This window comes from Eucalyptus grandis, chromosome 8 (assembly GCF_016545825.1).
Source record: "Eucalyptus grandis isolate ANBG69807.140 chromosome 8, ASM1654582v1, whole genome shotgun sequence".
Taxonomy (NCBI): Eukaryota; Viridiplantae; Streptophyta; class Magnoliopsida; order Myrtales; family Myrtaceae; genus Eucalyptus; species Eucalyptus grandis.
Genome location: NC_052619.1, coordinates 54832405 through 54954300, shown reverse-complemented (window position 1 = coordinate 54954300; position 121896 = coordinate 54832405). Strand labels below are relative to the sequence as shown.

At 38.7% G+C, this 121896-nt stretch overlaps 4 protein-coding genes and 1 long non-coding RNA gene across 19 annotated transcripts; 2 read left to right on the top strand and 3 right to left on the bottom strand.

Moving 5' to 3' along the window:
• Positions 1–11905: 11905 nt before the first annotated feature.
• On the bottom strand, positions 11906–83068 carry LOC120287687 (ISWI chromatin-remodeling complex ATPase CHR17-like). 6 transcript variants are annotated; one of them, XR_005545926.1, is made up of 6 exons: positions 82602–83061; positions 81755–82319; positions 81523–81647; positions 81319–81422; positions 80702–80813; positions 79564–80257 (listed from the first exon to the last, which is right to left on the bottom strand). XR_005545926.1 is itself a non-coding variant. In XM_039300894.1 (2 exons), exons 1-2 carry the CDS (start codon positions 82827–82829, stop codon positions 82468–82470), a joined length of 279 nt encoding a protein of 92 aa, XP_039156828.1. In that variant the 5' UTR covers positions 82830–83063; the 3' UTR covers positions 81864–82467. The 6 variants fall into 6 exon arrangements, 2 of the variants coding, with proteins under 2 accessions (XP_039156828.1, XP_039156829.1); XR_005545929.1 differs by lacking the exons at positions 79564–80257; positions 80702–80813; positions 81319–81422 and adding exons at positions 11906–12180; positions 12572–12684; positions 13182–13284 and having other exon boundaries at positions 81523–82319; positions 82602–83068; XR_005545927.1 differs by having other exon boundaries at positions 81523–81885; positions 82602–83064.
• LOC104415082 (lipase-like) lies at positions 17172–91425 on the top strand. 7 transcript variants are annotated; one of them, XM_039300891.1, is made up of 11 exons: positions 17172–17538; positions 17614–17689; positions 87193–87272; positions 87389–87454; positions 87617–87664; positions 87774–87841; positions 88144–88216; positions 88307–88468; positions 89973–90167; positions 90734–90830; positions 90985–91122. In XM_039300891.1, exons 2-10 carry the CDS (start codon positions 17617–17619, stop codon positions 90824–90826), a joined length of 858 nt encoding a protein of 285 aa, XP_039156825.1. In that variant the 5' UTR covers positions 17172–17538; positions 17614–17616; the 3' UTR covers positions 90827–90830; positions 90985–91122. The 7 variants fall into 7 exon arrangements, with proteins under 7 accessions (XP_039156825.1, XP_039156818.1, XP_039156820.1 ...); XM_039300884.1 differs by having other exon boundaries at positions 17175–17538; positions 90734–90822; positions 90985–91425; XM_039300885.1 differs by lacking the exons at positions 17172–17538; positions 17614–17689 and adding exons at positions 86044–86229; positions 86327–86402 and having other exon boundaries at positions 90734–90822; positions 90985–91425.
• LOC120287684 (disease resistance protein RPV1-like) lies at positions 28130–32067 on the bottom strand. 2 transcript variants are annotated; one of them, XM_039300877.1, is made up of 4 exons: positions 31735–32067; positions 29539–31622; positions 28967–29317; positions 28130–28884 (listed from the first exon to the last, which is right to left on the bottom strand). In XM_039300877.1, the coding sequence occupies exons 2-4, from the start codon at positions 30514–30516 to the stop codon at positions 28756–28758; spliced, it is 1458 nt and encodes a 485-aa protein (XP_039156811.1). In that variant the 5' UTR covers positions 30517–31622; positions 31735–32067; the 3' UTR covers positions 28130–28755. The 2 variants fall into 2 exon arrangements, with proteins under 2 accessions (XP_039156811.1, XP_039156812.1); XM_039300878.1 differs by lacking the exon at positions 31735–32067 and having other exon boundaries at positions 29539–31661.
• On the top strand, positions 41620–42934 carry LOC104432100. Its single transcript, XR_005545936.1, has 2 exons — positions 41620–42126; positions 42538–42934. It is a non-coding gene; the product is annotated as an uncharacterized LOC104432100 (long non-coding RNA).
• A 3688-nt stretch (positions 91426–95113) lies between the features above and the next one.
• LOC120286628 (disease resistance protein RPV1-like) lies at positions 95114–100952 on the bottom strand. Of its 3 annotated transcripts, XR_005545277.1 has the most exons (5): positions 100676–100952; positions 98472–100582; positions 97883–98254; positions 96034–97801; positions 95114–95443 (listed from the first exon to the last, which is right to left on the bottom strand). XR_005545277.1 is itself a non-coding variant. In XM_039298956.1 (4 exons), exons 2-4 carry the CDS (start codon positions 99447–99449, stop codon positions 96209–96211), a joined length of 2943 nt encoding a protein of 980 aa, XP_039154890.1. In that variant the 5' UTR covers positions 99450–100587; positions 100676–100952; the 3' UTR covers positions 95629–96208. The 3 variants fall into 3 exon arrangements, 2 of the variants coding, with proteins under 2 accessions (XP_039154890.1, XP_039154889.1); XM_039298956.1 differs by lacking the exon at positions 95114–95443 and having other exon boundaries at positions 95629–97801; positions 98472–100587; XM_039298955.1 differs by lacking the exon at positions 95114–95443 and having other exon boundaries at positions 95629–97801.
• Positions 100953–121896: the final 20944 nt, after the last annotated feature.

The following is a 121896-nucleotide window of genomic DNA, read 5'->3' as shown; positions in this document are numbered from 1 at the left end:
TAAACTTTTTAGGTTTTCGTTAAATGGGTCGGGTATGTGTCAGTATAGGTCGGGTCGGGTATGGGTCAAAAATTTTGCTTACTATAATAAATGGGTCGTAAACGGGTTAAATGGGTCGATTTGGGTCGGACCATTTTATGACCCGACCCAACCCGACCCGACCCACCGTTTAACGGGTCTACGAACCACTGAATATTTTCTCATTCTGAAGAGATGGGAAGCAATCGAGTGCTTCGGTCACTAAAATAAAATATTAAAAAGTATTTCCCGCTCGTTTCGTTTAAACTCCACGAGAACTCCTTCCACATCCTTCCTTGACCTTTGCACGTTTCTTCCTTTGCTCCAAATCCTTAATATTCCCTCGTTGTCACTGCTCTCTGCCCGCACGCCTCCAAAACCCTAACCCCATGCCCATGGCCATGGTCATTCTCAGTGATTGACGAGCTGACCTCCTCAAAGTTGGCGGGGAGTGCATGATTGATGTGAATGCTACAACACCAATAGGACCTTCAGATTTCGATGGGTACTGACGTGGTTTAAACAATTGGTATTTGATAAGGACAACATGGAGGAAGCACATGGTGGGGCAGCCAAGGAGAAAAAATGAAATCCCACTAGATGTAAAACTGTCCCATTCCGGAATTGATAAGCTCTAAAGTCTTTTCAGTTGTACATCCGAATGTGACAAAAAAAAATTATGATTGAAGTTATTAATCACTTTATGAGTCAAAAAAATACTCTTGAGCAATATCAAATTCATTTAACTAACGGAAGACCAAATTTGTTCTCCGATAGCTTTAGCTTTGATTATTACTCTACTAAACTTTTGTTTTAGTAAAATGAAAGTCCGAAAGTTTTTTCATAGAGTTTTTTAGAATCATACTCCTTCCATTTGAATTGAAATTGAGCTTCCTCCAATATAGCTTAAAAGCTTCAGGAAGAAGAGAAAGCAAGTGGGATCCCATTGCCTAACTCCTACTCTTTTTAAAGGAAAAGAGAGATTTTTCATGTTAGATGTGGGTCTTAACTATTAAAGACCTTTATTCCTTCACTGTAGAAATATCAAGGAAATAAAAAGGAAATACCTTTTTGAATGACCTTTGGGTAGGTTATTGAACTTAGAAGCCACAAGATTGGGTTAAATATGTAGAGAGAGTCACGCGCTAGTTTTGCTGCGAAATTTGGTCAATAAGAATGATTCCTTGAGGCATCGTTCTAGCTAGTCAAAGTTGACAATTGCTTATGTTTCTTAACGCGAAAAATCACTGAACTTTGTGGTGCAGAAATTTTGGGATTAAAATCAGCTTTTGCCCCCCAAATAAATGTCAAATTCATTCAAAGTCAAGTCAACAAAAGCATACATCAAATTTTGGCAATTGATGGATGTATGAATTTGAGGTTTTACTCTCTATTTGTTATATGTGCACTAGTTTATGCTTTTTCATAGTATTAATTCAATATAACGGAAATTAACAGAAATTAAATTTGTCATAAATATGTCTTTGAGATTCTTTGTGTTATTATGAGTATACTAATTTGAGATTTTCCGTGATATTGACTCTAAAAACAATAAGTTAGAGAAAAACAACTTGGCAAGAAGGAATCATTAAACTTATTTTCTTGCTACCTTTTGAAGTGAGATGAACATACTTTATTAATTCTCAATTTTTTTGCATTCCCAAAGCACGATCATATCTATATTTTGCAATATGGTTTTCATAATTTCTATCTTAATTTCTTTGTAATCGTTGTTATTTTTATGGATTATAGAATAAACGAAGACGATATCAATTCCAATTTATTAGTCATTCCGTGTTACTTTTAACAATACAAGCCGCATTTAGTGGATTCACTTATTACCAATTATGATAAAATCAGTTTTTTTTTTTTTAAACTTGTTTTCACCGTAATCAAATTCTTCTAATTCTCTTTATCTAAAATTGAAATTCCAAAAAGCATTTTCCTGAGACAAAAAAATTCTCGGTGAGATAAAGACACCCTAAGAGTTTTTTTTTTTTTCTATTTTCATATGACAATAAATGATCGGAGGAAATGGTGTGATGAAATTATCGATGAATATGAGAATTGAAGATTGATTTGTTACCATGTAAATTTTGCGGGTGAATGGGAGAACGATGGCCCATTGTTGGATTTTACAGAGTGATCTAGTGACATTTTTCCTTCTTTTTGATGAAATCCCTATGTTTATGGAAGTATGACTTTGAGGGACAAAGTTACCAAATGTTTGAATCATGGGTGTGATTCCTTCTTGGAGCAAAGCTGGTTCATCATGGACTATTGGGAGTCCAAGTCTTCGTAGACTTTGACTTGGGTCAATCATTGGTGTTAGTCCTCTTGCACCTCCCCGCACGCTGTTCTATCTTATTCTTTTCTCTTTTTCTGAAAGTGGTAGCTAATGCTAATACCCCCGTTAAGACGAGGCATGGGGAGCTTAGGCTTTAGATTGTTGGCCTCCCCATCAAAATCATATCGACCGGTCTCATGCAATTCTTAATTTAGTGATTGTATTTTGATGCAATGCAAAACTATATATATGAGGCTCATTCCATTTTCATTTTCATTTAGTTAAATTAGACGGTTCTAACCTTTTATTGATTGATTTTCATGACATGATTGGCTGGTGTTTGTTTGCAAGTATTTTTATATTTTCTAAATCGATTTTGTGGTGACTAAACACTCCATGTTTCACAATAAAAAATAAAATCTTGCTAGATTTAGAGGTGTAAAATTATTCAATTCCAAAGTTCATAAGTTCTTAAGTCTTTTCAAGCATAAATCCGAATCTGACCAAAAAAAATAAAAATTAAAGTTATTAATCACAATGACTCAATGAGTTAAAAAAGACTCTTGGAAGTATCAAATTAGTTTTCCAATAACTTTAGCTTTGATTATACTCCACTAAATTTTTGTTTTAGTAAAAACGAAACTCCAAAAGTCTCGTTGTAGATTCTTTTAAAATCAAACTCCTTCCATCCAAATTGAAATTGAATTTCCTCCGTTGGCTCAAAAGCTCAGGGAAGAACAAAACATAGGTGGGATCCATTGCCTAAACTCCTCTTTTTTTGAAAGGAAAAGAAAGATTTTTCGTAGAGAGATGGGTCTTAATTATCAATACCTTTGTTCCTTCACTAAAGAAATATTAAAAGGGAAGATTTTTTTTTTAATGACTTTTCAGGAGGAGGTCGCTAAACTCGGAAACCAAAGGTTTGGATGAATATGGAGAGAGTTGTGGGCCAGTTTTGCTATAGAATTGGTCAGTAAGGGTACTTCCTCGAAGCATCACTGCAGCTGGCCAAAGTAAATTATTTACATTTCTTAACGCGGAAAATTACTGAATCATATGGTTTAGAAATTTCATTGAGAATCGATTTTTGCCCCCAAATAATTCATTCGGAGTCAAGTCAACAAAAGCTAAAAGGACCCATGTGACCATCGGCAATTGACAGCACCTAGGGGGCGGCGCGGTTCCGGGTTACCAGGGAACCGAACCGAACCGGAGGAGGGTCCGGTTCGGTTCCCGGTTCCAGTTCCGATTCCTTTTTTCTAGGAAGCGAAACCGGAACCGGAATCGGAACCGGAATCGGAACCGGTTTCGGAACTGGAACCGGTTACTTAGGGCAGAAAAAGCGGATGCCCCTCTCTCTCTCTCTCTCTCTCTCTCTCTCGGTGCCCAGTTGCCCGTAGCCGCCCCTTCTCTCTCTCGGACTCGCCCGGTCGCCGCACCGCCCATCTCCGCGCCACCGTATCTTCTCCACACCGCACCACCCAGTCGCCCGTAGCCGCCCCCTCTCTCTCTCTCTCAGACTCGCCCAGTCGCCGCACCGCCCATCTCCGCGCCGCACCAGCCATCTCCACGCCGCACCGCCCATCTCCGCAAGTTGTGAATAGGAAATGTAGAGCAGCTCTGTTTTTTTTTTTTTTTTTTTTGTGTCTGTTCCTTTTTTTATTTTTTATTTCTTTTGGTCTCATCTTGGTTTCAAGATAGTCTTGATTCGTTATGATCGTAGTGTTTCTTGGGATTGTTGATTGGGAGTGGTCGATTTTCGATACCAAGTTTTTCTTGAAGAAAAGTAAGAGGCATTGGACACCCAATTGACATTCTTCTTCCTTATGCAGATAGAAGTCATGTAGATATGTTCTTGCGCATATTTTATGGTTGATTTCATTGACTTGCATGGTTTTTAAGCTGCCTTTCTTGAGGTTCTTGTATTCATCCGAAACAGGAACGATACAAAAAGGAGAAGGCAACTCTTTACCTCAACTGCTCATCTGTGATTGGTGTAACCTGTTGTACTAATCATACCTCTAGGGTTTTAATGCAAAGTAAGGAAAAACGAAAAAGATGATCCACTGAGGTGGGAGTGGTGCTCTAAGTCTAGTCTAGTGTACTGTTCTCGAGAAAAACAGCTCGACCTTCGATGTTCTAGTAACTTGTATGTAATGTTCTAGTTGAATTTTGGCTTCGGCCTCTAAATTAAATTTGTAAAGGACTTCTTGGAGTATAACATACTCAAATTTGGGACAAAAAAAACAAGTATAAGTGAGTGAAATCGTTATTCTTTGGAAAGACTGGATCTGGAGATTTTGGGACCGACCCTTGATGAATGCATGGACTGTAAGGCAACCTTTTTGTCGAAATTTCACTTCGGTTTCTTAACAAAAGTTGTAAAGGACATCCTGAGGTACAACATATCAAAAATTTATAGAAAAGAAACAAGAATAGGTAAGTGAAATCGTGGTCCTTTGGAGATGGTTAGATCTGGAATTACGGTAGTACGAACAGGGATTTTAACCGTCCATATTTAATTATCTAGGACGAATTTGACTCCGATGTTTTCATGAAGTATCTACCTTATGGTCTTAGCTATCACATAGTCGAATTTCATAATTTTTTAAGGTCATTTGGGTATTTAATCGGAAATGTTTCTAAAACTGTGCAACCTGATGTGTTCGGTTCTTGTAAGTTGCAATGCGTGGACTATATCATTTTGTATGAGGTTCTTTTGGAAATGTGTTCTGCATGAAATATCTCTCTTCATGTCTTTCCTACAACATATTTAAATTTCTTAATTTTTGTAGTTCATTTGCCTATTTAACCAAAAATGTTTCCAAAACTGTGCAAGTAGAGAATAGGAAAAGTAAATCGATTTTATCTTTTAATCCAGAACGAATTGGACTACGATTTCCTCATGAAACTTGTACCTCTAGGTCTTAAATACAACGTGTCCAAAATTTTGAATTTTCTGAGTTTATTTAAGGGTTTAATCGAAATTGTTTTCAAAAATTTTACCTCTAGACATTCTTGTTCTAGTGGTGTTTTATTTCTACTTTCTAGTTTGCTATTTGTTTTGAAATTTCTAATTATATTCTATTATTGTTGTGCAGTGTGAAGTTAATGTATCCAGATAACATGTCAATGGAGGTGGAGGGACGTGAGGAGATGACTCCGATTACGGAATTTGAGTTTTCCAACGATGAAATTGAAGAAGAGGCACTCCCTACCTCGAGTGCCATAAATAAGGTACCCGGTTCTTATCTTTCTCATGATAAGAAACATACATCCGAATGTTGGAATTATTATTCGAAAATTAGTGATAAGGATGGAAACATATATCAAGTGAAGTGCATTCATTGTGGGTCAATGCTTAAGTACCGTGTTGCTAACGGTACTTCTACAATGAGGAAGCACTTGACCACATGCAAGAGGTTTTCCTGTAATTTAGATAAGAGGCATAAATTTTTTGTACCACGTAATGTTAACATGGCTGGCAAGGGAGGATGAGATTCTAGTACTGGTAGCGTCTTATCAACATGGGCATTTAATCAAAAACGTTATAGGCTAATGCTTGCTTAGTTCATCATCCTTGATGAACAACCTTTTTCCTTGGTTGAGCGTGTTGGATTTCGTGAATATGTTAGTGAGTTATAACCCCTCTTCAAACATATATCACGTTTCACAGTGACAAAAGATTGCATGAAGTTATTTTTATGTAAAAGAACTTCTTTGAAGAATTATTTTGGAAAAATTAATTCTAGGATCGCACTCACGACCGATATATGGACTTCCAATCAAAATCTGAATTACTTGTGTCTCACTGCACATTTTATTGATGAAAATTGGAAGTTGCATAAAAAAATCATCAATTTTGTGGTGATGCATAGTCACAAGGGTAAGGAGATTGGAAAATTGGTGGAGGGATGCATTGAGGAGTGGGGAATAGAAAAAAATGTGTCGACAATTACCGTGAATAATACTAACTCGAATGATGTTGCAGTTAGCTATTTGAAGGATAAACTTTCGAAACAAAAGTCGTTGATATTATATGGTAGTGTTTTGCACATGAGGTGTACAGCTCATATATTAAATTTGATTGTGAGAGATGGCTTGACTATGGTACGTGACTCTATTGCACGTAATCGAAATGTGGTTAGATATGTAAAGAGTTCTCCCACAAGAGCCCAAGTATTTCAATCTTGCATTGAGAAATAAAAGATCACTTATAAGGGTTTGGTAGTTCTTGATGTCGCCACTAGATGGAACTCCACTTACCTCATGTTAGATACCGCCATAAAGTTCAGAAAAGCTTTCGAAAGGATGGAAGATCACAATGCATCTTTTGTAAGTGAACTTAATTATGAAACTCCTAGTGAAGATGATTGGGAAAATGCTATTATTCTTTCGGATTTTCTCAAAATATTCTACGATGCCACCAATCAGATGTCTAGGACTTCATATGTTACTTCAAATGATTATTTTGAAGGGATAGCTCTTTTGTATAGAAATTTGAAAGATGTGATCAATGCTTCGGATCCTAAGCTTCAAGATATGAGTGTGAAAATGAAAGAAAAATTTGACAAATATTATGGAAGCTTGGATAAAGTGAATATGATTGTGTTGATTGCGGTTATGTTAGATCTTAGAGCCAAGTTAAATTATGTGAGTTTCTTGTATGGACAAATTTATGATGATGAATCAAAAATTAAAGAGATGCATTACAAGGTGAATGATACATTGGAGCGTTTGTATGAATTTTATGAGCAATCTTCTCTTACTTCAAGTGATCAAGATTTTGGTGGCCATAATTTGGGTGTAAGTAGTAGTAGTTCAAATTCAAATACCGATACAAGTGATAGCGAAGGAATAAAGAAGCATAATGCCCAAGTTTGGAAGAAAATGTTTTTCTACTCGAATGAACAGGGGAGCGATGGCAACAAGTCCGAGCTTGATGAGTATCTTCAAGAAAAAAATGAAAAGGATCTTGGTATTGACATTTTGATTTGGTGGAAGAATAATGGCTCAAAATATAAGATCGTTTCCTTGATAGCTCGATATATTTTGTCAATTCTTGTAATTACCGTTGCTTCAGAATCAACTTTTAGTACATCGAGTCGTGTGCTTGATGGCTTTCGGAGTTCTTTAACTCCAAAAGTAGTGAAAGCTTTGATTTGCACTCAAGATTAATTGAGAGCTGCTCGTGTACCGCTTGATGTTGAAGAGTGTATTGAGAACGCAGAACAATTTGAGTTGGGTAAGTAATGTTTATATCTTTATATATTGTAGTTCTTTTTGTATATCTGATAAGTGAATATTTTATTTAATCTCTTCATCTTTTTTTTTCAGATATGGTTGGTCTTAATGCGGAGATTATGGTCGATAAATAAAGTTGGTGGTATCGCACTTGCAATGGATCCAACAGTTGAGAAGTCAAGCAAGGTTTTTTGTTGGCTTATTGATGAGCAACTTTGTTTGTCGTAATTTTAATGCAAGCTCCTTTTTATGTACATTGAATTTTTGAACTATGTTGTCAAAAAATTTAGGAGCCTTTAGATGGGCAAAATGACATGCTTCATGGAGTATTATCGATATTGATTTTTTTTTTCTGTGTCTTTACTTAGGATTTTGATTGATTTGTATTTATGTATTTGCAAGGTTTTGCTGTGCCAAAGGAATTACATGGAAATGTTGCAGAGTTCACACTATGGAGTAGATAAAAATTTGAGATCTTATTGGCACTTCTAGTTTTTCATCTCTTTAGAAACTTCTTTGGAAACTTCTTATTAGTTTTGATTATGTATGTCCAAATTCTTGACAATTGGCATTGGTATGTTTGCTAAGATGTGGGAAGTTACCGTGTAGTATACGCGTACATTATAGTTTTTTTTTTGGTAACGTGCGTATACGTTATATTTTTTTTGGTAACGTGCGTGCACGTTATAGTTTTTTTGGTAATGTGAGCATACGTTATATTTTTTTTGGTAACGTGCGCATACATTATAGTTTTTTTTTTTTTGGTAACGTGCACGTACGTTATAGTTTTTTTGGTAACGTGCGCGTACGTTATATTTTTTGGGTAACGTGCGTATATGTTATAGTTGAAATATGAAAAAAAAAAAAAACATGTTGGAACCTGGAACCTGTGACAAGGTAGTTTCAGGTTCTCGGTTCCCACGGGTAGGTTCCAGGTTCCTCATTTTAAGGAACCTATACCCGATGGTAGGTTCTAGGTTCCAGACGGAACCGAACCGGAACCTGAAACCGTTCACCCCTCAGCACCCGCTCTATCCAATCCATAATCACAAGATTCACAACTCTCTTTTTCCTCTGTTTCACTGCACACGATTCATGTGTATTTGTCTTTTTGTGTGCTGCCAAAATACTCAAATGCCCTCATGGTGAGGAATTTATTTATCTTTTCTTTTTGGGTATTGATTTTAATGATAATTAGGCTGAGGGTTGAGGGCCTCTCTCCGTTGCTTAGAAAATCGAGTAAACTCACTAAGGTTATAAGCTCTGAATGGAAAGAAAAAAGAGATGAAGGCATAGAAGATAGACTCAAGTGAGCGAGACGTTAGCTCGCCAATGGATTGAAGCATGAAGTTGAGGGCTTATGATGCTAATGGGGGGCAGCAAATTCAATGGCAGCAAGTAGCAAATGATAGCAAGCGGTGATTCCCTAAAAATTCATAACCTTTATATTCATTGCAATGCCAATTATCCAAACTGTTTTTCATATCATCAAAATCCGAAAACTTCTATGGTAACCAAAAAAAAAAAATGTTCCGTCAAAGTTTGTTCCAAAACGGATGTTGAAAATCCGACATGGCGGTTTGCTTGATCAATGATGAGCTTAAAACTGCACATTTCTTCCTTGTCTCTAAAACCCTAACCCAACCCCATGCCCCTCAAAATTGATGAGCTGACCTCCTCAAAGTTGCAGGCCAGTGCATGAGCAATGTGAATATGCCAACCCCAGCAAGACCTTAAGATCTCGATAGGATACAAATGTTGACTAAACGAACTAATTGATATTTTGATAAGGAGAACATGAAGGAAGCCCGTGATAGTGGAGCCAAGAAGGAAAAATAAAATCTTGCTAGATCATGACGTGTAAATAATTCTCATTTCAGAATTAATAAGTTCTCAAATTTTTTTAGACATTGATCGGAGCATGACAAAATAAATTTAATATTAAAGTTATTAATCATGTCATGAGTCAAAAAATTCCTCGGAAGTATCAAAATCCTTGAATTGAGATCAATGAAAGATCAGTTTGTTTATGATAATTTTAGCTTTGATTATACTCCCTTAGACATTTGTTTTAGTAAAACGAAACTCCAAAAGTCTTGTTGCAATTTTTTTTAAAATCAAACTCCTTCCATTTGAATCAAAATTGAGCTTCCTCCATTATAGCTTGAAAGCTCTAGGAATAAGAGAAAACAGGTGGGCTCCCAACTGCCTAACTCCTACTCTTTTTTAAGGAAAAGGAAGACTTTTCGTACAAATGAGGGCCTTAACTATCAAAGCCTTTGTTCTTATATCACAAATCATGGGCCACAGGATTGGCTGAATATGCAAAAAGAGTCGTGGGCCAGTTTTGTTGCCAAATTAGTTAATAAGGATGCTTCCTCAAAGCATCACTCCAACCTATCAAAGTTGAAAAATTATTAACGTTTCTTTGATGTGGAAAATCACTTACTATGTGGTGCAGAAATTTTGGGGATGAGAATCCACTTTTGCCCCCAAATGAATGGGTGGATTCATTCAAAGTCAAAGTCAACAAAAGTAGAAATGCAACTTCAAACAAGTTTGTTTCCCCCCAAAAAAAAAAAAAAAAACCAAATCTTAATCAAGGCGAACTCTAATCAATCCAGTTTAATGGGTTAAGATGGCCTAGGCCCAAATTGACAAAGAATCATGAAGCTTGGTGGAGTTATCGGGCTTGATCTTCATCCAAGACACTCCCCTAGCAATCAATCAAATTATAAAAATCACATTTATTCCGAGGTGAAGCAACCTTTGCATTTAACTCCTATAAATCCATGCTTTGTGCTGATTATTATACAAAATACTATTAAAATAGAGTACACAAAACCAATTTGTACGCACAGTCTTGTGTTAATGTAGATGGGAAAAATTATTCACGAGTCTTGTATTAGAAATTTGGGCCACTAACAAGTCCACTCACAAATCTAATGTGACCTATTAAATCCCATTTGGAATCCAACTCAATTAGCATTTTCAAATTCCCAATCAAGCTCGAAGCCTCTTTAGTGATTGGCAAAAGTTTTGTGAAGCCTCTCCAGTGACTATAAAGATTAAAAGAATATATATTGACTCCTCTTGATCTCAAGTATGAAAGTACTCTATTTCAAATATTTTTTTTGAAGCTGTGGCTCTTCATTATCTCAGTTAATGCTTGTGGATTATTTGTTACAAAAAGTATAAAAAGAGGCAAAAGATAAGAACTTGTAGGTGCAAGATTATTCCATTTTAAATTTTTAGACTTGGAAAAAGTTTTGCCACACTTCTATTAATTTGAAATATGATGATTGGGTCATTATTTCAAATTTTGTGTTTGTTATTGCCATAGAGGTGATGCCACAAGTGCTGAGATGCTTTCATCCACATTGTAACAGCTACTTTAAAGTTCTCCTACATAAAGTATGGGCATCGACCGGTTTCAAATTCAGTAAGACAAAGTAGCAATTTATAAGGTATCTCAAATAAATCATCACATAATAAATTGACAAAATAATGCACTTGGAGTTTATATAATTTGACTTGACCTCATTAGGTAAGTTGATTGGCAATTCAAAGCCATTAAAACATCTAAAACAAACCAAATTAAAACAAAGAAAATCTGAACAAGGGTACTTGCAGAACTATCACTAGTCAACATGCAAAGTGAACTTAAAAAGAAGATTTACATAAACCTCTTCGTTACACATATGCACAACAGAATGGGAAGCACCTCTTATCAAAAAAAAAAAAACTCAACGGAGCAGGTGTCCATTCTTTTCTCTTTTGCAGAAATTTGCCAAATTTGATCAGGCAACTCTAGAATGTGTTGAGTCTTCAAATCTCCGGGGGTGGATGCCTATTCATTTTAATTTCCACTTTGAAACATTAGAAACTTTAGGATAAAGTTGCCAGAGAAGATAGACAAATTGTCCGGTGATTCCGACCAACCAGATCACCACTATGATGTGAATGAAAAGCAATCAGTTTCTTCAAGCCACTCAATCGGCCAATTTGTCCAGTCAGTGGAGCTCGTTCAGCTCAAAAGTTTAAAGATTCTCCAGACTTTCAAGGCTTTGACTCTCTGTAATTGCACAATACTCAATTAAAAGTTTTTACAGTTTCTTCAAGGTTGATAGGTCTATTAATGTACGCACTAATAGGAAATGTCTACTACATATGGACGGTAAACTTGAGGAAAGCCTCGGGAGGCACTGCAGACATTCCGACAGAGATCAACCTTGTAGAGATGAGAAAGTTGCGGAATATCTAGTGATAAGGTGGTCATTATCGAAGAGGACAACTTTAAAGACTCCAGTCTGTTTAACCTACCAATCCACCGGGAATAGAAGACCTTCTGACTTTCTGGGAGCCTCGATAATTGGTTATCTCAGCACATGTCAATTTCAAGATCTTACAAGATGAATATCTCCAAGATATCATTGGGATTTCTATTAGCAAATTTTCTCTAAGCTCTGCATCTTCTCGCCTTTCTAGCTTCCATACTGCACAGGTCTAAATGCTGCAGCCCGTGACCTACCATTTCATCTGTGCAAGTATTCCGTTAATGCCATTCTCATACAATCTTATGAGCCAATTCAATCCAGCAAGCTAGTAATTCCTCATCTTCCCTTGTATACCTGCAAAAAAGCATACAAATAGAACTTAAGAAAGCAGTTAACTTATATTTGCTGGAGATATCCTGTTGGCAAGATAATTGCATAAATCAGAGCAAAACAGAACAATACAATAAAGGGTGTCCCCAGTGCAAGAGGTTCCCACCTAGACAAGGGTCGGTAAGGGATGTCAAAAATCTCTACTTAGTCAACACCAACATAAGTACTTGGAGTATTATAACTGTCAGTGATAAGGAATCATGTCAACACCAAGAACATTTACAATCCCACATTATTTAGCATTCTGAAATTGCAGCAAACATTACAGCTTCTCCAAGTCAAAGCAGGGGTACAGCAGAGATATGAGCAGCAAAGACTATCCTTCTTCCAATCAAACCAGAGAGAGAGAGATTACAAGAGTGTTGTGTCACCAGCCACGTGTTTCCCGTACGAGACAAGCCATCTTCTTCCTCCTTAAGACATTCTTCATCCTCTTCCTCTTCAGTTATTTTAGACTCATGACGACCCCTACACGTTAAGCAAAGAAAAATGTCACTGAACAAACATGAATGTTGAACACAGAAATGGTCTGGAAAATGATGACTTGAACTTCACAAACATGTTTTCTTCACTTTTAAGCATGAGCAGATGTTTATTTGTCCACTGGGAGAGAACAATCAATATAAGGTTACAATTGAACATCGTTAATTTGCATAAATGTTACCAAATCCCAATTCCCTTTGAATATGGAACCTTAACACCAAATGTAACTGGAAGTCCAGCAAGGGTTAGACACTGGACCATAGGCACCTTTCCTCTAAAGAATTCCAGCATTAGGCAATTATTAATATATAGCCAAAGGCCCGTCAAGGATCAAACAAAGCTTTCAGTCCCAATTAAGCAACTATGAAGTATGAAGAAAGTTAGGACCTATGTAGACATAGTTCAGCAGGTTGTCAAAGGAACATATGTACAAGAGATCATATCTGCAATGCACAAAATACAGAGAAAATTGTCATTGGTACCTTCCTCTAATTTTCTGTGAAGCGGACTGGTTTACTCTGGCAAATGAGCAAAAATCTCAGTTTGCTGCAGGAGATACTTCAACCACCCTTTTCCCTTATTATTCTTGAAAAAGTACTTCAAAAACAAGAAAATGTTACTGGCATAATCAATACATGAACTCGAAATAATGCAAGAAATAGTCATTTTTAGAATGGAAAGGCACCATATCAGCATCAATAGAGGTATTTTGCTAATCCAATATTTCCTGAATCTTCTGCTTCTTCAACTTTTGCATTTCACGAATCCTGGCCTTTTCATCTTGCTAACTTCTGTTTCGCCATTATCTTCCTGTGCAATGAATGAGGAAAAAGAATGCAAAAATAAATAAGTAGCGGCAACACTTCTGATACTCACTAAGTCATAGTTACAAGTATCTAACAACATTTCAGACGAACGGAAGCACTTGCCAACTTGAGAAGTCATGTGTATGAAAAGACAGAAGCAAAGCAAGATAGACAAGCTCTGTTTGCCATTGTTTCCCACCTTGTATATGGTGAGAGGTGATTGATGAAGCTTTCAATCACAAGGAAATGTTGAAATAAAAGGGGAAAACCCGAGTCATCAGTTTCAAATATAAGAAACATGAAAAATTGCAGCTCTGCCCAAGTACTCCACCCATGGAGATGCAAAATCAACCAAGCAACCGGGAAAAAAAAAAAGAAAAAATAGGCAGGCTCTCAAAGGCATATTTTTGGCATGCACAATATGAAGGTTGAACACTATGCCTTCACTACGAACGAGAGACACTCTCAACTTCCGCTCTTCTTTATCCAACCAAGGGTACGCCAGAAAATAGTAAACCCCGAATGAAGAGCAAGAAACAAGTTCACCTCGAAAATGCTTTTAACTCTTGTGCTAATTTAACCTTACAGTACCTGTATCTATACGTATATACTTTTGTAAACATTCTGCGCAATTCAATGGTAAGGCGGAGGATCAAAACAACAAGCGCCAATCTGCAGAAACGAATGCAGTAAAAGAATCACGAGAGACCACTAGAAACTTGTCTCGAGCGTCTAACCGAACATCCTCGACCGAAATCCAACGCTCATTCTAAAACTTCTTGAAAAACTCGCATTCAAACATGAAGCACACGTCCACTTCCTAGCGCAAAACACCAGAGAGACCCACAACCGCACCGGACCCCCGCAAACCTAGCAAGCAAACGAGAGATCCGGCGCCGAAATTCCCAACTAATCCAGTAAAAGAACAAACAGGAGCAGCCGAGCAACCGAACCTCATCGTCGTCGTCTCGTCCTCCTCCTCCTCGGCCTCGCCATTCTCGTCGGCGTCGTCGTCGGCGGCGGGAGGGGCGGCGTCGTCCTCATCGGCGGAGCTGGACGACGGCCTCGAGCTCCTCCTCGTCCTCCTCGTTGACGGGCTCGTCGAGCTGCGGCTGCTCCTCCTCCTCGGAGCCGTCCGACAGGGCCTCGTCGGAGGAGGCCTGCTGCCTCGAGGGCCTCGCCATGGCGATCGGTGCTGAAGGCCTGCCTCCGGCGGAGATCGGCGGATCGATCGAGGTCGTCGCTGCTCGTTCTAGAGAGAGAAAGAGAGAGAGGCCGAATCGAAATCCGAAGCGACGATCGGAATTAAAAAGGGGGCGGAGGCGGGGAGCGGGTCGTTCGATCGGAGTCGGTGTCCAAAATGGAGGAGGCGAGGAGGGGGAGGAGGGTTTGCGCTTTTTCGTAATTTTGTTTTAAATAGTTCCTTCGCTTTTATTATGATTTTTAATTATCGATTGGGCTTTTTTTATTTCGGGTTTTTTTTCGGTTTCGTTATGTGCGACTGGGTGCGAAAATTTCCCGCCAGCCAGAGTGGGGGAAATGTAATTTCATTTCCCGCCGCGGGAATCAAAGCTGGCGCTGGCCAGGCGCGCGGCATGGACCCGCGGCTCGAGGATCAGAGGGGTGGTCCGGCCTCACCTTGCCGCCAGGACGGGTCAAAAAAAAAAAAAAAAAATTGGGAAGAAGTGATCACTACGCTACGATTACTCCTTCCTGGTATTAAAATAAATGTTCTACATTCATTACAATACGTTTAGTTTGAGATATACCTTGTCAACCTATTGGTATGTGTGTGAGTCCGTTGTTGTAGATGGTGTCAATGTATTAAAAGTTTCGAAGGAAGTTGTAAATGCCTCGAATACTAACCAGTTAGAAATTCGCTTTCAAAGTGATTTGAAATTATGAATCTAGAAAAGATCATGTGACCTTTTTATCACTGACTTGCCATGGTTGGGGTGGGCTACAATTCCTTCATATAAAAAAATGAGCGGCATATGAATTAGTTTTGTTCTTATAAACTTTGACTCAGGTTACATGAGCAATTCATTTTATTTGTACTACGTATAAAGGAAAAGATTTGTAGATTGGTGTCTACGAAATTGATCATTTTACTCTCCACAATAATTTTTCTTGAATCTCACTTATTTCTTAACTTATACTTGTTTTGTGTGCTAATTTCATTGTAATTTTATGATATTCCACTACCAATATAAATTTACGAGAGCTATTGAATACAGTGTGCACCAAGCATTGATATTCTTATTTATATTATCAATGTGAGCTAAACACGAAATAGAAAAAGAAAATTCAAATTCTTTGCCTTCTTAAAGTGTACATTCGTGACATTTTGTCTAGGGGTACAAATTCATTTCATATCATATTCTTTTACATGCAAAGTCTTAATTTCCCGACGTTCGTTCCACTCATATATACAATTGATCAATCATGAGATGATAATGCTCCGATTTTTAAGATAGTGATCAGTTCTAAATGTACTTAAGTTATAAATAGGTCATGTATTTTAGACAAAGTAACTCAACTAAAAATTCTAGAAATATATTTATCTTAAAGAATAGAAACTGCTACATCCGATTCAACATAAGTATTTTAAGCGAAGTGGGTGATACAAACTCCAGAGGGCGCACAACAATTGGGTATCCAAAGCTTGGCGTCCCAACCTTGCCTTGTACATAGACGGAGCAATTTCGACGAGTAGCCTTCAAGCAAAGTGGAATCCGAGCAAGGGTTGAACAAAAGAAGAACCTATTACTAGTCGCAGTGGACTCCCTCACTGAAGAATGCCCTCAAAATTAAAGCGGATGGCTCGTGGAGCCGCTCATCCTTGGTCGGCTCGATCGTGGGAATTTGTAGGAACAACCATGGCCTCGTCCCGGATGGCTTCATCAAGGAAACCCATCATGCTCATTCCACCCTTGTCGTCGAAACCCTAGCAGAATGGAGGTTTCGTCGCGGCTGAAAGAGACACGAGCTGCACAAGCAGATTCAAGAAGTGCAAATGTACAAGGCATTGAACTTTCCTTGGACAATCTATTAGTAGTGGAATGGTTGGCGGGTCGGATGGAAGCTCCATGGGTTGTTCAGTCCATTATTAACCATCGTAGTTCTCTCTCGGGCTAACTGCCAAATGTTAACATCATCTCTGAGGCCAGAGAAACTAACCGGGCTGCGAATTTGGTTGCAATTATCCATTCCACTTAATTGATTTTATGTCTTGATTTTGGAAACTTTTGTTATCCATCTTTCGATTAGCAATGGAAGTTGTATTATTATGAAAAATAAAAATCAATATAAGTATAATGAGAATATCAAAAATTAATACTTATGACAAGCCGTCCTCTTCATCTCCTTTTCAATTAAAGAGAAATGGGTTCCGCATTTAGGATCAAGATTTGCTTGCTAATTACTCAAGTTTAATTACATTATTTTCAAATTTGAATGATTCGAGCCATTAGATCGATTGGAGCTTAAAATCGAAAATAATCGTCCGAAGTAGTACTTGCGTTTTCATATTCCTCCACGAATATTAACATTAATTAGTGTATTTTTTGGGAATATTTTAGTTTGAACCAAGCCGCGAGTCAAAGTGCTGACGTGGAGAAATCATACGGAAGCTCCAAAAGAGAGAAAGATGGAAACCCCAAATTTGTCCGAAAGCAGAAGAAATCGGCCGCGCAGTCATTCTCAACGCTCCCCGATTTCAGACGAACTTCCTTCGTTGCCCTCGCGTGAGCGACGAAATCACCGAACGCGGACACCGAATATGCCGGCCACCAGAAGAAGATCCCGAGGGCAAATCAGGAAAGATGCGTAACTTCGTTGTCGTCCTCCGCTTCCCTTCGCCCCCGACAAGTCGCTGCGGCTCTCAATCGCCATAATAAAAAGTCCACGAACGACGCCGCGACAGACCAGAATCGAGTTTCGAATTCGAGCGACGCGGACGAGAATCTCGCGATCTCTCTCTCTCTTTCCCTATCCCGTTTTGATCGCGCGTGATTGTTTGCGTACATGAAAGGTGCGGAGATTGGAGTTTTTTTTTTTTTTTTGGACCTTTTCTCGACGACGCTGTCGGATCCGTTTTCTGTTGCAGGATATGGAGCGGAGCGGGTCGTGGTTGAGGGCGATGGTTGTTCTGACGTGCTTGGTTGCCGCAAGTGGGGCGAGAGGTAATTGCAGTTCGCGTTCTCCGATGGGGAGTTTTGATTGTGAGAAGGCGCGAATAGAAAGGCTCTAGGATCGAGTACGTCGGTTTTTGAGCACGGACAGCGAGACTTGTATTGTGAATTTAGGGGATTAGGCATTTTAGGGTTGGGGGAAATCGTTGACTGTGTCGTGGAGCTGGAGTAACTGATTGAATGGGGCAAAACTATAGCTATATGATCCCTCTGGTTTACAATTGGGTGTTTTCAAAGCATATGAAGGACTAGCGTTTAGTTGTATTTAGTTGGTTCTGTTAAGCCCTTAGATTACCGAGCTTGGATCTATGCTACTCCTAGAATATTGTCAGATTGATAGAATTTCCTTACATTTGTTGGGTGAAAATCTCACTCTGCTGTTTCTGCTCTGGGGAAAAAATATATTGAGCATCTTAAGAGTGATCGAACATTTGGCAATTCAGCTTTTGTTCGGTTGAGTTATAGACTGTAGCCTGTAGGTTTTTGTGGAGTAGCTTTGTGGGAAAGAGGAGCGTTATGTTGTTTACGTATTCCCTCTCGATCGCATTGGATTTTGTAAATACTTCTTCAGTTCACGAAGAAGGACTGCAAAGACATACTGAATGTTGTTTCGGTTGATGCTTCCTTAAAGTGTTCCCCTCACTTGATTTGTCATAATAGCTTGTTAGAGTCATAAGAAACTTGATTCATTGCTTTTCAGGTTTCACCATTTCAATACAATACAATTGTAAATTAATGCAAAGCTTTTTATTGCAGGTTTACATGTCAGATTTGACAGAACTTTTTAGTTGGACATGTCCTAGATGTGATGGAAAGACCAAGGTAATTTGACTACTTTTTAATGTAGCATTGTTGCTAAGGTTGCATTAAGAGTGGATCTTTAGTACTAAATACCCAATTTTTTAAGATGAGATTTTGTGGGCATATGCTGCCTCGTCTTATGAGCTTCTGAACTGGTTATTAATGCCTTTTTAATATGAAAGCAGGGATTCGAAGTCATAGAACTGATAGTTGACGTTCAGCACTGCTTACAGGTATATAAATCGTTTTACAGTGGCCTATCAATTGGACGCTTGTAATGCCTGTATGTTTGAATTGCATCTAATTGCTTGTCTCTATTTCTAAACTATTATATGCATATAGGCATATGTTGGGGTGGCCAAGGACCTTAATGCTATGGTTATAGCTTTCAGAGGAACCCAAGAACATAGGTATGCATGTTAACTTTTGCAATTCCTCCCCTTACAATTGACATGCAAAGGATTTGATCAAAATTTAAGCTAAGAAGAGCACCCTCAGTGAATGCGTACACAAGGCACATGGGACTGCCATCCATACGAACAGAAAAAGGGTGAATCATTTCCACCAAGACATGGAAGTTACTTTCTTGTAATTTCAGATGGAGTCACGAGGAGATCACATACTTTACTAATTTTGTTCTGTGAAAAATTCTGTCACGTCTCTTTTTCATTTAGCTTTTTAGTTAGTGATTGCTTCTATTTATGTTACAGCATACAAAATTGGGTTGAAGATCTCTACTGGAAACAGCTTGACATAAATTACCCTGGCATGCCTGGCGCCATGGTGAGTTCTAGAGATGATAAGCCTCTCGCAACCTGTGGATGCTTCTGATTTGGATTGAGTTACAGTCTTACTCTATTGATTGTTGCTTAGGTTCATCATGGATTTTATTTTGCTTATCACAATACGACAATTCGACCTGGTATTTTGGATGCTGTTACAAGAGCCAAGGATTTATATGGAGACATCAACGTCATGGTGACAGGACATTCTATGGGAGGGGCTATGGCATCTTTTTGCGGACTCGATCTTGTGGTAAGATAAATTGAAAAATTGTTATGCCTGGGACTTGTGAATTTTATTTGTTTCTTTTCTATTGTGTTCTTTCAACTATTCAGTTTTGGTCTGTTAGGAGTTATCTGGAATTCTTGCCAACTCTACCTTGAAGTGTCTAGACTCTTAAAGTGGATCTTGAACATTCTATGGCTCTCATATTTGTATTTACAATTCGTCATACATAGCATCTCGTTTTCTTATGTTTTTGTTAGATCAATCCATAGACATAACACAAGCAGAATGGGGTGCACAGTCTTTACGCGAATCACCAATTATAGAAGTATCTAGTTATGTGAATTGAGTCATACATGTTAAGCTTTGGAGCTTTGAGTTGGTTGATTACTTAAATGTGGTGGGTAAAGACATCCAACTATTCCTTACAAAGTTCACTTGCTGTAAACTGTATGGGATTGTTGATATGTTTATGGTCTGGACATATAACTTTTTTAGGCCCTTGAAGCTCAAATTTTATGTCATGTAATCTTAAAGTGCTAATGTATTTGAAGATAGATTATATATGGATCCCAAGTTTGTGGTTCGTGTGCTGTTACTGACTGTCTCTCTCTAGTCAAATGAAGCAGCTCCTCTTCAGTTAGACTACTGGGCTGGAGCCAATTCTAAGATGTCCAAATCATGCTTTTTGTCTCAGCTTTGTTAAATAGAGTGGCCCAGTGTAGTTTTCTAGGCACCTGTTGTGGAACTGGTACCAGAAATGGTACCCATCCCAAAGTCATGTCCCATTGTTCTCTCTCCATGACAAGTGGTGATTTTTTTGAGAGTCAAACATTCATGTGGCCTATGATAGAATCATAGGTTGCATAAACTTTAGACTAATACCTTTTCTCGAAGTACTAGTAGCAAGCATAACATTTGTCGTAACACAAATGATTTTAAAATTTTACTTTTGCTTTCTGGTTTCTTGCTGAAAATTGTTCTATATTCGATTGTGACAGCATGCCCATGCGTTGTGGCCCTTTTTTTTATTTAGTTTCTCCTTTGCTATTTATGACTAAGTTTTGGAGTTCAAGGGGCATTTTCACCATGAACCTGGAATTTTTTGTTTATGCCATTAGCAGAATGTGGCTCACGCCACCAGCATCCAATTGCTTCTTGTGGCAGCATGTAAATGCGCCTCGATTGTGAATTCACCCCAATCCCACTATTCCATATTGTTAACATCTTTTCTTGAAGCTGAGGGTGGGGTTGGTTTTATTGTGGGTGTGGGGTTTGGTGTTGGGGAAATTGTGGATGGGAACTTGACAGAGCAACGCTTTCAAACCTCATGGAGAGAAAGGGCTGCTCTATTGTTTACCATTGTATGTGAAATGTGATATATGGTTTTTGATGCACAATGTTTTTTTTTTCTCTCGCCAATCCTGACAGTGCCATTGATGTATTAACATTCAAGTTATCTGGCTGTCTAATTATGTGTGCTGAAGCTGTTTCTTTCCAGACCAGTGTTTGCCTGATCTACTTATATAACTGAGGACACTTCATTTCCAGGTCAATCATGAAGCACGGAATGTTCAGGTTTTAACATTTGGACAACCTCGTATTGGCAATGCAGTGTTTGCATCTTACTACAGTGACCGTGTGCCAAATACAATACGTATTACTAATGGACATGATATTGTGCCTCATTTGCCACCGTACTATTCTCGGTTCCTACAGAAGACTTACCATCACTTCCCTAGAGAGGTAAGGCTTTGATCTTGATGGAATATCATCTAAATTATGGGGAATTGTTGCTGACTGACTTCGATGTTTGCTTTGCATTTCTTTCAATATCTAACCAAGTCTCATTTATTCCGACAATGTATGTACTCTCTCCTTTTTCAGCTTATAAAAAATAACTGTTTTGTTTTTCATCTTCGTAGCAAAGCAGGGTAACCTAGTGCTCATGACTTGTCAGAAATATTTGAGTAACTCTCATTCCTGCAAGAGCCATCATGAGTTTTTTCATATTGATTCTAAAGTTCAAGGCGCGTAACAATGTTTGCTATATACTCTCTCCTTCCTGATGGCTGATAACCTGGTCTTAATCTAGTCTTAAGCTTTGTGCAATTATACACAATTTAATTATTATTTGTCTACTAGTGCTTATGATTATTGGTAACTAGCTCAAAGACAGCCATGGATAAACATATTGATGTGAGATAATGCGAAAATGATTTGATTCCACCTGCTTCTCTGGTGACTACTCATAATCTTTTCTATGTCAATGTTCACATGTAATTGGAATGTTCCCTTTGTTGTAGGTATGGCTGTATAATATAGGATTTGGTAGTCTGGTTTATCAAGTTGAGAAAGTTTGTGATACGTCTGGAGAAGATCCATCATGTAGCAGGTAATGAGGTAGTTTTGGCCGTGGCTACTTGTTCAAGCAATTAGTTTGTGGATTTGTCATGTTGGACGCAATAGTCATGTGACAGGCCAGCTTGTTCTGGAGAATGTCATTCCTTTGTTACCAGGAATATACGTGGACGACTGATGAGTGTGCATCTCTGCAGATCAGTAACTGGTAACAGCATTGCGGACCATTTAGTCTACTATGGCGTGGGATTAATGGCTGAGACATGGGGATCTTGCAAAATTGTCATGGATGCACGATTGAAGGAATATGGAGGTGAAGATGTCAAAGGAAATCTTATGCTTTCTAGGAATCCTTCTGCCTCTGCATTGAGGCTGCCTTCAGACTCTTATGCCAAGAGCAACTTCAGTTAAAATGCTCCTGGGTCAGCACCTGGTTTCTAAAAAATCATCAAGGACCTCTGTGATGATGGTCATGAAATGCATTCCATCGATCTGTTGTCCATATCCATCAGAAGATGCAAAAGAACTCTACTCAAATTCACTCTGAATGTAAATAGCACGAAGTTGAATGGGTCATCCTTGTAAATACAACTCCGTGACTTCCATTGGATGAATGCGTTCGCAAGTTTACTTCTCGATCTGATCTTGGGCCTATGGCTTTGTTTACCAGACTTAACCGTCTTGTAAGGGGAAGCAAAGAGTGCCTTGGGAGACCACTTTTCCATACATGGCCTGACCTTCTACCATTGGCACATTGTCACTAAAGACATCTTGGCACAAGTACCTCAACTGTTTTCTGGCAGGAAGTTATGCAGATTGACTTTTAAATCGAGCCATCTTGAAAACCGATGATGACCTTGTCTTGCATCATTTCCACCGGCAATCTTTGGAAAATTTTAACTTGTAGAGGTAAACAATTAATATCATCTTGGCTTTTTGACATAAAACACTGATTAGCAATAAGATCAGCCTATGGAACGTAAGTAGTGAATTCAAATTGAGCTTTTACTTCATGCTTTTTTTTCCGATTGATAAAACAGGAACTAACAAAAAGTGGAAAAACCAAAAGCTGAAGAACTAAATTTCCTTCAAAACGACCTTCAAAGGATATATTGCTAAAGAGAAAATATGACCATTCCACGAAGCACATTGTCCACCTATTTCTAGTGGAGACCAAAAAAAGTCCTTGATACCTTATGATAAAAACTAAATTTTGAATTTAAATGGATATGTTAAAATGACCCCTCAGAGCACATTGTACAGGGACAAAGTCCAAAAAGCGTTGGGAAAAATATATTGTCGTCTTATTTATATTTTCCTTTACTTGGTGGGCTAGTTGTCAAATCTATGCATTAATTTAGTTAAACACAGCTTACTTGCATAGAAGACCCCGTAAATTTCCCTTACTTGTAAATAAAGCTCTTTTAGTCTTGTGCAATGGTTCTCCTTATCAACGTTGAAACCTAAAGCTTTATTTCAAGGATAACCAAAAGGTGAATGACAGAGCTTCTGTATCTGATTAAAACCTACACTTTGGATACATCCTTCGTGGTTTAAGGCATAACGAAGTTAACATTTACAGGGCATGGATATCAGCTTCAAATTGTACAACCGAGCAAGTTTCCGAGGATCTCACATAAACTCATTGTGTAAATTGATAAAATTAATGCAATAAAATATAAAAAACTAGTTTTGACTTGTCTTTTACCAGTAATTTTATTCACCAACCAAAATCGTCAGAAGGGAATATATCCAAACCAAATCTAACTCATGAAATAAATAAAAAGAAACCATGGTGCCATCTCATGAGCATTTTGCAGCCATACACCTTCAAAATAAAAATGGTTCAAAAACAGGCCAGTAATAAACTATACAAGGGTGTAGAACATCAGTTTCAAGTCAATTTGCCAAATTGTCATTCTAATTTAGTATAAAGAACATGGTTCCAAGAAAACAATAATGAATGTCTGCTGAAACCTAAGCTAATAAGCAATTTGTTTAAAGCTTTATTGACAGCAGATCTGGTTGTAAATGCAGGACCTTTCAAGAACCGCATGCACCGCATGCACTTCTTGGAAAGCGTACTCCTCTGCAGAGCATGTCTTCCAAGTTTCAAGAAATGGCAGAATCTCCTAAGCAATGCTAGACATCGCATTATGTGGACCTATTCAACTTGAAACAGTCAGGTCTCACCCATGTATCCCCTCTTTGCAAAGTATTTCAACCTGATCGACTTACATCAAAGATGGCAGGTCCTTCAATCAACAATTCTTCCAAATATTCTGGTAATTTGCGCCAAGCAGAATCCACATTACTACAATAATCTAGTTCAAGTGACTTCAACTTCTTCAAATGAGTCGGATTAGGAAACTCTCCCTTTTCAAGATCAAGAGTTCCAGAATTCATAGATTTCCAAACAGTCAAGGCTTGAATCTTTGTTATTGCAGATTTTACCATTCTTAGTTATGACAGTCTCTTCAAATTTGAGAGATCCATTGCCGTTCTCATCCACTGGCAAGATTCAACACATAAATAAGATGAACTCGAGGGAAACCTTCGGAGGCGCAGCAAATTGGCACACCGGAATTCTAGTCTTTTGAGTTGAGAAAGCTAACCAATATTTGTTGATTAGGTGGCTACAACAACAGATGGCAAGGTCAAAGACTCCACTTTATTTAATCTCACAATGCACCATGGCATAAAATTTTCCACAAGTGGACAATTGTCGACGGGGAAACATCGTGTTAAATGGCCAAATACAAATCATTTAAACTAGGTAGGTTTACGAAATCTGAAACATGTCAGCGTCGATGAATCAATGTGTAAGCAGACGAGAAAGCCTTGGTATGGTCATGTTTAAATCAGTGTCAATTTCAAGATCCTCAAAGAAGAACATCCCTGCAAATGTCATTTGGATTTTCCAGTTGCAAGCTTTCACCTTGCTGCATTTGATTCTTCAAGCTTTTACAGCAACCATAAGGTACTAGGTATCTTTTCAATGGAACAATTATTCGTTCTCATTACTTTCAGACTTTCCACGTTTCCCATGGAGTCAGGTAGCTCTTTAATGCACGTGTAGGGGTTAATTGAACTCAAGTAGCGATTGCAGATCGCCAATTGAGTCTGAAAGCCTCTTTATTCATCTACGTTCTTAGAAAGATAGGCATTCAAGGCTTGCAAAAGAGCTTCAATCAACAAGGGAAGTTGTATAATTACGGTGCTTTGAAAGATAGCCTTGATAGAGATGTCAAGTGACCAATGGAAGAGATTATCTTCAATGATGAACAGTGCGACGCACTAAAAATTTTGAGATCCTTCAAGACTTGATATTCAATATTGAAGAATCCAGTAATGCCTAAATATCGTAAATATTTCCCATAAGCGCATTTAATTGATTCTTCTTGTAAACATCATCAAAAAGGAAGAGAACTCTTTCACTAGATAGCCTATCTTTAATTATCTTGATCCTTTCATCAACATTACTTATTTCTGTCAATTTCCTTATGGACACAAAGATGAGTTAATTCTTTAAAGACCGAATGCCCATGAGCTCTAAAGTATCACGATCGTTAGAAAGAAAGCAATAGTACTCAAAACCATGTGAAAACTATTTTAGATAATTTTGGTGAGACTCAATTGACATCACCGCCCATTTCATGAATTCCAACAATTGGTGTCTTCTTGTCTTTGTGAGTGCCTATCATACTCATGTGCCTATCATTTTCACATCAAGAAGTCCATGAACTAATTTCGACTATTTTTCTTTGAACACCATTTTCACATCCAAACAAGCTCTTGAATGTTTCCTCGCATGAACATTTGATAATAAGCAAGTTCCATTGCATGTCAATGAAGAAAAACATCCACATGAAGTGCAATATTCATTCTTATAGCACCACAAAAAGATTAATAAACAATCGGTTTGCCTAAATAACCCTTTTACCCCCAAAAACATCATATGTGATGCTACAAATTTCACAATGAATCCCTCTGCCTTGCTCTAATGTTTTCTTTGAAAAAAGGGCTAACCATTCAACTAAAACTTCCCATTGAGTTCAACAGATTTAACGATTTCATCCATAGGTGACGACTTCCCTCACTACTCTTCAAGTTTCTGTCTCTCCACAGATGAATGCACAGTTCACCATCCCAAGATAATGTCAAGGGGAATGACATGTCATCTTCATTTTCCTTCATTTGGTCTTCATTTGTACAGCTGCCCAATGAGCCAAAGCTTTCCACCAAAAAAAAAAGAAAAATTTAGCTAAAGTTTCTCAAAAAATCTAAAGCCTCTCAAACTTTAAATACTCTTGGCAACCTTTGAAATCGGCAAAAGCTGGTTGTTTGAGATGTCCCCCTTAGCACTTCTTGTCAAACTTAAACCTAAAAGTCCTCTAGTACAACTTGAGGTGAATGAATGGGCCTTCTATTATAGATAATCACATAGGCATAACCATTTCTAAAAATGATGGTAGGCGATAAAGATCACACAAAAGTCCATTTACATGATTTTTGACCCACATGAGACTTATCATATGTCCTTCGCACCAAGAATATGAAATATTAGCCTTTGACTATAAGATGGTTTATGATGCATCTTGGAGAAGCTAAGTAGCTTTTCTCTCTCTGTAATAGATGAAAATTTTGCTGCACCAACTATCGATGCCACTACCCAAGTGAAATCCGTCTTTCTTCATTTTATAACTTCTCCATGACATTTGTAAATCCACTAAGAAGCACACCTTTCTTGGAAAATAAATTTCACATAGGCATATCAATACAGAGTGTCTATTTCACAATTGCATCGAATGAGTTGACTATCTTTGTAAGTTCCAGGATGAGAACTATAGTTATATGACCTTCCAACACACATTCCATATAATTGTTTAGAATAACAAAGTTATCTCCAATGCGAAATGAGGCTTAAACTTTGAAATATGTGAATCAGCAAATCGACAAGGATCTTTAATAATTTGTCACATATCAAATAAAAACAATGCAATCGACATGCATACCTCTAGCTGGATAACATAAAAGCAAGGAGAAACATCCAAGAAAAATACAGCTAAAAAGCAAAACCAAACTAGGAAAGGAAAACAAATATTTGTACATAATTAACAACCTTTTGGTTGTAGGGAGGTATCATAATTTCAATGCCTTTATCAGATTTTCAGCCATCAACTCATGAAAAGGTAATTAAAAGTGCATGTGAAACTTCACTGTTCATATCCGATGAAAGAATTTGATTGCGGAAAAGGTAAAACATTGGTTGTTAGATGAATTAAGTTACCTCAATTTGTTTAAAGTTTGAACACAAGGTAACAATTTGTGGACGTGGATCAAGATGCTTTCAAGAGCAACGTGCACTCATTTGTCTTCTTCAAATTCATATTCATTCTTCCTCACTTCCACATCCGTCTTCTTCCTCAGACAATCCAAATAAGAAGTCTTCTTCCCCAAATTTGATTGACATCTCCAAGCAAAGCGAAGAAATTGCCTCCACATTTAAATTCCCGCAACACTTTATTTTAACCATTTTCAGTCCCTTCAAGGGTGACAGATCAGGCAACTCCTTTAAAGATCCACATCTATAAATCTTCAATTCTTCCAAAGATTGTGGTAGTTCACCTTTAATCTCAACCAGATCACCACATTTTAATACACGAAGATCACGTAGTTTGTTGAAATTACCTAGAGAAGGTAAAGTCTCCAAATGTCGAAGATCACAAAGCCACAATTGATGTAGGTTCTCCAAAGGATCACGGCATCGAATCTCTGAGATTGCACAATCATTGATGTCAAGAGATGATAGTTCCTTCAAATACGATAGATCCCCCAGGGAAGATAATGACTCGCAACGCCTCAACTGCAACTCTGATAAACTGGAGGGAAGGCTCGGGAGGCAATGCAGATTAGGGCACTCGAGCTCAAGTGATTGGAGTCGAGGAAGGAGACTACTCATATCCGTGGGTAAGGTGATCACGCATTTAGATTCCAACCACAAGCTTGATAAAGTGGAGGGAAGGCTCAGGAGGCAACAGAAATTAGGGCACCAGAGCTGAAGTGACTTGAGTTGGAGACTTCTAAAATCTGTTGGTAAGGTGGTCACGCATCCAGACCTCAATCCTAAGGATGATAAACTGGAGGGAAGGGTCGGGGGGCAACGCAGATGAGCACCCGTGAGTCCAAGTGACTGGAGTCGGGGAAGGATGCTACCGAAATCTGTGGGTAAGGTGGTCACGTAATCGGAGCACAGGATCAGAAGCTCCAGTTTGCTTAAATTCTCAATCCACCGTGGCATTGGATATGCTTCCACAGGCCCATCAGATTCCCCACCATCATTGCGTGGGCCAAACTCCAGCCACAATTCCTTTAAATTAACGAGGTTTGAGAGATCTGGAAACATATCTATGCACAATATATGCAAATGTAGACTGATGAGACTTTCAGGAAGCTTCGGTACTTTGTATATTCTAGCAAACGTCACTTTCAAGATCCTCGGGCATCGATTTTTGTAGATGCAATCGCCAATTTCCACACGGAAATAATGCTTACCTTGAAATTCTATTTCTGCAAGGTTCTCAATCATCCAGACCGTGGTGGGTATTTTGCTTATGGCACTACCATTCATATGTAGTACTTTCAAATTTTTCCACTTTCTGATAGAATGGGGTAGTTCTTTGATCTCCGTACAGGATATATTCAACTCAATCAGTGATTCCAAATTTCCAATTGTATTCAAAAGCCTCTTCGACGATTTGCAATGTTGCAGAGATGTGTATTCAAGGCTTGCAAGATCTCTACCCACCACTTTTGGTAGCCTTCGAAGTTTGAAACATCCATCTACTCTTAAGGAAACTAAGCGTTTCAATTGACAAATTGACTTGTCAATTTCGACTAAATTGTAACATTGACTTAGGATCAAGCGTTCTAAATTTGAATGAGCGAGAGAAGTTAGGAGTTCTCTCCAAGCTATGACAATCGCACAGATCCAGAACTTTCAAATTCTTCATCACCTATGAAAAGAAAAATCATGCAAAGATTACTTTCGAATATGATGAGACGAAATAATGAGTTTTTCGTATCATAAAAAGATACCTTCATGTGGCTCCACCCTTGCCAATCTTGCGTAATTTTACTGTTAGACAGATCAAGAATAACCACATCCTCCATAGAGAAATTTGTAATTTTAAATGTTGGGGGAATATCATGCCAAGAAAACCATCGTAATTGTGGAAGGAGATTTGAATTCTCCAGGGAAACATTAGTTGGAAGAACATTCAATAGCGATTCATGCCAAATAAGCCTCTCTTTTGCATCATAATATTCCTCCCAACTGCTAATTTGAAGAAACCTTAAATCTGGAAGGCTCTTAAAGGTCTCATAGGTAAAATGGAACTGCCCCTCATGGTGAAACTTGAGACGAAGAGCTTCAACTTCTTTTTTTCCCTGCCCAAAGGAAAAACTTAAGAACATAAAAGCTGAAGGGAAACGCTTCAAGATCACCATTTTAAGGGGTTGAGTTGAGTATTACCATTCATCTAATATTAAAAAAGCAAAAATATTAATTGAGTGGGTCACAATGGTGCTAGAGAACACAAAAAGTAACTGCATTTTTTAAAAAGAAAATGTCCATAAGTTACTTGGAGATTATTGCATGGGGATTTTACCTCAGGTCTCCTTAGCAAATCCAATGCTTCTTTGGGATCCCACACCCTACTTTGCTTCTCTATTTTCATTTTACTTTCTTGACGAACTATTTCTCTTCCGAGGTCTCTGAGTTGGTCATGCATCCACACTTTATTGTACTCTTCAATTTTTATCAAAGACATGTTTTGTAGAACTTCTATGGCTTCTTCCGGAAATTTAGATTCATCCCAGAAATGAACCATAATAACTTTGTCACATCCAATGAAAAGACAAGCTATATCGAGGAATATATGCTGTTGTCGAATATCTAATGCATCATAGCTTATTTTCAACTTACTCCGGATTGTCTCATGAGGAACACTTTCCAACTTCTCCAACATGAGATCCCACTTTTCCTTTTTAGTGGGACATAAAAGTGAGCCTATGACCTCAAGAGCTAGTGGAAGACCTCTAGCAATGCCTATTGCCCTCTTGGATTGGCCGATATACTCATCCAAAGGATAATCTTTTCTGAAGGCATGTTTGCTGAATAGTTGAAGAGATTGATGAGGATCCATGCCGCTAAGCTCATAACTACAGTCCACTTCAGGAACCTCAAGAATATCTTTGTTTCTTGTAGTAATAATAATTTTGCTCCCTCTGCCCAACCAATCTCGCTTACCTACAAGTGCATTAATATGATTCGCTTCTTCTGCATCATCGAGAAGAAGGAGGACTCTTTTATTAAACAACCTGTCTTTAATCATCTGAGTTCCTTCATCAATGTGTTTTATATCCATGCATTTTGTTTTGAGGATGACAGAGATGAGCTGATTTTGTAAGCATTGAATGCCATCACCTTTTGACATTTCTCGAATATCATGAAGAAAGCAACAATTCTCAAAGTCGTGTGAAAGCTTATTGTAGATCATTTTGGCAGTAGTTGTCTTTCCGATACCACCCATCCCGTGGATTCCTATAATTCGTGTTTCACTTGTCCCAGTAGCTATCATTTCCATGATTGCATCAACGTGATTGTCGACACTGACCAAGCACTCTGATACCACCAAATAAGCCTTTTTCAACTCACTGAAAACCTTTTGGGTAACTTTTCTTGCGAAATCACCTTCTCTCCTAGAGTTAGTTGGAGGCAAAAGACAATGAGTTAGAAAATTGTGTAAACATTAAACTAATTCTGAGAAGACCAAATTGAATTCAAAATGTGTTCCTTCAAGGATTTATTCCATTGTAGATGAATTAGCGTTGGTACTTAAATGAAGTGAATTGGAAAAAATGTTGCTTGGAATAAAATGGAAAAAATTTGATTTCTGTAGTATAACTTCAATAACACGGAATTCAATTTCAACAAGGCTAACACAAATCCAGAAAAGAAACCATATGAAATGCAACAAGTTTTAATGATCCAAGGCATATGAGATGGAATGCTAAAATAAGTCACCTGTTGGGCATGCTTTGCAGGTCCCATCCGTTTATTTGCCCGACTACAGTGAGAGCATCTTTCCACTCTTGCACAATCTTTTCATCATGTCGCTTCTTTTTTTCATGTGAACGAAAGGCCTCTCCATAACCCCCGGTTAGGTGCCGAACCTCTGACGGTGCCACATCATAGAAAATGGGCACAATCTTTTGTCCCTTTGTTTTCTGGCACTCGACCATCTTGACTAACTCTTTGAGACACCATATGCTGGAGGCGTAACCTTTCGAAAAGATAGGCATTGAGATCTTTGATTGCTCAATTGCTTGGAGAAGTTCTGGGCCAAACTCTTCTCCCTTTCGGAGATCTTCATCATCCTTGTATGCGCGGATTCCCATATCTATCATTCTAGTGTAAAGATGGTCGGTAAAACCTTCTTGAGTGTCTGGTCCCCTAAAACTCAAGAATACTTCATAGTCGTATCCCAACGAAGAAGCCACTTCTTGACCTTCTGTTGAAGCGTGAGTAGAAGAAGCGCCTCGTGCTGTTCCATCATTTTCACACATGCGCCATCTCTTTGCACTCTCCTCCATTGATCTCGCTTGATCTCCTGGCCGTCTCTTTGCACTCCCCTCCGTCGATCTCTCTTGATCTCCTCTTCGAGGTGGGACCAACTTGGAAGCCAAAAAACTAGCAAAATGGAGAGATCTCTGTAATCAGAATCATTCATTGCAACCTGTCAAAGTCGACAAAATGCCAGGGTTCTTTTTTAACACCAAAAGTGGGGCCCTTGGACACTGACCTCAGATCTGGCTCCGGACTCCGGCAAGGAGCTCTCGAGGTGAAAATATTGAAGGGTCCCTCGCCGGGGTCTCGATAGAGGGATAGATTAGCTGCGCGTGCCGAGACTGCGGTGGTGTTTCGGTGAACGGATTCGCGAGATCCGTGCGCGACACTTCAGCAGCAGCTCCGGTGGAAGCGAAGGCCCTCGTAGAAAACCCTCAGATTGTCTCAGCACACGGAGCAATCTGAGTCTTCAACTTGAGTCAGACTCTTCAGCGTTGGTTGGTCGTCCGAACCTCTCCTGAGGCCTTTTGTACTTGCGATCGTTGCCCGATAATGAGAACTAGCAGCAGTCTTTTTCTGATAAAAAAGAAAACCGAATTCTTCTCTTGCCTCTCTACCGTCATAACGCAATTGAAAAAAGAACAGTAAAACCAAGTCGCTTTCGGAGACTAAAACAAAATATTGAAAGAAACCCTTGTCCTTCTTTTTTGTATTATTGAATTTTAACTGTCCGTGGGATTGTTTCACACTTAACTGATCATAAATTACGAATGTATCTTCTACTGAATTTTATGAGAACACACAAATGCTCACACACTTGCCCGCAAATTGTAGGAATGGCACTGCACGAGGCACACCTGTGCCTTGGCCTAACAGCTCGAACCTCGTCGATAATCACAACCCGCTCTGTCCTTTTCCTCTGCTCCTCTCTTCCCTATCAATTGCATTCTGACTTTTGCCGTTGCCAAAATAACCAAATGCCCTCGTGGCGAGGAATTATTATTTTTTTCCTTTTTTGGTATTTGATTTTAATGAAAAAAATGGGCGGAGGCCCTCTCTCCGCTGCGCAAACAATCGAGCGAATTAACTAATTCGACCCCCAACGCTGCGGCCATGTAACCACAGATCTGTGGCCGTGCAAGGCTAGCGACCTCTGTTGGTTCGCGACTTCTATGGACATAGGTCGTGAGCTATGGACGGAAGTGGAAAAAGATGAGGGCGTAAAAGACAACTCGGGTGGGTGAGGAGTTAGTTCGCTGATGGATTGACGCGCGAAGGCAAGGGCTCGTGATGGCAATAGGTGGGCGGCAATTCAACGACAGCAAGTGGCGGTTCCCTAAAAAATCCTAACTTATATATCCACTGTAATACCAATTATCTAAACTGTTTTTATGGCATCAAAATTCAAAATTTGTACAGTGACCAAAAAATTTGTTCCGTCAAAGTTGGGTATAAGACGGAGATTGAAAATCCAACATGGTGGCTTGCTTGAACAAAAAAAGCTCAAAAATCTAACATGGATGTAATGTCGCTTGGGAAATTTCATATAATGGCCTATACTTTGCCAATTTGACTTTGATTATACAATTTTTTTCGTATTACTAAATACCTCGATTTGTACTAATGACCGAAAAGCACCTTTCGTCATAGTTTCATCTAAGACCAGTGGTAAATATCCTATTATGCTGGCATGCATGAACAAGGGAAAATTCCAAAAGTGGACCTGAAGTACCCTCTTTTTCTCAAATAAGGGCCCAAAGTGGACCTTGTTTCAAATAAGGACCTAAAGTGCTTTCATTTTCTCAAATAATGGTTTAAAGTGGATGTTATTTTAAATGAGGACCTAAAGTGGTTATGTTTATTTCAAATAAGAGTTTGAAGTGGCTATGTCCGTTTCAAATAAGGACCTGTCTTTCTGGGATCAAGAGTATGTTCGTCATTTGTCATTTTCCCATTTTTTTTCTTTTTCTTTTTTTTTTTCCATTTTTTTGGCTAGTTCTTCTTCCTCTTCACTGGTGGCCAGCCAGCCACTAATAATGCCCACAAAGGGCTAGGCAAGGGATGGCCTCACCTAGGTATGGCGACCTCGTTGGCCTCGCTTGGGGCTAGCATGAGCCGACCTCGAGGATGGCCCTTGGGCGAGGGTCGCCACGCTCAAGCAAGGCCGTCCCTCACCTATGGCCAGCGTGGGTGGCCCTTGCCGGCAGGGGCGACCCTTGCTTAGCCCTTTGTGGGCATCGCCAGTGGCCGGTCAACCACCGGCGAAAAGGAAGAAGAAGAACCAGAAAAAGAAGAAGAGAAAAATGTTAAATGCAAAATGAAAAAAATACCCTTGATCGGTCGAAAAATTTACCCAATCGGCGATCGGCGAGGTCGGGCCTTATTTGAAACAACTAAAACCACTTTAGGCCCTTATTTGAAACAACTAAGGCCAATTTAGGTCTTTATTTGAAACAAAGTCCACATCGGGCCCTTATTTGAAAAAATAATGACATTTCAAGTCCCTTTTTGAAATTTTCCCCATGAACAATGATAGGTAAATAGAGCTAATATGGATCTAATGTGACATTAGCTGACTTGGCAAAGTTTAGGTTTTTTCAAACAAAGATTGGATTACTCAATTTTTACCTCAATATGTGTTGACACCTAAATTTTGACGACCCAATCATTGATTTTTTGCATATAAATTAGGATTAATTTTAACCCCTAAAAAATTGCATCAGAACAAATAAAATAAAAAAAAAAAAAAAAAAGGATTTTTTGGAAAATTTTGAGAGCAAAATAGGTGAAATGTTGATTTTTAGAGTAGAATTTCGAAAAGGAGAGAGAGAGAGATAAAACCGAAAAAAAAAAAAAAAAAAAAGCGGAAAACCCTAATCGGGACTGTTCATCTCCCCGAGGGTTCCCCCGACCTCGCCGGCGCCGCATCTCCCCGGCGACCCCCTTTGACCGCACCGGTGGCCGAGCCGCCGACCTTCGCCAGTTGCAGTCGCCGACCGCTGCCCCCGCGCCGCCGCGGCCACACCACCATCGATCTGCCTCCACCGCGTCCGCCAGCCCCGCGAGCAGCACCGCCGCCCCGTCGATCTGTTGCCGGAGCTGCAACCCGAAGCTCGAGCCGCCCCGACCCCCGCTGCCGTCGCTCGCCCTCTGCAGCCCCGACGCCGCCTCCGCTCGCCGCCTGCAGATCTGAGATCCCCATAGTAGCCGATCCAGATCCGACACCGTCTTTGCCTCCTCGTCCCCACTGTGACCCAACGACGCCATTGCCCCAAATCTACCTCATCGGACGCCGCGCCCTACAGCCAAATCCAGACGCCGAAGCTCCTCGTTGCAGCCGCCCGAGGCCTCCTGCCGTCCCTGCAGCGCCCCACCGTTCGACGCCCGCGACCCGACGACCCGCGGTCCCGCAATCCGGGCTCCAGCTCCGTCGCCCCTCCTCTGCCCGCGAAGTTGCCGCCGCTGCCAAGCCGAGATCCAGACGCCGGAGCTCCTCGCCGCGCAGCTTCCCCGCGATGCCCCCTAGCCGGAGTCCTTCGCCGGTGCCTCGCCTCGCCGAAGACTCTCGCCGGCGATTCCCCCAAAACCAGCGGCCAAGATTTCCCTTTTTTTTTTTTTTTTGTTAAAGAAAAAAATTAAATAAGGTATTTTTGCTTTAATTTATTAGGCAAGTTTAGGTTTTTTTTTTTTTTATTTCTTATTATTATCTCTTTATATTTTGTTTTCTTCATTTGAAATACTTCTTTATACATAATTGGAAATCCCAATATATAATCTGATTTGCAAATACTCTAGGTTTTTTATTTCATCTATAAGCGCTTTAGATGAAATAATTAATCAGTTTTAATTTTGATCTTTAAGGTTTAAGATCAATTTTTCGATTTTATCGGCGAAATATTATCCATTGATCCGAAAGATGTGTAATATTTTAATGATCCGTCTTGTCTTGATTGCTTTATTTATTTTGAAATGTGGTTAAGTTAGAATATTGCATGCTTTAGGGTTATTTGCATATTTAGATTAAGCATTTTATTTATCATGAATTGTCGAAATAAAAAAAAAAAAACATAAATTTAGGATGTTAGATTTTTGTTTCACTAGCTTAAATTGCATGTTTAATTATTTGACATTTTTATTTTGAAATTAATTAAAAAAAAAACAAAAATCGTCATGCATATGTCATATAGAATTATGGCATCATTTGTACGTCATTGCACATTAGAATCACTTTGATTTTAGATTGATTTAGATAGACCACATTTTAGGTTAGAGATTGCTAAGTTAAGATAATATCTTGGTTTAAATTAGGGTTTAGCTTGACCTAATCATTGATATAAGTTGGATAGAATCTTAATTTAGCTAGATAATTTTCACATTTTTCCTAATTCCGAATTTCATAAAAAATACAAAAATGTCTTAGAATAAATTAGTTCCATTCTCTAGGATAGATTGCATTTTTAGGAAAAAAATGTCATGTAAATGTCATATAGGATTAAATTCATGAAATGCATGTCATTTAGAGATTGTTATTAGGTCCATTTAACTAGAAATCCCATGTCATTAGAATTAGGTCATTTAATTAATATTGCATTGCATATTGCATGATTTTCATTAAATAAGTGAAAAAAAAATTGCGTGTTAATTAGAAATCATATTTATGGCTGTTGGTGTGAATTACTGCTCTAACAACGCGGATGTCTTCGTTCTTCGAGATAAGTCCGCAATTTGTTTATTCTTTACTTGGGTGTTAAATTGGTGGTTTGCGCACCCACATGATCACTTTACATGTTAGGAAATTAGATCTAAAATCAATTTAAGCTGCCTGTAAAAGCATTTTTGAAAATAAAAGAATGGTACAGAAAGGGCATTAGGGAAATATAGTATAACTAAGTCCCCGTACCCATAATCTCTGGTTCGGAGGAGTAAAATAATCCTCATATTATTTTACTTGGGTTTCTAATCGACCCACCAAAATATAGATTAGTGGCGACTCCTAGATAAAATCTATATGCATGTTAAGAATTTGAAACATAAGTTGCGAATTAGTATGAGTTTGGGAGAGCCCGAGTTAAGTCTAAGCTTAACAATCAATTAACCAAATTATAGGTGGTTCACACCCGAAAAATTGGTCGCGACAATGTGCAAAAGAAATGAGTCTACAATTTTAACTCTAAGAAAAGCGAAAGGGAATATATATTTTTGCTTTGCCTTTTACCCTTGTTCCGCTATGCGCTTGAGACTTTAACATTCATCTCTCTTTAGCATTTCACTTTCTGTCTTCTTCTTTTCGGGACAAGATGAATAACCGTTAGGGGGAAGACATAATTAAAGAGCGGTTAGACAGGTGTCTATGCAATCTGGATTGGAGAATCGCCTTCCCGGACGCTGAGGTGTGTGCCTTACTAGCGGTGGGATCGGATCACAGCCTTCTTCTATTAACTACTGAAGCATCCCTAACCAGAAGACGCCGACCTTTCACCTTTGAAGCATTCTGGTTACAACACCCGGACTGTAGGAAGATTATTTCCAATGCTTGGAAGCAAGCTATCAATGCTGGTTACAATCTACCATATCTTTTAAAAAAGGTCAGTCTAGCACTTACCTCGTGGAGTCGCCAGACCTTCTCCAATGCAAATAAGAGAACCGGCGAGCTGCAGTATGAGCTTCAACAGATCACGAATCAAACGGACATACCCTATGACAGAGAGATAGCAACAACCATTAAATCAAAAATTTAGCAGCTTTGGCAGCAAGAAGAGCAGTTTTGGGCTATGCGATCGCGGTTCAATTGGTTGAAATGGGGCGACAAAAACATTAAATTTTTCCACGCCGCAACCATCCAAAGAAGACAACGGAATCACATCACAATGCTACTTGACGATGAACAGGGCTGGATAAGAGATGAGGCCATACTAAAAGAGAAGACTCAGGCTTTTTTCTCCAATCTATATAAATAAGTGGGTTCTCGTGACTTCGCTCCTATTCTTGATCAATGCCCCTGTCTAGTAACCCCCAAAATAAATACAGCTCTCACAGCCATGGTAACTAAGGATGAAATCCGTGTTGCTACATTTCAGCTAGGCGCGAACAAGGCCCCGGGTCCTGATGGACTGAACGACCTGTTTTATCAATCCAATTGGGACGCTCTACAAGAAGAGGTGTTTCTTTCGGTCCAAATTTTTTTTCTTTCGGGTATGATGCCTTTGGATCTTAACAAGACTGTTGTTGCTTTGGTACTAAAGATACCTCTCCCTCAAAGCTTGGACTACTACCGCCCTATTAGCCTATGCAATTTCGTCTACAAAATTATTTCCAAAGTTTTTGCTAACTGACTGAAACCTATACTGCCTCAACTGATTTCAACTGAACAATCGGCTTTTGTTAGTGGGCGACAAATCCAGGACAATATCTTGGTTGTCCAGGAGATTATCCATTAGATAAAAATCAGGAAATGACAACGAAACTTCCCGGCAATCTTAAAAATGGACATGTAGAAAGCATACGATAGGGTGGAATGGGACTTTTTGACGGCTTACCTACATGAGCTCGCTTCCATCCCCGATGGGTTCAATGGATTTTTCAGTGCATATCAACAGTTTCCATCAGTATAAAGTTCAATGGCCAGCAAATGGACTATTTTCATCCTACTCGAGGACTCCGTCAAGGGGACCCTTTATCCCCTTATTTATTCATTCTGTTGACTAATCTCCTATCCTCTCTCATTCACCAAGCCATCGACATTGGGCATCTGAAAGGCATTAAAATTAACAGGTTCAGCCCTACCCTCTCTCATTTATTCTTCGCCAACGATGCTATATTCTTTTCAACTGGCACAATCATAGAATGTTAGAATCTAGCAAGTATTCTGACTCAATATTGCCTAGCTACGGGTCAGTTTATCAACAGGAACAAGTCGGGTATTTTCCTCAGTAAGGACTGTTCGAGATGTCTTAAAAAACCTGGCAAGTGAGCTAAGAATTCTTGTGCTAGAACGAATGGGCAAATATTTAGGCATTCCGTTTGATTGGGGGCGTTCAAAAGGAGAGATGTCTTCTTGGATTTTGGGTAGGGTGAACTTAAAAATGGAGGGCTGGAAGGAGAATCTAATATCAAAGGGTGGTAAGGAGGTCCTAATTAAAACTGTTGTGCAAGCCATTCCCCAGTATGCAATGTCTGTTTTTAAAATTCCTATATCCATTTGCAAATCTACTGAGAAAAGATTGCCAGATTCTGGTGGCAGAATGATTGTCGGAAAGCGGGTATTCATTGGAAGCAATGGGATGTGTTAAAAAATACTAAGGCATCGGGAGGACTGGGTTTTCGAGATATAATGGCTTTCAACAAGGCCATGCTTGGTAAACAAGCATGGCGACTAGTTGAACAGCCTTCCTCATTGTGGAGTAAACTGTTCAAGGCAAACATTTTCCTACACAGGACTTTCGTTTTGCCCATAGAGGTGTCCGCCCTTTATGGGGATGGCAAAGCCTACTGTCAGGAAGGGATGTTATACTGCCTAATCTCCAGTGGTCGGTTGGCGACGAAGCAAATATAAACATTCGGGAGGATCGGTGGCTTCCTAAGGGTATTGTTGGCGGACCCGCTCAACGTGAAGAACCGAGATTGGTGGCTAATCTACTGGTACAGAATTCAAATAACTGGAATCTTGCTACTTTGAATAAATTTTATGATGAATAAACAACGGAAGAGATTCTCAGAATTCCAGTGCGACGCAACCTTACTACAGACAAACTAGTATGGACAACAACAACCAATGGACAATACACAGTTAGAAGCGGTTATCATTCAATCAGGAAAGCAGAAATGTGCAAACTCACCCAACAAGCTTCATCGTCTTACCAACAGCCTCCTCAACTTTGGAAGAGTACATGGAGAATGAAACTATCACCAAAGCTCAAGGTCTTCTTCTGGACTAACTACCACAATGCATTGCCCACGAAAGAAAATCTTTTTTGGTGCCGAATTAGTACGGATCCCATCTGTCCTCCATGTCGTACTCAACAGCCTGAGTCGATCGAACACCTTTTTTTTGCTCTGCCCTTGGACAAAAGCAATATGGTCACATCCTACAATAGGTATCCCGATTGACACCACATCTGTTCGTCGCATCGATGAATGGATAGCATATAGAATAATGCAAAAGAAGTCCAAACCTGATCTGGAGATGGTTATAGCAGTTTGTTGGCAGGTATGGAAGGCCCGAAATGGGGCAATTTTCTCCAAACACCGACTGGATTCGCACTTTGTTGTCCATGCTGCAATCACCCAGGTTCGATTTGCTAAGATCTACACTTTGCCTCTGTCGAGTATGGGGAAGAAGTGCGACGATCTTGGCCATTTCTGGAAATCCCCCGCCCCGGGCACCTTGAGAGTCAATATTGATGGGGCTTATACTTCAGGCCATACAGAGGGCTCGATTGCCTTTATTTGCAGGGATCAATTTGGACGTTTGAAAGAGGGCTTTACCAGATCTGTGCAGGTGGCGTCAGCGTTGCAGATGGAAGCTCATGCATTGATCTTTGCTCTTCACCACCTGTTGCAGCAAGGAACGATGACAACACCTTTGGAGATCGATTCGGATTGTCTACTCTTGGTAGAATCCATCAACAGCCAGCAAGAACCCCCATGGGAGATCCGCCCTCTTGTCCACGAAGCCGTCGATCTGTATCGTGCCTTTCCCATACTGCATATTAGGTTTTGTAAGAGGGAAGCTAACTCTGTAGCTGATTGGGCAGCAAGAGCCCACAACAAGGGCTCCATTTCCCCTTCATGGGCCATTTCCCCTCCCCCTCCCCTCTTTGACCTGCTTATTTCAGATATTATAGCAGCGGAATGTATTTCGCACCTCTATCTATAATACGTCTTTCCTGATAAAAAAAAAAAAGTCTAGAATTTTTGTCTTTCCATTTATGTAATTTTTTTCTAGTAAACTTTTTTTCCTTTTTCATGACAACTCCTTCCAGTTCATTCTTTGACTTTTGCACATTTCTTCCTTTGCTCCAAATCCTTGATCTTTCCTCCCTGCCACTGCTCTTCCCACACCCATCCAAAACCCTAACCCAACGTGCATGGCCATGGTCATTCCCGGTGGTTGATGAGCCGACCTCCTCAAAGTTGCTGGGGAGTGCACGAGTCATGCACGCGCCAATATCAGTGAGACCTGCAGATATCAACCTGTGAAGATGTTGATTATTGAACTTATTGATACTTAGCAAGGAAGGACAACATGGGGGAAGCACATAGAGCTAAGGAGGACAAATAAAATTTCGCTAGATTTGGAGATGCAAAAATGTTCTATTACGAAACTCATAAATCCATGAATCTTTACAGATATAGATCCGGGTGTGTGATGAAAAATTATAAGATTGAACTTATTATTCACGATAACTCGGTGAGTGGATGAAAGGTCTTTTGAGAAATATCAAATTCCTTGAATTGAGACCAATGAAAGATCAAATTTGTTTTCAGATAGCTTTAGCTTTGATTATACTCCATTAAACTTTTGTTTTAGTAATCGAAAGTATAAAAGTATCATTACAGATTTTTGAAATCAGACCTCCGTCAATCTTAGTTTCTTCTTTATAGTTGTGGTCATTAATTTCTTCTATTTCCTCGGTCAATCTCCAATTATAATCGTGCATATAGTGGCCAAAAAAAAAAAAAAAAAACCTATGCTTTCCATCTATGCCCATTAGATAACAGTTTTACCTAGGGCTGAGCACGGTTCCCGGGTTACCGGAACCGAACCGGAACCGGAGGAGGGTCCGGTTCGGTTCCCGGTTCTAAAGGGACCGGTTCCGGTTCCGGTTCCTTTTTTCTGGGAACCGGCGTTCCCGGTTCCGGTTCCGGTTCCCATAGAAATCGGAACCGGAACCGGTCAGAATTATTAAAAAAAAAAAAAACCTAGCCCCTCACTTCCCCCAACGGATTTCCCCCTTTACGCCGATTCTTCCCCCTTCCCTTTTATTTTCTCTCTCTCTCTTTCTTTTCTGCCCTTTTTCCTCCTCAGGTCACCTCCCCGTCCCCCAACTTTTTCTTTTCTTCTCTCTCTCTCTCCTCTTTCCCCCTCTCTCGGCCGAAACCCCCTTCTTCTTCTTCTCCTCTTCTTCTTCTTCTTCTTCTTCTTCTTCCTTCCTCTTGCTGGCTGCTGCTTCACCCACCACCACACCGCCGCCCCACGCCCTACTCACCACCACCTCTTGGCCACCGAACCACCACCACCCACCACTCGTCCGACGAGCCGTCTTGCCGTTGAGCCCGACAAGCTGTCGCGCAGCCCCTCGCCGCCTCTCGGCCCCTCGACGCACGCTCGGCCCCCTCGACGCCCTCGACGACCGCTCGGCCCTCGACGACCGCTCGGCCCCCTCGATGCCCTTGATGCTCGCTCGACGCCCTTGACGCTCGCTTGACACCTCTTGGTCCCTCGACGCCGCTCGACGCCCTCAACGCTCGCTCGGCCCCCTCGACGCCCTCGACGACCGCTCGGCCCCCTCGACGCCCTTGATGCTCGCTCGACGCCCTTGACGCTCGCTCGACACCTCTCGGCCCCTCGACGCCGCCCGACGCCCTCGACACCGAAGAAACTCGCCTCCTCCAGCTTCAATCGCAGGTCTAATCTCTTGTTGTTTTTGCTCTTAACTATTAGATCTAATCTAACATTTTAGCTATTTTATTTGGTCGATTTCTGAGATATGAGTGTCATGCTTGTGTGATCCAAGTACATACATAGTGAGAGAAGGGAATTTGTGGGTTGTGTCACGTAGGTTCTTCCGTATGCCAAAATAAGACCAAGATGGCTGTTTGGGATCTTCATCTTGCTGTTCAGTGGCTATTGTTGGGGCAGTTGTTGTTCTGGTTTTTAATGAGGCTGATTTGTGCAATGGAGGGAAGACTAGCACTTTTGTCCGTAAAATAGAGAAAACTGTGAGGTGAGATACATGGGGAAGGTTTGTCGAAAGAAGTGTAGGTTGTCTCCTATTTGCTGCACTGTTGACAGTTACATTCTGATAATGATTTGCAGAAGGTGGGAGACAACCATTGGACTGGGCATCGCGGGTGAAGATTTCTCTAGGAGTGGCTAAAGGCATTGCTCACATCCATTGGGCCAGAGGCGGGAGGTTTATCCATGGCAGCATACCTTGAAGGTTGCATTTCAGAGTTTGGCTCGACTCCTCTGATCCGCACTCCTATAGTGCCTCCTTGAACTAGAAGTGCAGGTTATCGGGCTCCCGAAGTCATGAAAACTCGGAAACCCACACAAAAATTAGACATCTACAGTTTTAGAGTATTGCTCCTTGAAGGATTGTCAAGGTGTTGGACCATTATGATGAGTTCAAGCTATTTTTCTGTGTTAATCATGATTTGAAGGATAAGCTCAAAAAAAGAGTGAGGATTAATAGGTATATGATTGTTTATTATTGCTGTGTTCATTTTTGTTTTTTTAAACTAAAAATGAAAAAAAAAAAAAAAAAAAAAAGAACTGTTGGAACCCGGAACCCGACCCGGAACTGTGACGGGGTAGGTTCCGGGTTCTTGGTTCCGGCGGGTAGGTTCCGGGTTCCAAAAATGAGGAACCCGTGCCCGAGGGTAGGTTCCAGGTTCCAGGCGGAACCGAACCGGAACCTGGAACCGCTCACCCCTGGTTTTACCCCATCTTACTCATTAAAGAGAGTAGTATTCATCAAGGATACAGTGACCATTTCAGGGGAGGACACCACATTCAAGTTTTGGGCTTTATATAAGTATAAATAAATAACGTTTAGGACCTCAATAGAACTTCTTTCGACCATAGAAATTGGGAAAAGTGCCAAAAAGTCTTAAACATTTTGCTTTTGTGCGATTTAGTCATAAACCTTTTTTGGTGTCGATTCAATCCTAAACCTTTTTACGTTGTGCCACTTCAGTCCTTTCCGGCCAATTTTGGCCGGATTTTGTTGACTGGACTCTGGCCGGCTGACATGGCCTGATCGGCACTAACGTGGACAACTATTAATAATATTTTAATATTTTAATTTTAATTTTTATATTTTGTCTTTTTCCTCCGGTCGGTCGCCGAGGTCCGGCGACCAAAAAGGCGACGGCCGGCGAGGGCAGGCTGACCTCACCGACAACCTCGCGGGCGGGCCTCGCCCGGCCCGCCCCGCCGGATCCGGCGAGGTCGAGCCTCGCCGGCCCTCGCCGGCCATGGGTGAGGCTCACCTCGCTAGATTCGGCCATGGGTGAGGCTCGCCTTGCCGGGTTCGGCCAGGGGCAAGCCTTGCCCATGGCTGGCGAGGGCCGACGAGGCTTGACCTCGCCGGATCCGGCCGGGCGAGCCTCGCTCGCGAAGTGGCCGACGAGGTCGAGGCCTCGCCCTCGCCGGCCATCGTCTCGGCCAGTCCACCGGACCTTGGCGACCAGCTGGAGGAGAAAGATAAAAAAAAAAAAAATAAAAAGAAAAAAAGAAAAAAGAAAAAATAAAAAATAAAAAATATTAAAATATTATTAAAAGTTGTCCACGTTAGCGCCGATCAGGCCACGTCAGCCGGACGGCGTCTAGTTAGCAAAATCCGGCCAAAAATGGCCGGAAAGGACTGAATTGGCACAACGTAAAAGGTTTATGATTGAATCGGCACCAAAAAAAAAAGACTAAATCGGCACAAAAGGCAAAAGGTTTAAGACTTTTTTTGGCACTTTTCCCCATAGAAATTTACGAACTCTAATTCCACAACATTTGCAAAAGCTGTGTCCATGTCTATATAGTACTGATAATCGCCTAAGTAATCTTTTAGATTGCCATGATTCTTAAAACTACTTTTCTTTCTAATATATTGTGTTTATCTTTATATTTTGGGTTCAAAATTTTACTATATATTTTACTATATTCTATAGGACGAGTAGCAATAGTAAGGACTCTCGTACGAGGGGAAGTCTCGTCTCTTCCACGAAAGAGCTGTGGTCGAAGCTACTTTGGTTGCGGAAATAGCGGTTCCCCAGGTAATAAGCAAAGTGGGTCTTGTTAAGGGCCACAAAAAAACGGCTGTCTTGCTGGTGTTGATTAGAAGACCTCATTGTCTAAGTCTGTCTTTCTTTAATGGTTTGATCTATATAATTGAAGCAGTTGGCGACCTGAATCGCACCAATAATTCAAACTTATCAAGCTAAGATATAAATTCGTACTTTATTGACCAAGAACAGTATCCACGCGCTTGTGGTCGTCGCAGAAGCAACGAAAAGAAATAACACCAACAAAAAAGAAAAAAGAAGAAAGAAAAGAAAAAGACAAGTGCCATTATACGTCAAACAGGGGACCAAGATAGAAACTTTGAATTGATCTATTGAACTTATTTGTCAAATCTACAATATGGACATCTTCCTTCAATAGCTAAATTAACTTGATAAAGTTGAAAGGTTAGGACATTGTAAAAGAAAATTAAAATTTCATCACATCTTAATAGTAAACAGAATGCTTATATTCTTTGTGATAAAATTAAATGTTCAGGACATTTTTAATAGCAAGTGGAAAGTTGAAGGTTCTCTAGAATATCAGGCTCATGGGATCGCAAAAACTTTCACTTTTTCCAGAAGTAATTTTTATAAAAAGAAAACAAGAAAAAAAGAAAATGAGAAGTATTCACATTTTCATGCTTGTATAGTATCTATTTTTATAAATCTATATATTCACTTGCTAAAATGTTAAATTATGAAAAATGAGAACTCTTTTATTAGACGGCCTATCTTCAATTGTTAATCCCTTCATTAATAATCATTATATCTGCCAATTTCCTTGAGATGAAAAGAATTTGCAAGCACTCGAAGGGCTTTATTTTTTAAGTTTCTCGAATATTAGAAAAGAAAGCAACAATATTGAATCATGTGAAAGCCGATAAAGATGATTTCGGCAATAGCAGTCCGTCCAATGCCACACGTTCCAAGGATATTGTAGACAATATCAAGGCAAAAAGAATGTGATGCAAATAAGAAGATACAAGGAAAGTCGGGATTGGCTAAATATGCAGAGAGTCGGGGAATTGGTCAATATGAACGTGGCAACGTCACTATAGCCTATCCAAGTTGATAATGCAGTTGTTTAAACACCTAATGCATAAAATAAGGGTGCATAAAATAAGGGTCTTTAGTGAAATAATATGGATGGATCCTTCCAAATTTTTCAACACCTAATGCATATAATAAGGTTCGTCACCAATTCCAAGATGCTTCCGTTGTAATCTATTGATATATTTGGACAGTCCTAGATAAACAGCGTTGGGCATTTCTTTCTTAAGTTTGTTCACATGGCATAAAGTTCCAAGTCTTTAAAAAAAGCATGAGCAAGGCTCTAAGCTCATGGACTTCGATTAAAAAAAAGACTTGCTTCCTGCCGAATCTCATGAAGTTCTGTATTTCGGATGATGTTTTCAAAAGATGCAGCTTTTAATGGAATAAGTACCAAAAAAGTGCTAAATTTATTGCTTTGGTACCAATTCAGTCATAAACCTCTCAATTTGACCAATTTAATCCAAAAACCTTTCAATTGATATTAATTCATTCTATCCGGTCAATGTAAGCCGAAAATCGGTGACATAGATACTAGTAGTCCTATATGGTACAACCAGTTTTAACGTGGACATTTTAAATATTTTATTTTTTTTTCCTTTTTTTGCCTATAGTGGCCAATCACTAACCACCGGCCATGAGCCATGGCCCACACAAGGTGTGACATCCCGATTTTCCAATTCTGTTTTCAATTGAATGAGTTGGGTTTTTTATTGACGCGCTTATAGTTCTATTCTCTGAGCTGATCACTCACGAGATAACTAGTCTATCAGGTGAAGCCGTTAAGGGATTTTAATGCAATAGACTTGAGAATTCGACCAGAAATCAACTGCTCGATCGTGCTAATCTACAAGGGTCAATACGGCACTATCAAAATCAACCAGAGACCGGAGATAGGTCGGTTTGACAGAGTTATGCAATTAGTGTGTGGGTGATTCCACCTAATTGCAAAATTCTCGCCGAACGGCATTAGACCGATTTTTCTATCATTTATGTACTCTGTGCCCTAATTGAAACCTCGAGATCACCAATGTGTCGAAGATGCACAATGTGACTCGAAAATAATCGACCACGGGTCAATTGCACCAAAAACTTCTGAAAGCTACCCGGTAGGTTAGGTCCCGCTAAAATCGCACCCGGTTGAAATTAACCGTAAATTTAAACTCGATTTCAGAAATTGAAAGTTTTGTCATGTCACGATTCATTTTAAGAATGTTGACTTGTCATTCGAAGATTTTTCTGCAAATTCGAGATTTCGGCTAATTGAGTTCAATTGGAGGAAAAATCCTAAGAGAGACGATGGCATCTTGGCTGAATTTATAGGGACCGAATTGAGTTCAATTGGAGGAGAATTGAAGGGGAATTAAATGAATTGAGTGGCAAATGTTCCAAAAAACGTAGGTTTTGGGGTGTGCAACATTTGGACCACTTGGGAAGCTTGCTAAGGAAGCTTGAAGGCTGCAAAGGGCTGAGGATGATAGCTAAGGGTGGTGGGGGCATGTGATGAGTGAATTGGACATGTGTTGAAGGCTTGTAACCCATTTAGGGTCCCCCTCTTGCAGCAGCCACCTCATTCTTCCTTCAGCAGCTCCTTTCTCCATTATTGTTGTGCTTTGAGAGCTTGGAGAACCAGAGGAAAACCCCCTTGCTCGTTGACCACCGCCCTGCTGCATGCGAGCAGCGGCCGTTCGTCCGAGCCGTTGCTAGTCGCTCGCCCGCGTTGCTCCTGCCCGCACGTCCTTCGCCATCCGCTCGTCCTAGCGTTGTTGTCCGCCTCTGTTCGCAGGTCCAGCGAGCCGTCCAACCACCGAACTTTGCCGTCCAACCGTACGTCGCCACCGCCATCACCCCTGCTCGCTCGTCCAGCTGCCTTGCCGCCTCAATCCACCGTTCCAGCCTTGGTCCCTCCGGTTATGCCTTGGACAAAACCGAACCCCTCGGCTCGCTAAGAGCTTCATGTGGCTTTTCCGAGACCTTTCGGACCTCCGTTGGTGTCACCGTGGGCTTGGTTGTCGCCCGCCTTCGAGTCGCCGTTCCCGTGGACACATCGGATCGCAAACCGATGAGTTTACTTGATAAACTCTGCTTAGGAGTTAATGATTCTTAAGGGTGATTAGTTTAGGCTAATTAAGGTTTAGGTGGTTAGTTAGATTAGATTAGTGATTTAATTATTCAATTGTGCATATTAGGTGGTTAGAATAGACTAATTAGGGACTAGATAGATTGTACTATTTATCTAGATGGATTCAGAAATTTTCTAAGCTCGTTTAAGTGGTTAGATTAGCATTTCCAGCCTAAGTGAGCAATTATGGTATTTAATTTGCATTTATTTAATTATTTTTGGAATTTATTTAATTATTCAATATTTTCCGAAAATTATACTGAGATAGCCGATGACCAGAATTTTGTGCTGCTTGCAATGACGTGCTTAGTTTCGTAATTGAGTGTTAAATTGTGCAGATTGAGTGGTGATTGTAGTTTTGAGTATTTATTTCAAAATTGCAAAATTTTGGTAATTATTTAGAAATTACCGAATGTCGAGTTTTGACACTGAAAATGGTTTTAAATACTATATCAAATAGTGGGATTTGAAAAGGAAGGATATCGGCTTTTCTGGTTCAAATTGATCGTGTACCTACACACGATTATTTTTACCGTGTGTTTTTAATACGAAGAAAATTGGCCAAGTAAGTTATTTTAATTGAGACATTTGAGTGCAAAGCACGATATTTTGGCCAGGAATTGGATGGGTACATGAATGGTTATGAGAACCCGTCCCGAGCTGTTGAGCTAGACGTTGCCCCTATATGAGATGCCCTACCAATGGATGCCGGTCGCAGTAGAGGCTAAGCCGATGCTCCTTTATGGAATGTCGTCGGCGTAGTGACGTTGATGTGCTCGATGAGGCGAGACGACGCTTGGCTACGCTGGAAGATTGCCAAACTTCGAGTAGGCTGTGCCCGTGTGTGGCCGTGATTAACAATTGGAATGCATGCTGAGTGAAATTAACGCGCCAGATTATGGGACAAAATTGTGTGGCACAGAATGAGACAAGTCATAACGATTTGGCCATATAATCGGGACCCCTTGTGTTTATTGAGATGAAAGTGTTGGCGTTCCAATTATTTAAGCATGAATACTATTTATGTTTGTGATATGAACTGTATTGACATGCAAGAAGGATCTGAGACGAGATAAGTCTCTGTGATTGTGTGACTGTGTGGTTAGGATGCCCTTAGACATATTTCCTTCCTAGTCGGAGTTTAGGGGGTGAACTTGTTAAGACATTGTCTCACCTCGTCGTGGGCTTAAATATTTTCAGGACCTTAGATGGCAGTTCCTCCATAACGTTTTGGACAGCCGTGGGCTATTACTGAGCAAGGAATAGACATCCGGATCCCTGGTAATCATTGGGTCTACGAGTTGATCGAGACCACTGTCTGGATCAATGAAGGTCTACCCAAGAGGGTACCTCATCAATTTAGGGTGTAGTTTTGTCACGGACTCAATGGATATCGGGTGGATTCCCTCTAGGGTTTTGAGATCCCCGCGGTGGTTGTCGACGCTGCTTTCGGTGAGGGTGTAGCTGACCCTTCTGATGGAGCTGTAAAGGACCCGGTGCCCCCGGAGCCAGTGGAGTCCGAAGGATCGGTGAACGTGTCCGACTAGTAAGTCGTAGGATAGTTCCTTTTTGAAAACCAACCTTTTTGTAGACCTTGTTTATAAACCCAGCTTGTGTATAAAGGTGTTTGGTTTGATGTGATTGTCCTACTTTCCTATCACATGTTGTTTGTTGTCAGGGGTGTTTAATTCGCTTCCACATGCGCAATAAAATGAATGGGTCGGCGACGCGTCCTGGGACGTCGCAAATTTCATCGACCACCAAGGGATGGGCATGCACTCAAGGATTGGGGTGTGACATCCCCGCCCGGAGTGGTATCAGAGCTTGTTGATAGTTAGAGTGATAAGGAGCGAGGGTTCATGGGATAGTTAGTAGGAACGACCTTTATTTTGTGTTGATGCATGTGACTGATAGTTGGTTGGTCGATTGTTTTTTGGGGATCACTCAGTTTCTAATTCTGTGTAGAATTGGAAAGCAAGTTCTGTAAGAATCCTGCAAGATGAGTGATTAGAAACAGAACTCCTAGGAAGAGGACCATTGGACCAGTGACTCGGGGTAGGACGCCGACTAGGGTCGGTACCCGAGGTGGTCGTGGTAGAGCGCCGGCTCAAGCCCGCGCTAGTGAAGTAGCACCACCTCTAGTCGGTGCTGGTGTAGCAGCACCTGGTGATTCGAGATTTTACGGGATCATGCAGGCGCTAGAGACGCTTGGGAACGTAGTAGGGCAGCAGGCCTAGAATCAAGCTACCGTCGCCACCGCTACAGCCGCCGCTACCGCAGCCGCCACTACTGTTGCCAATGCTGCCACTGATGCTGCTGCTGCTGTCGTAGTTGTAGCCGCACCTGCTGCCACACCTGTCGAAGTTCCACCTGGGAATGTGGTTATCGAGAGAGAGAGAGGCTTATGCATAAGCTTGTCGAACAGTTTTTGAAGCTGAACCCACCAAGGTTCATTGGTGCAGGAGATTCTAAGGTTGCAACCCTCTGGATACAAGACTTGGAGAAGGCTTTTGCATTGCTGATGTACACTGAGATAGAAAAAGTTGTCCTTGCAGTATACCAATTGCAGGAAAACGCGAGTACTTGGTGGAGAGTCACTAGAGGGAGTGTGACCCCAGAAGGCGAGGTTCCAGTGTGGAACGCCTTCTTTTCATCCACATTCTCGAAGAAAATGAGAACTCTTTTTTTAGACTACCTATCTTTAATTGTTAATCCCTTCATTAATAATCTTTAAATCTGCCAATTTCCTTTCTAAGAATGTAAGAGATTAATTGATTTTGCAAGCACTCGATGCCCTTTATTTTTGTAGTTTCTCAAATATCGAAAAAGAAAGCAACAACCCTCAATCAAGTGAAATATAATTAAAGATGTTTTCGGCAATAGCAGTCCATCCAATGCCACACATTCCAAGAATATTATAGAGAAGCCTTCCACTCATGGATAGCTCTATTTGCCACAATATCGAGGGAATAAGAATGTGATACAAATAAAAAGATGCAAGGAAAGTTGGGATTGGCTAAATACGCAGAGTCATGGACCAGCTTGCTAGAATTGGTCAATAAGAACGTGGCTACATCACTCCTTCCCGTTAAAGTTGATAATGCAGTTGTTTCAACGCCTAATGCACAAAATAAGGGTCCTTATTGAAATAATATGGATGGATCTTTCCAAATTTTTCTACACATAATGCATATAATAAGGTTCATCACCAGTTCCAAGATGCTTCCCATGTAATCTATCAATATATTTGGACAATCCCAGATCAACATCGTTGGGCATTTCTTTTTAATGTTTGTTCACACGGCATAAATTCTAAGTCTTAAAAAAAATGCATTAGCAGAAGACTCTAAGCTCATAGACTTTGATTAGAAAAGACTCGATTTCTATCGAATCTCATGAAGTTGTCTCTTTTAGAAGATGTTTTCGAAAGATGCAGCTCTCGACTCTATTGGTTAATGCTTCCGGGTATTTATTATAAAGAGAAAAACGAGGCAACAAGAAAATAACTTGATGCACTTCTACTCATTCGAAATTAAATGATTTGGATCATTTTTCAAATTTAGCTCAAAATTACTAATGTCAGAGCAACCGCATTTGGTTACTGTACCCAACCAATCATGTATACTCACAAGTGCATCCATATGATCTTATTTGTCTGCATCATCGAGAAGAAGGAGAACTCTTAGATTAGACAACGTATTTTTTAATTGTTAATCCCTTGATTAATATTCATTATACCCGTCAATTTCCTTTTTAAGGATGTTAGAAAGTAACAATGCTCAATTGTATGAAAGCTGATTATTGATGATTTTGGCAATAACTGTCTGTCCAATACCATCAAGTCCATGGATATTGCAAAGAAGCCTGCCACTCGCGGACAACTTATATGTTTATGACAATAGCTAGTGACAAGAATGTGATACAAATAAGAAGTTACAAGGAAATTTTGGAGTGGCTAAATATGTAGAGAGTAGTGGACCAGTTTGCTAGGATTGGTCAATAATAGCATTGCAACATCATTCGAGCTAGTCAAAGTTGAAAATGCAGTTTTTTTAATACCTAATGCATAAAATAAGGTTCATCAATGCAATAATGCAAATGGATTCTTCCACATTTTTCAACACCTAATGCATAAAATAAGGTTCATCAGTGATTCCAAGACGATATGGATGGATTCTTCCAAGTTTTTCAACAATTAATGCATAAAATACAATTCATCGGCGATTCCAAGATGCTTTCTTGATTTCTTTTGTTGTCGTGGTTGAGAGCCCCCATGTAATCAATCAATATATTTGGAAAGTCCTAAATCAACATCGTTACTTATTTCTTTCAAACATTTGTTTGCATCTCATGAAGTCTTAAGTCTTAAAAAAAAGCATTAGCACTAGGGTATTAAGCTCATAGACTTCGATTAATAGAAGACATCATTTCCTGCCGGATCTCAAGTATGAAAATTCTCTCCTTCAAATATTTTTTTCAAAGATGTGGCTCTCAACTCCATTGGTTATTGCTTTCAGATATGTATCATTAAGGGAAAAAGATGGCCAAAAAAAAAAAGAACTTGCTCCATTTCTATTCATTTAAAATTAAGTGGTTTGGGTCATGTTTTAGATTTAGCTAGACATTAGCTGATGTTAGAAGAAGCGCATTTGGTTATTGTACCCGACCGGTCATGTGTGCTCACTAGTGCATCAATATGATTCTTTTTGTCGATATCATCTTAAAGAAGAGGAACTCTTTTATTAGATAGCATATTTTAATTGTTAATACCTTCATTTATGTTCACTATACTTGTCAATTTCCTTTTACAGGAAAATAGAGATGAAACATTTTGCAAGCACTCGACGCCCTTAATTTTTAAGTTTCTCAGATATTGAAAAAGAAAGCAAAAATGCTCAATCAGGTGATTAAAGATGATTTTGGTAATAGCCATCCATCTGATGCCACACATTCCACGGATATCGTAGAGAAGCCTTTCACTTGTGGATAGCTCTATATTAATTTATATGTTTGTGATAATACCGAGAGAAATATAAGAATGAGATACAAATAGGAAGAAACAAGGAAAATGGGGATTGGCTAAATATACAGAGAGTCGTGCACCAATTTGTTAGAATTATAAGAACGTGGCAACATCATTCCAGCCTGTCAAAGTTGATAATGGAGTTTTTTCAACATCTAATACATAAAATAAAGTTCATCAACGAAATAATATGGATGGATTCTTCCAAGTTGTTCAACAAGTTGATGCATAAAATAAGGTTTATCAGCGATTCCAAGATGTTTCCTTAATTTCTTTTGATGTCCTAATCGCAGTGGTTGAGAGCTCTCATAATCGATCAAAATATATGGACAGTCCTAGATCAACATTGTAGCGATTTTTCCAAACGTTAGTTCACATTGCATGAAGTCTAAGTCATAATAAAAAAAAAACCATTTCTTGGGGACCTAAATCGTCGTTGATGGTGAAATGGCCGGCAAGATTTATAGTCAAAAGAAGCATGCAAGGTGGGAGTGGGTATAAAGCACGGTGATGATGGAGAAGGTATAAAGCAATAAAGCAAAGAAAAAGAAGATGCGACCATTGCTAATGTGGAAAAGAAGAGCCGTCAATACATTTAGCGCGTCTTTTGTGCTGTCTACAAGATTTTAGTCAAAAGAAGCGTGCAAGGATTAAAAAAAAAAAAAAAAAACCCATGAGGATGCATTTCGGTGGAAAGAAAAAGTTCATAACTACTTCTTCCTATTTTGCCCCTTATTTTCCCTAGGAATTTCTTTTCATAGTTAAGTTCACGAAAAATCATCATTGAGGTCTTCAATTATTGTCACTATCTTCATTTTTTTTGTTCCGACTACAATCACCCCGAAAATTAAAATGGCCTTGGGCCATTGCTTGGGCATATTGATATAGCCCCTTATTGCTAACAGGCCTGACCAAGGTACGGCCCCTCACGGGCTCGGGCCCAAGAAGATCGATCTGTGCTGGGTCCCCGCCGACATGGCCTAATTACCATTCTTAGGGTAGGGATTTATTAATGTGTGCACTAGGAAAAAGAAAATGCTGAAGTTCAAGTCTGTTGCAAACTTAGTTCAAAGCCAAAGAAATGTAAGCACAAGTATAGTCAAATTCAGATTTCAAGGCAGAAATGGTGTAATATAAATATTGATCGGTTATTGTCTTGGTAATGAACCAAGAATATGTGATGTGGCATAAGAAAATTAAAGACGAAATAATGTTATCAGAATTTGGGGTAGAATTAAGAATGTTATTATTTTTTTTTTTGGCGAGAGAGGAATGTTAATTCAACTCCGAGTATAAAAAATGTGTGGTTTTGTTTTAGTATTTATTATCAGAAATAGATTGAGTGACCAAAAGCATTATTCCTCAAATGGATGGGTACCTGGTGTAGTCAAAGTCGAAGCAGAGATTATATATAGATCAGGATTGATTATGCTGTCAAAGATTGTGCTTGTGAATATAGAGATGTCGTATTTTTATTGATTTCATTGTGTTTGCTTTGTATAAATCTGATGTTGGGAGACACGATTCAGTGATAGAATGAATCATGTTGAATCGTTTTTTTCTAGTCGAGTGCTTCATGTTCTTAAATGTCAATTTAAGAAAGAGTTTGTCAAATTTAATTTTCTGAAACCACATTTAATTTAAAATACATATAATATTGTCGAATGTGTATAAACGTGTCTTCTGGGAGTAACATGTTAATTTGCTCATCATGCTTCACCGTGTCTAAATTGGTTAAAAGTGTCAATCATGATATCTTTATTTTTCAGTGCAAACTTGTGAACTTGTCTATGATTGGGCACTATTAAGCTCAATCCAACTTAATATGTGTAATCCATTTATTCTACAAGCCTTTTATTTCTTGAATGACAACTCAAATTCAAGTTATGTGATTCATCATTGAAGCTCAACAGAGATCGTTCAATTTAGGCAAAACGTGTTTTTTCGAACTGATAGCTTGAGGGATTATGCGTTTGAGCTAATTCTAGTAATTAAGCTTTTCATTGTTTCCAAGCAAAATAAATCAAATCAAACTGCTTTTCCAATAGCGTGTCTCATGTCAGGAGATTACAGCAATTAGTTGTTGTTGAGAATACATAATTTAATCAGCATTTATATCTCTAAATCCTTACCACGGGGTACTTAGTCCTTGATGATAGAGACTAAGGGCTGACAAAATTGTAGGCAAGAAGGCCTTGTGGAAGCATAATATCTATGGTTTGACCCCTACAATTGACTCTACAGGCCATATATCTATAATGATGATATGTACTTATATCAAGTGATTTTCTTTCGTTTTGTTTTACTTACACATTTCTTCTGTTAACTTGGGGTATGGAAATGCAGCATTATGCTATATAGCAGAAAGATGCTCCACTCATGCGGCGAGGTATGAAGCTCTTGAAAGAGAATAACTTGCCATTGCAGCCCGGCACGGCCGATACTGCTTTCAGGTTCACTTTCAAGCCGATTGTCCTGCTTCCATGCTGTTCATCCTGAAAAGGATGTTATCATCATCATGTAGTACACCATTAAAGCACCTAACTGTTAACTATGTGAAATTAAAGCACCTAACTGTTAACTATGTGAAAAATAATCTTATATGAATAAAATCAACTTGTCCTTTATTATTATTGTCATTTTGTCTGCGTTGCTACCCTCAATTTATTGACATACTCGTGCTATTTGACATCCTTTTTCCTATGGAAAAGTTTTGAAGCCCTTTGTTACGATCCAGACACTTGGGGTTTCCTCGCAGAGCATTCCAAGAGATTTGTCAAGGATCGGAGTGGAATTGCATGATTCAACTGATCCAGCAAGAACGGCTTAGGCGAACATCGAGCCTCATCGTCCTCCTCCTCCTCGGCCTCGACATTCTCGTCGGCGCCGGCTGCCGTGGCGGCGTCATCCTCTTCGGAAGGGGCGGTCCGACGTGCCTCGAGCTCCTCCTCGTCGACCGGGCTCGTTGAGCTCCCGCCGCCGCTCCTCGGAGCCGTCAGGCGACGCCCGCTGCTTCGAGGGTTTCGCCACGGCGGTGCTGAAAGCCTGTTACGGCGGCGACCGGCCGATCGAGGTCATCGGTGCTTGTTCTAGAGAGAGAGAGAGAGAGAGTGGGAGTGGGATGGTGAAAGGATCGTAGCCGTTCCACTTTCATCTGAACGGATGTCCGAATCTGGGAGGAAGCAGAGGAGAGGGGTCGCGTTTTGCGTATTTTCTGTTTTGAATTGTTTTTCGCTTTTCATTTTCGTTTTTGTTTTGGTTTTGGTTTTAATTTTTCTTTTTTCTTTCTTCGATTTTGGTTTTATGCCAGTGGTGCGAAAATTTCCCGCCAGGCAGTGCGGTTTCGTTCCCCTCCGTGGGAATTGAAGCCACCGCCTGGTTCACGGCGAACTGGATCCCCGGCTCGAGTTGGGGGTGATCCGACTTGGCCTCACTGCCCGACTCACGATGGGTTGTGAATTTTTGTTTCAATAGATAAATAGAGTAGGAGGAGATGATCATCTAACACGAAATATTCGATATGAGTCATTATTAATCAGTCCATTTATAAGTATATAAATCTGTCATTGTAACTTAATCAACGTGCTAAAAGTCTAAAAATATTTCCGCATGAGGCGGCAAACACTTCAGATACTAACTCGTTAGAAGTATGCTTATAACATAACTTAAACCCGTAAATTCATGAAAAACACCATGATCAATATGAGTCATTATTAATCAGTCCACTTATACGTTTTATACTTTGCTCGCCATTTCTAACAGAGATTAATTTAATTTGAGTTTTCTATAGCATCCGAATTCCGCCGATGCGAATTTCAAATTCCAACTTTAATTATTAATCAAATCTGATTTTATAACTATAGTAAATTTAATATAAGTTTTACGAATGTGTTTCCTTAACATTATATTTTGAAAACGTATCAAAGGCTACCCCACTTTCTTTATGAGTAATGGAGTCTTCCATCTCCCAGTTCTATTTCCGCTGACCAATAAAATAGCCTCTTAGTTGAGATTATAATTTATATTCAAATTTTAATTTAGTTTTCAAGCTTTTAATGGTTTCACTGGAAACGTAATCTTGTGCAAGTCTAACAAATGTTGATGGACAAGACTTTTCGAAATAACCCTTGGTACTGCGTAAACATCGAGCAACTTCCATTTGGTACTTCCACTTCCAAATATATGTTCTTCGAGCTTCTTCATCACCCAGAAAAGCACGGGACTCCGATTTATCCTCACCAATCAAACTCGGATTCGGCTTCAATGACTCGCAAAAGTTCGGTGAAGCCTCTTCAATGACTGGGATAATTAACAAAGTATTGACATGTCTTGTATCACAACTAATAAGTGTTTCAAATGATGTTTTTGGAGGTGCAGCTCGCTCTTCACACTTTTGTCCAAATCCTTGCCTACTCTAAACCTTTTCGTTATATAACATAAGGAAAAAAAAAAAACAGACGCATGTAGAATTTGACAAAGGGGGTTGCACAAGCGAAATACACTAGAGCAGAACTTTGATATAATATCAACTCTAGTATCATATCAATTAAGAAGATTAAGTCAATAGGTGGATAAAGACCAGATGTATATAGAGAGTACATGAATTCCATAAACAAGAGATGTGGGATATATAAACATGTTTCACGATAGAAAATAACTACTTCGCAACTGAAGATTCGCAATATTGACTTGACAGAAACCAAAATAAGCCGCATCTACCAAAATCAGCTTCTATTAACCATTCTTTAGCCAACCAAAATCACTTGTAAAGAGTTGGTACGTACAGTAGCATAAACTTTTCACGATTTGGATAATGGTCAATCCAATGATGAATAAACCAAGCATTGCCTCTCCTCCATAGATCTCTCTTGATCATCTCTTGAAGGAAAAAAAAAATTGAACTACATAGCAGCGAAATCACTACAGCACATTGCGAAATCTAAATCCCTTTCAAAAGCTAGAATTACAAATAGAGATCCACGTGGGTCATTAAATGTAAAAGACGGAATTGAGTCAAGGGCCAGTTCGCATTTTAATGATCTTGTCTTCGTAGAAGACAAGATTTGCACAATGTCTAGAACCAGGGGTAATGGTTAGCGTACCGGTTTTAGACACCATGTGAAGCACATGTCTAACTAGTCTCACCCTCCCCTCTCTCTTTTGCTGATTTTGTTCACGTTGTATTGTTCTTTTCTTATTTTTTTCTTCTCTCCCGATTTAGATTTGAGAGTTTTTTTCTTCCGGTCTCGATCTAGTTCTAAATTTGGGTGCTATCCTCTCTCTCGATTTAGATCCATGAGTTAAAAAAAAATATGATTTTGGGGATCCAATGCCCCTCTGCTCTTTTCGTGTGCAGGTTCTCTGCCTCCAATTTCAATGCTGATTGTAGGAGTTTTGGCGTCTCATTGAATTACAAAGATTTGCTCCTCCACATGTTAAATCTATGTTTGTCTAATTGTTATGATTGTTTCCGTATGACAATGGTGTAGAGAAAACCGAACCTAGGCACATACTGTCAACTAGCAACATTGTAATTATTGAAGAAGGAATTTCTGTCGTGAGCTCATCACTGACAAAGACATTAGATCCAGTAATCAGCCATCGATTTTGTTTGATAGATCCATTCATGTGGAATGGTTTGTGCTTAACTTTACAAATGCTCTATTGATCCTCCTTGTGTTCTAGATTTGGCTTTGTTTTTCAGTATTCATGCTTTGTTTCGATTTGCTTTGTCATAAAAACTATGTACTTCTGCATCCTTTTGAGTAATGAATACAATTTTCTTTCGACCAAAAATAAATAAAAAATTAGCGGACTATGTGGTGTAGAAATTTTGGGATTAGAATCAACTTTTACCTCCCAAATAAATGGCGGATTCATTGAAAGTCAAGTCAACAAAAGCAGACATTAAATTTTGACAATTGATGGGTGTATTAGTTTGGGATTTTATCCTTATATGTACTGGTTTGTACTTTTTCGTAGTATTAATCCAATTTAACGAAAACTAATTGAGGATCACTTTATCACAAATGTGCCAGTTTAAGGTTTTTAGTGGTTAAATAATTAATTTTGGGTAAATTTTTCATGGGTATATTAGTTTGGAATTTTTCGTGGTATTAACCCTAAAAACAATAAGCTTAGAGAAAAACAATTGGGCAAGAAGGAATCATTGCCCTTATTTTCTTGCTACGCTTTGAAGTGAGAAGAAAATACTTTATCAATGCTCAATTTTTCTACATTCCCAAAGCACGATTATATCTAATATTTTACAAATATGATATCATATTTCTATCTTAATTTCTTGGTAATCATTGTTATTTTGATGGATTATAGAATAAACAAAGTTGGTATCAATTCTAGTTTATTAGTCATTCAATGTTACTTTTAACGATACAAGCCGCATTTAGTGGATTCACTTATTACCAATTATGATAAAATCAATTTTTTTCAACTTGTTTTCACCATAATCAAAATTTTCCTATTCCCTTTCTCTGAAATTGAATTTCCTAAAAGCATTTTCCTGCAACAAAAAAAAATTCTCAACGAGATAAAGACATCCTTAGATTTTGTTTTTATTTGATTTTGACAATATATGATTGGAGGAAATCATGCGATAATTATCGATGAATATGAGAATTGGAGATCGATTTGTTGCCATGCAAATTTTGCGGGTGAATGGGAGAACGATGAGTCTGTGTTGGATTTTACAGAGTGATCTAGTGATTTTTTTCTTCTTTTTATAAAATCTCTACGTTTATGGATATTTATCTAGACAAAGTACCAAACGAATGAATCATTGGCGTGATTACTTCTCGAGCAAAGCTGGTTCATCATGGACCGTTGGTAGTCCAAGTCTTCGTAGACTTTGACTTTGCCCTTACCGGTACACTGTTCTTTTATTTATTTATTTTCTTTGGAGAGTGGTAGGTAATGCAATTTTGAATCTAACGATTTTATTTCAGTGCAAGGCAAAACTGTATGTATACTGCACTTCACAACTCTAGATCAATTTCGTGATAACTAAAAATTCTATGTTTCGCGATTAAAAAAAAAAAAAAAAAAAAGCCACTTCACAATTGAAGTTTCACAATACTAACTCAACAATAACCAAGATAGGTTGCTTATACCATAATCAGCTTCTATCCACCATTTTTTAGCCAATCAAAGTCACTCGTAAAGCGTTGATATGTACGGTATCATAAGCTTTTCACAGGCCGGATAATGATCAATCCAATGATGAATAAACCAAGCATTGCCTCCCCGCTGTTGATCTCACTTGATATTTTCTTTGAGAAACGATTTAGACATGGAAAAAAGTTCAGAATCCTACTTATCAAGTGCTGCTAGGCCAAAAAATAAATATATAAAAAATCCTTGATTGAATGGTGGCCACCAATCAATCAACTATTAAAGTAATTAACCCACTAGGGACCTCAACCGTCATTCACGGCGAAACTGGCCCGTGAGGATCCAAGGAAAATGTTGTCAAAAAAGCAAAGTGATAATGAAAAGAAATAAAGCAATACAGCAAAGAAAAAGATGGGTCCTAACGTGGAAAAGAAGACCCGCCAATGCTTTAGCGTGCACCTTTGATAGTCGTTTAAGTCTTCGTAGACTTGTGCTAATCATTGATTTGATTCCTTCATGGAGCAAAGCTGGTTCATCATGGACTATTGTCAATCCAAGTCTTCGTAGACTTTGACTTTGCCCTTCTAATCCCATGATGTTTCAGTCCTCTTGCACGCCCCGTACGCTGTCCTGTCTTTTTTTTTTTTCTCTTTCTGAGAGTGGTAGCTAATATTAATGCCACATTAAGACGAGGCACATGGAGCTTAGGTTTTAGATTGTTGGCGTCCGTATCAATATCACATCGACTAATCTCATGCAATTCGTAATTTAATGATTGTATTTTGGTGCAATTGAAAAACTACATGTAGACAACACTTTCATACTTTCCATTTAATTAAATTAGACGGTATCAACTTTTCCATTGATTGATGATACGATTGGCTAGACTATTTAAAAATCAAAGTATTTGCACAGATGGTGTTTGTTTGCAAGTATTTTTTTATTTTCTAAATCAATTTTATGGTAATTAAACATTCCATGTTTCACGATAGAAAACAACATCTCGCTAGATTTGGAAGTGTAAATATGTTCCATTCCAAAATTCATAAGTTCTTAAGTCTTTTCAGGCATAAATCCGAGTTTGACTACAAACAATATTTAAGATTGAAGTTATTAACCACGATGACTCGATGAGTCCAAAAACACTCTTGGGAAGTATCGGATTCCCATTTGAGTAGTATCTAGTTTCACAAATTTATTTATTCACTTGCTAAATATTAAATCATGATTTGATCGTGTCACTTAATGTATCGATTTTAGTATGCTTATTTAAATTACTTGTAAATAATCTAGATTTATTAGTTAAACTTCAAATGATGAAGAGCTCGTGCTCATTGAGTAAAAGTGCACATATTTTTAACAACATTAATAAAAAAAATCCATATATTGCTAGTAGTTGTAATTAAAATGCTATATATTTTGTGAAAAGTTGAATGCGTGTTATTTTACAAAATTCTCATAGTAATTAACCCACTGGGGACCTCAATAGTCATTCACGGCGAAACTGTCTCGAAGAATCTAAGGGAAATTCTTGTTAAAAAGCAAAGTGAATAATTAAAAGAAATAAATCAATACAACATAGAAAAAAAGAAGATGGGGTCATCCTAACGTGGAAAAGAAGTCCCGCCAATGCTTTAGCGTGTGCCTTTGGTAGTCCCAAGTCTTCGTAGACTTGGGTCAATCAATGGTGAATCAAAGACTTGTGCCAATCAATGGTGTGATTCCTTCTTGAGCAAGCTGGCTTATCATGAACTGTTGGTAGTCCAAGACTTCGTAGACTTTGACTTGGGTCAATCATTGGTTTTCAGTCTTCTTGCACCGCCCGCACCCTGTTGTCTTTGGCAGCTAATGCTAACACCTTCGGAATTATGGTATCCGGAAGGGCCTATTTTGGAGAAAACTGCTCCCCGTCTGGCCATACGAGCTGTTCCCGTGATTTTCTGGAATCTTGTAGATCATCAAGTGCATCACTGCATTTCTCTTTGGCCGCTGCGAAAATACCCCAAATGCATATCTCAAGGCGAAGAAGCCTATTTCTTTTTTGTATTGATCGTAATTATAAGTAGGGCCGAGGGTTTCTCTCTCAATTGCCCCAAGAATCAAGCAAATCGACCGAGTTGAGCTCCGACACCTCGGTCATGGAAGTGGCTTGCCTCACCTAACCTCGAATCTGTGGCCGTATGAGGCTAGCGACCTCCATTGGAGTGAATCGACAATAGTTGCGACTTCCATCGACATAAGTGGTGAGCCCCCGAGGAGATGTAAAGAGATGGAGGTGTAGTGGACGACTACGGGCGAGGAGTTAGTGTCGCTATGGTGGATTGACGCACGAAGGTGAGGGCTCCTGATGGCGATGGGTTGCGTTATCAAAATCCCTAATTTGTATCAGTACCTCCATTAAAATTCATTGCTCATTAAAATTTGGATGTGTACGTTTATGTAGACATCGATTGGCAAATGAAGCTAACCTGGCTTGAGAAAATTCTATCAAAAAGTGTAAATTTTACCTGGTGTGACACCAATGCCTCAATTTTTCGTGTTATCAATTTCTCCAAACTTGTATCAGTGACCCAAAAATACCTACTTGTCCCTATGCGGCAGCTTGCATATACAACGATAGGTGAATGAAGCTGACGTGGATCTGATGTGACTTTAGGATTGCTATCACTGAAAAATCCAAAATTAAGATATCCATGCCATATTTTTACAAGAACTCTCAAATTAGTATACTTGTACCATATTTATTCAAAACTGGTAAACATTTAACTCTAATTGTGGTAAAATTTGGGCAAAGAGATATGGTCTTCTGTACACAAGAACGTCTTGGTTTGTAGAGACTTTGTATTGACTTGACATGAATTATGAAATGTGTTCATTCATTGACGATCACCTAGGCATGGTGCATTTCTTTGGAGAAACAGGAATTGATGAAGATTATAGCATAAGCAATCCCTATTACGATGGCCCCTGCCATTTCTATTCAGCCTCGCAAACATTTTCGCAAACTCAAGTACCTCTTCAGGATCAGCATTGCTATTGGCTCCCGCCGCTTCCACCATCGATCGTAGAAGCCTCTTTTTACTTTTCATGCAATTTCTCGTCCTTCACGGCAACTGTCCTCGCCTGCATATTTAGAAACTTTAGATTAAGGACCGCATTTTAAATAAAACCGGACATGTCTTTTTATCCAGAGCGGCTAATGGTTCTATGCTCTGAAGGCACAACTACTTTGGTTCAATGGAGCTCTCCTCTTCCACTGCTTATTAAGCCAAATTGAGAAAAGTAGGCATATATAACCGAAAACAGTTGCCTTTTAAAGTCGAACATGCCTTTGCGGTGCTTCTAGAAGTGATTACATTTTCATATACCTTGAAAAAAAAAAAAAAAACAAATAAAGGATATTAAAACTAATTGAACTAAAGCTGAGCCGAAGTGCTAATGTGGAGACATCAAGGGGAGAGAAGCTCCAAAAGAGAGAAGGCAACCCAAATTTGAATTTCTAGCTGATCTTCCTTCGGTGGCCTCACGCAAACGACGAAATCACTGAAAGTGACCGCCAACAGAATAAGATCCGGAGGGCAAATCAGGAAAAAATCTGTAAATTCATCATCCTTTCCTTCCTTTGCCCCAGGTTGCCGTAGCTTTCAGTCGCCATCCGTCCCGAAAATCGCCATAGAATTCACGAACCTGCGAGACCGGAATCGAGGTTTGCATTTGAACAGCAACAGACAAAGATTGCAATCGATCTCTATCTCACTGCACGATCGCCCCATTTGATTGCACATAATTATTTGCGTTATGTGAAACGTATGGAGATTAATTTTTCTTGTGGTGCGTATTTGTTTTCTCGAGGACGCTGCTCGATACGTTTTTCTTGTAGAATATGGAGTAGGAACAGGTCGTAAAATACTGACAGTGTTGTAATTTACTATGGATTTACTTGACAAGCTATTTATCGCTTGTCTTTATTACCAACAAAATTGAAAAATTCAAAATTTTCAGCCGACGGACAGCAGAATAGCGCCCTGCACAAAGCATGGGTATAGGCTTCGGGTTATAGAAAGGAAGTAACAATTCACAAGTATATTGGATAAAGCACCATTTAGTAAAATTGAAAAAACAATAGTGCCCTTGAAATTTATTTGACTAGTCTTTACGGGGTAAATTGGCGAACGCAAAACTAAGGATGCAAATTTGACAAAACAAAACGGCTGATAGAACAAAAGATAACACACATTCCGTCTCGTGACCATTCATGTGGCCCTTAAAATTTTTACAATTCATAACAGTGTGTAAGACTACCACTGTCTAAGGCTATGCAAATAAAACTCATAAATAGAATTATTAAGACCTTTGCAAGCCTATCAGTACCGTGAATTAACGGTGCAATTCATATCACATTTTGAGAGAGTATTGGTTTATGTTTTAATAAACAAATCTACTTATATCATTTAAGGTGAACAACTAAAGGTGGGGAAACCACCTTTCCAATTAGAAAATTTACGGCACCGTCATCTCATCATTTGCCAATTGTTAACTTACGCAATTGATCGTAGGTTCAATATTTATATAATCATGGACATCCCCTAAAAATAGGATATTCTCTTTACTTTATATACTAGTATGAATAATGTCAGCTCAAAAAAACTGATTGTAGCTATATGTTGACTAAATAATTGACAATGTGATATTCAAAAGCATTCTGACAGCACGCTGCCACCAATTTATCTAGATTCCCAAAATGGGGCCAATTTGATAATCCTCAATTTTTCTAATTCTTTTCCTAATTAAAATAATTCAAATGACACTCTCATTTCTATCAAAATTTATTTTGTTACATGTGTGTGCCTTTATTTTGCTAGTAAATAAATAAAATGCATGGATCTAGTGGATTGATTCCTCAAATATCTGTCAAAACCTGGACAAGAAACGTTAGATCATACTTTTATGTGTCATTCGTCCGTTGTTCAATTTATATTTCTTCCACTCTAAGGGAGATACTAACGTAGACTAAGAAGCAATGAGCACATGCTGAAACATTGATTATTTTTTCATAAATCCATTACAGATCCTTCCTTGACCTTTTGCCCATTTCTTCCTTGCTCTAGATCCTTGGTCTTCCCTCGTTGTCACTGCTCTGCTCACGCGTCTCCAAAAGCCAACCCCATGCCCATGGTCATTCCTGGTGGTTGATGAGTCGATTTCCTCGAAGTTGCCGGTGAGTGTATGAGTGATGAATGCGCCAACACCAACGGGACCTTCAAATTTTAATCGGTAAAGATGTTGATTAATCTGAGCCTCTTGATGCTTGATAAGGAAGGATTACATGGAGGAAGCACATGGACCTAAGGAGGAAAAATAAAATTTCTTTAGATCCGGAAGTGCAAAAATATTTCATTATGAAACTCATAAATCCATAGATCTTTACATACACAGATCCGGGTGTCATGGAAAAAATTTACGTTCGAAGTTATTATTGAAGACAACTGAGTGGATGAATAGAACAAATTCCTTGAATTGAGATCGATGAAAGGTCAAATTTATTTTTTAATAGCTTTAGCTTGATTTTACTGCACTAGAAGTTTGTTTTAGTAATTCATATTCCAACAGTCTCATTGCAGATTTTTGAAATTAGAATTCTTCCATTTTAATTGAAATTGACCTTCCTCCAATAGCTCAAGACTTAAGAGAAGAAGAGAAATAGGTAATCACTGAGGATTGCCTCAGTGACCACTCTAAGGTGGGGAATTCAATTTCAAACCTTCTCAAAGAGTTGGGGGTAGGGACATTTAGTTTTATGTATGAGATTCGACTCCAACGTTCTATAAAAAGGCAAAGAATTAGAGTAGGATAGAAAAAAAGAAAGAGAGAAATATGTGGGACCCATTGCCTAACTCTCACCTTATCAAAGGAAAAGAAAGACTTCTTGTCCAGATGCGGATGCGCTGTCAAGACCTTTTATTCCTTTCCCACTGTAAAGTAAGGAACTAGAATGCCTCTTCTTCTGACTAAGAGAAAAAAAGAAAAAAAAGAATAGGCATCTTATTAAGGAATCTGGCTTTGCTTTTGCAGCTAATGGGTGGCTAGTTGCAAGCTCTGATTCACAACTCCACTTCCTCGTTTAGAGGTGTTGTCAGTAGTTTCTTCTATTCCTCATTCAATGATATTGGTGCATTGGCCTGGAAAAAAAAAAAAACAATGCTTTCCATCTCTACCCATTAGCCAACAATTTTACCTCATCTTACTCATTACTCATTAAAGAGAATAATATCTGTCAAAGTTACAATGAATATTTTGAGGGGAGGACACCAAATTCAAGTTTTCGGCTTTACATTAGAATAACTAAATAATGTTTGGAACTTTGAATAAGACTTCTTTCAACCATAGAAATTTAGGAATTCTACTTCCACAACATTTACAAAAGCAACTTCCTTATCTATTTAGTACCGATAAAAACGTAATTAATCTTTTAGATTAATATGATTCTAGAAACTACTATTATACCCAATGTATTGTGCTTATCTTTTTAATTTAGGTTCAAAATTTTAATATTTATTTTTACTATATTCTATAGGATGAGGAGCAATAGTAAGGTTCTGGTACGAGGGAAGTCTCGCCTCTTCAACAAAAAAAAAAACTTGTCGTGGGAACAATTTTGGCTGCAAAATAGCAGTTTCCCAGGTATTCAGCAAAGTGGCTTTTGTTCTTATGGGCCACCAAAAAGAAAAAAAAAGGTCTTGCTACTGTTGATTAGAAGACCTCGTTATCTTAGTCTTTCCTTAATGGTTTGATTTATCCAATTGAAGTAGTTGGTAGCTGTACTCACACCAATAATTCAAACTCATCAAGCTAAATATAAATTGGTAATTCATTGACTAGGAACAGTATCCACGCCCCAGAAGTAATGAAAATAAAATAAATAAATAAATAACCAAAAAAAAAAAAAAAAAAACAAAGACAAGTGTTGTTATACGTCGATAGGGGGCCAAGATAGAAACTCTAGTTGGTCTTTTGAACTTATTTGTCAAATCTACGATATGGACATCCTCCATAATGTTTGAATTAACTTGATAAAGTTGAAAGGTCAGGACATTTCATATTAAATTGAAGGCTCACATTATTGTGATAAAGTTGAATATTCAGGACATTTTTTTTGGTTTTTTATAGCAAGTCAAAAGTTCACGATTCTCTAGAATATCAAGCCAATGAGAACCAAAAAATTTTACTTTTTCGAAAAGTGATTTTCTTGAAAATAAAATGAGAATTATCCAGATTTTCATGCTTGTAAATATCAATTTTATAAATCTATATATTCACTTACTAAATATTAAATAAGATTTGATCTATCAATTAATATATCAATTTTAGCAAACCTCTGGACTTATTTGTCAAACTTCAATTGATGGAGGACAAATGCTTACCGAGTAAAAGTGCAGATCTTTTTTTTTTTTTTTTTTAAATTCCATAATCGTTAGCATAAAGCCATTCCCTAGAGACCTAAACCATCATTCACGGCGAAACTGCTGGCAAGATTATAGTCAAAAAAAGCGTGCAACGGGGAAAGGTATAAAGCAAAGTGATAATGGAGAGGTTGAACCAAACCCACCCTAAAGCAATAAAGCAAAGAAAAAGAAGATGGGGCCATTGCTAATGTGGAAAAGAAAAGTTGCCAATGCTTTTAGAGTGCCTTTTGGGCCATTGGCAAGATTATAGTCAAAAGAAGCATGCAAGGGGGAAAGGTATAAAGCAAAGTGATAATGGAGAGGTTGAACCAAACCCACCCTAAAGCAATAAAGCAAAGAAAAAGAAGATTGGGCCATTGCTAATGTGGAAAAGAAAAGCTGCCAATGCTTTTAGAGAGAGTGTCTTTTAAAACATCGCAGATTTTAGTCAAAAGAAGCGTGCTAGGATTATATAAAAAAATATAAGGATGCATTTCGGTGGCAAAAAAAAGTTTGTAATTGATGCATCCTGTCTTGCCCCTTCTTTTCCCATGCTACGAGGAATTTCTTTTCTTTATGAAATTCATGAAAGATGATTACTATCACTATCTTCACTTTTTTGTTCTGACTACAATCACCCTTGAAAAAAAGAAAAGAAAGGCTTTGGGCCGGTGCCCAGGCATTGGCACAGCCCCTTGTTGCTAACAGGCCTTGCCAGGTAGGGCCCCTCACGGGCTCAGGCCCAAGAGAGCCGGTCTGTGCTGGGTCTGGGCCCGCATGGCCCAGTTACCATTCCGAGGGTAGGGATTTGTTGATGTGCATGTCAGGAAAGGGAAAATGCTCAAGTTCAAGTCTGTTGCAAACTTTGCTCGAAGCCAGAGAAGTGTAATGTGCGAGTATAATGACTCAAATTCACATTTTGAGGGAGAAAGAAACTTTCAATGTGCAATTGCTAGTGTAATATATATACCGATAAGTCATGGTCTTGGTAATGAACCAAGAATATGTCATGTGGCGTAAAAAAATAAAGAAAAGGAAAAGATGTCTTAGAATTTGGAGTAGAATTAAGGATGTTAATTTTTCTTTTTTGGCAAGAGAATATCAGAAATAGAGTGAGTGATCAAAAGTATTATTCCTCGAAGCTCATAAAAGTATCAAAAACTCGCTCAGCAACAACACGACCTTCGCAAGACCAAAAAAAAAAAAAAAAACAACATGACTTTTTAGGCTCGAGAACTCGTCAACTCATGATTCGATGGCTTCGAAGCCATGCACGCTGTCTCGAGAGCTCGCAGACTCTACTGCATTTCAAGCCTCCGATTCATCTCAGCTCAACTGGATTCATCTCTTCTTATGATAACCAACTCGTGGAATGTGCGCAAATTTGAGTCCAGGCATATCAAAATCCTAGCTCCTCCTTCTCTACTGCTTAGTCCCTTGGTTTCGCAGGTAGTGTGCTTGTTGTCCGTTAGGCTTTTCCTTTTGGCTACTGAGGAATTTTGCGTGGATTGTAGATGCCAGGTTAATGGTTCTTTGTTAGTGGGGGCCTTTTTCAGATTGAGTTAAATGTCTGGATATGGAGGCCAAAAGGAATTTGATGATCGATGAAGAAGTCTGAGTAACTCATTCAAGGAATGTGTACCTAGTGCAGTCAAGATGAAGCGGAGAGTATATATAGATCAGGAATGATTGTGATGTCAGGTATTGTGCTTGTGAATATAGAGATGTCATCTTTTTATTGTTTTCATTGTGTTTGCTTCGTACAACTCTGATGTTGGAGACATGATTCTGTAACAGAATGAATCATGTCGAATTGTTTCTTCTAGTCTAGCGCTTCACCTTCTTCAATATCAGTTCTGGGTTGAATTGTTTCGTCCCCTTGTTGATACAAAACGGAGACGCATTTTTCGTTGGTAGTAAGAGGTTTTTGATGTGATGACGACGAAATTCACGGTGCCAGTTCATGGCAATAGATTGCTTGCAGCCCCTTATTAAATAATGTCAAGTTTACCAGAGCAAGTGCTGGAAAGAAGGAACCTGCCGGTTTTTTCTTTTTTTTAGTTAACAGTGGTGAGCTCTCTTGACGAATTGTGTCGTTCTCTGGTATTTAATTCTTATTATATAATGCAGAGATTATGAAGGAGATGTATTGCGACATTCTTGAATCCATTAATACGAAAAGAATAATAGCTCCAAATGCATAGATGCAATGCATTATTGAAAAATTGCAAGAAGAGAGGATATTAAGCTTCTCTCTATTGTCTTGCAGAACCTATGCAGATCTTCAGTTGACTTCTTGCTTCATTTGAGAAATAAAGTTATGATCTTTTGACAGTTGATAACCAACCTTTTTTTTTTTTCTTTTTTTCACTGCAAAGATTATCAAATCTTTGAATTCATGGGAGTTTTTAACTGCAACATGGATGAAGTAGTAACATGACACATATGACATGTTCAAGAAAGAGTTTTTCATACATAGTTTTATGAAATCACATTTTATTTGAAGTACATACAACACTGTTAAATGTGTATAAACATTTATAATGGGAGAGACATGTTAACTTGCTTTACGTGCTTCCATGTGTTTAAATTGGTTAAAAGTGTCTCTGTTTTTCATGTGCGAACTTGTTATATCGTTTATGACTCAGACACTAATATTAAGCTCGATCCAACTTAATACGTTGCATACACTTATTCCGTAAATTGATCTTTTGATGAATTGCTAGCTCTACAAGCTTCTAATTTCTTGAATGACACCTCCACTTCAAGTTATTTAATTCATTACTAGAGCTCACCAAAGAGCATCCGCTTAGGGCAAAAGACATGTTTTTACAAACTAATAGTTTCAATGGTTATTTGTTCCAGCCGATTCTGGTAATTAAGCTCTTCATTAATTCCGAGCAAAATAAATCAAATCAAATTGCATTTCCACTGCATGTCTCATGTCAAGGGGAAAAGTACCAAAAAAAGTCTTAAACACATGGTATTAGTACCAATTTAGCTCTAAATTTTTTAATTGGATTAATTTAGTTCTAAACATTTTTATATTGGTACAAATTCAGTCCATTTGGCTAAATTTGGCCTATCAACACTAATATGAATGCTAGCTAGCTGACAAGTGTCAACATGGAAATTTTTAAATAATTTTTTGAATTTTTTATTAATTTTTTTCCTTTTTGTCTGTTTTTTATTTTTCCTTTCCTTTTCTTTTTCCTCTTCTTCCTCTTGGCCTTCTTCTCAAGCATTGGCCAACCATTGGGCAAGGGCAATAGCAAGCCTCACTAGCCATTGCAAGGAATCTAAGGAGGAAGAAGAAAAAATAGAAAAAAAAATTATTAATAGTTGTCACATCAGTGGAAGGTCGGCATCGACATTAGCGCTAACCAGTCAAAATTGGCAGGATGAATTGAATTAGTATAAATATGAAAAATTTTAAGACTGAATTAATACCAATATTAGTACTTTTCTTTATGTTAGGATATTACAACAATTAATGGTCATTGGGAGTACATAATCATATCCACATTTATATCTCTTAATCCTTATTTTACTTAATAAGTTAAATCACCATGAGGGACTTAGTCCCTATGTAGCACCGACACGGATACGTGACACGTGACACGACACGACACGACACGTCGACACGTCATTTCTTAAAAATAGAGAATTTCGACACGTTCCGACATGTTATATATTATATATATTTTTATATATAAATACATAAATAAATAATAATAAAAATAGCCTAGAATTAATTTACACAAAAAATATTAAATAATATCATTCATTATTTTAATTTGTTACAATAATACACAAAACTTAGAGGAAAAAAACATTGTTTAAAGAAAAATGCTGAAATGATATTTTTAAATTTATTTATTTATCATATATAGCATTTTTTATTACTTCTTTCAGAGTAAAAGACTTAAAAAATAAATAACACAATTCTAAAAAAATAAAACTGAAAAAAAAAAATTGACCCCGTGTGTGTATATTTATAGCAATTTTATTACTTCTTTTGTGTATATTTATATTTTGACCCCTCAAGTATTATAAATTTTTAAAATTGACCACGTGCATGTCGGAATCGTGTGTCGAAATTTTGGACTCGCGTGTCGGAAAGAGTTGACCACGTGTCGGATTTTTCGACACTCGTTGACCGCGTGTCGGAGCGTGTCGGGACGTGTCGGACACGTGTCGGAGTGTCGGACACGACACGAAAGCTTCCGGAGAGTGTCCGTGCTACATAGCTTAGTCCTTGATGATAGAAAGTTGACAAAATTGTAGGGAAGAAGGCCTTGCGGAAGCATAATGTCCATGGATAGAACCTTACAATTGGTTCCACAAACCATATATCTGTAATGATGATATGTACTTATATCAAGTGATTTTCTTTCGTCTCGTTTTTTTTTTCTTTCACACATTTCTTCTGTTAACTTGGGGTATCGAAATGCAGCATTATGCTAAAACGCACGAAGATGCTACACTCGTCCAAAAAGTTATGAAGCTTTTGAAAGAGAATAACCTGCCATTGCAACCCGGCCCGGCCGATACTGTCTTTAGGTTAAATTTCCTGCCGATTGTCCTGCATCCAAGCTGTTTATCCTTAAAAAGGATGTTATTATCATCATGCAGTACACCATTAAGGCACTTAACTGTTAACCATGTGAAAATACTCTTCACATGAATGAAATCAACTTGTTCTTTATTATTATCATTTTGTCTGCGTTGCTACTCTCAATTTATCGGTTTACTCTTGCTATTTGACATTCCTTTTACTACGAAAATTTTTTGAAGCCATTTGTTACGATCCAGAAGACATTTGGGGTTTCCTCGCAGAGCATTCCAAGAGACTTGTCAAGGATGGAGTGCAATTGCAGTATTCAACTAATCCAGCAAGAACGGCGCAGGCGAACAACCAACCTCCTCAGCCACTACATTCTCGTCGGCGCCGGCGGCCGCAGCGGCGTCATCCTCTTCAGGCGGAGCAGTCTAACAGGCCTCGATCTCCGCCTCGTCGACCAGGCTCGTTGAGCTGCTGCCATTGCTCCTCCGAGCTGTCGGGCGACGCCCGCTGCTTCGAGGGTTTCACCACGGCCGTGCCGAAAGCCTGTTACGGCGGCGACTGGCCGATCGATCGGTCGATCGAGGTCATCGGTGCTGGTGAGAGAGAGAGAGAGGGGTCGCATTTTGAGTATTTCTGTTTCGAATTGTTTTTCGCTTTTCATTTTCGATTTTGCTTTGGTTTCAATTTCTTTTTCTTTTTATTGGATTTTGGTTTTATGCCACAGGTGCCAAAATTTCCCGCCAGGCAGCGCGCGGGAAATGTATTTTTCGTTTCCCTCCGTTGTAATTGAAGCCACCGCCCCGTTCACGGCGAGATAGACCCCTGGCTCGAGGTGGGGTGATCTGACTTGGCCTCGCCGCCGGAGTCATGATGGGCTATGAATTTTTGTTTTAATAAAGAATAAGAGGGGATGATTATCCATCACAAAATATTCTATTTGAGTCATTGTTAATCAATTCGATCTTAAGTGTATGGGTCTGTCATCATAATCCCATTGATGTGCTAAAAGTCTAAAAAATCTTTCCACATAAGGCGACAAACACCTAAGATGAGTAGCATATGAGCTTGGTAAAAAAAGTTAAGCCGTGTATAAATTTATTCTATGCTTACAAAATTTGACTTAAAGCCAAATGAGGGATTGATTTATCTATATCACCTATAAAGGAACAAATTTAAAGATTGGATAAGTTCTCTTGGATTTCATTTTCTTTAACTTTGATTTTTTTTTTTTTGTGTACTAATGTCTTTGTACTTTTTAAAATATCCCACTACAAATATAAATAAAATAGGCAAAGGATATTGGCCTTAATTTTAGTGCGTTTTTTAGAATCCTGATTTGTTGGTTTTTAGAATCCCAGTTGGATTGGAACCCAACTAATTGAACTAAGCTCGATGGACAGACCCCCGAAAAAAAGAAGAAGCTCGAGTCAAAGTGCTAATGTGGAGACATCAAAGGAAAGCTCCAAGAGAGAGAACCCCAAATTTAAAATATTATTGGAACTTACTTCATTGCCCTCACGCAACAACGAAATCACTGAATGTGGCCGCCAACAGAAAAAGATGCCGAGGGCAAAACAAGAAACTTCGTAAATTCATCTCCCTCTCTCTCCTTTGCCCCAAGGAGCCAAGTCGCCGTAGCTTTCAATTGCCATGAAATCCACGAACTTGCGAGACCGGAATTCAAGCAATGCGGACAAAGATCCCGACCGACCCCTCTATCTCGCTGCGCGATCGCACCGTAGTTTTCTCGATGATGCAGTTCAATCCGTTTCTCTTGTAGAATATGGAGCGGAACAGGTCATAGTTGGGAGTGACGGTTCTAACGTGCTTGAATGCCGCAAGTGGGGCAAGAGGTCAATTGCAATTCGTGTTCATGTATCGGTTTTTGCTGTGATCCTCTGGCTCAATTCGGATTGAGAGTTTTGATCATGATGAGGTGTGAATAGACACAGGCTCTAGTGTTGAGTACATCGGTTTTGAGCTTGGGGAAGTGAGATTTGTATGGTGAATTTGGCGGATTAGGCATTTCAGGGTTGGGGGAAGTTGTAGACTATGCTGTGTGGCTGTAGTGCCTAGTTCAATGGGGGCAAACTATAGATGAATGATCCCTCAAGTGTACATTTGGATGTTTTCAAAGCATATGACTGACGGTGTTGTGTTGTATTCTTGTTAGTTTTGTTAAGCTCTTAGATTACCGAGTTTGGATTAAATGCTACCACTGGAATATAGTCAGATTGATCGAATTCCCTTATATTTGTTTGATACAAATATTTCACCTTGCTGTTTCTACTTTGGGATTAAAATTTGTTGAGTGTCTCACGGTGATTGACTATCGGCTATTCGGCTTTTCTCCAGTCGAGTAATGGAATGTAGCTTGTAGGTTTCCATGGAGTAGCTTTATGCAAAAGAGGAGCCTCGTGTTGTTTACTTATTACCTTTTCATCACATTGCATTAAATTTATAGCTCTTTAAGTTCATGAAGAAGGACGTTAGGAATATATTGAAATATTGTTTTGAGTTGTTGTTTCCTCAAAGTGTTCCTCTCATCTGATTTGTTGAAATAGCTTGCTAGAGACATAAGAAACTTGCTTCATTGCTTGTGATTGAATGAGCTTATGACTGCATTTTCAATCTGAAATTCTTTTAACCGGTAAATGGAGCACTTAGAGTGAGCTCCAAGGCTCATAAAGCTGTTTACAATCACACTCTTGCGACAATGGTGGTGGAGTATCCATCTGCTGTAAGTGTACTTTATAAAGACGTCCTCATTTACCCAGAGCTTGTTGTTGTTATTACCCTTCAGGTTTCACCATTTCAATACAATAACATTGTAACTAGATGCAAAGCTTTTTATTTTGTAGGTCTACATGTCAGATTCGACAGAACTTTTTAGTTGGACATGTCCTTGTTGATATAGAAAGACCAAGGTAATTTGACTACCTTTTAATATGACATTGTTGCTAAGGTTGCGTAAACTTAAAGAATAGGACCCCAATATGGTCCTAAATGGCCAATTCTTGTGATGAGATTTTGTGGGCATATGCTGCCTTGTTTTTTAGCTTCTAAGTGGTTATTAATGCCCTTTTATCTGAAAGCAGGGGTTCGAAGTCATGTTGACGTCCAGCCTGCTTATAGGTATATAATTCATGCTGTGGTGGCCTACCAATTGGCAACGCTTCTAATGCCTCTATGTTCGAATTGCATCTAATTGTTTGTCTCTCTTTCTAATCAATATATATTACTTGTAGGCATATATCATAGAGGTCTGGACCTTAATGCTGCAGTTATAGCTTTCAAAGGTACTCAAGAACAAAGGTGCGCATGCTAACTTTAGCAATTCTTCCTCTCACATTTAACATGCGAAGCATTTGCTGAAAATTTAAGCTAAGAAGAGTAGCCTATGGTGAACACGTACACATAACACATGGGTCTACTATCCATAAGAAGGGAAAACAATGAATCATTTCCATTGAGACACAAAAGTTATGTGCTTGTAATTTTAGATGGAGTCATGAGGAGATCACATACTTCACTAATTTTGTTCTTGCAAAAGTTGTTTGAGCTTTTAATTTAGTGATTACTTCTATTCATTTCTATGGCATATAGCATTGGGTTGAAGATCTCTGCTGGAAACAGTTCGACATAAACTACCCCAGCATGTATGGTGCCATGCGAAGTTCTAGAGATGATAAGCCTTTTGCAAGTTGTGGATACTTCTTATTTGGAATGAGTTACATTCCTATTCTATTGTCTTTGCTTAGGTTCATCATGAATTTATTATGCTTATCACAATACGACAATGTAAGCTGGTATTATGGATGTTGTTAAAAGAGCCAAGGATCTATATGGAGACATCAACGTCATGGTGACAGGGCATTCTATGGGAGGGGCTATGGCATCCTTTTGGGGACTTGATTTTGTGGTAAGACGGTTAAAAAATTGTTATGGTTCGGATGTTGGTTCTTCTCCATTGTGTTCTTCCATTTATTCAGTTTTGGTTTGTTAAGAGTTACCTGGCAATTTATGCTAGCTCGGCTTTGAAGAGTCTAGACTCGGATATCTTGAACTTCTATGGCTTAATATTTATATTTACAATTCGTCAGCATCTTGTTTTTTTTCTCTTTTTCTTCTTTTTTGGCAAATCAACCAATAGACAAAACACAAGCAGAATGGGTTGCAAATAACCCTTTACCTGAACCACCTATGGTTGATATATTTAGTTGTGTGAATTGAGTTTTACAAGTTAAGGCATGGGGCTTCAAGTTAGTGGAATACCTAAATATAGGGGATAAAGACTTCCAACTAATCATTACAAAGTTTACTTGCTGGAAGCTTAATGGGATTATTGATATGTTCAACATATAAATTTTGCAAGCACTTGAAGCTCAAATTCTATGTCATGTAATCTGGAAGTGCTAATGCATTTTAAACTAGAATATGTTGATCCTAAATTTGTGTTTTGCACGCTGTTTTTGTCTGTCTCTCTAACCAAAAGAAGCGGCTCCGTTTCAATCGGACTACGGGGCCAGATACGTTATAGGCTAGAACCAATTCTAAAATGTCTAAATTATGCTTTTGTTTCAGCTTTATTGGACAGAGTGGTCCTGAGTTTTCTAGGCATCTGTTGCGGAACTAGTACCAGAAATGGTTTTAACCCTAAAGTCATGTTCCATTAATTCTCTTCTCCATGACAAGTTGTGATTTTTGAGGGTCAAACTTTGTCTTCAGATTATACGGACATTCACATGGCTTACGATAGGATCATAGGTTGCATGAACTTTAGACTAAACCTTTTCTTGAAGTATTAGTAGCAGTTGTAACATGTTGCTCAAACACTTGGGATGATTTAAAATGTCATTTTTGTTTGCCAATTTCTGGCGGAAAATTGTTCTGAGCCATCATGCCCATGCGTCGTGGCCCTTTCCATGCGTCGTGGCCCTTTTTTTGGGGTTGAACTAGTGTTGAAGTGCACATAATTGGCAGATGTGTGTGAACTATGGAACTGTAAGACTCGCATGGTATTGCGATTAACCGGTTTTATAAGGTGAAATAAAGATTGTATAGGTAGAATACTTTTCAATCAGTGACCTTACTTTCTACTACTAGCTCATTGGCACATCCACGCAACCAAGTACTTCAACTATTCCTTGGTAGGAAATTATGCAAATTAACAGTTAAATCAAGCCATCTTGGAAACAAATGATGATCTTGTCTGAAGTTTGCGTCATTTCAATTGGCAACCTTTGCTGAATTTCAACTTTTAGGGAGGTAAATAATTTATATCATCTTGGTTTAGACATGTAAGAATGATCGAGCGGCCTTTGGAATGAGAGCTGTAAGTTTTTACCTTCTATTTTTGATTGCCGAAGTTAACATTAGCAGAAACCGGAAAAAATGAAATTCCTTTATTATTTCAAAGCATAAATTGCCAATTCCGACAATTCAAAGCACATCGTGCAAGAGAACAATTAAACCCTTGAGATTGTACGATAAGCAGGAGTTTGTACATTGCAGCAAAAGCCAGAGTGTAGCACCAAAACGTTGGGAAAGATATACTATCTTCAAATCTACGAGTTAATAGCCATAGCCCCAGCTTACCTTTATAGAAACATCCCATAAGTTTTTTTTTTACTTATTACCAAGAGAAAGAGCCTTACCAAGAGAAAGAGCTTAGGCAGACATATAGGACTTTTTTGTTGTTTAGCGATTCTCCTTAACAATGTCAAAATCTAAAGCTCCATTCCTAGGTAACCAAAAAGTGAATGAAAGAGCTTTTGTCATGGATTAAAACCTACACGTTTGACTATGTCCTTCATTGTTCGACGTATAACAAAGTTATGCTTCACAAGGCATTGTTATAAGGTTCAAATTTAAAGTACGAGCAAGCAAGTTCCAATGATCTCACATAAATGACCAATGCATAAATTGTCAAAAGTAATGCACTTGAATGTAGTAGCGCTATATTGCACTTGAATGTGGTTACATAACATCAATTTGACTAGTCTTTTACTGGTAACTTTGATGAGCTGACCTCCCCAAAGTTGCAAGCCAGTGCATGAGTAATTTGACTAGTCTTTTCGTATAGGTGCAAGCCTTAACTATCAAGGCCTTTGTTCCTATACCACATAATCTTAAGGTAGTAAAAATGAAGATATTTTGAATGACCTTTGGTAGGTCATTTAACTTTGCAGAAGCCACAAGATTGGCTGAATAAGAGTCGTGGGCCAATTTTGTTGCTAGATCAGTTAATAAGGATGCTTCCTCGAAGCATCACTCCAGCCTGTTAGTTGACAATTATTTACGTTTCTCTAACGCAGAAAATCACTTACTACGTGGTGTAGAATTTTGGGGATGAGAATCCACTTTTGCCCCTAAATGAATGGGCGGATTCATTTCAAAGTCAAAGCCAACAAAAGTAGACATGAACTTCCAAACAAATTTTGTTGCCCCCCCAAAAAAAAAAAACCAAATCCTAATCAAGGCAAACTCTAATTGATCCAATTTAATGGGCTAAGGGGCCCGGCCCGAATTGACACCAAAACATGAAGCTCGATGGAATTATTGAGCTTGATCTTCATCCAAGACACTCCCCAACTACCAATCAAATTATAAAAATCACATTTATTCCAAGCCTCTTTAGTGACTGGCAAAAGTTTTGTGAAGCCTCTCTAATGACTATATATGTATATATATATATATATATATACTCCTAATCTCAAGTATGAAAGTTCTCTATTTCAAATAGTGTTTTTGAAGTTGTGGCTCTTCATTATCTCGGTTAATGCTCGTGGATTATCTATTACAAAAGATATAAAAAAAGAGGCAAAAAGATAAAAACTTGCAGACGGCACGAGATTATTCCATATTATATATTTAGACTTGAAAAATGTTTTGCCACACTTCTATTCATTTGAAATTTAATGATTGGGTCATTATTTCATATTTACGTAAACATTAAATAATGCCAGACCAAGTTGGAATTGGGAACATTTCTTTAATTTATTTAAGAATCATTACCACTTCTCTTCATCTTGTGTGAATCTAGTTAAGAAATCTGCTTACTTAAAAACCAAATTGGACATGTGTTTACCTATGTAGATTATTATTCTTCTTCATATCACAATTTTGTGTTTGTTATTACCATAGAGGTGATGCCACAAGTGCCAAGATGCTTTCATGCATATTGTAACAGCTACTTTAAAGTTCTCCTACACGAAGTATGGGCATCGACCAGTTTCAAATTCAGTAAAACGAAGTAGCAATTTATAAGGTACCTCAAATAATGATCACATAGTAAATTGACAACATAATGCACTTGGAGTTCATATAATTTGACTTGACCTCATGAGGTAAGTCAATTAGCAATTCAAAGCCATTAAAACATCTAAACCAAATTAAAACAAAGAAAATCTGAACAAGGGTACTTGCAGAACTATCACTAGTCAACATGCAAAGTGAACTTAAAAAGATTTACATAAACCTCTTTGTTACACATATGTACATCAGAATGGGAAGCACCTCTTATCCAAAATAAAAAAGTACTCAACAGAGCAAGTGTCCATTCTTTTCTGCTGGAAGATGGACAAATGGTCCGGTGATTCAGTCAACCAGATCATTACGATGATGTAAATGAAAAGCCATTAGTTTCTTCAAGCCACTCAGTCGACCAATTTGTCCAGTCAGTGGAGCTCGTTCAGCTCCAAAGTTTTAAGATTCTCCAGACTTTCAAGGCTTTGAATCTCTGTAACTGCACAATACTCAATTAGTTCTTACAGTTTCTTCAAGGTTGATAGGTCTATTAATGTACCTACTGATAGGAAATGTCTAATACATATGGACGGTAAACTCGAGGGAAGCCTCGGGAGGCACTACAGACATTCCCGACAGAGTTCAACTCTCTAGAGATGAGAAAGTTGCGGAATATCTTGCAATAAGGTGGTCATTATCGAAGAGGACAACTTTAAAGACTCCAGTCTCTTTAACCTACCAATCCACCGGGGATAGAATCTTCCACAATCTTTTCAAGTTCCTAGTCAACTGGGGGAAGAGAGTTATTGGCTAGCCCAGGACGAATCTCTCAAGCTTTTCAAGTTGGAGAGACCAGAAATGCCATCATCAACTCGGTATGAGTATTGTAGGCATATAAGACTTTCTAGGAGACTCAATAATTGGTTATCTCAGCACATGTCAATTTCAAGATCTTACAAGATGAATATCTCTAAGATATCATTGGAATTTCTATTAGCAAATTTCTCTGAGCTCTGCATCTTCTAGCCTTTCCAGCTTCCATACTGCACACATCTAAATGCTGCAGCCCGTAACCTACCATTTCATCTGCAAGTATTCTGTTAATGCCATTCTCATACAATCTTATGAGCCAATTCAATCCAGCAAGCTAGTAATCCCTCATCTTCCCTTGTATACCTGCAAAAAAACCATACAAATAGAACTTAAGAAAGCAGTTAACTTATATTTGCTGGAGATATCCTGTTGGCAAGATAATTGCATAAATCAGAGCAAAACAGAATCTCTCTGGGGCCAGACGACAATACAATAAAGGGTGTCCCCAGTGCAAGAGGTTCCCCACCTAGACAAGGGCCGGGAAGGGATGTCAAAAATCTCTACTTAGTCAACACCAAAGTAAGTACTTGGAGTATTATAATTGTTAGTGATAAGGAATCATGTCAACAAAGAGAACATTTACAATCCCTCATTATTTAGCATTCTGAAATTGCAGCAAACATTACAGCTTCTCCAAGCCAAAGCAGGGGTACAGCAGAGATATGAGCAGCAAAGACTATCCTTCTTTCAATCAAACCACACAGAGAGAGAGAGAGAGAGAGAGAGAGAGAGAGAGAGAGAGATAACAAGAGGGTTGTGTCAGCAGCTGCGCGTTTCCATACCAGACAAGCCATCTTCTTCCTCCTTAAGACATTCTTCATCCTCTTCCTCTTCAATTATTTTAGATTCATGACAACCCCTACAAATCAAGCAAAGAAAAACGTCACTGAACAAACATGAATGCTAAACACAGAAATGGTTTGGCAAATGATGACTTGAACTTCACAAACATGTTTTCTTCACTTTTAAACATGAGCAGATGTTCATTTGTCCACTGGGACAGAACAATCAATATAAGGTTACAATTGAACATCATTAATTTGCATAAATGATACCAAATCCCAATTCCCTTTGAATATGGAACCTCAACAACAAATGTAACTGGAAGTGTAGCAAGGGTTAGACCACTGGACCATAGGCACCTTTCCTCTAAAGAATTCCACCATTAGGCAATTATTAATATATAGCAAAAGGCCCGTCAAGGATCAAACAAAGCTTTCAGTCCCAATTAAGCAACTATGAAGTATGAAGAAAGTTAGGACATATGTAGACATTGTTCAGCAGGTTGTCAAAAGGAACATATGTACAAGAGATCATATCTGCAATGCACAAAATACAGAGAGAATGGTCATTGGTAATGGTACCTTCCTTTAATTTTCTGTGAAGCGGACTGGTTTCCTCTGGCAAAACGAGCAAAAATCTCAGTTTGCTGCAGAAGATACTTCAACTGCCCTTTTCCCTTATTATTCTTGAAAAATCATTTCAAAAACAAGAAAATGTTACTGGCATAATCAATACATGAACTCAAAATAATGCAAGAAATAGTCATTTTTAGAATGGAAAGGCACCATATCGGTGTCAATAGCGGCATTTTGCTGATCCAATATTTCCTGAATCTTCTTCTTCTTCAACTTTTGCATTTCACAGATCCTGGCCTTTTCATCTTGCTAACTTCTGTTTCACCATTATCTTCCTGTGCAATGAATGAGGAAAAAGAATGCAAAAATAAATAAGTAGAGGCAACACTTCTGATACTCACTAAGTCATAGTTACAAGTATCTAACAACATTTCAGACGTACGGAAGCACTTGCCAACTTAAGAAGTCATGTGTATGTAAAGACAGAAGCAGAGCAAGATAGACAAGCTCTGTTCGCCATCGTTTCCCACTTTGTATATGGTGAGAGGTGATTGATGAAGCTTTCGATCACAACTTCACAAGGAAATGTTGAAATAAAAGGGGAAAACCCAAGTCATCAGCTTCGAATATTAGAAACATGAAAAGTTGCAGCTCTGCTCAAGTACTCTAGCCATGGAGATGCAAAATCAACCAACCAACCAGGAAAAAAAGAAAGAAAGAAAATAAAATAAACAGAAATCCCTCTCAAAGGCATAGTTTTTGGCATGCACAACATGAAGGTTGAACACCATGCCTTCACTATGAGCGAGAGACACTCTCAACTTCCGCTCTTCTTCATCCAACCGAGAGTATGCCAGAAAATAATAAACCCCAAACGAAGAGCAAGAAACAAGTTCACCTCGAAAATGCTTCAACTCTTGTGCTAATTTAACCTTGCAGTACACGTATATACTTTTCATTCTGCGCATTCAATAGCAAAGCGGAGGATCAATACAGCAAGCGCCAATCTGCAGAAACGAATGCAGTAAAAGAATCACGAGAGACCAGTAGAAACTTGTCTCGAGCGTCTAACCGAACATCCTCGGTCGAAATCCAACGCTCATTCTAAAACTTCTTGAAAAACTCGCATTCAAACACGAAGCACACATCCACCTCCTAGCGCAAAACACCAGAGAGACCCACAACCGCGCCGGACCCCCGCAAACCCTAGCAAGCAAACGAGAGATCCAGCGCCGAAATTCCCAACTAATCCAGTAAAAGAACAAACAGGAGCAGCCGAGCAACCGAACCTCATCGTCGTCGTCCTCCTCCTCGGCCTCGCCATTCTCGCCGGCGTCGTCGTCGGCGGGAGGGGCGGCGTCGTCGTCGTCAGCGGAGCTGGCGGAGCGGGCGACGGCGTCGAGCTCCTCCTCGTCCTCCTCGTTGACGGGCTCGTCGAGCTGCGGCTGCTCCTCCTCCTCGGACCCGTCCGACAGGGCATCGTCGGACGACGCCTGCTGCTTCGAGGGCCTCGCCATGGCGATCGGTGCCGAAGACCTGCTCACGGCGGAGATCGGCGGGATCGGTCGATCGATGAGTTCGTCGCTGCTCTTTCTAGAGAGAGAGAGAGAGGGAGAGAGGCCGAATCGAAATCCGAAGCGACGATCGGAATTAAAAAGGGGGCGGAGGCCGATGAGTGGTTCGTTCGATCGGAGTCGGTGTCCGAAAATGGTGGAAGCGAGGGAGGGGGAGAAGGGTTTGCGCTTTTTCGTAATTTTGTTTTAAATAGTCCCTTCGCTTTTATTATGATTTTTAATTAACGATTGGGTTTTTTTTTTTTATTTCGGTTTTTGCTTTTTTTTTTCCCATTATTCGGTTTCGTTATCTGCGACTGGGTGCGAAAATTTCCCGCCAGTCAGAGGGGGAGGGGAGAAATGTAATTTCGTTTCCCGCCACGGGAATTAGAGCCAGCGCTAGCCAGCGCGCGAGATGGACCCGCGGCTCGAGGATCAGGCGGGTGGTCCGGCCTGGCCTCGCCGCCCACGCCCTGATGGGTTGCGAAATTTTTCTGATAAACAAAGAAGTACGAAAACATTATCACTACGGCTATTCACTCTTGATATCACCTTAATCAGATTCCTTAATCATTATAGTGCGTTTAGTTTGAAACACAACTAATATGTTTATTAATACGTGTATGAGTTCATCGTTATAAATTTTATCAACACGTTATAAGTTTGGAAGGAGATTATAAATGCTCAAGATTCTAACTAGTTGAAAATTCATTCTTGATATGGCTTGAATTTATGAACCCGCGAAGGGCCATGCGGCCTCTTTAACGTTGAGCTAACATCTCCGGGTGTGGGTTTGCTATTTTTTCATGTTCATATTTTCTTTTTATAAAGCAAACAAGTAGTGTATAGGCCTAGCAACAAAAAATGAGCAGTGTATTAAATTATTAATCAGTTTTGTGCTTGTAAAGTTTGACCTAAGTCACACTAATTCATTTATCTCTACTACATATAAAGGAAAAGATTGGGTGTCTATGAAATTGATTATTTTGCTCTTCATGATAATTTTCTTGAACATCACCTTTTTCTTAACTCCCACCTATTGTTTTTTTGCTATGAAACATTAACACTTTCTTGAAGTTTTTGTGTCTTGTTGATGTTTCGATACGTGTTCAACACTTTTGATTAACACGTGTCGAAAAATCCAACATCTAATCAATTTTTTCAACACTCTTTAATACTCGAGTCAAAATTTCGGCATATGAGTTTTCAACACGTGATTCCAATATGCGAGGTCAATTTTAGAAAATTTTAATAAATGAATGGTTAAAATATATATATTAAAAAATAACAATCAATAATAAAATTAAAAATTAAGAAAGAAGAAAAACTTAATATTTTCTCATCTTCTCTTTGACTCTCGCTTTTCATGATACACAATTTACCTTCAAGTTTTTTCTTCTTTCTTTCGACACGTCTCGACACGCGTCTATAATGTGAATTACTTGTTTTTTCTTTCAAAGTTTTATGGATTTATTGAAATAGAGTTGAATTTGTCAAATTGAAACAATAAAGGATATTAATAAATTATGAATTAATGTTTTTAGTGTAAATTTATTATGTGAATTTATTATTATTTGTTTATTTGTGAATTTGAATCAGATTAATTGATTGAAATAATCATAAAAATAATAATTTATTAACTATATATAAAATATGAGTATAATATACAACATGTCAAGCATGTCGGAATTCTTTATTTTTTGAGAGATGACATGTTTGGGTGTTGTTTTGTATCGCATCGCGTGTTGAATGTCAATGCTTTTTAGGTTTTCTATAGTGCTTTCACTATAGTTTTATAAATATTCCCCTACCGATATAAATTTGTGAGAGCCACCGAATATGGCACGCACCTCGTATTAATGTTCTTATTTATATTATTAGTGTGAGCTAAATGCAAAATCAAAAATAAAAATTCATTTGCAATCTTTGTCCTCTTAAAATGTGCACTTGCAACCTTTTTGTTCGAGATTAGAAACTCATTGTACTTCATGTTCTTTTTATATGTAAAACATTTAATCACGATATTCGTACGACTCATACATTCCATTGAGCAACTATAAGACGATAATGCTGTAATTTTTAAGGTAGTGATCAGTTCTAAATGTGCTCACGTTATGAGTAGTTTGTATATTTTAGACAAAGCAACTAAACTCGAAATTCTAAAAAATAAAAAGAGTTAATATCATGAAAAATTCAAAATTGATGCATTCGTGATAAATTTATCCTGAATTGATATTTTAACCATAAAAAATCCAAAACTTGTATACATTTGATGAACTTACTAGAAAAACCTTAAATATAGTACATTTATGATAAATTTATATTTCGTTAATTTTTCGTTTAATTGGATCAATACCGTGATAACTATAATAAATGGAAGGTAAAACCTTAAATTTGTACATATGTCAACCGTTATCAAACTCTGCAATTTAACATTTTAATGTAAACTAATGGAATGTAAAATTTTAAACTAGTATATCCATTAGCAATACAATTTAATAATAAATTTTAACACTGACTAGTAATGAATAAATTTGTCATAGGTGTATTGGTATAAGTTTTTAGTGATCAAAAAATTAATTTGTGGTAAATTTAGAGTAAATTAACACTGACTAATAATGAGTAAATTTGTCATGTGTATGTCAGTTTGGAGTTTTTTATGGTATCAATCCAAATAACAACTACTATATCCAACTCAATAAGAACACCAAGAGCATCGAGAATCAATACATATGGCAAGTCACCTTCTGCAGCTCTCCCTTAAATCAAGAGAAGTAGGTTCCACGATTTGCAATGAAGCTCGACTTGCCAGTCACTCAAGCATACTTGCACTATTTTCAAATTCGAATAAGTCGAGTTATTAGATCGATTCAAGCTTGAATTCTAAAACATTCGTCCGAAGTAGTACTAGTACTTGCATTTCCATATACCTCCACGAATATTAGCATTAATTTTAGCTTCTTTCTTTTTTTTGTTGGAATTCTAGTTTGAGCCAAGCCGCGAGTCAAAGTGCTGACGTGGAGAAACCCAAGGGAAGCTCCAAAAAGAGAGACAGAATCCCAAATTTTGTCCAAAGGCAGAAGAAAACAGAAGAAATCGCCACCCGGTCATTCATTCTCAACGGTCCCCGATTTCAGATGAACTTCCTTCGCTGCCCTCGCGCGAGCGACGAAATCACCGAACGCGGCACGGAATATGCCCGCCGACGGAGGAAGAAACCGAGGGCAAATCAGGAATGATACGTAAATTCGTCGTCGTCCTGCGCTTCCCTTCGCCCCCAACAAGTCGCTGCGGCTCTCAATCGCCATAATAAAAGTCCATTCGCGCCGTTTTGATAGCGCGTGATTGTTTGCGTACATGAAAGGTGCGGAGATTGGAGTTTTCTTTTTTTTTCGCGCGATTTCGTGCTTTTTTTTTTGTCCCTTTCTCGACGACGCTGTTGGATCCGTTTTCTGTTGCAGGATATGGAGCGGACTGGGTCGTGGTTGAGGTTGATGGTTGTTCTGACGTGCTTGGTTGCCGCAAGCGGGGCGAGAGGTAATTGCAGTTCGCGTTCGTGCATCAGTCAACTGCTCTGATTCTCCGATGGGGAGTTTTGATTGTGACAAGGCGCGAATAGAAAGGCGCTAGGATTGAGTACGTCGGTTTTTGAGCACGGACAGTGAGATTTGTATTGTGAATTTAAGGGATTAGGCATTTCAGGGTTGGGGGAAATCGTTGACTGTGTCGTGGAGCTGGAGTACCTGATTGAATGGGGCAAAACTATATAGCTATATGATCCCTCTGGTGTACAATTGGGTGTTTTCAAAGCATACGAAGGACGAGCGTTGAGTTGTGTTTGGTTGGTTCTGTTCAGCCCTTAGATTACTGAGTTTGGATCAATGCTACGCCTGGAATATGGTCAGATTGATCGAATTTCCTTATATTTGTTTGATGCAAATCTCATTCTGCCGTTTCTACTTTGGGGATATAATTTGTTGAGTGTCTTAGAGTGATTGAATATCAGGTATTCAACTTTTGTTTGGTTGAGTTATGGACTGTTGCCGGTAGGTTTTCATGGAGCATCTTTATTGAAAAGTGGAAACCTATGTTCTTTACTTATCCCTCTTCATCGCATTGCATTGTGTAAATAGTTCTCTCAGTTCACAAAGAAGGACTGCAAAAATATACCGAGTGTTGTTTTGAGTTGATATTTCCTTAAAGCATTCCCCTCGCTTGATTCGTCAAAATAGCTTGCTAGAGACATGAGAAACTCGATTCATTGCTTGTGATTGAATGAGCTCGTGACCACATTTCAATCTGGAATTTTATCTTCTGGTAAATGCAGAACTCAGAGTGAGGTCCAAGGCTCATAAAGCTGTTTACAATCACACTCTTGCCACGATATTGGTGGAGTATGCATCGGCCGTAAGTGCTCGTTAAAAAAAATTTCAGATTTACCTAGAGCTTATTATTGTTACGCATCAGGTTCCACCATTTCAACACAATAAAATTGTAATTTCATGCAAAGCTCTCTATTGCAGGTTTACATGTCAGATTTGACAGAACTTTTAAGTTGGACATGTCCTAGATGTGATGGAAAGACCAAGGTAATTTGACTACTTTTTAATATAGCATTGTTGCTAAGGTTGCATGAAGAATGGATCTTTAGTACTAAATACCCAATTCCTAAGATGAGATTTTGTGGGCATATGCTACTTCGTCTTATGAGCTTCTGAACTGTTTATTAATGTCTTTTTGATATGAAAGCAGGGTTCGAAGTCATTGAACTGATAGTTGACGTTCAGCATTGCTTACAGGTATATAAATCGCTGTACAGTGGCCTATCAATTTGGATGCTTGTGATGCTTCTATGTTTGAATTGCATCTAATCTTTTGTCTCTTTTCTAAACTATTTTATATATATAGGCATATGTTGGAGTGGCCAAGGACCTTAATGCTATGGTTATAGCTTTTAGAGGTACCCGAGAACATAGGTATGCATGTTAGCTTTTGCAATTCCTCCCCTTACAATTGACATGCAAAAGATTTGAAGAAAATTTAAGCTAAGAAGAGCGGCTTTAGTGAATGCACACACAGGGCACATGGGAATGCTGTCCATATGAATAGAAAAAGGGTGAATCATTTGCCCCAAGACACGGAAGTTACTCTCCTGTAATTTCAGATGGAGTCATGAGGAGATCGGATACTTCATTAATTTTGTTCTGTGAAAAATTATGTCACTTCTCTTTATCATTTGAGCTTTTCAGTTAGTGATTACTTCTATTCATGTCTATAGCATACAAAATTGGGTTGAAGATCTCTATTGGAAACAGCTTGACATAAATTACCCCGGCATGCCTGGTGCCATGGTGAGTTCTAGAGATGATAAGCCTCTCGTGACCTGTGGATACTTATGATTTGGATTGAGTTGTGGTCTTACTCTATTGATTGTTGCTTAGGTTCATCATGGATTCTATTTTGCTTATCACAATACGACAATTCGACCTGGTATTTTGGATGCTGTTATTAGAGCCAAGGATTTATATGGAGACATCAACGTCATGGTGACAGGGCATTCTATGGGAGGGGCTATGGCATCCTTTTGTGGACTCGATCTTGTGGTAAGATAAATTGAAAAACCATTATGCTTGGGACTTGTGAATTTTATCGGTTTCTTTTCTATCGTGTTGTTCCAACTGTTCAGTTTTGGTCTGTTAGGAGTTATCTGGAATTCTCTGCCAACTTTACCTTGAAGTGTCTAGACTCTTTACATGGATCTTGAACTTTCTATGGCTCATAATTGTATATACAATTTTTCATACATAGCATCTTGTTTGCTTATGTTTTTGTTAGATCAACCCATAGACAAAACACAAGCAGAATGGGGTGCGCTCAGTCTTTACGCGAACCACCAATTATCGGTGTGTCTAGTCATGTGAATTGAGTCGCACATGTTAAGTTTTGGAGCTTTGAGTTGGTTGAATACTTAAATGTAGTGGGTAAAGACATCCAACTATTCATTACAAAGTTCACTTGCTGGAAACTTTCTGGGATTGTTGATATGTTTATGGTCCAGACATATAACTTTTTTAGGCACTTGAAGCTCAAATTTTATGTATTGTAATCTTAAAATGCTATAGATTATATTTCGATCCCAAATTTGTGTTTGTGTGCTGTTGCTGTCTGTCTCTCCCTAATCAAATGAAGCAGCTCCACTTCAGTCGGACTACTGGGTAGATATGTTGTAGGTTGGAGCCAATTCTAAGATGTCTCAGTTATGCTTTTTGTCTCAGCTTTGTTAAATAGTGGTCCAGTGTACTTTTCTAGGCACCTGTTGTGGAACTGGTACCAGAAATGGTACCCACCGCAAAGTCATGTCCCATTGTGCTCTCTCCATGAGGAGCGGTGATTTTTTGAGAGTCAAACATTCATGTGGCCTATGATAGGATCATAGGTTGCATACACTTTAGACTATACCTTTTCTCGAAGTACAAGTAGCATGCATGACATCTTGTCCTAACACAAATGATTTTAAAATTTTACTTTTGTTTTCTGGTTTCTTGCTGAAAATTGTTCTTATCTGATTGTGACATCATGCCCACTCGTGGTGGCCCTTATTTTGATTTAGTTTCTCCTTTGCTATTTATGACATAAGTTTTGGAGTTCAAGGGGGCATTTTCACCATGAACCTGGAATTTTTTGTTTATGCCATTAGCAGGATGTGACTCACGCCACCATCCAATTGCTTCTTGTGGCAGCATGTAAATGTGCCTCGATTGTGAATTCACCCCCAATCCCACTATAACATATTGTTAACATCTTTTCTTGAAGCTGAGGGTAGGGTTGGTTTTATTGTGGGTGTGGGGTTTGGTGTTGGGAAAATTGTGGATGGGAACTTTGCAGAGTAACGCTAGACCTTCAATCTTCATGGAGAGAAAGGGCTACTCTTTTGTTCACCATTGTATGTGAAATGCGATATATGGTTTTCGATGCACAATGTCTTTTTTTGCCCATCCTGACTGGGCCATTGATGTATTAACATTCAAGTTATTTGGCTGTCTAATTATGTGTGCTGAAGCTGTTATTCGTCTGCTACTTATATAACTGGGGATGCTTCATTTCCAGGTCAATCATGAAGCACGGAATGTTCAGGTTTTAACATTTGGACAACCTCGTATTGGCAATGCAGTTTTTGCATCTTACTACAGTGACCGTGTGCCAAATACCATACGTATTACTAATGGACATGATATCGTGCCTCATTTGCCTCCTTACTATTCTCGGTTCCCACAGAAGACTTACCATCACTTCCCTAGAGAGGTGAGGCTTTGATCTTGATGGAATATCATCTATGTTATGGGGAATTGTTGCTGATTGACTTTGACGTTTGCTTTGCATTTCTTCCAACCTATCTAACCAAGTCTCATTTATTCCGACAATGTATGTACTCTCTTTTTTCAGCGTATTAAAGATAATTGTTTTGTTTTTCATCTTCTTAGCAAAGCAGGGTAGTTTGTAGTGCTCATGACTTTTGAGAAATATTCGAGTAACTCTCATTCCTGCAAGAGCCTTCTTGAGTTTTTTCATACTGATTCCAAAGTTTAAGACGCTTAATAATGTTTGCTATATACTCTCTCTCTCCCTCTTTCCTGATGGCTGATAACCTAGTCTTGACCTAGTCTTAAGCTTTGTGCAATTATACACATTTTAATTATTGTGTGTCTGCTAATGCTTATGATTATTGATGACTAGCTCAAAGAAAGCCACGGATAAACATATTGACATGAGATAATGCAAAAATGATTTCCACCTGCTACTCTGGTGACTACTCATAATCTTTTCTATGTCAATGTTCACATGTATTTGGAATGTTCCCTTGGTTGTAGGTATGGCTGTATAATATAGGATTTGGTAGTCTGGTTTATCAGGTCGAGAAAGTTTGTGATAGCTCTGGAGAAGACCCATCATGTAGCAGGTAATGAGGTAGTTTCAGTCATGGCTACTTGTTCAAGCAATTAGTTTGTGGATTTGTCATGCTAGACGCAATGAGTCGTGACAAACCAGCTTGTTCTAGAGAATGTCAGTCCTTTGTTGCCAGGAATATACGTGGATGACTGATGACGGTGCATCCGTGCAGATCGGTAACTGGTAACAGCATCGCGGACCATTTAGTCTACTATGGCGTGGGATTAATGGCTGAGACATGGGGATCATGCAAAATCGTAATGGACGCACGATTGAAGGAATATGGAGGTGAAGATGTCAAAGGAAATCTTTTGCTTTCTAGGAATCCTTCTGCGTCTACATTGAAGCTGCCTTCAGATTCTGATGCCAAGAGCAACTTCAGTTAAAATGCTCCTGGGTCAGCACCTGGTTTCTCAAAGATTATCAGGGACCTCTGTGATGAAGGTTATGAAATGGATTCCATCAATCTGTTGGCCACATCCATCACAAGACGCATAAGAGCTCTACTCAAATTCACTCTGAATGTAAATAGTGCGAAGTTGAATGTGTCATTCTTGTAAATACAACTCTGTGATTTCTATTGAATGAATGCGTTCCCTAGTTGACCTCTCAATCTTATCTTGGGCCCGTGGTTTTGTTTACCAGACTTAACCAGTTTTATAAGGTGAAGCAAAGAGTGCTTTGGGAGACCACTTCTCCATCTGTGACCTCACCTTCTACTATAGGCACATTGTCACTAAAGACTTCTTGGCGCAAGTACTTCAACTGTTGTCTGGCAGGGAGTTATGCTGATTAATTATTACATCAAGCCATCTTGGAAGCAGATGATGACCTTGTCTTGCATCATTTCCACTGGCAACCTTTGCTAAATCTTAACTTTTAGGAATGAACAATTTATGTCATCTTGGCTTGACATGTGACACTGATCAGCCTTTGGAACGAGAGTTGTAAGCTTTTTACCTTCTTTTTTTCCCTTGATATACAGGAACTAACATTGGTGGAAAGCTGAAGAACTAAATTTCCTTCATCATTTCAAAGGATATACTGCTAATTATGACCATTCAAAGCACATTGTGCAAGAGACCAGCTAAGTCCTCCATACCTTATGATAAGTTAGAGAGAGTACAACACCGAAGCGTTGGGAAAAACATATTGTCGTCTTATGTATATTTTCCTTTACTTGGTGAGCTAGTTGTCAATTCTATGCATTAATTGAGTTAACCACAGCTTACTCGCATAGAAAGACCCTGTAAATTTCTCTTACTTGTTGCCGAGAGAGAGAAGTTTAGGCTGTCATGTGGGACTTTTGTTGGGCAGTGGTTCTCCTTATCAATGTTGAAACCTAAAGCTCCATTTCAAGGAAAACGAAAAGGTGAATGACAGAGCTTCTGTCTCTGATGAAAACCTACACTTTGGATATATCCTTCATTGTTTAAGGTGTAGTGAAGTTAATATTTACAGGGCATGGATATCAGCTTCAAATTGTACAACCGAGCAAGTTCCGAGGATCTCACATAAAAGGCTGTGTAAATTGACAAGATTAATGCACCTGACTATAGTAAACTAGCGTATCAATTTGACTTAGTTTTTTACCAGAAATTTATTCACCAACCAAAATCGTCGAAAGGGAATATGTCTTAACCAAATCTAACTCATGAAATAGATCAAAAGAAACCATGGTCCATTTCATGAACATTTTGCAGCCATCCATCTTCAAAATAGAAAGTGGTTGCGAAAAGCCCAGTAATTAACTATACAAGGGTGCAGGTTTCAAGTCAATTTGCCAAATTGTGATTCTAATTTAGTATAAAGAACACAATTCCAGGAAAACAATAATGAAGTCTGCTAAAAGGACCTAGGCCAATAAGCAATTTGTTTATGTTTCAGAGCTTTCTTGACAACATATTTGGTTGTAAATGTTTGACCTTTCAAGAACTGCACGTACTTCTTATTGGAAAATGTACTCCTTTGTAGAGCATGTCTTCTAAATTTTTCGAGAAGTGGACAAATCTCCTAACCAATGCTAGACATTGCATCATTTGAACCTCTTCAAGTTGAAACAGTTAGGCTTCACACATGTTATCCCCTTTCTGCAAAGCATTTAGACCCGATCAACTTAGATCGGGTATGGCAGGGCCTCCAATCAAGAATTCTTCCAAAGATTCTGGTAGTTTGCAATGAGCAAAATCCCCATTACTCCAATAATCTAGTTCAAGTGACTTCAACTTCTTCAAATGAGTCGGATTAAAGAAACACTCCCTTTTTAAGATCGAAGAGTTCTGGAATTTATAAATTTTTCAAACAATCAATGGCTTGAATCTCTGTTATTGCAGATTTTACCATTCTTAGTTCTGATAGTTTATTCATATTTGAGAGATTCATCGCCGTTCTCCTCCACCAGCAAGATTTAACAGATAAATAAGACAAACTTGAGGGAAGCCTTTGGAGGCGCAGCCAATTAGGACACCAAAGTTCTAGTCTTTTGAGTAGAGAAAGCTGACCAATATCTGTTGATCAGGTGGTTACAACAAAGAAACGACAAGGTCAAAGACTCCACTTTCTTTAATCTCACAATGCGCCATGGCATAGGATTTTCCACAAGTGGACAATTGTCAACGGGCAAACATCTTGTCAAATGGCCAAATACAAATCATTTAAACTAGTTAGGTTTAAGAAATCTGAAATGTGTCATCATTGATGAATCAATGTGTAAGCAGACGAGAAAGCCTTGGTATCGTCATGTTTAAATCAGTGTCAATTTCAAGATTCTCAAAGAAGAATATCTGCAAATGTCATTTATAGTTTCCAGTTGCAAGCTTTCACCTTGCTGCATCTATTTCTTCAAGCTTTTACAGCAACCATAAGGCACTAGGTACCTTTTCAATGGAACAATTATACGTCCTCACAACGTTCAAACTTTTCATGTTTCCCATCAAGAAGGTGGCTCTTTAATGCAGGTGTAGGAGATATCGAACTCAAGTAGCCATTGTAGATTGCCACTCAGTCCGAAGCCTCTGTATACATCTACATTCTTTCAAAGACGAGTATTCAAGGCTTGTAAGAGCTCCAATCGACAGGGGAAGTTGTGTAATTGTGGTGGTTCTGAAAGCCTCAATAGATATGCCAAGTGACCAATGGAAGAGATTATCTTCAGTTATAAACAATGTGAAGCACTAAGAATCTCGAGATCCATCAGCACTTGATACTTAGCGTCAAAGAATTCAGTAATGCCTGAATATCATAGATATTTCCCCAAGCGAATTCAACCTGTTTCTTCTTGTAAACATCATCAAAAAGGAAGAGAACTCTTTCACTAGATAGCCTATCTTTAATTATCTCGATCCTTTCATCAACATTACTTATTTCAGTCAATTTCCACTTATGGACACAAAAGATGAGTTAATTCTTTAAGTACTGAATGCCCTTGAGCTTTAAAGTATCACGTTTGTTAGAAAGAAAGCAATAGTACTCACAACCATGTGAAAACTATTGTAGATAATTTTGGTGAGACTCAATTGACATCACCGCCCATTTCATGAATTCCAACAATTCCTGTTTCTTGTGCTGTGAGTGCCTATCATACTCATGAGGAAAACTACCTTGAGCACCATTTTCACATCAAGAAGTCCATGAACTGATTTTGGCAGGCACTTCCGTGAACACTTCTTTAAGCACACACAATTTTTCACCCTGTCCAGACAAGCTCTTCAAGTGTTTCCTCGCAAAGTAACATTTGTGTACTGATAAGCAAGTTCTATTGCATGTCAATGAAGAGAACACACATCCAGATGAAGTGCAATATTAATTCTGTGGCCCCACAAAAAAGATTAATAAACAATCAGGTTTGCTTAAATAGCCCTTTTACCCCCCAAAAACATTATATATGATGATGCCACAAATTTCACAATGAATACCCCTGCCCTGCTCTGGAAACAAGTGCCAAACATTCAACTGAAACTTAACATCGAGTTCAACAGATTTGACAATTTCATCATTAGGCAATGACTTCCCTCCCTGATCTTCAAGTTTCTGTCTCTCAACAGATGGATGCACAAATTGCTGCCCCAAGATTGTGAAAGGGAATTGAGGCGACATTAAATGTCATCTTCATTTTCCTTCATTCGGTCTTCATTTGTACGGATGCCTAATTAGCCACAAACTCCCGCACGAAACATTTCGTAAGTTTCTCAAACTCTAAAACCTCAGCAACACTAGAAACCGGCAAAAAGCTGGTTGTTTGAGATGTCTCCTTCACAGTTCTTGTCAAACTTAAAACCTCGAGTCCTCTAGTACAACTTGAGGTGAATGAATGGGCTTCTATTACAGATAATCACATAGGCATAACCATTTCTAAAAGATGTAGGCGATAATGAAAATCACAAAAGAGTCCATTTACATGACTTTTGACCCCAGCGAGACTCATCATAGGTCCTATGCACCAGGAATACTGAAATATTAGCCTTCGACTATAAGATGATTTATGATACATCAGAGAAGCTAAGTAGCTCCTCTCTCCTGTCACAGATGGAAGTTTGCTGTGCGAACTGTCGATGCCGCTACCCAAGTGAAATCTGTCTTTCTTCATTTTATAACTTCTCCATAACATTTGCAAATCCCACTAAGAAGCACACCTTTCTTGGAAAATAAACTGAACATGAGCATATTAATACAGAGTGTCTATCTTCTTCACAATTGCATCAATGAGTTGATTATGCTGTAAAGTTCCAGGATGAGAACCATGGTTATATGACCTTCCAACACATATTCCATCGAATTGTTTACAGCATAACAAAGTTATCTCCAATGCGAGGCAAGGTTATCAACTTTGAAATATGTGAAGCAGCAAATTGACAAGTATCTCTAATAATTTGTTACATATCAAATAAAAACGATGCAATCAACATACATACCTCCAGCTGGGAAACATAAAAGCAAGGAGAAACCATCCAAGAAAAAATATAGCTAAAAAGCGAAACCAACTAGGAAAAGAGAACCGAATATTTGTACATAATTAACAACCCTTTGGTTGCTCCAAAAAAAAAAAAAAACAACCGTTTGGTTGTACGGAGGCATCATAACTTCAATGCCTTTATCAGATTTGCAAGCCATCAACTCGTGAAAAGGTAATTAAAAAGTGCATGTGAAACTTCACTGTTCATATCCGAGAAAGAATTACGTTGTTGAAAAGGGAAAACATTGGCTGTCAGATGAATTAACTTACCTCAATCCGTTTAAAGCTTGAACACGAGGGAACAATTTGTGGACGTGGATCAAGAAGCTTTCAAAAGATCGTGCACTCATTTGTCGTCTTCTTCCTCATATTCAGATTCGTCGTCTTCTTCCTTGTACTCGTCGCCTTCTCCCTCATATTCAGATTTGTCGTCTTCTGCCTCGCACTAGTCGCCTTCTCCCTCAGATTCAGATTCAGATTCGTTGTCTTCTTGCTCAGGTTCGTATTGGTCATCACTGTCTTCTTCCCCAAATTCGACTGACTTCTCCAAGCAAAGCGAAGAAATTGCCTCCACGTCTAAATTCCCGTAACACTTTATTCTAACCTTTTTAAGTCTCTTCAAACGTGACAGATCAGGCAACTCCTTTAAAGATCCACATCCCAAAATCTTCAATTCTTCCAAAGATTGTGGTAGTTCGCCTTGAATTTCAACCAGACTACCACATTCTAATACATGAATAAAACTTAGTTTGTTGAAATTACCTAGAGAAGGTAAAGACTTCACCCGTTGAAGATACCAAAGATCCAATTCTCGTAGGTTCTCCAAAGGATCACGGAATCGAATATCTGAGATTGCACAATCATGGATGTAAAGCCATGAAAGTCCCTTCAAATTTGATAGATCCCCCAGGGAAGATAATGACTTGCAACGGATCAACCGCAATTCTGATAAACTGGAGGGAAGGCTCGGGAGGCAACACAGCTTAGGGCAAACGAACTCAAGTTTCTCAAGTCGAGGAAGTAGACTGCTCATATCTGTGGGTAAGGTGGTCAAGCATTTGGAGTACAACTCCAATTTTGATAAACTGGAGGGAAGGCTCGGGAGGCAACGCAAATTACAGCACCGGAGTTCAAGTGACTTCAGTTGGGGAAGGAGACTTATACCATCTGTTGGTAGGGTGGTCACGTATTCAGAGTCAAAGAGCAAGGTTGATAAAGTGGAGGGAAGGCTTGGGAGGCAACGTACATGAGCGCCCTTGAGTTTAAGTGACTTGAGTTGGCGAAGGATACTAATAAGATCTATGGGTAAGGTGGTCACGTAATCAGAGCACAGTTCCAAAAACTCCAGTTTGCTTAAATTCTCAATCCACTGTGGCATTGGATATTCTTCCACGGGTCCACCAGATGCCCCACCATCATCACGTGGGTGAAACCCCAGCTTCAATCTCTCTAAATTAACCAGATTTGAGAGATCTGGAATAGTATCCATATACAATGCATCCAACTCTAGATTGATGAGACTTTCGGGAAGCCTCGGTACTTTGTCTATTTTAACCTTCACCAATCTCAAGATCCTTAGGCATCGATTTTCATAGATGCAATTGCCAATTTCCACATCAAAAGCATGCTTAGCTTCAAATTCTATTCTTTCAAGGGTCACAATCATCCAGAGGGCATAGGGTATTTTGCTTATGGCACTACCCATCATATTCAATACTTTCAAATTTTTCCACTTTCCTATAGAATCGGGTAGTTCTTTGATATTTGTATAAGATATATCCAACTTAATCAGCAATTCCAAATTTCCGATTGTATCCGGATCTCTACCCACCACTTTTGGGAGCCTCTGAAGTTTTGCGCATCCATCTAATTTTAAGGAAACTAAGCGTGTCAATTGACAAATCGAGTTGTCAATTTCGACTAAATTATAACAGTCAGATAGGAGCAAGTGTTCTAAATTTGAATGAGCAGAGAAGTTGGGGGTTCTCTCCAAGCTATAACAATCGTGCAAATCCAGAACTTTCAAATTCTTCATCACCTATGAAAAGAAAAATAATGCAAAAATTACTTTCGAATATGATAAGATGGAATAATGAGTGTTTTCTACCATAAAAGATACCTTCACGTGGCTCCATCCTTGCCAATCATGCGTAATGCCACTCATAAACAGATCGAGAATAACCACATTCTCCATATAGAAATTTGTAATCTTTAATTTTGTGGGAATATTGCGCCAAGAAAGCCATCGTAATTGTGGAAGGAGATCCGAATTCTCCAAGAAAACATTAGTTGGAAGAACATTTAATGGCGATTCATGCCAAAGAAGCCTCTCTTCCACATCAAAATAATTATCCGGACCATCTAAATAAGTCCCCCAACTTCTAACTTGAAGAAACCTTAGATCTGAAAGGTTCTTAAATCCCTCATAGGTAAAACGGAATTGCCCCTTGCGGTCAAACTTGAGACGAAGAGCTTCAACTTCTTTTTTTCCCTGTCCAAAGGAAAAATTTAAGAATAAAATGTTGAAGGGAAACGCTTCAAGATCACAATTTTAAGGGGTTGCGTATTACCATTCATCTAATATTAAAATAGCAAAAATAGTAATTGAGTGGGTCACAATGGTGCTAGAGAACACAATAAGTAACTACATTTTTAAAAAAGAAAATGTCCATAGGTTACTTGGAGATTTATTGCATGGGGGATTTTACCTCAGGTCTCCTTAGCAAATCCAATGCTTCTTTGGGATCCCACACCCTACTTTGATTCTCTATTTTCATTTTACTTTTTTCACGAACTATTTCTCTTCCGAGGTCTCTAAGTTGGTCGTGCATCCATACTATATTATCCTCTTCAATCTTTATCAAGGACATGTTCTGCAGAACTTCCATGGCTTCTTCCGGAAATTTAGATTCATCCCAAAAATAAATGACAATGTCTTCGTTATATCCGATGAAAAGACAAGCTATATCGAGGAATATATCTTGTTGTCGAACATCTAATGCATCATAGCTTATTTTCAACTTACTCCGAACTGCTGCATGAGGAACATTTTCCAACTTCTTTAACGTGAGATCCCACTTTTCCTTTTTAGTGCGACATAAAAGTGAGCCTATGACCTCAAGAGCTAGTGGAAGACCTCTAGCAATGCCTATTGCCCTCATGGATTGGCCGATATACTCATCCAAAGGATAATCTTGTCTGAAGGCATGTCTGCTAAATAGTTGAAGAGATTGATCAACATCCATCTCGCTAAGCTCATAACTGTAGTCCACTTCGGGAACATCAAGAATAGATTTGTTTCTTGTGGTAATAATAATTTTGCTCCCTCTGCCCAACCAATCACGCCTACCAATAAGTGCATCAATGTGATTCCCTTCTTCCGCATCATCAAGAAGAAGTAGAACTCTTTTATTAGACAACCTCTCTTCAATTGTCTGAGTTCCTTCATCAATGTCTTCTATATCTATGCATTTTGTTTTGAGAATGTCAGAGACGAGCTGATTCTGCAAGCATTGAATGCCTCTATTTTTTGATGTTTCTCGAACATCACGAAGAAAGCAACAATGCTCAAAGTTGTGTGAAAGATTATTGTAGATAAGTTTGGCAATAGTCGTCTTTCCGATGCCACCCATCCCGTGGATTCCTATAATCCGCGTTTCACTTGTTCCAGCACCTATCATTTCCATGATTGCATCTACGTGGTTGTCAACACTGACCAAGTGCTTTGATATGGCCAAGTAACGCTTTTTTTAACTCCCTCAAAACCTCATGGGAAACTTTTCTTGCGAACTCACCTTCTTTCCTTGAGTTTGTTGGACACAAAAGGCAATGAGTTAGAAAATTGCGTAAACATTAAACTAAGTTCTGACAAGACCAAATTAAATTTGAAATGTGTCACTTCAAGGATTTATTCCATTGTAGATGAATTAGCGTTGGTACAAAAATGAAGTGAACCAGAAAAAATGTCGCTTTGAATAAAATGAAAAAAACTTGGGCTTGTGCCATTACTTAGCATGATTTCTACAGTATAACTTCAATAACACGGAATTCAATTTCAACAAGGCTAACTCAAATCCCAAAAAGAAACCATATGAATTGCAACAAGTTTTAATAATCCAAGGTAGATGAGATGGAATGCTAAAGCATTCACCTGTTGTGCATGTTGGACAAATCCCTTCCGTTTAGAAATGATACTTCTTCGAGAGCAGCCTTCCACTCATGCATAGTCCCTTCATCATGTCGGTTTTTGTTTTTATGTAGATCAAAGGCCTCTTTATAACCCCCGGTTTGGTATCGTACCTCTGCAGGTGCCACATCATAGAAAATGGGCATAATTTTTTGTCCCTTTGTTTTCCTGCACTCGACCATCTTGACTAGCTCCTTGAGACACCATACACTAGAGGCATAACCTTTAGAAAAGATAGGTATTGAGATCCTCGATTGCTCAATTGCTTGGAGAAGTGCTGGGCCAAACTCTTCTCCCGTTCGGAGATCTTCATCATCCTTGTATGCACGGATTCCCATATCTATCATACTAGTCTAAAGGAAGTCGGCAAAACCTGCTCGAGTATCTGGTCCTCTGAAGCTCAAGAATACTTCATAGTCATGTCCTGATGAAGTAGCCACTTCTTGACCTTCTGTTGAAGCGTAAGTGGAAGAAGCGCCTCGTGCTGTTCCATCATTTTCACACGCGCGCCGTCTCTTTGCACTCTCCTCCGTTGATCTCGCTTGATCTCCTCTTCGAAAAAAAAGTCGAAACACGATAGCAACGAAAGCAGCGACAGCCAGAGATAGGAAAAACTCCCAAGCCATGAGATCTCTGTACTAAGAATGATTCACTGCGGCCTGTCAAAGCTGAGAAAATGCCAGGGTTCTTTTTAAACACCAAAAAGTGGGGCCCTTGGAGACTCACCTCAGATCTGGCTCCGATTGCGGCAAGGAGCTATCGAGGTGAAATATCGACGGGTCCTTCGCCAGGGGCTCAACGGAGGGAGCGATTCGCCGCGCGTGCCGAGACTGCGGTGATGTTTCGGCGGACGGGTTTGCGATGTCCACGCGCGCACCTTAAGCAGCAGCTCCGGCGGAGGCGAAAGCCCCGGCGGAAGGACTCTTTACCCGAGTAAATGAGAAGGACTCTTTTTTCTGAAAAGAAAGAAAACCAAATCCTTCTCTTATCCCACCACCGACACAACGCAATTGACGAAAGAACAGTGTAATTGCGGGATAAATAAAATTAGTGGAATTCGATTTCTAAAAATGAGAAAAAAATTAGTAAAATTCTAAAGGGATGGGGGAGCAATTGACTCTTTGCCCAACTGGCTCGAACTCGAGCCAAAATCACATGGCACTTGACCCAACTGACGACCCATCCGTCCTATTCCTCTGCTCCTCTCTCCCCTGTCAATTACATCCTGTCTTCTGCCGTTGCCGAAATACCCAAATGCCCTCTTCTTTTCTTTTTCTTTTTCGATATTAATTTTAATGATAAAATAGGCGGAGGACCTCTCTCTGTTGCTCTAACAATTGAGGGAATTAACTTATTCGAGCCCCAATACTGTGGCCATGCAACTACAGATCGTGGCCGCACGAGGCTAGTGACCTCTGTTGGTCGCAACTTCCATGGACAGATCATGAGTTTGGCACAAAAATAAAAAGAGACAAGGGCGTAAAAGACAACTTGGGCGGGCAAGGAGTTAACTCGCCTATGGATTGACGCCATGAAGGTAAGGATTCAAGATGTCAATGGGTAGTCGGTAATACAATGATGGCCATTGGCAGTTCTGTAAAAAAATCCTAACCTATATGTCCACTATAATACCAATTATCAAAGAAAAAAAAAATACCAATTATCAAAATCACGCACAAAATGGTTTTGTGCTTATTATTATGGGCTTTTTTTTATTCGATTTTGTTAAGAAAGATGTGCACTTCTTACTTAGTAAGAACTCACTCTCTATCAATTGAAGTTTGACAAATAAATTCAGGTTTTTTATGAGTAAGGTTAATAAGTATGCTAAAATTGATATAATAATTAATATGACCAAATCCCAATCTAACATTTAGCAGGTGAATATACATATTTATAAAATTAGGTATTATACAAGCGTGAAAATCTTGATAGTTTTCATCTTCTTTTAAAAGAAATCACTTTTGGAATAAGTGAAAGTTTTTCGGATCTCATTAGCCTAATATTCAAGAGATTAGAACTTTCCACTTGCTTATAAAAGATGTCATGAAAATTAAATTTTATCGCAGAGGATATAAACTTTTAGTTCAATATTAAGATGTGATGAAATCTTAATTGTTTTCTATACTATCCTAATCTCTCGACATTATCAAGTCAATTTAGATAGAGGAGAGTGACCATTTTGTAGATTTGACAAATAAGATCTCAATAATGATTTTTATGAATTTAATTATGAAAAAAAAAATTACTACCGGCAAAGAAGGGGCAAAATAGGAAGGAGCAATTATGAACCTTTATTCTAGCATGCTTTTTTTTGACTAAAATGCTGCAGACAGCACAAAAGGCATGCTAAGAGCATAAGTGCCCTTCTTTTTCTTTATGTCATTACTTTATACCTCTCCATTATCACTTTGCTTTATACCTTTCCATTATACCTCTCCATCTTGCCGATAGTTTCGCCGTGGATGATAGTCATGTTCCCAAGAAATGGCTTTATGCTAACAATTATGGATTTTTTTTTTCAATTTTGTTCAAAAATATGTGTGCTAAAATTGATATATTAATTGATATAATCAAATCTTAATTTTACATTTAGCAAGACAATATATAGATTTATGAAAATAGATGCTATACAAGCGCAAAAATATAGATGTTTCTCATTTTCTTTTAAAAAATCACTTTCAGAAAATGTGAAAGTTTTGCGCATCTCATTAGCCTAAAGTTTTATACCATGGAAAAAGTGCGTAGTTTTATGCCATGGCTATTTTGTCAGAAGAGAGTAGCTTGCCATGGTTGTGACCCTTTCGGAATAGGGAGCAACTGCTACTCTGTTCCCTTCTAAAAACAACCACATTTGCCAAAGACAGGACAAGTTTTTCTAACAAGCCTGCAACTACCATGGCAAATACCTTTTATAACTTGAAACAGAATCAAGAATGGAAGAAACATAGCAACATTTGCTCCTCCTAAAAAAATCGAATTCTTGCTAAAGTTCAACTTTTACCAAATTTGAGAACCCAATGTCTACGTTACCAAATCAAGAAATGTCAATGGAAACAAAACGAAGAATTTAGCACGGCAGACAGAAGTTCCGTCAACAAATCTTCTCTTTTTCTAGTTGTAAAGAATTTGGCACCATTTGATTTCTAGTTGAAATGGTGAGAGGCGGACAGACAAAAGTTCCATCAACAAATCCCATTAAATCATAACCAATGAGTAGCGCCTGAAATTGAGCACGCCAAGAGAGATAATTGGCAACAGAGAGCTTGAATGGTAATTGGACAGCAGCTGAGATTAAGATCAGACCATTAGGTGGAACTATTCCGATGGAAACAGAACTAGAATTCGAGGTGGTGTGAGCTAATTCTGAAGGGACTTCCATGGCTAAAGGGTGTAGAAGATTGCAAAAAAAAAAAAATGCAGAATAGTCGGATCAAAAAGCTCTTAGGAGCATAATTGCTCTAACACCATGTAGAAGCTCACAATTTGTGGATGATTTTTCATATCACATAATTTACAGATTGTACACACTTATACGAGAGAAGAAAAAATACAATCTTTGACAGAGCAAAAATCATGGAATACCAACTCATCTACAGTTGGTATGCTAATATGAAAATAAAAAAGATATCAAAAAGATTTCATATTCAAAAAATAATATCAGGAAAAGATTTCATATCTTAACAAAGCGGACCCTTCCCAACCCAAGTCTTCTCTTTTTCTCTCCACTGCCGTAGCGCAATTGGAAGAAGAATAGTACAGTTGAGGGGTAGATAAATTAGTGGAATTATATAGGTGGAAGCAATCGAATGCTCTCGGTGACTAAAATAAGATAATAAAAGAAATTCTTCTCGTTCTTTACATATTTTTGCATTTTAATTATCTTGTCTTTATGGGTTACTTTAGACTCAAATGGCCATGAATTGTAAATATAATCTTCCATAGCATCTTTTGACAACACGTGTCTCGTCAAATGCCCAGTCACTTGCCCGTAGATTGCAGGAATGACTCTGCAAGAGGCATACTTGCGTCTTTGCCTGTATACATAATTTTAGTGTCACTTTCCCCGTTGGGGTGTCCAATCAGGGCTACTTTGGGGAAAACAACACCCGTTTCTTTTCGGTGTCCCCGAATCTGAAAAATTGCGATGGAAGTTTGGGAAAATATGGCCATTTCAATCGGACCGTGGGGGCTGGGGATCCATTATTTTGGGGTTGGCCGTGTGGAAAGGGTACGGCCTCTTTGTTCTAACGTCCCCACAGTTGTTCCGAGAAAATCTCAAAATGATTCTAAATTTATTGCATGGATGGATGTCAATTGAAATTTAAATATTTTAATTATGTTAATTTAGTACTAAACATTTTTATCTAGAATCAATTTAGTCATTTTGACTAATTTTGATCGAATATTATTATGATCGTTCTATGCGGCACGGCCAATGTTAAGGTAAACTTCTTTTTTCAATAATTTTTATTTTTTTCCTATTTTTTTCCACATCTTTCTTCTAGTGCCCAATGTCGAGCGAGGGCTGGTCTTACTCGAGTGAGGGTGGCCATTGCCTCAGCGATGGCGCAAGGCTGTCAAATTCAGCATATGGATTGGATTTACAGTTCTCTTCACTTCCTCTCTATTCATTGAGCCAGTATTTGCCCAATCACGAACCCAACTCATGCACCAATGGAGCTGGTGGATTTTTTCAAAGGTTCGTAAGCCCGGGTTGATTTAGCATTCCATTGCGACGCGTTTATAATAAACTTTTTTCTACAACATCAGAAATTCTAAATTTGTACCTGTGTGAAATATTTGATTTTTGATTTTACAAAAAGAATAGTTTAGGATAAATGTTTTATGATAAATATAATTTAAGATTTTTAATGATTTTTTCCTTCGTTTTTTTCTTATTAATTGGCTCCCGCTTCGTCACACGCGATATCGTCACTCCCCCATGTGACCACCGATCGCTAACAGCTCTGCGCTCCGCGCTCCTTCTACCCTAATCCCGGCCCTTGTCCTTTTCCCCTTGCTTCTCTCTCTCCCCTGTCATTTGCATTTTGTCTTTTGCTGCTGCCAAATTACGCGGATGCCCTCATTGCGAGGAATTTCCTTTTTTTTTTTTTTTTTTTTTTTTGGTATCGATTTTAAGTGCTAAAAGAACTGAGCGAACTAACTGAGTCAAACCCCGACGCCGCGGCCATGCAACCACAGATCCCAGCCCATGCGAGGCTGACGGCCTTTGTCGGTCGTGACTTCGGGAACATAGGTTATGAGCTCTGCGTGGAAAGAAAAGGAGACGATGGCTTGGAAGACAACTCGAGCGGGCAAGGAGTTGACCCGCCGCTGGATCGACGCATGAAGGGAAGGGTTCGTGATGGTGATGGGTGGACGGCAACTCGATGACGGTGAGCGTGCGATTCCATCAAAAATCCAAAGCAATGCCAGCTATCCAAACTGATTTAATGCCATGAAAATCCGAAACTTACAAATAACCGAAAAAATACATTCCATCAAATTTTGGTCCAAAATAGATGTTGAAAATCCAACCTAACCCCTGTTCGGACAATGATGAGCTTAAAAATCCGATATGGATTTGCTGTCACTTGGAAAAATTCCATAAAAAGTCTTTACTTTACCGGTGGGACACCAATTCTTCAAAAAGAAATATTACTAATTACTAATACTACTAATGACCAAAAAGCAGCTTCTGTTACAATTTCATCTAAGACTGTCGGTAAAAATCCAATGTGACGGCATGCATGAACAATGGCAAGTAAACAGAGCTAATGTAGATCTGATGTGACTTTAGTATAGTCCAAAGTGACTTTAGACAACATGTCAAAGTCCAATTTTATAAAAATTTGGAGTTAGTGATTTTAAGAGCCCTCGGAGTGAGATAATCTATGAAACGAGCTTACTTAAAACTCAATATGCAAAATACTACAATTTCAGCTTTAAGAAGTGTGGAATGGAATATGTTCTTGCTTTGCTTTTCCTTTTCTGCTGCGCCCTTGAGACTTCACATTCGTCCATCTTCCTTTTTAGAATTGCACTTTTGGTCTACTCATTTTTGGGATAAGATAGCATGTATGATCCAAGAGTGACAACTTTATAAAAAAAAAAATTAAAAAAAATTTAAGATTGAAGTTATTAATCGTGATAAGTTAAAAAAGCTCGATTAGCAGCAAGCAATGATTCACAGCTTACACTTCCACGTCTAAAGGTGTTGTCCTTAGCTTCTTCTGTTTCCTTAGTCCATCTTCAAACGCTAATTGTGCATACACATAGTGGCAGAAGAAAAAAAAACAATGCTTTCCATCTCTGCCCATTAGATAACAGTTTTACCTCATCATTAAAGAGAACAGTGTCTGTCAAGTATAAAATGAATATTTCGAGGGAGGAGACCAAATTCAAGGTTTGGGCTTTATATTAGTGTATATAGATAACATACAGGACTTCAATAGAACTTCTTTCAACCATAGAAATTTAAAAATTCTAATTCCACAACGTTTGCAATATCTATATAGTGCCGATAATCGCCTATTTAATCTTTTTGATTACTATCATTCTAAAAACTACTTTTACTTCAAATATACTGGGTTTATCTTTATATCATGAGTTCAATAATTTTGAATTAACTTGTATTTTACTATATTTTAATAGGATGAGTAGCAATAGTAAGGGTTTTTGTATAAAGGAAGTCTCGTCTCTTCAACAAAAAAACTGTGCTTGGATCTATTTGCTGTGGGCCAAATATAAAAGATAAAAATAAAAATAAACTTGCTAATGATGTTTAGAAGACCTCTGGCAAGTCTTTTTTTAATGGTTTGATTAATCTAATTGAAGCAGTTGGTAACCGGAATCAATGAAAAGAAATAAAACCATATATAAATTTATAATTCATTGAGCAGGAATACTAAGACACACCTATAGTCGGTGTATAAGCAATGAAGAGAAATAAAACCCAAGATAAAAGATAAGTGCTGTTATGCGTTAGAAAGGGGCCAAGATAAAAACTCTGAATTGATATGTCAAATTTAAGATATGAACATTCTCCTACAATATCTAGATTGACTTGATAAAGTTGAAAGAAAATTAAGATTTCATCATGTCTTACTACAAAACTTTATATTCTCCATGAGAAACTAAAAAATTGTGTTCATTTTTTAAAAGCAAGTGGAAAGTTCGAGTTCATTTTTTATAGCTAAAGAGTTCAGGAAATTCACTATTTTCAAAATGAATTTCTTTTTTTAAAAGAACATGAGGAAGTGTCCACATTTCTACGCTTGTATACTATCTCTTTTCATCAATTCATTTATTTACTTGCTAAATGTAAAATTCTAATTTGGTAATAATATCTTTGATATTGATTTTACTATATTCAATAACATTACTTGTAAATTATCTGGACTTATTCATCGAACTTCAAATGATGAAGAGCAAGTGTGTGCTGAGTAAAGGCACACAATTTTGGGAACAAAATTGAAGAAAAGCCACATATTGCCAGTGAAAAATAATTAAAGTCGTCACTAAATAAAATATGTTGCGCGAAACGGCAAAAGTAAGTTATTATACAAGTCCTCATTGAAAATCCACTCGAAAATATTGAAATTGTGGTCTGAATGATATATCAAATACTGTTGGCAAAGAAAAACTTATCAAAATAATTAACCCATCGGTTTGATGACAAGTACAAAACCATTTCTTGAGAACTTGTAATAAAGCTAGGTTCAATGAGAAGCGACAATGAAAAGAAATAAAGCAATAAAGCAAAGAAAGAGAAGACGGGTCCTGCCAGTGTTGAAAAGAAACCCATCGATGCTTTGGCGCCCTTTGTTCTGTCGGCAAGATTTTAGTTAAAAGAAGACCGCAAAGAAAAAAGAAACGCGAAGAGGATGCATTTCGTTGGCAAGACGTTGTTCATAATTGCCCCGTCCTGTTTTAGCCCCCTTCCTTTCCCGTTGCCCGATGAATTTCTTTTCACAGTTACGTTCATGAAAAAAGAGGGGCGAGTCTGTACAGTGTCGGGGGTAGCATGGCTCGGTCACCGATGCTTTAGCGTGCCTTTGTATTGTCGACGGGACTTCAGTCGAAAGAAGCCCGCAAGGCAAAGAATTAAAAACATGAGTATGCACTTCAGTGGCAAAAAAATTATTTATTACTGCTCTTTCTTGTTATGCTCAATCATAATATAGTATGAGACATGAATTCTTAAAAAAAAAAAAATCTCCCAATAATAATTAATTATTTTATATTTAGTTTTTATAATTTAAAATAAATTATTATTCTCATGACTAATTAAGAACAGTCACATAAATATTCCTTTTTCACTATCCTCACTTTTGCTCCCACTACAAAACCATCTTTTGGGGACTTCACGCCATCATCCAGGGCGAAATTGGCCCCGAGAGAATCCAAGGAAAATCTTGTTACAGAAAGCAGACTGATGATGATAAGAAATAAAGCAATAAAAGCAAAGGAAAAAGAAGGTGAGTCATCCGAATATGGAAAAGACGATTACGCCAATGCTTTAGCGTACCTTTGTGTCGTCGGCAACATTTTTGTCAAAAGAAGCCGGTGGAAAAATTATTCAGTATTGATCTTTACCCTTTTTGCCCCTTCTTTTTTGGTTACAACGTGTATTTTCTTTTCATAATTAAATTCATGACAAATCGTCGTTGAGAGATCTTGTAGTACTCTACCATCTTCACTTTCGTTCGGACTACAAGTCTACAATCACCCCTATTGTTAATAGGCTTAGCCTGAAACAGCCGCTCACGGGCTCGGGCCCAAGAGGGCTGGATTGTGTTATGTCTGGGCCTGCATGGCCCCGGAATTTGTTAGGCTGCGTTTGATGACGTTCCTGGAAATAAATATTTATGTTCTTTTATTCTTTAGAACAAAAATGGAACATAAATGTGTTTGGTATTTTTTTTCCTAGGAACAATAGATTTGGAACAAAAACAAAAATAAAAACAAAATTGTTGCTTGTTTCCGAAAACAACTCAAGAATCAAGTTTTTCTTCTCTCTTACTTTCTTCTCTTTCTTTTCTTTCTTTTTTTCTTCATTTCTTCTTCCCCCAGTTGGTTGCGCGACCTTGGCGATGGTTGGCAACCAGCTAGATGAGGCTCGGCGACCCTACTAGCCCTCAGCAAGGCACCCCCTGAGCCTCGCTATGGTTAGGCCAAGCTCGACCTCGCCTAGATTTGGCGAGGCCAAGCCTCCCTAGGTCACCATGAGGTCGGTGTCACCTGGCCTTGTGGTGGTCGGGTGAGGCTTGGCCTCACAAATATAGGCGAGGTCGAGCCTCATCCGACCTCACTTGGCCATCACAAGGTTGGGCCTCGCCCAGCTACGGTGAGGCTTGGGGGACCTCGCTAATGGTTGGTGAGGCTCCCTCGAGGCTGGCGACCTCATTGGCCCTTGTTTGGCTAGTCATCAACCGATTATGGCCAAGGTGGCGATCGGCTAGAGGAAGGAGAAGAAAAGGAAAAAAGAAAAATATAATAAAATTATTGATAAATTAAAAGAGATTTTAAGTCACAAAAATATTTGAGATCGTACCAAACATATTTTTGTTCTTAGAATAGAAATTTTATATAGTTACCAAATGGCTTAAAATATTTATAAATTATTCTCGAAAGCAGAAATAGAAAAAAGTGTTTTTGGAAAAAAAATAGTTATTGAGAACAGAAATGTTATCAAATGTAGCCTTAATGTACATATCGAGAAACGTAAAAAAATGCTGAAGTTCTAGTCTTTTTGAAAACTTTGTTCAAAGCCAGAGACACATAAAATAATGCATGACTATGATATGTCAAATTCAGATTTTGAGGAATGAAGGAAAATTTAATGTGCAATTGTTGCTGCGGTATAAACACCAATAAGTTATGGTCTTGGTAATGAACAAAAAATATGTGATGTGAAGTAGGAAAATAAACGAAGAAAATAAAAAGATGTTCTAGAATTTGGAGTAAAATTAAGAATGTTATTTATTTATTTTTTTGACGAGAAGAATGTTACTTCACCTTTGTCTTGAATGCAATATTTCTGAATATTTATGAATTATGTTTTTATTTAAGTGTATGTTATCAGAAATAGAGAAAAATAACCAAGCATATATTGTCAAATTGCGTGATCAAAAGTATTATTCTTCGAAGCTTATAACAGTATCCCCTCTATTTTTTTTTTTATTTTTTATTTTTAAAGTAGTTCTTTTTGTTCCTCTCATTTTTCCTTTCCAGCCAATAACTTTTGTGTGTACTATTACATAATCTTTATGATCAATTATATCGTTCCCTTCTAATATTGTTAGCAAAAGTGTACCCACAATACGAAAAGGTGTTATTTAAAAGATTTGGCACAATTCTCTTATTACAAAATATTCAAATTACTAATGAATTGAAAAATATTATTCACGTATAAGAAGAAGTTGTATCCGTGAATTTGTGGAAAGATAAAACTATGTCCCTTTTTATAAGATTATCTATAACTTATGAGATATAAAAGATTCAAACTTTAAAATCTAAATGCATGATAAATAAAGTAGAATTATTAGTTTGTGCATTTGTGCATTGATAGGAATATTACAAAATAATTGATCGAATATGTTTTGGGGGGGAAAAAGGATAGTGATTCTGAAAGGTATAGATATTAATCTTTAGTGAGCTAAAGAGTTTTGAATATCAATAATTGATACAAGTTTTTCTCCTAACCAGAGGAGGCATATAAATATTATGTATTAGTACCAAGGCGCTTGGCCCACTTAAACCGAAAAAATGAATTTAAAAAGGAAACTTACTATGTTTATGAAAATTTATTTACAGAAACGGTGGTGCTAGTTCTACACCTTCTTTGATTAAAGGCACCCTTTTTGTAGTTAACTTTGGAAAATGTCTATCCGTGGTCACATATAACTTCTTCCTAGTTTGTCTTTGAAATAAAGAGAATACTCTAGCTTCATGATGTTGACGTTGCACTCCAAGCGTTACGGCGTCACCACCCTGACTACAACTCCCACGCTACTAACTCCCACTACCAAATCTAAACAGGTGAATCGCGTGACCTGATTCAAGGGTAACTAAGATTTGGTAGAGACTAGAGTTACGTCTAATTTTAATATGCTCCGTAGCGATTGAAAAACAAGGAGGGGGGCGGTGGGCCGGGGTTGGTAAGCCTCTCTCCTGTCTCGCCTAATTTCTCTTCGACGGTTCAAGAGTGCAGTTCTATCTTGGAGTCGATTTGCCGGTGGAAAATCAACAACATCATATAATCATGACCAGCAAGCATGATGACCTACACTATGAGTAGTTTCCCTTTTATTTTTCCCCTCTTTCAATTTTTTTAGGTTCTCTCAGTTTGATTACTGAACGTTGCTGAAGACTAGGAAATGTCGATGGGCTAGAAGTGGAGTCCTATAAAATCCATTCTCGAGCCAGGAGGATTTTTTTCTGACTATTGAGTGCTGCTGTTGAGATACTGCTACGCTTCTATCCATTAGATTTAATGATTTGGGTCATTTTTTCTAATTAAGCTAATGTCAGAACAGGCACGTTTGGTGACTGGGCAGCTTCAGGGGGTTTGTCTTTTCCATGTACTTAGCTAACACGGTTTTGGACTGTGTTAGGGGGTAATCTGGGCTTAAATGTCTATCAATTGATGAACTAGTCTAAGCCACGGGTTGCATGGAATCTCCTTCAAGTCTTGTGCACAAGCTATTTTTTTTTTCTCAATTCGTTGAAAAGGATCGCATCTTTTACCAGATTCATTGTTATGATTCAATTACATCACAAGATGACCACATTCATTAACCAGGTGACTGATTTGAGCTTGATTTCTGAGTTGGAACTTTCTCTATGATTTGATTTCATGAATTGAATATGCTACGAGTGACAATCGAAATATCCAACATGTAATTCTGTTTAACAAATAGGGTGCTGAGAAATAAACTAGACAGTAGATTGACAGCACAGCCTGAGATTCCTTATGATTATGGTTAAAAAGAATTCAATCCGGTCCCAATCCTTCAATTTAATTGCTCTTCTAATTAATTCACATGCATAATGAATCAACCACAACCTCCTGCACATAGACATAGTTCTGTTAACTATATGTGGAGTTGCTTCTACTTCACCAGAAAATCACCTAGTAACGTCTCCGTTTACAGTCACAATACAGATGTTGGACTGCAAAAGTCTTTATACGGCCTTCAAGCATGAGAACTCATCAACTTGTAATTCAATCGCGTCAAAGCCATGCACGCTGCCTCGAGAGCTTGCAGACTCTACCGCATTTTCAAGCCTCCCATTCATCTCAGCTCAGCCGGATTCGTCACTCCGTATGATCACCAAGTCACAGAATGTGCTCAAATTTGTGTCAAAGCATGTCAAAATCACAGCTCCTTCTCCTCTACTGCTCAGTCCCTCGATTTCGCAGATAGCATGCTTGTTGTCTATTAGAATTTTCTTTTTTGCCAATAGGGAATCTCAACGTGGATTGTAGATGCCAGAGTGATGGTTCTTTGTTAGTGGGGGCCTTTTTTAGGTTGAGTTTGATGTCTAGACACGGGGGTAAAAGGAATTTGATGATCGATGAAGAAGTCAGAGTAACTCGTTCGAGGGATGCATGGCTGGTGCAGGGAAGTTGAAGCGGAGAGTATATAGATCAGAAATGATCATGCTGTCAGGGATTGTGCTTGTGAATATAGAGATGTATCTTTTTATTGTTGTCATTGTGTTTGCTTTGTATAAATTTGATGCTGGAGACATGATTATGTAATAGGAAATTAATGACGTTGAATTGTTTCTTCTAGTTGAATGCTTCATGTTCTTAAATGTCAGTTCTGGGTTGAATTATTTCTTGTACTTGTTGATGCAAAACGGAGTTGCATTTTCGATGGCAGTAAAAGGTTTTAATATGATGTTGAAATTCACTGGGCCAGTTCATGGCAATAGATTGCCTGCAGCCCCTTATTCAATAATGTCAAGTTTACCATGTTGTTCTGGAGCTAGTGCTGAAAAGGAGGAACCCACCGGTTTTTGCTTTCTTCAATAAACTGTGTGGTGAGCTCTCTTGACGAATTGTGTTATTCTTTGATATTTAATTCTTATAATATTATGCAGAAATCATGAAGGAGATGTATTGCGAAATTCTTGAATCCATCGATCCGAAAAGAACAATGGCTCCAAATGCATGGACGCGGTGCGTGATTGAAAATTACAAAAACGGAGGATATTACGCTTCTTGTTGATGTCTTGTAAAACCTAAGCAGATTTGTTAGTTGACTTCTTGCTCCATTTGAGAAGTAAAATTCTGATCTTTTAACAGTGGATAACCAACCTCTTTTTTTTTTTTCACTACAAAGATTGTTGAATCTTTGAATTCATGGAAGTTTTTAATTGCAACATGGATGAAGTAGTAACATGTCACGTGTAACATGCTCAAGAAAGAGTTTTTCATTTATAATTTTATGAAACCGCATTTTATTCAAAGTATATATAACATTGTTAAATGTGTATGAACGTGTCTTGTGGGAGTAACACATTAACTTGCTCGACGTGCTATGATGTGTCTAAATTGGTTACGTCTTTATATTTCATGTACTAACTTGTTATCTTATTTATGACTTGGGCAATGTTAAGCTCGATCCAACTTAATATGTGTCATACGCTAGTTTTGTAAGTTGAATGAGCCTCAGATTTCTTGAATGACACCTCTACTTCAAGTTAGTTATTTCATTATTGAAGCTCAGCAAAAAGCGTTTACTTTGGGAAAAACATATTTTAACAAATTGATAAATTCATTAGTTATTCGTTCGAGTTAATTCTTAATCAAACTGCATTTCATAATGTGTCTCTTGTCAGGAGATTACATCAATTAATCAACATTTATATCTCTTAATCCTTATTTTGCCTAAGCATTTAAATTGCCGCGGCGCACTTCCTTGATGATAGAAACCAGGGCTGACAAAATTGCAGGTAAAGGCCTTGTGGAAGCGTAACGTCTATGATATTATATCAAGTGATTTTCTTTCGTTTTGGTTTATTTGCACATTTCTTCTGTTAACTCGGGGTATCGAAATGCAGCTTTATGCTAAATAGCACAAAGGTGCTACACTCGTGCAGGAAGTAATGAAGCTCTTGAAAAAGAACGACTTGTCATTGCAACCCGGCACGGCCGATACTGTTTTCAGCTTCACTTTCATGCCGATCATCCTGCTTCCAAGCTGTTTATTCTGAAAAGGATGTTATTATTATCACGTAGTACACCATTAAAGCACTTAACTGTTAACCATGCGAAAGATAATCAAATATGAATAAAATCAACTAGTTCTTTATTATTATCATTTTGTCTGCATTGCTGCTCTCAATTTATCGGTTTACTCGTGCTATTGACATCCTTCTTCCTACGGAAAAGTTTTGAACCCATTTGTTATGATCCAGACACTTGGGTTTTCCTCGCAGAGCATTCCAAGAGATTTGTCATGGATTGCAGTGAAATTGCAGAATTCAACTAATCCAGCAAGAACGGCGCAGGCGAACGTCGAACCTCATCGTCGTCCTCCTCAGCCCCGACATTATCGTCGGCACCGCAGGCCGCGGCAGCATCATCCTCTGCGGGCGGGGCGGTCCGACGGGCCTCGAGCCCCTCGTCATCGACCGGGCTCGTTGAGCTGCTGCCACCGCTCCTCGGAGCCGTCGGGCCACGCCCGCTGCTCCGAGAGTTTCACCACGGCGGTGCTGAAAGCCTGTTACGGCGGCGACTGGCCGATCGATCGGTCCATCGAGGTCGTCGGTGCTTGCTCTAGAGAGAGAGCGAGAGAGGAGAGAGAGAAAGTGGGAGTGGGGATGGTGAAAGGATGGTAGCCGTTTCGTTTTCATCTGAACGGATGTCCGAACCTGGGAGGAAGCAGTAGAGGAGGGGTCGCGCTTTGCGTATTTTCTGTTTGGAATTGTTTTTCGCTTTTCAGTTTCGTTTTTGTCTTGGTTTTAATTTTCCTTTTTTTTCTTTTTTCGATTTTGGTTTTATGCCAGTGGTGCGAAAATTTCCCGCCAGGCGGTGCGGGCGAAATGTAGGAAGTGTACTTTCGTTCCCCTCCGTGGAAATTGAAGCCACCGCCTGGCTCACGGCCAGATGGATCCCGGCTGGAGCTGGGGTTGATCTGCCCGAGTCATGATGGGTTGTGAATTTTTGTTTCAATAGATAAAAAGAGTAGGATGAGATGATCATCCATCACGAAATATTTTATTTAAGTTATTATTAATCAATCCACTTGTAAGTATATAAATCACATAGTAATTTCATCGGCATGCCAAAAGTCTAAAAAATCTTTCCACATAATGCAGTAAACACTTAAGATACTGACCGGTTAAAAGTATGCTCATAACATAACAATTCATGAAAAACGCTATAATTCTTTAATCACTTGGGTGAGTTGGAATCTTTTCATGTTCAATTTTTTTTTTTCATTTCTTTAAAGTGAATGAGTAGTGCATGAGCTTGGTAAGAAAAATTAAGCCATGTATAAAATTGTTCTATCTTTGTACCTTTTTAAATATCCCACTACAAATATAAATTCATGAGAGCCACCAAACATAGCGCCTATCATACATTTGGGTTCTTATTTTATATTTATCAAAAAAATCATTCATGCTCTTTGTTCTTTAAAAATGTATCATGATTTTTGTTGTCTAAGATCATAAACTCCATTTACTTTGCACATAACCAATGAAAAAGCCCAATGATTTTTGTTCTCAACATTCGCGGACCTTTTCTTCTATTCCTCATTCATTTATACGTAGATTCAATGTTGACGATCGTATTGCTAACGTATTCAATTAGAGAAATTATGGGAAGATAATGATAGAGTTATGGAGTGTGACAGAAGAAAGTGCTATTAAAGCACAGAGGCTTTTTATTGCTAATGGTGTACATGTAATTCTCATGTTAAACTAATATCGATAGTGTAAAATTATATAGTGCAACATTGTAATTTTGTTTTTTCTTTCTAATTTCAAAGGGGGTTTTTTCACTTAAAAACTTCGCTTGTCATCTTTTTTTATTTTTTCTCTTCAACAAATTGCGTTCCTAACAAGATAATGCCACAATTTTCAAGAAGGCTATAAGTTTCTACAAGGTTATAAGTTCGAAACACATTCGCATTATAAATAGGTCGGAAATTTTAGACAAATTGTCTTGACTCAAAATACTATAAGTACATTTAACTAAAAAGGAAAATAAAATATTGCATCCAGTTCAACATAAGTATTTAGAGAGCATTCAAGAATCTATACATAATAGCAAGTCGTCTTTTTAAACTCTCTTTCTAGCCTGAGAGAAGAAGATTTCATAATTTGCAGTTAAGCTCAACTTATGAGTCACTCAAGTTTAGTACATTCTATTAAAGTTTGAATAATTTGAGTTTGAATTAAAAAAATATGACTAAAAAGCTTTCCACCATAGTAGAGGGTGCATTTTTCATATACCTCAAAGAATATAAATTAAACATATAAAGGATATTAATTAACCTTTAATTTGGGTACTTTTTGAGAATTCTGGTTTGTTGTTGTGTTTTTTTCTTTTTCTTTTTTTCTGTTCGAATTTCGGATCCTGGTTCGGACCCAGCTAATTAAACTAAGCTCGAGAGACGGACCAAAAAAAAAAGAAAAAAAACTAAGCTCGAGTCAAAGTGCTAATGTGAAGACATTAAAGGGGAGCTCCAAGAGAGAACCCCGAAATTGAAATATTAGCGGAACTTACTTCAGTGCCCCCATGCAAACGCCGAAATCACCGAATGTGACCGCCAGCAGAAGAAGACGCCGAGGGCAAAACAGGAAAATTCGTAATTTCATCTTCCTCTCCTTCCTTTGCCCCAAGTCACAGTAGCTTTCAATCGCCATGAAATCCACGAACTTGCGAGACCGGAATTGGTGCAATACGGACAAAGATCCGCGATCAATCTCTCTATCTCGCTGTGCGATTGTGCCGTAGTTTTCTCGACGACGCCGTTCGATCCGTTTCTCCTATAGAATATGGAGTGGAACGGGTCGTGGTTGGAGAGTGACAGTTCTGACGTGCTTGATCGCCGCAAGTGGGGCGAGAGGTCAATTGCAAAATCCTCATGGACCCACGATCGAAGGAATATGGGAACGAAGACAATGGAAACCTTATGCTTTCCAGGATTACTTCTGCTTCCGCATTGAGGCTGCGTTAAGACTCTAATGCCACGAGTCAATTAAAGTAAAAATGCTCCCAAGTCAGCACCTAATTTCTTGAAGATCACTAGGTAGCTCTAGATGAAGTTTATTCATGTAATGCATTCCATCAATCTGTTTCCATGTCCATCATAAGATGCACAGGATCTCTACTGAAATTTACTTGGAATGTAAAAAGCATGTAACTGAATGTATCATCCTTGTAAATACAACTCTGTGATGCCTATTGAATGAATGTGCTCGCAAGTTTACTTGTTAATCTTATTTACCTGACTCGATAAAACCTAATGAGGATGTGTGGATGCTGAGCTGAGCTATCCATAGTTGAATCACCCTGCTTTTGTCCATCTTCCCTTTTCTTTCTTTCTTTCTTTCTTTCTTTCTTTCTTTCTTTTTTGGGGGTTGAACTCACGTTGAACTTCACAGAATAGTCAGATGTGACTTTTGGAATTGTAAGACCTACACGGTTTGGCAATCAATCGGGTTCAATAAGGTGAAACAAAGATTGTTTAGGGAGAACACTTTTTCGATGCATGACCTTACCTTCTACCACTGGCTCATTGGCACATAAAAGATTTCTTGGCGTAACCAAGTACTTCAACAGTTCAACTGTTCCATGGCAATAAATTATGCAGATTAACAGTTAAATCAAGCCATCTTGGAAACAAATGATGATCTCGTCTTAAGTTTGCGCCATTTTAATTGGCAACCCCTACTAAATTTCAACTTTTAGGAGGTAAACAATTTATGTCATCTTGGCTTAGACATGTAAGAATGACCTGATCAGCCTTTGGAACAAGAGCTATAAGCTTTTACATTCTATTTCTGATATGCCAGAATTAACATTAGCGGAAACTAACAAAACTGAAATTCCTTCGTCATTTCAAAGCATAAATTGCCAATTGTGACCATTCAATATGTTTTAATTTGACATTGTTGCTAAGGTTGTGTGAAGGTAAATGGTCAATTCTTGAGATGAGATTTTGTAGGTTTACATGTCACATTAGACAGAACTTTTTAGTTGGACGTGGTTCTAATTGTCTTGGAAAGACTACGGTAATTCAATATGTTTTAACTAGACATTGTTGCTAAGGTTGTGTGAAGAATAGATCTTGATTACTAAATGGTCAATTCTTGAGATGAGATTTTGTGGGCATATATGCTGCATCCTCCTTGGCTTCCTTTGATTTGCGAAAAATATTTTTTAGGGAAAACTTTTTTCAAAATTTCTGGTGTGCTGAGGGTGGAAAATGTGGTCAAAGAAATTTTCCAGTTCTTCTTGGGAAAATCCAATATTTTTTCACGTTAGGACTTCTTTCTCACGTCCTTCCTTCAGAGCTTCATTTCCTCCTTCCTTCCGCCTCTCGGTCTTCGTCAAGGAGCTCTTCGGCAGGGCCAAGGCCCAAGGGTTTGCTCTACGCGATCTCTGATGCTACCATCTCGTCTTCCTCCAATGCCGTCACAAGCACTACGGCCGCTAAGCAGAACGGCGATTGGCTCTCCGGTATCACCAATTACATGGAGAGCGCTCAGAAGGGGGGCAGAATCAACCTTTGGAGCTAATTGCAGCAGATTGTGGGCTTTGGCTACTCTTCCTTTTAATAGCGATTAGCTTGTGATTGATTGGCCGATGTTGAAACTCTTGCTGGAGGGGGAGTTTCTGTTGAAGCATTGTCTTGAGGATTGCGAATTGCAGATTTAAAAAGGAAGCATGAATGACTGGATAATGTTTGCTTACTAGTCTTGAGATTTTGCTTACTAGTCTTGAGATTTAAAAATAGGAAGAAAACAAGTTAGGCTATTAATCTTGAGATTTTTTATGATTTCTGGGCACAACATTAAGAAGGATGAGAATACCTTTTTGGATAATGTTTGTCTTCTCTATGGAGAATGAATCACCTTGTCTTTTTTTCTTCTATGAGGAATTTAGGCGAAGGAATAAATTTTAGTGTCACTTTGCGGATCAATTTACTCACGGACCAACTTTCTTCTTATTGAATGGGGTTAGAATAGTTGAAACTCAACAATCCATACTTTATAGAGTAAACCCACATCTTTATAATTCCAATAGTATTTCGCGCTTTGGCTCAATAGATCTTGGCCAGGGCACAAGGAGGCACAAGCACGGAGTCTAATGTTCGGCCTTGATGGACTTGGGCCTGAGCCCGGCCTATGGACCCGGGTTTGCAGAGGCTGGGCTAGAGACCAAACATGGGAAGTGCATGTCTATTTACAAAAGAAAAGAAGAAGAAGATATTTTCCTTTTAACTCTCAGCCAAATACCAGAAAATATTGTCACTTTTTCCTTAAAAAATGACTTTCCAAAAAACATTTTCTAGAAATGTCACACTTTCTGTGAAGCATGCGGGGACTTAGTAGCTTTTGAATTGGTTATTAATGTTTTTTGACTCAAGAGAAGGGATCCGAGGTAATTAAATTAATAGCTGATATTCAACACTGCTTATAGGTATATAATTCATGTCGTAGTGGCCTATCAATTTGCGATGCTTGTGATGGTTTTATGTTTGAATTTCATCTACTAGTTTGTCTCTGTTTCCAAACAATGTGTGCGTGTGTATATTATTTGTAGGCATATGTTGGGGGTGGCCAAGGACCTTAGTGCCGCGGTTATAGCTTTCAAAGGTACTAAAAAATGTAGGTATGCATGTTAACTTTTGCAGTTCCTCCACTTATAATCGACATGCAAAGGATTTGATGAAAATTTAAGCTAAAAAGAGCAGCCGGTGAATGCGTACACGGGGCACACAAGTCTGCTGTCCATAAGAAGGGAAAAGGGTGAATCATTTCCCCCGAGACAGACAGAAAATCATGTGCTTGTAATATTAGATGGAGTAATGAGGCATAACAGGCTGCATCGGATCACCAACCATTAGCTGGATCAGGACTCCTGCTCCCGAGAATTCATTCTACCTTAATAACCAAAATCTATGGAAAAACAAAAACAATAGCATGTTCGTTTTCAAACAGGAAACGAAGAAGAAGAAGATTATCTTATGCACTGGAGATCGGGTTGGTTAGTTCAGAATTATTCGGTGTTTGCTAATAAGAACGTAAAGAGCTAAATGAGAGTGAAAGGGAACATAGTAGTCGGCTCCTTCAGTGAAAGATATCAAGCCTGTGCGATATCTATTTAAATCTGTAATTACCACGTGCTTGAGATATGCAGGGCCAACGTGTGTACCCCTAAAACATGTCTAGCTAAGCTCTGCTTTTGCTTTGCTTAATTCTTGCTTCTGCCTTGATTCAAACATTTTAGTTTATTTAAAAGGTTACTAAGGCGTCAGCCTTGTCAGTCAAGATCGATTGATTCATGAACAGTCAAGAGCGATCATTACACATTTGGAATTTACCTCCTCACTCCAGCTCTTTTACTGATTTTACCCATTTATCATGACTTCACCTGCAGTGGCCAGAACTCTCTTCGCACCCTTCTTTGAAACCAATTCGTTCTCACATTTCCTCTATGAAGTCTCTAGTAAATGGATGCATCTCTTAAGCAAGGACTTGGCTTGTTCATCCTTTTCCATCTCATGTAGATGGGCCAGTAAATCCTTCCAACCTGCATCTGTCCTGAACGTTGAAGGAGGCTGCCTACAGAGGGTGATCCTCTCCAAAAGGCACTCTGAAGCACTGACGTGAACCTAAATTTGAAAATGTATCAAATAGATTATTGATCCACAGTGCAAGATGAACATCTAAATTGCATCTGCAGACAGGATCTACGACAATCTAGAACTCCTAAGACCATGTCAACTAATCAATGCCAAATATAAACTTGCCCTTGCTCTCACGGACAAGAAATGGCTATGTTGACTAAAATATAAAAATCCTTGGTATGGTATCAACTGATATCTCTGATTTAGCTGATCTACTTAGTAAGGACTAAGGAGTAAACCAAGTACAAGGTAATTGCCTCAAGTGCATCGAGTCAGAAAATTGATCATCTGAACGCAACAGTTTGATTAATGCAGAGCCCACACCAGGAGAACCATCGAAACTTCAAAGATTTAAGGAAAAGAAAAACTCTGCTTCTTCACATTGCAAAGGCAATAAATGCTATCTAAACTCCAGAACTCTTGATGGATAACTTAATGAAACTCTTATTTACTGGGGTAATGTCACCTAGATATGCATGGGACTTAATAATGGTACAATCCTACATCTAGGTGAAAGCCACACAAGATCAGATTGTTTTGAAGAAAATGAAGGCGAAGGCGATTTCCACCACAAAGGGGAAAGTGAAGACATACCTGCGCTATCTTAACTGTGGCTATGCAGTCTGCCACTTTGGGTAACACCAAAGCAAACAGCTTCCAATTGCAAAGGAAAAACAGATGATCAGAATCCACATGAGCAATTTGGAGAACAGAACGACAACTGATTCTAAAGCCGGCAAGTGCAACATGTCCGTCATAATAAAAGAAAGCTATTATTCTTAGCCAAAATTAGAGATATCATCCCTTAGTTACCCTGTTTCTCAGCAATATTATTAGAAAGTGGATGCTAATTACCTCATGAAAACAAAGATGCTGTATTTGCATGTTGAGAAGCTAGCTGAGAATCAAGCAGAATGTCATGAATCCTTGAGCAGAGTCCCCTAATTGATAGAAAAGCCAATAGTTTGACTGCATGATGAAACAGTTAATAGAAACACTTTTCATGCAGCAATCGCCTCAGAAAAATTTGGCTATGAACATACCAGTCCATGACAACTCAGG

Excerpts from the sequence above, each read along its gene's own strand:
- LOC120287687 (XM_039300894.1), bottom strand. The coding sequence starts at position 82,829 with ATGGCGAGGCCCTCGAAGCAGCAGGCGTCGTCCGACGATGCCCTGTCG. Across the intron at positions 82,519-82,601 it reads AGGAGGACGACGACGATGAG|GGTTTGCGGGGGTCCGGCGC; the intron begins GTTCGGTTGCTC and ends TTTGCTTGCTAG.
- LOC104415082 (XM_039300884.1), top strand. The coding sequence starts at position 17,617 with ATGGAGCGGAGCGGGTCGTGGTTGAGGGCGATGGTTGTTCTGACGTGC. Across the intron at positions 87,273-87,388 it reads TGGTGGAGTATGCATCGGCC|GTTTACATGTCAGATTTGAC; the intron begins GTAAGTGCTCGT and ends TCTCTATTGCAG. Across the intron at positions 87,665-87,773 it reads ACGTTCAGCATTGCTTACAG|GCATATGTTGGAGTGGCCAA; the intron begins GTATATAAATCG and ends TTATATATATAG.
- LOC120287684 (XM_039300877.1), bottom strand. The coding sequence starts at position 30,516 with ATGGAAATGATAGCTACTGGGACAAGTGAAACACGAATTATAGGAATC. Across the intron at positions 29,318-29,538 it reads ATTTGCTAAGGAGACCTGAG|GGAAAAAAAGAAGTTGAAGC; the intron begins GTAAAATCCCCA and ends TCCTTTGGGCAG. Across the intron at positions 28,885-28,966 it reads AAGGGTGGAGCCACATGAAG|GTGATGAAGAATTTGAAAGT; the intron begins GTATCTTTTTAT and ends TTCTTTTCATAG.
- LOC120286628 (XM_039298956.1), bottom strand. The coding sequence starts at position 99,449 with ATGGAAATGATAGGTGCTGGAACAAGTGAAACGCGGATTATAGGAATC. Across the intron at positions 98,255-98,471 it reads ATTTGCTAAGGAGACCTGAG|GGAAAAAAAGAAGTTGAAGC; the intron begins GTAAAATCCCCC and ends TCCTTTGGACAG. Across the intron at positions 97,802-97,882 it reads AAGGATGGAGCCACGTGAAG|GTGATGAAGAATTTGAAAGT; the intron begins GTATCTTTTATG and ends TTCTTTTCATAG.